Genomic DNA, 125,709 nt, shown 5'->3' on the forward strand with positions numbered 1-125,709 from the left:
TGGCCTTAATACAGTTGGATGACAAAAAAAAACAGTTGACTACTTAATTTCATTCAGCAAAGATAAAAAATAAATTAAAAAATTTCTTGTGGGTTGTAAAAATAACGAGTTATGTTAAAAGTACAATATAGGTATCGGTACAATATGAGCAACCTTACCCTAGATGAGTTTTCATACATAATTCTATATACATGTATATACACATATATAATTATACATACATCCAGCAAGTTCAAGTCGTGGATTTCCAGTAAGTATTAATGTAGCGACGAGATCTTCAACAGATAATCAACGATTCTTTATACATTGGGTATGAATCACTGCACTTTTTGGCTTTGTCATTACAAAAGAAAGGTAAGAGTTTCAAAACAAAAGATATTAAAGCAATTTTTAACAGTTTATAAAATCCTGAAAAACTTTAATCAAATAAAAAAGCCCTGGTTAACTACCATATTTTTTTGCCTTGAAATTATTTTTTCTGAATTAATATGAGTAGAACAAGAGTAAGGCCTTGATCTATTTGTGATGCTAAAATGCTGCAGATATTTCTTTGCATTGAGAACATCCATATTCCTGCTTAAGACAGTAAATGAAATAAAATGCCTGAAGCGTTCATAAAAAACGCTACATATCAATTTCAATATTCCTTTTAACGCCCCCTTATTTCATAGTTCTTTCATCGTTGTTTCATCGTTGACTAAGAAAGTAAGACTCCATGGGAAAATGACATTTGTAATGATTATTGTTTTTACGGAATGATACGAATCATTTCAAAGAGGCTAAAGTACGGAGGTGGATGGTTTTGAAGAATATAAAAGAAATAAACTGAACTTCGCTTTTTAAACTTTTTTACATTCTGTTGATTACATTTAGTTAATTGTTCTTTATCAATATCAATAAGCACCAAAGTGGCATATTTTGAGCAATAGAATATAAAGACTTTAGTATTAAGTTGATAGCATTACGTAACGGAAAAACAAATATTAAAATAATCTTAACTCGCAAAACTATAACTCTGTAGATTTTAAAAAAGTAAATTTTTAAGCGTTAAAGATTTAGTTTTTGAATTTCGATTAATATTAATTATTTTAATAATATTCATTATTTTAAATAATTACTAAAATAGGAAGCTGGAACTCGACTTTGATGCATGAAAAAAAATTATATGATTAGTTATAAAACATTAATACAGGAATGAGAATTGTATAATTTATACCCGAATATTTCAATTCAAAATAAAAATCATTAATCAACTAAAATGTCAATAATCGATTATTTTTCGTTTATTACGATATTTAGCAATTGGCTAAAATAATTAAATATTTTGCTATTTTGAGTTAACATTCGAATAATCTAGAATAAAGTGTTATTTCTATATAAAAGCAAAACTTTTTCTTTAGAGCATTAAATAAAGTTTAAAATCTTAGTTTCAAAAAGAGTGATTCTCTTAAGTGTATCTTACAATGAACATTTTGCAACAAAAAAAAAAAATCATAGTCACAATAAAAAATATGTAATTTACAAAAATATATATTTCTTGTGAACCAATTATACTTTATCTTGATTATTATTGGCTATAGTTTTTGTAAAAACTACTAAATTTTGCATACTGGTGCGTCATCAATTCGAACTTGACAACTGTGAAAAACGGATTTGATTCGCTACATGGTTTTTGGAAAAACAGTTGGATAATTTTGAAAAAATTCTGTGGACTGATTAGACGTATTTCCATCTAGACAGCTATTTACACTAAGAACGCCTTCATTTAGAGTGACACGAATCTTTACCATCGTATCAAAACCTCACTTAATTTACCAAAGTTGTGCTTGGAGTATGCGTCAGTACCACTTGTAAATAGTTGGAGTATGCGCCAGGACCACCTTTAAAACTTGAAAATCTAAAGGTTCGTTCAGCAAATAACTACTGAAAATATTGGACCACTGCATTTTTTTGATTGCCTACTGGAAAGTGTAGTGGTCTAACAAGTTTGAATAATAAACAAACCCCATTCCTATGGTGTTTATTTATTATTCAAACTTGTTTAATTAAATAAATATTTAGAAAAATAAAATAGATTTTTTATAGGACACATGGTATTTTAAAAAAATCCGATTGTTTTAATTCGGATTTTTTTAATTTAAAATAGAAATTTACTGATGCAATTGTCAGTTTTAACACAATGTGCAATTACTAGCAGTGGCAGCTGCACCAGTTAACTGTTAAACTCAAGCCCTAGATTTCCCCGGTTTTAGTTTAACCAAACAAACTGTTTTTTACCATATTGTCAAGCAAATAATTGATGTGGCTGTAAATGTGAGGTAATGGTTGTTTGTTTTTTTTAAGTATATTTTTTTGAATAAAACTTTTATATAGAGATATTTTTATTATATTATGTATGAATATGTTATAAATAGTCGTTAAGGAAACTTTGTTATTTTTTCCTCCTACTATTGAATTTTTTTAAAACTCTATTGAAAAATTTATTTTTATTTGATGGGCAAAGGGGCGTGATTCTTGTTTATAAAATCCAATACTTAAAAATACGGAAATCTTTGGGCTTTGTTTGCAACAATCTGATAAGTGTGTTTTAATAATAACAAAAAAAAAATTGTTAAGCTCTTAGACGCCATTATTCAATGACAAAGTTCAAAATTATTTTGGTTTAAGTTGAGTCGTTGAAAGAATTTGTAATCCTCATTTGTAATCCTCATATTCAACTTGTTATTTCGAGTCGAATAACAAACAGTTGAGACGGTGGTTGGATACACAGATAAACAAGAAGCCGATTAACCTTTGATTTTCAAATCATAAAATTATTAAATTACGGCACGTGACCAACTTCTTGCACCATCAGCCAACAGCTGAAATCAAAAAACCTCGACTTTGACTTCATTTAAAAACTTGCTTTTGTATTTTTACACAATAAATCCGCCTTCCTTTCTATTTGTTTCAAAATTTGCACGTTGATTTGTTTTTCATTTCTCATAAAATTTTGTGAAAAACTTTGTCAGTATTTTACAAGTTAGAAGCATATTGGTATTGATACTTTCGTTCTTGAGTTTGGTTTTTTTCTTTTTATTCTAAGTTTCAAATATTCCTTTTATGATGAGTTTTCATAGAAGTTTCAAAAATTCGAACCACAGGGTTTTTCTACGTAGCTGGTTTAGCTTACTAAGTCATTTGTAAAAGTTTTGTGTATGACATCTGGTGTGTGCAAAACAACGTTTTCAGCGCGTGCTGAGCGTAAATGTATTTGTAAAAATCTTTCTTGAAATTTATAACACTTTTTACTTTTTTAAATAATGGAAATTCAATCAAATATTTTTTGGCGTAGCACGCCAAAAATGGCTTTGAAAAATTCGCTTAAAAAATCAAACAAATTGTTAAACAATACTTTAGAGTCATTTTCAATGACGTAAAAAAATTACTTATTTTTAAAAATTTAATGACATCATTAATAGATTTTAAAATTTTTTCAAATCGCAGTCCAATTCTTAACAAAACACTGTGCAAAGGATTGTAATCTTTGGGTTTGAAAAATATTTTGTGGAAATGACAAATTATAAAAAACGGTTATCAAACGGACGAAGAGTATTATTTTCGTTTAGGTTGCTCAGATTTTGGAATCTAATCGGAATATGGTTAGGATATCTCATTTCAATTGAGTTCTTCAGATTACCTAGCAATTTACAATAGCCTTTTAAAATTATGTGTTACAAACGGTAGGTGCAAGTAAGAGAGCAATTCCGTTTCTATGGTTGATAATTGTTTTTGAAAAGACTTGCAATCTCACCGGAATCGGAGGATTACCGTAAAAAAATAGCGACCTGCATTAGTTACGGGAAGTCTCATTTTAATTTGCTGCGGGGTGCTATTTAGTTTTCCTAAAAGAAACGTATTGGACTGAGTGTGGAGTTAATTGTAATAACATGCCAAACTTTTCAAACCGATGGTACATTTTAGCTTCATGTGGTTTACTTGTATTTTTTGATAACCACATGCAACGTATGTTAATTTCAGGCTAAAAATTTTGACATTGACAAAATTATTGACTTTTTTACATTAAAAAAAATAGTAATAAAGAAAATGGCGCTTCGACTTTTAATGCTTTTCATGTCAACAGTTCTACTTTGCGTTCTCACGGAAAATTCAAAAAATGTAAGTTATACATAACTATATATATATATATATATATATATATATATATATATATATATATATATATATATATATATATATATATATATATATATATAATGTTAAACTACTGATGAGTAAAATCTGATGTTCGATTTCTTCAATCTAAGTAAGCGAAAACTCCAGACACGATACTAAGAGAATCTTGTTATTAAGTGTTAGGGATGTGATATGTTACTAGCGGTAAAATCAGGAAAGGGGCCTAATTAGATATAATAAAGCACCATAAATGATGTACTTATATCGGAGGTAGCGTTTGAAAGCATGAGCGCCGCTAAATTAGGGACCTTTTTTTATTACTTTTTAGTGTGTGGTCAAGCTAGATCCAAAGACTGGTTACTATGTCAAATGTAGTGGTAGCACCTTAGATGTAAGTATTTTTAAATTTTATTTTTCTTACAAATTTTTTCTTTAATTTTATATAATTTTCTTTACACAATGATCAAAATAATTATCAAATCGACCAAGTATTAACTTAATTTAAGTGTAAGTAGCAATTGCAAATATCTAAAATTAGGAACCAAGCCAATTAGAGAGAACAATGTCGGAACAAATGCCTATAAGAAAAGGGAAACGAGTTGGTCCTCCCGGTCCCCCTGGAGCAAAGGGTGCTAACGTAAGTCTTCATTATATTTTAACCTAAATATGAATATACTTTATTTTAAATGTAGTAACTTTTATCTTTTTTATTACTATGAACAACAAACAGAAATGATTTTGTGTAAAGATTTTTTCTACGCGGTTCCATTTTGTCATAAATTAAATGCAATGATTTATTTAGATAAACTTTGCATGATAAAAATTATGATAAAAATTAGTATTACTTTAAAAATTACTAAAATATATTAAACTATTTTTGTAATGAAAATTGATCTAAAATTTGGTGCTGAAAGAAACTTTTTTTTTTTTTTTGAAGGGGAAAAGTGGGCTAAACGGTGTCAAAGGAGATGAAGGACCAATGGGACCGGTAAATAGTATTTTCATTAAACTAGTTACATAATTTCAAAGTTGTAAGATACTTTGACCAGTTGCTTCTTTCTAATAGGTTGGTCCAGCCGGATTGCCTGGTCCTAGAGGTTTCACAGGTCTTCCTGGCTTAAAAGGAGATCAGGTAATTATGGTTTCAAATGGCTGTATTTAAAATTTATTTTTTAATGCCGTAGTATTTCAAAGTATAAAGTTGCTTTAAAAAACGAGTTCAATAAACAATCTGAATTTAAACTAAAATTTTTCTTATTTTTTTCTTTGGATGTTCAAGGGTGTTTTACTTTGCACCTATCAATATTTCATCTTTTGCATAGGGTCAAGTAGGAAACCCAGGACCTCCAGGTGAGCCTGGATTACCTGGAAATTGCATTGCTTCAGGCGTTAATATTGAAAACAAAGATAAATATTATTGTTTGCAAGGTCCACGTGGGCCACAAGGAATTCAGGGTTATCCGGGAACCCAAGGTGAACGAGGACTACAAGGAAATCCAGGTAGTGTTGGAGAAAAAGGAGAAAAAGGAGAACGAGGACGAATGGGAGCAGTTGGAATGCCTGGACTACCGGGATCAATTGGAGCAATAAAGTGTGATTCGTTTTACACACCTTGGGGAGCCAGATATTTAGAGGAAAGAGGCTTGTTTGATGAAATCTTGTGTCCTCATGGAAACTTCTTACAAGGGTTTAAAATTGAAACGGATAACTTAAGAGAAAGATTTAAATATATATGCTGTGAGATTGCATAAAATGTTTGGTGAGTGTTGATATGCTGAATATCTGAAGATGTAGATGAAGATTCTCAGTTTTAAATTAACAATTGGAATGTTGTAAAAAAGTTACAAATGTTGATATTGTTGGATGAAGAAGAATCGTATTAAAACTAACTGACAGATAAATGCAATTTAATAGAAGGACTTTTTTGCCAAACTTTAAGCGTTCGTTTTCAAGCCGTTTTGAAAAAATACAGAACGTCATTTTAAAATGCTATGAGAATAATCTCGATTCAGTGAAAACTATTCTATGAAAGATCTGATATATGATATGAATATATTTGATATATAATTTGAAAGACTGATACCCAACATATATATTATTTAGCATAATAAGAAGTACTTTTAGTGAGATAAATTGTCTATAATAATTTATTACATTAACAATTGTTATTAAAAGAAACAATATCAATAATATTTTAAAAAGCTTTTGAGGGGGGAATATAAAACAGCCAAAATAACCATTTAATGCTTTCCTTCGAAGAAAAAAAAACCTCAAAAAAGTGAAATACTGATTCTTCTAAACTTTGTATATTTATCTCCATACGCTAACAAACTTGCGATCAACAAAGACGATAATTACTACATCTTTATCCCACACCGTAACATTTTACTGGTGACAAATAAGTTTTAGAAAACATTCAAAAATTTTAGTAAAATTTAGAATGCCATTATATAATAAAAAATTTTAGAGACTTTTAAAATTTAAAAGTCTCTAAAATTTTTAATTATATAATGGCATCATTTTTCAAAAAAAATCAGCACAAAAACCTTTATTAATGCCGACTTTACAAAACAACGACATTTTTAAACTTAGTATTAAACAATGACATTTTCAAACTCAGAGCCGAATGATCGACGATTAACGAAATTTCGATACTTCTAGATTCTTCTCTTAGTAATTAGCCACAATTCTGACATTGGATGACCAAACGATCTAAAACATCAAACTCTTAATTGCAAAATAGTTTTTTAATTTCCTAAACTATCTTGAGTTGTTGAAATAGACTTCACCAAAAAATAGTTTTTTAATGTGATAATTTCCTAAACTATCTTGAGTTGTTAAAACAGTTTTTTAATGTTGTTAAAATAGATTTCACCAAAAATTTTCCTCAATTTCTGAGACATGTTTTTAACACAACTTTTTTTTTTAAACATTTATCGATGTATGATTAACACCGGTTACTCTAGCAAAATATTTGATGCATTATAAAAACAAGAATGGAGATCTTTGCATACTTCTCATTATGAGAGCCACATCGTATAGTTCAAAATAAACCGGTGAATGCAAATCAAACTCATTAGAAGCGATTGGTTTTTGAAAATTAAAAAAACCCCTCATCACCATACAACGTGTCAAATAAAATATGAGACAATAATTCTGACAGTACCAGACGTTTTATAGGTGATCTGTTCGGTTTTTTTGACCTTTTTGAGTATGTTTTTATTGGTTTGGTACATTTGAATTTTTTTGATGCTTTTGTTATGGTGTTCCCTTTTTATTATCAAATATTCGTTTTAGCTGAGCACGGAGTATTGAATTTTATTAGGAGTATTGAACTTTGGCTTTCGACTGCTTTTTTTATTCTAGAAATTTTTTGCTTTCGACTGCTTGTTTTATTCTAGAAAACTTTTTCCTTGTTCTGCATATTTGATTAATCTATAAATCGTTAACGAGCTTCACCTTCATCTTTAAACTGCTTCCAAATAACGGCTTTACCTATTTCTTTGGGCCAATTAAAAAATGTTTACACTCGGAATTTTTAGTTGAACTCTTTAGAAATTATTTGTTTCCAAGTTAAAAATGTCTTTAAGGTTCCTGTAGACTTTCTATTGTTTTATAGGATTCTTTGGGAGTTAAATAGAACTTCTAAAATATTTTAAAGATTTTGTTGCCCTGGAATTTTTTACCCAGGGGACAGTGCTTTTCCAAGCTCCAGCGTGTTTGTCAAGTGAGCCAACAGCCCAGCAAGCACACAACGTTGAAACAACATTGAAACAACGTTGAAATAAAGTTAATCAACGTCAATCAACGTTATTTCAACGTTGTTTCAACGTTATGTGCTTGCTGGGAGAGAAGTGCAGAATATTATGACGAGAAAATATGAAAAATGGCAGTCAGTTTTTAAGATTGATTGTTTGCGTTTTTTTAATTTCATGCGTAAAATCGAAAAATATATACATTCCGTATACAATCTCGTCTTTCCGCGGTTAATCGCGTGTCAACAACATAAAGGCATTATCGAACATAAGGGGCTAGAGTATGGCGCAAAGATGCAGTGTTTATTTGTTTAAGCTTCTAAGCTGCATTTAAAAGTAGGTATCCCACAAAAAGTTCTATAGTATTTCAAAAGTCTATACAAATGTTTATGATTTTTTATTCATAGCAGAGCGGAAGTTTACGAAATTTGCATTAAAACGTGGTTCTTTTTTCGTATTTTTAAAACCGAGTTGTACAAATAAAATTTTTTTTTTTTATGTTGATGCTGTTTTTAATGGCTTCCATTATCGTAATATCAAATTGTTTGGTCACAAATACAAATCAGGTAGTAAAAATGATCAGATCGACATGTTTACTATGCTTTCAAAACCTTACCGTAAAATGCTTAACAGTAAAGCATATTTACAGTAAGACATATTTACAGTAAGATAACCTTTGATTTCGAAGAATTAATTAAATGCCTGGAACAAATTGTAATATATATGATATCCAACATAAGTCGGTGAATATAATGTTAACTTGAGGGAAATTGATACATGCAAAAACGCGCGACAGAGTGATTTAAAAAGAATTAAAAAGTCAAATAAAAAGCAGTTTTCAAACATAATACTAATCATAACTTGTTTCTAGTGCTTTCCGTGTCTACAACTCTAGACATGGCACTGGAAACAAGTACGAGGGGCCTACGAGAATAAAGGGACCCGTTAAGAAATGTTTTCGTTCAACAATTTTTTAAATTTATGATTTTTATAAAATTATTGTAATTGCAAACCAATAAGCTGTAATTTACAACTGCATTGTGTTTGAAGGAGTTCTGTGGGTGTGACTTTGTATATAAATATTATATTGTTTATAACTATGATAAATGTAGTCTTGGCATTAAAAGAAATATATTCGGTGGAAAACTTTTGTATGCTTTATCATTAAATTAAATAAAAATATTATAACATTTATAAATTATCAAAAAACGAAAACTTTCGATCAGATTGACTAAATTTGTCTATATTACAGCGTTGCTTCCATCTGCTTCGACCATATCTGTTTAATAGCAAGTTGAAGATAGTGTAATAACATTTTCTAAATCTATTTTTGTTACGGTTCTAACACCCCTTCATATTAAAATAGGTATAAAATAACGTCACAATTTTTCGTCTAAAAAATTATCCGATATTGTACTTATACCTATTTGATATTTATCGGCTGTCAGAGTAATAAGTACGAAAAAATATTTCAAAATTAAGAAATTAAGTCATTCAGCTAGTAATTATTAACTATTACAATTACATAATAACTAATTATTATCATTTAGAAAAACAACAATCAATAATGCAGAGCTGTGTTTATACTTGCATATATTTATACTTTTATGTCTCTATATTAATTTAGCATGACATTTTTATATATATTTTTTGTGAAAGCAGGGGTAAAAAATGTGATGGAATTTTGTGAAGATATCTTATTGGAAATTTTCTCCAACTGTGACCCTAAGACATTGATAAAATGTTCTTTGGTATGTAAATACTGGTATCAAATATCAAATTCACAAGTACTCTGGATGAAAAATGTTCTTAAAAGTTGGCCTTCACAACAGTGGCTCTATGGGAAAGCTGGTGTTTCACATTTAAATTGGATTCAAATTTATCGAGAGCTTTTTCAATATTCTTGGTATTCCCCAGATCAAATGAAATATTTTGTTACATGCAGTTCTTTTGAAAATGAACTAGTTTCACCGATTCTTCGCAAAGCAATGTTTGGGCGAATGGAGTATATTTCCAAAAAGTGGCTTCAAGTAAGAATGTTTTATTCGGTTTCTAGTTTAGTTCTAAGTATTTCTTTAAATTGAATGAAGTATTTTTAGGGGTCAAAAAAAATTAAATTGAGTTCCACATCCTTATTATCTTTTCTTTGTTGTTTTATATCTATGTATTATATGCAAGTATTGATAATATAGTAAAATAAACTTGTTTTGTTTGTGATTTGGTATGATTGACTGATAATGATAGTTTCCCTGTAATTTATTCCCAGTGACATAAATATAACAATTCTAATCCTTTTTATGTAGTTTTACAAACCACTATATATACACAAATATTTTTAGTTTTTACATAATATACTTGTTAATTAAGGTTGTTTTGCTTACTATATTGGAAGATATTATTCAAAACAGTAACAATCAGAGCAATAATTTTGGTCAAATGAGAATTTAAACAAATGCCCAAGTTGAACACTCTAGTATTAGACTATTTTTTATTATTAGGAAAAAATTTTTCTACTACTTTTGGCTACAGAATAGTACTACATGTCTTTTAAATGAACAGTGCTACGTGTCTTTTAAATAAACATGTGTAGTAGTCAGAGGATCACTCCTCTAAGCTACCATCAATCAGCAACACTTATTTAGTTGATTAACAATTCTTAGTTCTTCAACTTGTTCTAAATTTATCAATAACGGCGATTTCTCATCAGTTAGTGATTGTATGCTGATGATGTTTTGTAATTTTCTAGATTCTTCTGTGAAAATACTAGTTTCTGCCTTTAAAATGCTAGGTTCTACCTTTTCCTTAAGCTTTTTTTATTTTTTTAATTGTCAAAATTTTGTAGAAGTTGTAAAAAAACAATTTTTACTTAAAAAAACCTACATAGTTGTAAAAAAATGTAAGATATAATTTTTTTATTCAGAAAAAGCAATGGAAACCATAAATATTTATGAAAATCTTCAAAATTGAAAAAAGTTGAAAAAAATTATCGTTCTAATTGACTTGAAAGATACCTAATTATTTGCGTAGACATTTGATAGTTGGAAGAGTTTTTACAGATTTTAATGATCTGTAAAGATTGCCTATTGGAGAAAAAAAGCCAATTTATTATATTTTTTTGGTTCTACAAACATATAAAAGTTTAATTACACAAAGTTCCAAGATTCCATTTCATACGCATACTCAGTAACACAGTGGTAACACACCTCTCTGACTTAATGAAGGACCTAGATTCAGTTCCAGGTGGTGCAATATGACCTAGTTGCTTGAGCTCAGTATGAGGTTAACTGCTATCACAACTAAGAAAGAACTTAGCATTGCTGATAAGTTACAAGTATTTACAACTTTTTATGATAATATGTTGCACTCATTGAGAGGTGTGTAAAAAGTCAAAATAAGCTGCTTTTTGCATGATTGCATCTATAAAATTTTGAAATTCACTAAGAATATTTAAAAGACTAAATGTGCATATCTTTTTGCATGATTTCAGATAAAAAAAATAGTTCACAAAACATAAAAGAAAAAACATAAAAAAATTAAATGCAGATGATCACATTTTTTTGAATTCAGAACAATTATGCTTTTAAATATTCAAAATTTTTAAATATTGTGCTTTTGATTTTTGTTTTTGCTCTCTTTTACTTCTGGTAATTTAAAACATTTAACATTTTAAGTCTCACTATTTAAATTTTAATAATGAGTGATCACTAAAAATCTGCACATAATGATTTAATTTTGTCTTATTTCAAAATAGCTATATGTAACATTTTGTAACACTTATTAGGCTTAGAGTTACTAGTTTCCAGAAGTTGAGTTTTATTTGGAAAATATGAATCTTGGAAAAAAATTTATGGTAAAGTAATTCCAAGCTGAAAATATTCCAAGAAGGACAATTTATGACATAATTAAACATTTGAAAATCTGGCAATTCTATCAACCAGTTTACATACTTGGAGCATTGTATTCAAGAGATTCACCCCATTTATAGAAGAGCATCATCATAGTAACAAGTTTGTGTTCTGGCCAGATCTTGCGTCTTCTCATTATGCCAAAAGTGTATTGGACTGGAAAGATCAAAATTGTACCAAAAAAGAAAATTTGTCAAGTTTACTAGAATCCAGGCCAATGGAAAATTATTTGGTCAATAAAAAGAGGACTTGTATACAAGTCAGAAAGCAAAAACACCCCAACAACTAAAAAAATTAAGTATTGTTTGACCAATATGATTCAAGAATTGGTAGGACACACTAAGAGTTTAATGGACTGTGTCCGAAAAAATGGAGTGCTAGAATTGAATTGAGTATTGTATGAAATAAGATAAACAATTCTCTAAACATTACTTTTTTTACTTTTAAAAAATGTAAAAAATAAGTTATGATCCTTTAAACTTTGTGCGGATTTTTAGTGATCACCTGTTAAACACTGAAAAAAAAGGTGAATTAAATATTTTGACTAATTCCAAATATATTTTTGTTTTTGAAGTTAATATTATAGATTTTTTCATTACTGTATTGTTTTACAATTCTTTTTGTTATTGCTGTTGTTGTTATTGTTGTTGTTGTTAATTTGTATTATTGGTACCTTAAGCAACCTAAATTTTGTATGTTTTAACATAGAGTATGTTAAGTTAACATATTTTTATATTTGTTTTCTCTCCTGACAGACTTCCTATAAATAGTTTGTTCTGTGAAAGGTTTCTGCCTTTGATCATGAAGATGCCTCACAAACCTTTGACAAAAACATGGAGTTGTACTTTAATATAAAGGAGTTACGCTGGGTATTTCTTGACAAGAGAAGAGGATATATGTCAGATTTATTTCCACATAAAAAAAAAAACAAATTTCATGACCATACCAATATTCGTGCTTATCAAGTAATTCCCAGCTGTCTGCTAATGTATCGTTGGTTGTGTGTCTTCAGAGCTTTCGTTACTGCTGAGACTGGATTAACATTTTATCGTGTATGGAGGTAAAGTTTTTACTTGTTTTTTCACAAATTTTTTTTTTAAAGTTTATTTGGGTAGTTAATTAAAATCTAATAAACAGATAGTGACAGTAAATTTCTATTTTATATAAACTTCTCAAGATTTTGACTTATATTTGGTTGTATTACATTACAAAGTGATTTATCAATGCGAATTTAATTATGATATAGTATAATAAAATTTGTAAATATTCTTTTTAATATAATAAAATTTGTAAATATTCTACACATTAAAAACAAAAAAAAGTTTTTATGTGTAAATTAATTGGCTAAATATTTGATTATTAGTTTGTTAATGACTTACTTAGATTCAGGCTAAAGCACTATCAAACAGGATTGATTTTTGAGCTCTGTGATTGGAAAGCTGCAATGTCATCCACATTTGCTCATGGTTACCCAATGATTGACATTTATCGTGAAGATTGTTTGGAGTTATTGCAGCTGCTCACACATCCCCATTTTATCATGCATCCATTGGGTCTGAATTCTAAAACTGAACGTTTATATAACTCAATGATACGTGCATCAGCAGGAGGCTGCATGAAAGATGTACTCAAAATATGTCATAAGAGAAAAATATCAGAATCAAAGCTGAAAGAACTTGTTTCAACTACAAAGAAAAAAAGCCCGTTGTTGTCTCCTACTACAAATACTCCTTTTATGGTAGGTAGTTCTAATGATAGCTCATGCTATATTGATTTATCAGACCGACTTGAAAAATGGAGAGTTAAAAGAAAGGAAAGTCTTATAAATGGTCATTTGCTCATCAAAAGTTCAGATACAACTTTAAAGTTAACTTCTCAATTGGATGGTGAGTTGTCAAGAGCATCAAGTTGCAACAGTCTAAATGAGAGAGGAAGTACAACTGATGAATCTCAGAAAGAAATTACAAATGATTCGGATGTTGACTTATGTGAATCAGGTTACATCACAAACTGCGAGTATTACATATCAAACTCCCGGTGTTCTGATTCAATAGAAGAACAACATAACTTGCAGGCTACTGTGGCTGATTATTGGATTTTAACTCATGACGAATATTTTCCACAGACACCTGTTATTTATGATGTTGAAGACAATTATTGGTACTTCCATCAATCAGCTACAACTAGTAAGACAGAGGGGACCTATGAGAAAAATAAAAGTTCAAATAAAATAATAAAACTTTCAGAAACGGATGCAACATTATCTTCTTCGCAGTTTTTAGAATCTTTTCCGGATGAGGCGACTGTTGTAGAGGCTATTCCAAGTGCTTTAATGCTTTACAGGTTGGAATGTTTTTACTTTTAAAAATTTGCATTTTTGTGTTGTTTGCTATGATTTTTATGATATTATGAATGAATTAAAAGATTTTTTAAATTTATTAATTTCAATAAACCCTAGTTCTTTAATGATTTTAATTTTATAAACTTTGAATTTTTAAAGTTTACGATTCTTGCTTTAGATTAGTCTGCCTGTTCGAACTAGGATGTACTGTTTATAACTCTTTAAGTGATTGCACAGTTTGGAAAGTCAGCATGCTTCATAAAAAATCTGGAGGAGTTATTCACTTCAAGGACTATAATGGTAGGAGTCTAAGCTTCATTTTTTTCACATTAAACGATAAATTTTTTGGAATCAACAATGTTATGATAACGTTTATAAATATAGCTTTGCTGTAAAAATTTCGTTATATAGGATTTTTGAAAGTGCTTGTATCGCATAAGCAAGGAGCCGAGTTGGGAAATTCGGATGATACTGAAAAATTTGAAGTCGTTGAATTTCGCGATGCTGTGACGCAGCTTTTAGGTTTACTCATGGATGAAAATTTTTGTCATCCCTATGGAACTGTCGCAGGCTCAGTAGCATAGTGTTGTGTCTATTTTTTCTATTTAAACTCTTTTAGGGGACTATAATGGACGACTTTTTAACTGTTAAATGTTCATCTGTAACTTATTTAAAAAAGATAATGATAATCAGTATAATGATAGAAATGATGATTAAAATAAAATCTATTAGAAATTTTATAAGTGAAATTTAGTTTAACACAGCTAAAGATAAAGTTCTTGGCTGATATTGTAAAACGTTTCAGAGCGTTATTTTAGGAGAAAATATCTGTGGAAATAATAAACCTTTTTTACTACCCTTTAGTTAAAATGTTAGGGTATTCTAGTTAATAATATGTTAACATATTTCAGCTAATGATTTGTTAACTTAGGTATCCTACAAGATTTATTAATTTAGTGAATTATTCTGCTACTAGATCTTTTCCATGTATTTAAAACAGACTTTTTGTTTAATTTGTAAAAAAACTGAATATGGAGACTTTTATAAAAAGGCCTACGTTCTACTGTTTTATCCAAGAATCCTATTTTATTTCCTTTACACCCAAAATATAAAAACTGTCATGACTCTTTGAAATCCATCATTGAATGAAGTAAAAGCTGAGTTTAAAGATTACTATTACTGTCATTACTATTCTGTGTTTGATTGTGAAGGAACTCCTTTAGTAAATCTTGTTGAGATAGTTCTCGGAATCCTGGTATTATTTTGCAATATAGCCATCCTACAAAAGATTTTTAAAAATTGGCTGTTTTGTCTGTCAGTTTACATTTGCCACATACATAACTATACGCGTTACTATTTGTATATCGTTTTCCTCTAAATCTTTTTTTACTCACTTTTTAGATCTTGACATATTTTTTAAAAGACTTTTGACGTAAAGTAACAAATTTAAACACTCGCTCCACTGATTTAAAATGAGTTCTCCAGTCCTGGTTTCTCTTTGTCCTGGTGGTACACCTACATATAATGTAAAAATTAACTTCAGTTCTGTATGTAAATGTAAAATATATAAACAGTTAGAGCAAATGAAACCGTCATTTCCAAAAAGCCACAAGTCACACTTTTTTCGAACTTCACTTTTTTGAGCCATTTTATTTATTGAAGTGTTTTACCTATTTCATTTGAAAAAGGTACCACAAGTCATTTTTTAAGGCAAATGAAAATTAAAGTCTGTTTGAAAATGGCACCAGTCCTGGACTTATGCCGCTTTCACGTGAAAAGAAATGAGCAGCCCATAGATCACAGAGGTAAATCTGAGGGATCACGAAGCAACGGATTGCCTGGTGATACATTAGTTAAAATACAAGAGCATATTGAGTCATTTCCTGTTAAACATGTGCACTACTATAATAAAGATGCATCATCTAATTATTTAGATGAAAAACTCAATGTGAAAATTATGCACAACTTATACGAACAAAAATAAAACATTTCCAGGAAAATTTTAGCTTATCATTTGGTAGAAAGCAAATTGATGTCTGTGGACTGTGTGAAGAGTTAAAGATGAAACTAAAAAATCCACATATTAATGAAAATGCAAAAAGAGTCTATCAAGCAGATATTGAGATCCATACAAGACAAGCAAATAAGTTTTACAAAAAAATACAGGAAGTAGAAACTAAGTGCAAGAATGATCCGAATGTGTATGGGATTGCATTTGATTTTATGCAAAATTTTCCACTTCCACATATCCCTGTCCAGGAGATTTTTTTATCTACGTCAATTATGGCTATATGAGTTTTGCATATATAATCTTAAAACAGGTAAATCAGTATTTTATTCTTATTGTGAAGGAGTTGCTAACAAAGGTCCCAATGAAGTATGTACTTTTGTCCTGGATTATACTAAAAAATATATTGGCAATGATGCCAAAGAACTGCACCTATTTTCAGATGGTTGTGCTGGCCAAAATTGGAATCATGCCATGGTCCGGGTTCTTTTATCACTGGTAGCTGAACTAGGTAGCAATATAAATGAGATCCAATGTTACATACCCAAACGAGGTCACTCATTCCTGCCAAATGATAGAATGTTTGGGACAGCGAAAAGACATATTCGAAAAAATGGCAGGATTTACTCACCAACTGAGTATGAAAATCTTATAGCTGGGGCTAACAAAAACTTTGAAATAGGAAGGCCTAAAACTGAAGATATTATTGACATAAAAAAGTGGTGGCTGAACCATTATAAGAAACTAGTGCTATCTGTGAATTCCTATGGCAAAGGAATACCCAAGGACAAAAAAGTAAATTTTGGTATTTCTAAAGTGTCACATTTAACCTTCTTCTAAAACCACACCTGGTCTAGTGATAACACGTGAATCCATAGATTGCTTAGTCAGTCATGATTTCCAGCTCTTACAAAGGATGGGTACCAAGCCATCCTTACCATCAAGTAATACTCCTGAATATGCTGGGAAAGTGCCAATCAATGAAAAAAAAAAAATATCAGATTTGAAAAAAATAGAAAAATATATTCCATATTCAATAGTAGAGTATCAAAACTTCTATACAGAAGTTTTTGCATGGCCAACAACTTTAACAATGAATATCAAGAAATAAAAGATGATTAACTAAAGATTTTTCTGAAAATCTTTGGATTTGTATGTAAAAAAAAGAATTCATTTTGAAAAGGGCATTAGTCCAGAAGTTTAAGTTAAGGTGGCTCACCCCCATTAAGTCTAACTTTTTATTTATAAAGTTTCTAAACTTGTTTTTAATTTTTTATATAAGGAAATTGCATTAAAACTTTAACTTTTCAAAATAAAAATTAAATTTGCATTTTTTGATGCTGAGTCAGCATAATTTGTCTAAAATCTTACCTTATCTAAAACAATGATATCTTGAGTAAAATTTGCACTTATTACACCATATTTTGCCAAATTGTAGCTAAATAGTTGCTTTAGGGCTGGAGCTAAAATTTTTTTCAAATGTTAAAAAAAACTAAAATGGCAGCAATAAATGTGCCGAAATCAATTAACAGCCTGTGTCAGTCTGAAAAACTACATTGAAACTAACTCATTTATACTTAAAATGTTACAATTCTAGTTCCAGCCCTCATAAATAAGTTAATACACATACTGTGAAAATTTGAAGAAAAAAGCTTTAACCAAACTGAAGATATTAACATTTTCGTAAGAAAAACATATTAAAATAAGAAAGTCTTAAAAAACACTATTAAAAAAAAAAAACAACAAAAACAAAAAGTTTTTTTTATAAAAAGTTACTAAAAACTGCCACTAGCATAAGAGTTCACATCATCCTTCTCTTTCTCAATGTCTAAATAACCTTCATTTATTGATCTTGTATGTTTTCTTCGTTTTTTATTAATATCAGTCAATTTTCTTGACATACTTGATTATCACTTTTTATCTTTTTTGTAAGCTCCTTTTTTCGAAATTAACACCTCCAGAAAACCCAAGCATTTTAAAAATGCAACTTAAAGAAGAAAATCCATCATTTTAATTTAAAATAGAAGAATAAACAGATATTCCAAGAATTTTCCTTGCAGTAAAAGTAGTTTTAGGGCATCACTTCCAAATGAAACCACTCAATGACTCTTTGCAGTTTTGTGTCATCCCATGTAAACACTTTCTTAGCGTTTCAGGGTTTGACAATTCTTGAAAAATAGGTTTAATTTCCTCCATAATTGTCACAGGTAAATTAATTTTTTTATCCATAGCTTGTTTGACCCATAACGTTATCTGATTGCCATTTGCACCAACTGTTTTTCACTTTTAAACAAAATTGATGACGAGTGACTTCATATGGAAAGTTTGTACAATGGTAAAGTACAGCTATTACAGAATTTCCTATACTCAGTAGGTTATTTTTATTTTGTCTTATAGCCATTTCAACAAAGTTCTGAATTGATTCACTAGTTTTGAACTAGAAGCACTTCGATTTATAGATGGTGATGAATAAAATGTACTTTCAAAGTCACAGTTTGGACATTGTATTATAATTCCAATAGAAAATCCCATACCTATAGATTCATTATGAAAAATAGTTAGCTTGCTATTACACTCACTGCATGTAGAATACTGTTCAAATACTTTTTTAATAATTCTAAAGTTACAAATAAAGAAAAAACTGTCAACTTTGGAATCACAATTTGTTGCAGCACTTAAGTCATGTTATTTATTAAGCTTTGATACACTTGTTGTTTCTAATTTCCTGCTACGACCATTTACTTCCTCTGCTCTCCATGTATACCTATTTCCTTGATATTTTCACTTTAAATTTCTAATATTATTTCTTTTGTTTGCCATATCCAGATAGATAGTTTTCAGTTCAGTTACATTGTATTAATGCTACGGAGCATATTTTTAAGAAATATTATATTTTACAGAACAGTAGAAAAGCATAATAGATCTAAAATTGAAAAATACTTCAAAACTTAAAGTTGAAACCTTCCAGAAGTAATAAATAAATTTGTTGTTTATACCGTTGCTATGACGTTGCTAAGGAGTAGGAAACTGTATTAACCACAAAAATGGTATTTTTTGTTACTTTTTAAGCATATAATAGTAAAAATATATTATGGATTTTGTACTTCAATGCTTAAAATAACATAATTCAAAAGGAAAAAAAATTTTTTTTTTTTGATTTTTAATGGGGGTGAGCCACCTTAAAAAAAATCTGTATGATTTATATATTTTTTTAATAAATAAAGTTCACAAAAATTATATGTTTTTTATTCATCTACTCCTATATTTATTCTTATAAGCACCGTAGACTTTTTTGATAAGAAACATATTTTTGTTCATCCTGAAATGTTTTAATTTACGGACTTGTGTCCTTTTCGAAATGACGAGTTCAAATATTGTTTCCATTCTTTATAATGGATGGTTTCCTTAACCTTAGTTTATAGATAATTTGAATATGAAGATTGGTTTCTATTGTCCAGTCCTGGTTTCTACTGGTTTGGTAGATTTGATCCGAAGAATAACGTTATGTGATTTAAGTTTTAAAACATTTCATAAGATCGACTCCTGCAGTGCGGGTCGAATGGTCCCGCACAAGTTTTTTATTTCATCAAAATAACTCAATTTATTTCCTTGTTTTAAATGTTCTTCTAAAACTTTGAAAGTAATTAACCACATGGTGTTTTAATTGCTAAAGCGCGTTGTGAAAAAAGAGCTTTTTCTAAAGAAGACGTCTAATCCTAATCTAGCAGAATCAGGTAACAGCAACCAAGTTAAAGACAATGTCTGGTTCTAAATTACTCATCGCCTTTTTTTTTACTAAAGAATACATATAATTGCGCACAGATGAGCGCTAGAATACCAAGTAAAAAATATACGGCCACCTCAAATTAATTTTTTTTTCTGTCACGTTATAAAATCAAAAAATTTAAAAAATATTAATACTAAAAATCAATAATTAACTTTTTGACAATTATGAATTATTAATTACTTTTTTATTGCCAATCAGAACTCGGTATTTCTGAAGTTGACTTTTAAGGGTGTGTTGATATTTAAAAATCAAAAAAAGATTATTTATTGGACCTATTCTATTAATTTCAATTAAGAATAAAGATTCATTTTTTATGCTCTACTGTAGATCTAACATAAAAAATAGATTTATTAATTGTTAGCTGCACAACAATTGTCTTGGTCGAGTGGCACACGTCGTCCTGAATTATAGTTGGTAGTGAATTGTAGAAAAGTCTTTATGCTTCATATCAACCCTAATTGTCATTTCCCAAAGTGCATTGAATTCTTGGTGAAATTGACTCGCTAGCTTGATCTCGAAATTTTCCTAAGCCAGATTTCTTAAAGCCAAAAATATAAATGAGATGGTTGATGACCAAATGAACGGTTGTAATTACTAAGACTTAGAAATATATAAGATGAATAAAATTCATGAATGCACTTAGCAAAGTTTTTAAGCAAAATATATCAAAAGTATGATTTTCAAACTATGTTAAATTAATTGAACAAAGGGATGAATTTCAAAAGATTTTTGAGTTAAAATAATTAGTTATTTATCGCTACTCTAAATATATTCTGAAACATTTGATTCTACGGATGAGTTGCCCGTATTTTCTACAGATGACTTGTCCATCTGGTTGAGCAGCCATAAAGAAAATTTCATCGCAAAACTTGTAAATAATTTTATTTCAAAATAAGGTAAAGCAGATCTGGCTTTAGTTATAAACCGTAAGTAAAATCTTACGCAAATAAAAGCAAAACAAACGTATTCTATATTATAAAACTATTAATAAAATGTTGCAATCAGAAAATGTTGCAATCATAAAATGTTGCAATCAGAAAATGTTGCAATCAGAAAATTATGCAATCAGAAAAGGTGATCTAAATGCTATTCCATTTCAGATAATTAGAGTTCGCCTGAAATATCCTAAAAATTGATCTTTACTACTGTCATAAGACATGCCAAGAAAATTCAAAAAACATGCCAAGAAAACCTTGAAAATTTGTCAAGCAACTGTTCAGAGAAGGTTCAAATGATTGGAAAACAGCCAGAAGAACTTTCGAGCTTGCTAAAGTATAATAAAAACTTTGTGTTGACGTCATAACCAAGATGAGAATGATTCTCAAAGCTACATGTTCCTAATATGAGATCCTGCCAGAAAATATTCTTTTATATTGCTGGATAACATCAGACTTTATTCTATCCGACTATAACCGGCAAACGATCTCTTTCTATTTTAGTTTCGGAAATCTGTTAAACTACCGCCTGGTTTCTATTCTTTTAAACCCAAAAAGCCCAGAACAAATATATCCGCAATGTAAGGCTGAACCATGAACTGCAAAATCTACAGATGTATTCAGTTTTACTCCAACTGTTGATTAGAAAAAAAACATCGTTTTTTCTTTAAAAATTGTTTTACTCGTCAACTTTCAATTTCTTGAAGACATTTTATTTTCTTAACTTGAAAAATATCTATTTTTGCATTTATCACATGCTTATATATATGTACACATTTTGACATTATTCCTCCTAAAAAAAAAATATTTAAGCATTACTCTCTTATAACGATAAGATGCGGTATTTTACAAATTATTTGGGATTGGGTGTAAAATTCGATGAAAATTCAACAAAATGAGGCGTTTGTAGCAGTTTTCTTTCACAAATACTCTATTTCTCACTTTTTTGAATTTTTCATATTTTTTTCAGTTGTTCATTCAATTAATTCCCATGAATATGTAACTAAGCTTAAATTTTAATTAACTTTTATTCGTATTAAAAATGTAATCAACAAAAGAGCAAAAAACACGTTAAAAAAAAAAAAGAAAAAAAAAGTTGCGTAACCTTTAAAACAAATATTCTTTTACTGAAAATAAAAAAACTTCCAATTTTTTCAAAACGCAAAAAAAGTTCCAATTTTTCCAAAACACCAAGAATTTTTTTAAAAAATGTAATCTGTTTTTTCTAATCGCAATATTTACGTTTCATTTTCAAAATCTTTTTCGTTGCAATCCGCAAAGAATAACAGGATCCTTCAGCTTCTTGAGCATTCTCTAATGTTAGGTTTTCCGATGTTAATGAACTCTCCATCAATCATTGAAGTTTTTCAGTTCCCTTTTATTTGTTGTCCTTCTTCTCTGAGTTTTTCCTTTTTAGTTATTAATATCATTTCTAATGAAACTTCACAAATTTGATGCACATTTTTTCCTCTCCAAGTAAGTAGTTTTTTAAACCGCAGGGCTCCCATACACTCAGTATCATACATTCATCACTATCATAGATTCATCACTATCATATATTCATCACTACCATATATTCACTAATTTTCTGAGAAGACATAAGATTTAGTTTTTCTGTTAACATGCGGATTTTCCTTCGCATCAAATTTAAGTTTAATTTTTTTTTGTAACCATAACGTTGATCAGTAAAAGCTTTTATTTTACAGACGGAATTGAAAGCAGAACTTTGTTACTGCATTTGTGAGTATAAAAAGTATGCTTTTATGAACAACACTTTTTGGTTTTAAAACTTGTTTTTTATTATTATTATTATTCATGCAAATGATTAATGAGGCATGACATGCGTGGGTGAAAATTGTAATTTTGTAATATATTGGATTCCACATTTGGAACCTCAATGAACTTGGATATGGAGAATTCATTCCTGGTATTATCTTTTTTTAAAATTTTAAGCTTTTCTACGAGGAATATGTAATTAAAACTATGCGATAATCTTTATATTAAACATTTTCAATTCTATAACAAACATTTATGCATTTAAACAAATGATTTTTATGGACATGTTATGCTTTTACTTACTGAGATATTTAGAGTCGTTAAGTAATAATTATTTAGCAGTTAAGATACAAGAAGCAGTTAAAAAGAAAAATGAAGACAAGTGAGGCCTGAGCATAAAACAGCATTAAAGTTGAATAATTTGAACATAAGAACAAACAGGTAACAAAACGTGTATACGATTACGGACTGCAAAACATCTGCATTTTGTTTGCATGCATAAAAGAAAAGCTTCAGAAAGCTGTTATTTATTCTCTAGAAAGGTATCATTTGTTCTCCAGAAGGCTATCATTTATTCTCCAGAAGGCTATCATTTATTCACCAGAAGGCTATCATTTGTTCTCCAGAAGGCTATCATTTATTCTCCAGAAAATTTTTACTAATTCTTCAGAAAGTTACTAATTACGTTTGTAGTTCTTTTTTTTTTATTTCAAAAGATGCATCAAAACAAGATTACTGCATTTTTTTGAAACCATCTCTCTCAGTCCAACCAAACACAGATTCATTTGCCTCAGTAACCAATTTTAATGCTCTTTTCATATCTGAGCTGAGTAGTAAATATGTAGGATGTTCCTGGGAGGAAATTTTTAATTCCTCAAACCAAAAAAAAAAAATTTTTTTGGTTAAAGACATCTTTCCTCTCTTGTTTGATCATTAGAACAGTTTACATTTTTAGAATGAGCGCACCAGGGATCAAGTTTTAGGTAGGGCCTGGGGGCATTCTTGAATCTTGCTTTTTTTTCATCCAAAATGGAAATAACTAGTACACAATAGCATCAAGAATTGCGTATTCTCACGTCTAAGATCATGCTTGCTCATGTAGAACCTTAAATGCTTCATACTAACTGCCTGGGAAGATGGCATACTTTACTCTGTTGAAAAAGTCTTCAATCGAAGACTTTTTTAGGTCTTTCTGCTAGGTTCACACCAATAAGCAGACACTCCATCATAGCGGTAAAGCTTGACGGACCATTCTTTTTAGGTAATAGTATAATTGAGACTTTTTAAATAAAGATTGACTTTGATTCAAATTTACTTCTGAAACCTCTAGTTAATACCAGCGGGAACATATTCACGCCATATTGAAAGGTAAGCTCAATCCTAAAGTAGCAGCTCTTAAATGTTATAAATAACCTTTTCCACAATAGACATTTATGGTACTGCTCTCAAACAGGCCGAAGCTAAGATCTATATTTTTGTCCTTTAGCTAGTCGAATAAATAAAGACAGCACCTTAGAAAAGATTTTTTCAATTGAAACATTGCGTTGGTTTCTCTTATGTCAAAGGATTTGGTCTTGCGAGTAGTTATATAAGGCTAGAAAGATGGCAGAAACTTTCTAGGACATCTATAATACTCGCTTTCTAGGACCTCTTTCGTGGCTTTATCCTTTGCTTAACAAAAGATAAAGCCACGCTGCATTAATTACAAATTATGCACAAAAGTACAAGTAAAACTATATATACAACTTCATACAAGTAAAAACATATATACAATTTAATACAAGTATATAAACAATTTAGCAATCAGTTATGCTGTTTACTTTATAAGCGTTTAACATACTCTTTAACAGTGCTTAACAATGGATAAGCGCATTGAAGTTAGTAAATCATTTAAAATAAATCGAGTTTAGAATAACTTATATATTTAGACATACGAATTTGTTTGATTCAGAAAAATATTGTGATACCATCTTTATCCTATTTTGTTTCAACCCTTTAAGACGCATGCGCAGAATTGTTATTCGATCAAAACCTTTAAATTATTTTTATAAAATATTTATATATGATAAAATTTATCCACCAAAAGCTTTGCTTTTTTAAACACATAAAGAGTTTTATTTTAATAAACCTTAGAAAATTCGATTTACTTTAAAAGACTGACTTAGAGGTTGGTTATTATTCATTGTTATTTATTAAATCAGAAAAAACAAATCCAATGCTTAGTAGCTATTCAGCTATAAATCTGGCTGTAGATCAATGTTACACTCATGTAAACTAGGTTGGGGTGCTTCTAAAAAAATAAAAACAAGCTTTATAATTTATTTATGAGCTTTGCAGTTCTCAAAAGAAAACAGCATCGTGAAAAACGCTTAGTTTACCAATAAATAATGAATGCTACAAATTAAACGATGAATGCTACAAATTACTCTGGATAATATTTGGAAAAATCAAGTTCGATTTTTATACTCTTGTAATGTCTCTCTAAAAAACTGCAAGGTTTTTTGATAGACATTTATATAGTTCAAGCGAACCCAATGTCATAAACGGAACGTCAGGATCGGAAAAAATCAATGAGGAAAAAAACAACTATTTCCTTTAGGATTTTTTTTTTTTTTTTATGTTATTAGTAAAAGTAAATATAAATACTAGTTCTTGAAAAGTAAATATAAAATTTTCCCAGTTTAGCCCAATTAAAGAATCCTAGAAATTGTGTTTATCTGAAATTTGGAGCAGCATAAATTTACCTGGTTTCTTTTCTCGACAATCCAAGAATCGCCATTTTTATGCAGTTCTAAAAATTTTATCTAATTATATTTATATATTTTATCTAATTATATTTTTATTATTATTTAAATACTTTAAAATAAACAACGTAACTCTAAAAAAGAATCTTTTATAAGCATTATTTAACAACCCAGAAAGAAATTGACGACCAGAAAATTTTTTAATAGACAAATTATCATAGAGATCAGTAATAAAATGTAAACTTTAAATAAGAAAAAGTTATACAATGTTTTAACGTTTTAAAAAATTCTAAGATTGTAATTTTTGCCAGCCTCGCATCCAGAGAACGAGTTCGTAAATTTCCGTTAAATAATTCAATAAAAAATCAACGAAAAATTCCATAAGAAATAGAGATTGCTTTCTTGAACGTAATACCTTATCTGGTAATCTAACAATTTACATTTGAATAGAATCCTCTATGTTTCAATACTGAAAGATACTTCCGTAATGTTCAATATTCGGAAATTACAGATTTAAAATAGCTTTTAAATAACTTTGTTTTTCTGTTCAAAAACTTTTCACCGTTCTTCATATTCATAAGTTATCATGACTTTTGTAAATAAAATATATACAATATCTAAAGCTTTCTCTCGATTATGATAAGTAAAATTGAAACAAAAAACAATTCTCGATGTAAAATACAAAAATATCCAAAAATATTTCAAATATCACCGAAAAAGTAAATACATATTCCCTCCCCAAGAACGTATTCTTTCAAGAACATAGCAATTATAAGTAACAGGCATAATACTTTTAGCAACACAGTATAAGTTTATCAGCAAAAAATTATCTGGTATAGGTAAGCTCCTTTGAAGTTTATAAAGAGTGGTTTATACGGTTTTAATTAAAAAGAAAATGATCTTGAATTTATTATAAAAAGAGTCAATTTTTTTAATTTGAAGAGAAAAAGAAGTAAGTTCTTTTAGGTATAAACTTAACGGATTTTAAGAATCCAAAAAAAAAATTTTGCATATAGCTATCCGTTTCTACGATATTTGGCTTCTGTGGTTATTTATGTTATTGAAAAGCCTAAATGCTTCTTGTTTTTTAAGTTTGAATTGCGTTTAAGCGTAAAAAAAAAAAAAAAAAAAAACTCATATAAAATAGACTTGGTCATTTACGTTTGATGCGATTTCCAGTCATGAATCATAATAAGTCGAACTACGGTTTATGAAAAGGGAAATAGAAATGGAAATTAACTAAATTTAGGTTAATTACATAGTTAATGCTCTATAATAACGATCCATGTAATTAAAATCCGAACAGCGTTGCTTAAAACATTTTATTTCTTGTCTTTATAATAATTAGCTGAAAACTGACTTCTTGTTATAACTTTTATGTAGTATATACAGGTATGCTAACAATATTGTTTGAGGTTTATCAAGAGATAAGGAAAATGGAAACAATGATGATGAATATCTGTAACAGCAACTTACAAAGCTGACTGCTTATGTCAAAATTACTAGAGTTAAACTTTTCTTTGGAAATGACATCAAATATATGTATATCTAATCCATCTTGCTACATAAGCCTAAATTATTTAATTCCATTAGTTTAAAGATTTATGAGTTAAACAATTTTTTGTAGAATTTCTCCTATGTATCTATAAATGTATTTTAATGATATGATACCACTTAACTTTTAAAAATATATAGTTATTCTCGGCATATCAAAATCTGATTTAAGTTGCTACTTTTTTTCAACATAAACATTTTTAATAGAAAATGTGTAACATGGTCTATATATCTGTATGCGTGTGGGTATTTATGTATGTATATCTTATCAGAGTAGGTGGAAAGTGAAGGAGAAAATAAAACTGTCAAGAAATTGTGCTTTTATGGTAGTATGAAATTTTATGAAATCACAGTGGCTTTTTAGTATTGTAGTAACACAATTATGTGGTAAAGTTCAGCATTTGAAAAGTAGAAATGTAGCGCATGCTCTAAATCTCTGCAAAAGCAAATTGGCAAAAACTTCAATGAAGTATTTGATCAATTTCATTTATTCTTTTATTTTCATTTTTAGAGGGCCTCAAAATTGTCTTAGTGTCTAGTGATACACTTTCTTTAAAAGACCCTATTTGTTAATATGTATGTATGTATGTATGTATGTATGTATGTATGTATGTATGTATGTATGTATGTATGTATGTATGTATGTATGTATGTATGTATGTATATGTATGTATAAATCTAATTATATAAACATATATGTATGTATGAATCTAATTATGTAAATATGTATATATTCATGTTTCTCTTTACATATATGGCCTAATAAACAATTTGTTGAAAACTAGCAACTTTATTCTCACTTGATTATTATTTAATACAAAAGATAAAGTTGATAAATTTCTGTTTCATGTGAGCTTGCAAGAATGGTTTCTTTTTTTTTTTTTCTTAGTTGAAATGAGAAATGAGAAGGTAAAAAGAATGTTTAATCCCATCACTTAACAAAGAAAAATGGATAGTACACTTGATCTGGCTACACAGTTTCGCCGAGTTCTTTTAATTCCAAAAGATCGCCGGAGCAATGCTGTAACTTTTTTTATATGCATTTATCGTTTTTTGTACTTAAATCCAATTAGGCTTTGTAATTAAACTTCCATAAAGCATTTATAAAAAATAGTTATTTTATTTTCATCTACCAATGAAACAAAAAATAAAAATGTTTAATCACAAAAACGTCTTACTATCTTTTATACTACTTTCTGATATTTTTATTGATATCTTTTTTATTATGCATTCACCTAAGTATCTTTAAAGAATTTCAAAGATAAATAATTTTGAAATTAAGAAAATTAGTTTTCAAGTATTTAAAGATGTATAAAAAAAAGTAAGCAAGTTTTTTGCCTAAATTTTAGGACTTTTTTTTAATAGCTTTTTTTAAACCTACATTCCACTATTTCTTAAATGAAATTAATAAGTATAATAATAATGATTAGATTACATAATTATCTAAAAAACAAATATGATTTTTGAGCACCATAAAATAATTTTTTTCTCCAAAAATGCAATGTCTGCTATATTAGTTACATTATGTCCTCTGAGATTTTGAGTTATTATTTGATGACATGAATATCTTAATGATTTTAAGATAATTTTATTTAGGACATTGATATGATTTACACCCAGTTGCGTGAAATCCAGGTAGTATCAAAACTATCTGAGTCTGTGATTCGTCTGATGGCTCAACATTCTCGCTATGAAGTTCATGAATCTAATAAAATACTGTATTGGTAAGAAATTCTCATAAACTTTTTTACATTGTTTTTAAGAGGTTTATTTTAGAGTTTATTCCACCCTATCAACATATGATTCAAAAGTTTCATAAATCATTCCAGGTTATTTGAAATGCAAAGACATACTTTATAACTGTAATGAAATTTTATCTAAAGCTAATCATCTTGATAAAGTAATTAAATGTTTCAGCAAAGTAAAAAATTTTTAAGATTCTTTTGATTCTAGAAGTTAATTCCTTAAACATGTAGGACATTTTTTTTCGGCTGTGTTAATAATATTAATACAATTATATTTCAATAATATTAATTGACATCAAAACATACTGTCTTAACAGACAGTATGTTTTTCGCAATCAAAAACATACTGTCTGTTAAGACAGTATGTTTTTGATTGCAAACACAGAATTAACAAAACTTGTTTGATATGAAGTTTTGCTTGATTATTCAAAATTTTGATATCATTAAAACAGATGTTGAAAATGGTGAAGGATTTAGACCTTGCTTCCAATGATCAGTTTAAACATTTCACAATATTACTTAAAAACATGATGTCCAATCAAATATCTACTTTATGTGTCAAAATAAGTTATACATAAATTTGTAATTGCTCTAATATTTACCTCTTACAGTGCGGGTGATGTTGCTCAATGTTGGTATATACTGTTATCTGGGGCAGTGTTTTTAGAAGGAAGTGACTCAATGCATCTCCCTGGCAACAGGTGTTGTTAGATTTTTTACCATCAAAGTATAACTTTTTACTAAAAGTGCACTTTTTTTTTAATATACTTTCTTTCTTTTTTCAGCTTTGGACAGCAAACCAAAAGTGGAAGAAGAGAATCTGATTGTTTGATACTGGAGCAATCAGAGATGATTGTTGTGGGTTACATAAAAATTTGATTTTTAGTCTTTAATTTGTAATTATTTATAAATAAACCATAAATAAAATAGTGATTAACATAAATATTTGATAGTTTAACTTGTGATACATGCAAAAGGTTGAGAAAACACTGCTCAAATATCAGCTTATAAAAAAGTATTTTTATAGATTGATTACTATATAGAAGATCAATCATCAAATCGTTCAAGTCGTTCATTTGATCCAGCTCTGCAATATTTAAGAGATGATCAGGTAGGTTTTATATAGATGTCATATTTGAGAAGTATGATAATTCAAAAAAGTATATGAAAATATTAGTAATGATTTTTTATTCAATTTTTTTTTTGCATGAAATTAAACAAATTTTACTAAAAAAAATTTGCTATAAATTTGTAATGATGAAAATTGAACTTCTCTCCCTTTTTTAAAATCGTTACTTTTTTTTAGAATTCTTAAAGTGTATGAAAAGTTAAAATATGTCAAATTACTAGTTAACTGTGCATTTCTAAATAGGGAATTCCTAATGAATTACAGCAAGTAAAAGATGTCATTAAAAACTCAAAGCCTTACATGGGTTATGATAAACCTGATAAATATGCCACCCAATGGATGAGCTCAAACAGTTCAGATAATCATGAGGATTCTGATTTTGATTTGTCTGGAATTAAAGAAACTAATGGTCAATATTATTGTATTAATTTTTTTACATAAAACTTGAGGATTTTACATAACCATCACTAATGTACAGAACAATTTTATAACCTTTCTTTTATCATCAGATGCAAATGATTCAGATGATGAAATTCTACCAAGTGAAGTAAGTTCTGAAATTTTTGATTTTAATCTGGGTGTTATGATTCTTACGTTATGATCATTTTAGGTAAACTTTAAACATTAAGAATTTTTTCTTCACAATGAATCAGTCAAGTTATTTCATTTGTATCTTAGTATTTTAAATTTCTTTCATGAAAGTCTGCTGCTGTGCGGGACATAGTTCGTGATTGCTTGGAAAAAGAACCTGCAGAAAGAACTGAAAATGATATAAGTATAAATTTACATTTACTTGCAGTCAAACAGTATTGTTGATTGTTTCTATCGATAAAACAAATGTTCCTATTATTACATATGTTAAATATTATTTGTAGTCTACACTAACATATATTTTAAATTATTATAATAATTTTTTATGACAAAAGAAAAAACAGCTGAAGGGTTTTCACTAAACATTTTCATTGAATTCTACATTAAAATGTTATTCAAAGGACTTTAAATAATTGCCTCTTTATTTAGATATACTTATGGACTTCATGCAGCGTCTTCCAGTGAGTATAAAAATGAAATAAAATTGTGCTAAAGAATCTTTTTTTATCAAATCCTACAGTTTTTTTTAAATATCAGTTTGGTATGTAGAAAATTTTGTTTTGAAGTTCAAAATGAAGATCAAATGCTTTTTGGGAATTCCTTCAATAAAGTTAATTCAATGTTAATTTTTTTTTTTCTCTTTTCTTAATATAATTTATCAATTTTTAATGGAATAATTTTTAAGGCTTTTAGCAAGTTGACACACAATATTAAAGTGGAGATGTGCAAAGTGATGGTGTTTGCTGTTGTTGACGATGCTGGAGCTGTTGTTATGTCTGATGGTGAAGAGGTGAAAAGCTTTCCTTTCTCAAAAAATCAAAAGTTATATTGTTAAATCAATGATAATAACCATGGTTTTATAAAAAGTATTTAACAAAAACACTCTCAAACTTAAAAGTGTTTATTAATTTTAAAAAAATTTCAGATGGATTCATGGTCAGTAATACTAAATGGATCAGTAGAAATTATATATGATGACCAACCCCCAAAGACACTCCATCTGGGAGATTCATTTGGGGTCAAAACAACACAAGAGCAAATGTTTCATAAGGGAACAATGAAAACCAGAGTTGATGATTGCCAGGTAATTTGTTTTTCATCATTCTTTTGGATAATCATAATATTTTTAAATTTCTTAATGTAAATATAGATAAATATTTAAATTTTGTATTTAGTTTGTCTGCATTGCTCAAAATGAGTACTGGAGGATATTCTCTCAAGGTGAGGCAAGTTGTAGAAAGGTTGAAGAGGAAGGTGAAGTTGTTATGGTTACAGAACATCGTGTTCAAGATGGGGGTAGTAGACAGGGTCAAGTTGTCATTAAGGTTTTTGTAAAATATATTTTATGTTTTTAGTTAAGTTAAGAAATAATCATTTTATTTATCCTTTGTAATAAAAAAATTGTTTTAATTTTAATATTTTTTTTTTGTTACTCCCAATTAAGGGTACTCCTGAAAGACTTTTAGATCATTTAATGGAAGATCATTCTGTTATTGATCCAACTTATGTTGAAGATTTCCTCTTAACTTACGTTGTGTTTTTCAACAAATCACATGATATTGCCGCAAAGCTTCTCAAGTGGTTTGAGCGCCCACAGCTAAAAGACAAAGTAATTTTTTTAACTGTATTTTTTTGAATTATTTTCTATTTTCTATGCTGTAACATATTTTGACTTTTTCTCAATGATTTTGGCATTTATTCAGAACTTTCAACAGAAGTCTCATTTTTTTCTTAATGTTTGGTTTATTTCAAATATGGGCCTAGAATTGGTTGCTAAAAAGGTTATTAAGTAAATTGCTGTTTTTTTTTTTTGGGGGGGGGGGGGGGGTATGGGGAGAGAATTTTTACAGACAAACAATTTATTGCACTAAACCTTCTATCTCTACTTAATACAATATTAAGATTTCTTAGTCTTTGAGTTTTTCACAAATTGTCTCAGGATCATTTCACTTCAGTGTCCTACAGTAGTAAGTCAATATTGTGGTACTCTTAAATATATTACAGTTCTCTTAAATATATTCTAATGAAATCGTTCATTGCATTTTTTCTAGGTAAGTGTCTAAATGAGAATCAAAGAAATGCATTTTTAGGGACATGTTCCTACCAAAAGAAATATATGCAAATAAAATTTTTTTATACAAACTTCTTAAAGTTAGTATCTTTAAGTTTTCTCAAACATTTTGTAGTGAATTTTCAATACACTGCAAGCTAGTAGTTGAATGAAATATTGATCTCTCATAAGTTCTTTAATTTGAGGGCTAACCAAAAGTCTTTAATTTTTACTTTGCTGATGTGTGGAAACTTTTGATGAAGATATTGGAATTCTGCTCTATCGTAGTACATGACATTCAGTTTAATATGAAGGAGAGGTAAAAAGACATGTTTTGCATTAACTGCAGTATGAGATTTTTGACTAGAATTATAATCACTAGGAAAAGGCCAACTTTTAACTAGATAATGAGACATTCTTGCACTACTATCCCAGTTGCAGAGAAAGAAATAGTATTTTTATACGTAAGCCACACGCACATGTGTAGTACAACCACTTTTAAATACTGTATGTGTCAATTTCATGTATTTAATTTCCCCTAAGATAAAACTCATAATCAGCATAAAAATCAAAGAATAACCTAAAGTTAGAGAGGAGAAAAAAAGGTGTTGAGCTTTCAAATTAAAATAAAATTTTACTTTAAAAATTTGATTTTTTCTTTTTATAAAAAATTTATGTAAATCTTCTAGATGCTTTAAGTATGACACTATTTTCTGACTGATGTTTTATGCTTCATTTAGGTAACTCGAGCTATGCTGCTTTGGGTAAATAATCATTTTTCAGACTTTGAAGGAGATAATTTTATGGAATCCTGTCTGGAACGTTTCGAGTACTTACTAGAAGCCAAAAAGATGCTTGGTCAGTTGCGCCTTCTAAATATGGCTTGCTCTGCCAAGTCGAAACCACGCATTATTAATTTACAAAGACTTGCAAAAGAAACTCGTTTAGATTTTTCAATATGCGGTGGAAAAGATAAAGGTTTCCCTATATTTGTTTCAAAAGTTGATTATGATTCAAAAGCAGCTGAGTTAGGACTTAAGCGTGGTGACCAAATAATAGAAGTGAATGCACAACCTTTTGACCAGTTCACTAGTTCTAAAGCAGTGGAGTTTCTTATGTCAAATGCTCATTTGTGTTTAACAGTTAAAACAAACACAATTGGTTTTAAAGAAGTAATTCAACCTAGTGCAAAGAAAAGTCAAGTTAGTCATGGAAGTTTGGATGAAGCAACTTTGTCTCAGCACTTTAATACAATAGATCAGCTCAGAGTACCCAATAGTAAAAAACTAACCAATTCTACAATTAGCAGGAGCACATCTGATGTTAATAATGTTAAAACTAGTAAAAAAGTAAAGAGTTTGATTGATTCAACTGATAGCTTATCTATTTCTGGTAGCTCTACTCTACCTAGAAATAGTAAATTAAAACGAGCTATGATGAAGTTCAATTTTATGCCAAGATCACCGTAAGTTTTATTTCTTTAACTTCCTTTACCAACATAATTAATATTATTAACATTAGCAATTATCAATATTCCTAAATCTTATTAATCTTATTAATATAGGCTTTTTATCATCTGAAACTGAAACTATTTCTAAGCTAAACTTTTAAAAGACTTTTGCTTTGAACAGAAACAATACCAAGTGATTGATCCTGCTAAAATTTCAGTAGTAACAAGGTTTTTGGTCTTCAATTTTCTAAAATATTTTTTTGATTTGTATCATTTGAAGTTTAATGCTAAAGAATTTCTAAAGATCTTAAAAGAAAATTAAAAATGAACATAGTTGATAATATGACAAGCCTACTTGCAGCTTTTTAATGCACCTTATTTATGTAGTAATTTCATTGTGATTGTCAAAATTAAACCTTATAGATTCTGTCCTTGGCGTACCATGCTCTTTGAAATGTTTTTACATTATTTACTTTGGACTTTGATTTTTCTAATGTGCAAGCATTTCAGTTAAGTGTCTTTACAAACATGCACCATTTTCTTTATCAAGCCTATTTTCTTTTCTTTTTTTTTTTTTTGTTAAGTATTTAAGTTTACAACTAGACTGGTTCGTCTTTTTTGTGGGACCTACATGCTGTCTTTTTCTGGATCTTTGCTGTTTTTGTAGTGATATAAACTTGAACACAAACTTGTCTTGTTCTGTTTTTGATTTTGAAGAGTAAAACAGGGTAATGAACAGCTTGAGGTCATCATCTGTTTACTCAGAACATTTTTATTGGTTTAAACTTGTATTCACAGTTATGTTTTAGCAAAAAACTTAGTCAAAAAATGAGATGTGATGGCAATGAGCAATAGAGGACTTTTAGTGATGAAAAGATAATTAAACACTATCATCATAGCCTGCTTATCTACTTATCAGATTTATACTTTTTTACTATTGGTAAACATTTGCAAAAAAAAGGTTTTCAAATAACAATGCAAACCTTTTAAATCTAAACTAGTAATAGCCTACTATTACTATGACTAGTTTAGTAACCAATCATTAAGTTGATAAAGTCTAAGTAGGCATAAAATTATAGTTAATAATAAAAAATAGTAGGCTAATAATGGAGCTAATAATAAATACAATGAAAATAAATCACCTTTGGTTAGCAATCAACTAGTTGATTGCTAACCAAAAGATAAGTTGGACTTCAATTGGACTGACTTAATACATTACAGCCTGTACTACAGGACTTGAGTCTTACTTACCTGTAGGGAAGATAAGCAACACAACTCTAGGATTAAAAAAGCAATCTTTTTTTTTTTTAATATTTTAAATTTACTCAACTTGAATGTTGAAAAGTTTACCACTATGAAAAACATTTGATACCACTTGAAACTTTCCATTAACAAAAAAGGTGGTTTTCTGAGAAACAAACTATAAATCCTTTAGTGTTGTTGTTACACAAGACAAGTTACTATCAATAATGGTCCAAATATGACAGATTTTTAAGTTTCAAAAAAGCCTAAATTTACTTCAATGATTAACTTTGAAATAAATCATTCACATAATCCATTCACATATTAATATAATTTCATTATTTAATATTTCAATTCACACAAAATCAGCATGATTAAGGAGTATACTTTTTGCATAATTTTGGAAATCTTTCAACTGTTGTTTTTATTAACAGAAAAGAGAAAAAATATTATAAACAAAAGAAATTAAAATCAATAATTGGCCATAAAAAAACCGCTAAAAATGCACATAAAAATGAACCAGATTTAAACTCATGTTGTACATAACAGATAATATTAATGTTGAACTGGTGATTGAACATTAAAAATGCAAAAAAATATTTGCTCCATGCTGTATAGTCAAACTTTGAATTTTGAAATGTGAGGGTGACCATAACTAATCCCTTTGTATAGCTTGACAAAAATGTCAACAACTTTAAAGAATGCAAAAGTAAAGCATGAGTGATTGTGTATTGCTTAAGTAATTTTCTTAACAAAATTTTGTTTTGCTCTTCCATCACAATATGATGCTTACACTTAAAGTATGCAAAAGCATTATTTAATTTATTTTTTATATAGCCAAAGTCTCTAAGCTACATATTAATGTTTTGTGTTTGTCACTTTCAATCTTTCTGTATTCCATTTTCCTTTTCTAATGTAAAAACAAAAACAAAAAGTATGTCTAAATGTTTACAGAATAATTTCTTTTCTAATATAGACTAACAACTAAGATTAAGTTAAATACCTTAATTAAAATTCATCTCATTTTATCTTAAATCTATTTGGTTCTAAAATTTATTATTATTCATCCATTTAGAAACAGTTTTAAATCATTTCAATTCTACACCATTTTAACAAATTCAGTTCAGTATTGGGTGTCAGTAAAAAAGAATTTCAAATGGAGTATTTGTTTAATATCAAGGATCTTCATATTTCAAAGTTAATTTAGAATTAATGATAATAAAGTATTATCCTACTTATGTTAAAAAACATTACTAATTGATAAAAACAGAAGAAAATAATAATGGTTTGAAAAAAACAATTTTTCTTCACAACCCTTATCATAATGCTCATAAATTAGTATTCCTTTGCATAGTTTGACTTTAATGTTTCATTATATTTAGAAGTGAAAAAGAGTTAAACAAACTAGATTGTCAAGACAGTACTCAACCTTTTACTCGGTCTTTTACAAAGTCTGGTCAAGAGTCACACAGTCAAATGAATCCAACAGATGATAGCCAGTCTACAGATGAAGAAATTGAAGATAGTGTTATAAAGGTTTATCGAGGTGATCATACAAGCAAGTTTTTTATTCTCAGAAAGGTAAGCTCTCAACTAGATGGTGATTATCATGATGATCATGATGATTATCATGATGATCATGATGATTATCATGATGATCATGATGATTATCATGATGATCATGATGATTATCATGATGATCATGATGATTATCATGATGATCATGATGATTATCATGATGATCATGATGATTATCATGATGATCATGATGATTATCATGATGATCATGATGATTATCATGATGATCATGATGATTATCATGATGATCATGATGATTATCATGATGATCATGATGATTATCATGATGATCATGATGATTATCATGATGATCATGATGATTATCATGATGATCATGATGATTATCATGATGATCATGATGATTATCATGATGATCATGATTATCATGATGATCATGATGATCATGATGATCATGATGATTATCATGATGATCATAATGATTATCATGATGATCATGATGATTATCATCATGTTTATCATGATCGTCATTATGATCATCATCACAAGTTTCATCTTTCTATGTAAGGACACCATTGCCAAACAAGTTGTGGCTACTGCTATAGAAGCTTTTGGGATTACAGATTTTGCTAGGTACAGAAATTTTTTTCTGGTTTATTGTAATGAAATTTAAAATGTTTTAAATTGTTTTGAAATTTTTACTTTTTTGTCAAATCACAAGAAAAGAACTTTGTATTTATTATTTTATCAACTTTCGTTGCAGTCTAGATCTAGTTCAGTTTTCTTTCTATCATACAATAAGTTACACTGCTTTAATGTAAAAGAATATTGTATTGAATATAGTGATGACTAGTAACTTTTTATTTTCCCTAGTAAATCTTATTTCCTATGTGAAGTAACTGTTACTGAAGATGGGCTTATTAAACAGAAACGTCTCCCTGAAAAAACAAACAGTCTTGCTACTCGAATTTCGCTTAATGGCAGGTACATTTTGACTAGATAAACTAATTTAATACTGAGAGAGGCTATTTATTATATCATTTATAATATTTCAGGAAATAATTTTTAGTTGATCAAATAGTAGTTAACCTTTTAGCAGATTGTGTAAAACTTATCAATTGTTGCTATAAATAAAAAGCTCCAATAAAAATCCAACTAAAGTTTATAATTTTGCAGGTATTATATCAAAGCTAGCATCTCTGAAGGCCCAATATCTGATGAAGTAGCTCAGGTATTTTTATATTTGATAGGTCGTGAGAAATTATTGCCTCATACTTTAAAAAATCTTGTTTAATCCTTTTTTTAGTTTTTGTTTTTAACTTCATCAATATCATAAAAAATGTCTAGTAGTTTGGAGTAGGGTCTTGCATGATATTAAAAAAGTACAACATTTTCTTTGTTGCCCTTAAATCTCCTGGATAAGGGTTTTTTGATTGTATTTTACAGGAAATTGCACGAGAAGCAAATTTAAATTTGCTACAGCTTTCTCCATTAGATGTTGCTAAAGAACTCACATTGCAGGTTTTTTTTTAATTAAAATTTTTTTTTCAATTTTTTTTTTATCTTTTTTTTCAATTTTTTGCTCATTTATTGACTTGATTGTTGCTATTTATTGATATCCTTTTTCGACATGTTTCCCTGATTGTTATTGTTGATTGCTGGTTTGTTAATTATACCTTGCTTTTGTTAGTTTAATGAATAAATCCTGTTTTAAGAAGTTAGGTTTATGATTTGGTGGATTTTTTATAACAAAGGTTTTGTATCTTTAGGATTTCGATCTATTCCGAAATGTTGATTCTCGAGAATATATTTATAATTTATTTGAATCACAAAGTGAACGGAAGTCAAAAAATTTAAGATGTGTTGAACAGGTTAAGTTTTCTTTGATTTTTTGTATTAGGTTCATGTTAAAGTAAGCATTTGTCAACACTTATAAAAATTATTTTATTATAATTTATTTGAATCACAAACTGAATATAATATAGTAATAAAATCCATATAATATGGTTTTCCTTTGCAGACCACCAACACTGAGATGTTTTGGGTAATAAGTGAGATTTGTTTAGAAACAAATATTGCCAAGCGAGTGAAATTACTGAAATATTACATAAAAGTAGCAAGTAAGCAATTGTTAAAAAATTGTATTGGTTGTTACAAAAAGAAACCTGTATAAAAGTATAAAATATTACAATATGCTTTAAGTTTTTTTTTTGTTGCATTTGTTTTTTTCTTGCTTGTTTTTTTTTGTTTTTTTTTTTAGAATATTGCAAAGATTTTAAAAATTATAATTCAATGTATGCTGTTATAAGGTTTGTGCAGCTTTTATCACTCTGCCATTTAAACTTGTAAAAAAATTTTAAGCTACTCAAAGACTTAAACTTAATGATATATTTATTTGCGATTGTAGTTTCTATCAATAATTGATCATAATTTTAGTGGTTTAGCAAACACAGCTGTTTCACGGCTAAAACACACATGGGAGAAACTTCCTCAAAAACATGAAGATATGTTTCAGGTATATTTTCCTTATTGTTCTTTGTTAATTTTATAAAAAATTTTTTACTTATATCTTATAATTAATAATATAAATTTACATTTACAATAATAATAGATGACTTATTCTATGATTATAGAGTTTATTAGATCTTATGGATCCATCAAGAAATATGTCAAAGTATAGGAACATGTTCACTGGTGAACAGTGCTATCCTCCTATTGTAAGTTTCTTTTTTTCTGTATACCAGTTCCTGTAATTTTTATGCTTTGCTGGAACGAAACCCATAGATTATTTTTTTGTTGCCCAGTGTGCCATATGTTTAGATGCTTTAGCTGTTATTTTTGTGTGATGTTCTTCAATATAGATACCTTGGTTTCCTATTGTAAAGAAAGATATTACTTTCTTACATCTTGGAAATGATACTCATGTTGATGGTCTGGTAAGTTTTTTTTTAAGGTTTTTTTATGTACTTTTTTTTATATAGAAATTTTTTGTATATAGAAATCCAAATATTTACTCATCATCTTTCCACAGGTAAATTTTGAAAAACTTCGAATGATAGCTCGTGAAGTGCGTCGTGTTTGCAAGTTCTGTGCCATAGGTTATGTAAGTCTATTAGTAACCTGTTTTCATTTTGAAATTAAAAAAATTTTTTCTTTTGGAAAAAATCATTTAATTGTTAATCAAACCTGTTAAATGTTAAATACATGTACAAAATACTTGTATAGTTTGTAGTTTAAGACCATTATTCAGGGATTTTAATATTTATAACTATCAATATTTTTCAATTGTTCATAGGACCCTTATAAGATGGAGACTTTACAAGACAACCCTGGAGAAAACAATGTTGCATTATCTGTTGTAAGCATTATGACTGGTGCACCTAACCGTCGCAGTGGAAGAGGCTTTGTGAAAGATCCAAAGAAAACCTATGAAGAGGTATAAATTGTCAATTTTAGTTTTTTTTAATTGTTCTTCTTTTGCATCTTAAGTTTTTATACTTCTTTTTATATCTTACTCTTTTCATAAAGTTTGTCAAAATTTAATTGCTCAATGTTCAAATAGCTGTTTATGCCATTAAATTACTTATTTTATTGTTTTTAATTACTGAGTTACACTAGTTAAATTTCTTGAATCAAAACTGTTTTTTTCAATTACAATCAACAAGTAGACAAAAAAATTGTAAAGATGATAATAGAATTATTCATTTTTTCTTGAATATTAATCAAAATTGATAATGAAGAATCTAAAAAGAAAACAAGTCAACAAGTATTGAAATGTTATGTGGATGCTGTTAGAGTTGGGTACTCAAAGAGTTCAGATCCACTTGGAATGATAAAGAAATATGTTTACTTTAAAGAATGTGTCAACAAGTATTTCATTTACAAAGTAACTGAAACAAGATCATGGTGTTATCATTTAGCCAAATATGGCTAGTTTGTATTATACACAAATTGTATACTATTATCTATATTAACAAAAAATTGATCAAAGAGAGAAATGCTCCAGCTCCACCTAACCAAAAACAATAGTATGTTTCTGGGTATTGTACAATAGAAAGTAAAATAGTTGAACAAGAAATGTGACACAATTTAAGAATTCTTGGATATAAATTTTGAAGGAAGTAGGTGAGAAAAGTGGGGCTAATCTTTTTACTAAATTTAATAAACTTTTTTGTTTTGTGTGTGTTAAAAAAAACAAATTTTAATTACTTTTTTGTAACTCTGATTTTATTTACATTTGAACACCTTGGCAACTATATGTTGATCACACTTTTGCCAACTTTTTTCATACCTAGCTCTTTTTATAACTAACTCATTTCATAATTTAGATTCAGACAAGTCGTAGAATCCGTCAATATCTAGAGAAGCTCTCTTCAAGACAATATAGTGAAAAAGAATTAATAGAAATGTCATACAACTGTGAACCTCCACAAACTTTAACAAGTTAGTTTTTAAATTAGATTTTTTTGCATAATTTGTGCTTTTATTTTTTTGTTATTTTTTTGTTTGTTTTTTTGTTTGTAGAATTTTCTAAATTTTTTAATGTTTTTTTATAGCACCAGGTATCTCACAACGTGTGAAAAAACCTCCACCTGCAAATAATAGTAAAGCAAGGGAAGAAAAAGGTAATAATCATTCCATGTGTTTTATAAATTTATTTTACAATCAGCTAATTTTTTTTATTAATGAAAAAAAGCCTTTTATAAAAAGTGAGTTTCTTTATGTTTTATAGAAGAAAAGCCTGAATCCCGATCAAATTCGATATTACAGACTGAATCATCGTCATCAAAGCAGGACCAACAACCACCTCGAAGAAAATTGCCTGTACCTGATAGCAGTAGTATTCGAGGTAAGTAGAGGTTTTTTTGTTTTCTTTTTCCATTATCTATGGTATATAATAATATATGTAATATATCTATGATATATTACATATATTATATATATATATATATATATATATATATATATATATATATATATATATATATATATATATATATATATATATATATATAGTATATGTATTAAATCAATAATATGTAATATTATATATATAATAGCAATAAAATAATGTATAATATTAATGCATAGTATAAAATAAAGTTTATTTAAATACTTTAAAAACTTTCTGTGATCTCCTGTTTATTGATGAGTATAAACAATTCTCTAATATTCTCTAAGGATTTTTTAAACCAATTTTTAATGCAGATTTGATTCATGTGTTTCACATTAAAAAAAAAGTTCTAAAAAAAATTAATGTGTAATATCATTATTATGTGAAGTTAATATGTAATGTTTGTTGCTATTAAGGATGCTTTGACCTTTTTATATGCACTCTTAAAGTTTAAAACTTTGAAACTCAATAATGTTTTCTGAAATGGTTTGAATCTTCTTTATAATTAATGTGATAGTACCATATGCGACTGCAAATTTCATAATAAGTTTGGTGATTTCAAAAAAAATGATTTCATTGTTAATTTACACATGTAATTATAATTAAATAAAGAAACCTCTGAGCCTCCTGAAGAAGAGACCAACAGTCATCCTCTTCTCAGGTGAGAAGTTGTTTATTGTTTGTTCTGTATCAAATAGCAGAGCCAATCATTTAATTAGTCATCAAGCAATCCAGGCAGTCCCAGAGCATGTAAAGTAATATTCAAAAGGTGACAAATCTCCAGATTTGTCACCTCTTGATTATTGCTTTAGTCCAAGGGCTTGTCAAAATCCCTACAAGTGTCAACTCCCTGAAGGCTGCTATCAAGAAGGAGTGGGATATGATGCCCAAGGACTATATCCGCACCACCTGTTCCAGATTCAGGAGTCGACTTGAAGCTGTGATTAATGCTGAGGGAGGATATTGAATAAAAATGTGGTAAATCAAAACACTTTTATTAAACAAATTTTTTTTTGTTTGGCTTTAAGTTTTTATTTGACATTAATTTTTGTTAAAAAACGAATTTTTTTACGAAATTTGCGGTTGCATACAGTAAAAGTTTATTAATAAATTTTATCCATAATGTCAAATTTCAAAAGCTACAAAACTGTTTTCAAAACTTTGTTTATCTAATAAAATTATTTCAGGAGTCACATAAAATCAGTTCTCTTCTAGAGCACTTGAAAGATGCAGTTACACAAATTTAACTGAGTTCTAAGTTTTTTAATGTTTAAAATCTCATAGCTTTATTTGGATTCAATTTAAATTCTTTTTGTCAACTTTTAGAAGCGACTTATAATAAAACTAATTTTTCGTTTAAATTCACTCGTTTTCTAATTATCTCATTTAGATGATCGTTTGCCTATTTATTCAGGTTAGAATTTTTTTTCTGAGTTTTTAGAGAATTTTTTATCTAATGTTTTAGATAAGTAATTTATTCAAAGTTTATATAATAACTGAGATCTTATTTAGATTCATCTAGCAACCTATCATCAAGAAACGGTTCTTTAAGATCAGTAACTTCAAGTGGTGAATATTTATCTTCTAATAGTTTTTAAAGTATTTTTAATGGTCTTTCTAATGGTCCAATTTTTTATCAAATGTTTGCTTTATTGATGTTCGCTTTTCTTATTTAACTCTTCGTTTTGAAAATTGTTTGAAGTAGCGTAAATCTTTTATATGTTACCAGAATCTCGGAATTTCCAACTTCCTTACGGTTTTGCGGCTGATGAAGATCAGATTGATTCTTTACACTACGATAATGGTTTGTACTTTGGTTATGATTTGTGTTTGTATAATTTTAAGGGTTATTTCTTTCTCTGTTTTAAATAATTTTTCGAAAGCAATTGAGCAGAAGCGGGATAGAATCAATTTGGATTCAAATATTTTGAGATACATATTTGTTGTTTTTTTACATATTTATTAGTTTAGAAAAGTTTACATTCTTAGAGATAATAACAATTCTGAGTATCAGATTCTAAGTATATAAAATATGCCAGCATAATTATAATAAGTAAGTATATAAAATATGCCAGCATAATTATAATAAGTAAGTATATAAAATATGCCAGCATAATTATAATAAGTAAGTATATAAAATATGCCAGCATAATTATAATAAGTAAGTATATAAAATATGCCAGCATAATTATAATAAGTAAGTATATAAAATATGCCAGCATAATTATAATAAGTAAGTATATAAAATATGCAAGCATAATTGTAAAAAGTATATAAAATATGCAAGCATAATTGTAAAAAGTATATAAAATATGCAAGCATAATTATAAAAAGTAAGTATTTAAAATATGCAAGCGTAATTATAAAAAGTACGTATATAAAATATGCCAGCATAACACTGGTCAACAGAAAAAATTTTTTTTTTTTGGTGCCAAGAATTTGAAAACTGATTTTAGTTATATTTGGTATGCTGAATTCAAATATGAAATCAGTCTTTTTCTAGCAGCTCTACTTTTTTGTTTGGGATTTTCAGAAATAAAATAAAATGAGTTCAGGTAGAAGAAGCTGTTTAAATAATCCTGACAGTTTTTGCTATATATGTGGTGAATACACATTCAAGGAAAACCGAAAAACTCTTAGTGATTTTATAAAAAAGGCTTACCTCGGCTACTTCGGTGTTAAACTTGGTGATCAAGATAAAAACTGGGCGTCCCACCAGGTTTGTACAACATGTACTGAACATTTATGACAGTGGACTACTGGAAAAAAGAAAGAATTTGAAATTTGGTATCCCAATTGTGTGGAGAGAACCCAAAAATCACGTTGATGACTGTTATTTTTGCATGGTAAATATTACTGGAATAAATCGAAATAACCGTAGCAAGTGGACTTATCCCGATCCACCTTCTGCTAGACGTCTGAGTCCTCACTCACATGAAGTGCCAATACTAACGTTACACCAACTACCAGAACTCGAAGATGGACAATGTTCATCTGATCAGTATTCTGATAACAATTTAAATGAAGGGGATGGTGATTATGAAGGAATGTCATCAGTACCTCAACGTTTTAGACAGGAAGAATTAAATGATTTGGTTAGAGACCTCAACTTGTCAAAAGCAGCTTCTGAATTACTTGCTTCCAGATTGAATGACAAAAACTTGCTGGAAAGAGGAACAAAAATTACTTATTACCGTACAAGAGAAAAGAATCTTTTAACTTTCTTCTCTCAAGAAAACAATCTTGTATATTGTCACGAAGTAAGAGGACTTCAGGAAAAAATGGGTTTAACAGAACATATTCCACATGATTGGTGTTTGTTGACAGCTCAAAGTGCAGTTTAAAATGTGTTCTTCTACACAATGGGAACAAATTAGGCTCAATACCAATAGCTCATTCAACAAAAACGAAAGAGGACTATAACACAATATCTTTGGTGTTGGAAAAGATAAAATACCATGAACATCATTGGGTCATGTGTGGATTTAAAAATGGTAAATTTTCTATTTGGACAGCAAAGTGGTTACACCAAGTTTCCTTGCTTTTTGTGTCTTTGGGATAGCAGAGATAGATCAAACCACTGGATAAAAAGATATTGGCCAAACAGAGAAAGCATGGACGTTGGGAAAAACAATATCATTAATGAACCTCTAGTTCACAAAGAAAAAATAATATTTCCTCCACTGCACATCAAGTTAGGTCTAATGAAGCAGTTTGTGAAAGCTTTAGATAAAAATGGATCATGTTTTTTGTATTTAGTAGAAAATATGCCTCAGTTGAGTATAGAAAAAAAAAAAGCAGTAATATTTTAATGGCCCACAAATAAGACAACTAATTAATGATAATGCCTTCTTACAATCAATGAATGAGGTTGAACTAAAAGCTTGGACTTCATTTGCAGCAGTAATAGAAAATTTTCTTGGCAATCACAAATCAGAAAATTATATGGAAGTGGTAAATGAAATGCTCAACAGTTTTGAATCTCTGGGGTGTAACATGAGCATCAAGGTGCACTATTTACACGGCCACTTGGAATGTTTTCCTGAAAATTTGGGTGACTTCAGTGAAGAACAAGGGGAAAGATTTCATCAGGACATTAAAACCCGAGAAAATCGCTATCAAGGAAGATGTGATATGCATATGATGGCAGATTACTGTTGGAGTTTGGAAAAAGACTGCTCCAAAATGTATTCAAGGATGGCAAAGAGAAAAAATTTTTTAAATGTTCATTAATTTATTGTTATAATAATATAATTATTGTAACAGCTGAACATTTTTGTGAATATTTGTATATAAAAAGTGGTAATATTTTTGATAAAAATAATTTTAAACATTTAATTATGTTACATTGATTCAACTAATCTTAGTGTATAATGTAAATGATTAAACCATTATATCTCAAAAACTAGAGCTCCTAGAAAAAAACTAATGCTATATCTGAATTCAGGGCATGAAATTCATATAGAATCAGCTAAAAATATCCTGGCACCAAAACAGCTGTTTACCAGTGTAATTATAAAAAGTAAGTATATAAAATATGCAAGCATAATTATAAAAATAGTTACAAAGTATAATAAATTCTACTTAAAAGTTTTAGAAGCCATGTTACTAAAAGTAAAGTTGATAAATATTAAATAAAGGTGAGGTTTTTCTGACGAAGCCGTCATTGAAAATCAAGGATACAAAATTATATTCACGCATTATCCATGGAATATTGGCTACAATTTTTACAAGGATAACACGTGAATAAGAAAAACGGTCTAAAATAATTCGTTTGAGAGTAGGGTTGATACTTAATTAGAAAGTTTAATTGCGGAAGTTGCTTGCAATATATTCCTAAACAAAAGACAGATTTTTAAATCGATGCAGACAGTTTCTCTTAGCTTTGTCAATACGTTGTGTTAATAGCTGATAAATCCCAGCTTTCATTCACTGACTTTTTTTTTCTAGATGAACATGTTCAAGTTTCCATGGTTTAACTGCATAAATGCTATTTATGAATGATATTAGTTGGCAGAACTGGTGAGATGATATCTTTTTAGGTCAGGACTTAGGTGACGTTTACTCAGACAACCAATAGAAAGAACGTTATTTGTTGTCACTCAAAAATTTCTTCATACAGCTTGTTGGCGAGTGTGAAGAATGCAAATATATACATATATATATATATATATATATATATATATATATATATATATATATATATATATATATATATATATATATATATATATATATATATATATATATATTCAAATACTAAAAAATATATCAACCTTTATGCGTGGGGCCGGGCAATTTACTTAATCAAATAAAATGACGGTTTTTCAAGATATTTAATCTATGAAATAAACTTTTTTCTTTCTAAAACTTAGGCCTCTGCCGGGTATCACGCACAGCCCAATTTTACAAATAAAACCATGTTCACATCTCTAAATCTGTCATTTCTTAACGGTTTTCGATCAAAACGTTCTGTGATGAAATATATTTTAGTGTGTGCAAACAAGGAAATTTAATAGTAGAATACTTTTTTCAGTCGAAGTAAAAAAAAGCTTACTGTATTGCAACTCCTTGAAATTATTGTTATCGTTTTTATACTATTTATTTACAAGGTGTGGAATAATTAATTTGTTTGAAAAAAAAAATCCAAAACAGGTTTTTTTTTAGGAAAAATTTTTTTCCCTTTCTCGCCTCGTTAATTCAGAAGAAATTTTTTATTTTATGTATAATACATTTTATTATTGGAGTTGGAGATCTATTGTCAACTCGGCAAATATATTTTTGTACAGTTAACTGTGTTATCATTTTATACAAAAAATGAATTTAATCATTCAAACATGCTTTTCGTAGGATATTACATTGGTTTCTAGTAGGTTTTTTTCTTTCTTCTTTCTTTCCAAATATTTTCTTACGTTGAATATTTTTTGTAGTTGATTAGGCGTAATTTGCAAGTTTATTAAGTAGTTTCGGCTTCTTTCTTACTTGTAACCACCAGTGACAGTGGATTGCCTAACAACAAGCTAATACCTCTTTCATACTAACAAAACCGAGTTTTAATAACACTCGTTTTTAGAACGGTGTTCAGTTTAAATCTTTTTTTAACTTTTATCCTTGTCACACCAGAATAAATCAGATTTATTTTTATGAAACCGAATAAAAACTTAAATTTGCAAACTCAAGCAAATATTCTTTTATATAATACTTCGGTCACGTCTACTTTGAAGTATATTTTAAAAACAAAATTTTAAAAACGATTTTCGAAGATTTTGAAGAAAAAGTTATTTAAACACAAATTACACTCATCAATAAACAGGAGATCACAGAAAGTTTTTAAAGTATTTAAATAAGACTTATTACACATAAATATATGCTTAAATGTATCGTATTTGACGTAAGAGAGGTAAGAAGAGATAATAATAATATAATACGGATGTAAATAACTTCTTTCGATTCTATATACACTGTCCTCCAAAACATTAGCAACTAAATAAAAAAATGCATTTTTTCTACTTTGAATACTAATTACAGCAATTTTATTTTTTTAAGTACGCTTTAAATACAAAAAATGCTTAATATTACATGTAAGAAAAAAGATTTGTACATAATAACACTACTTGAAAATGATTAAGCTTGTTTTTTTGTTTTTATTGGTATTTTAACGCAAAAACGTGGTCCTCCAAAACATTAGCAACTTTTTATAATTACTCACAAAAACTCACGGAAAATCAGCAGGACAAGTGTGGAAATAATGCCCAAGGGAATTCTAGAGTTGTAATTATTAGTACTTAACCAATGAGAATTAGCTAATTGTTAATTTTTGTCCAGAGATGAATATGGAGTGTTGTAATTATTACAATATAAATTTAAGATCGCAAATATATGCTGCATTGGATTATAATGGCAGGAAACAAGTAATTTAGCTTTTCGAGAACGTATTGTAAAAGATTACAAGAAAGGAGACAAACATAAGGAAATCGCAACGAAATACTCGATTAACAAGTCAATTGTATGTCGAATAATCAAACGATTTAATAAAGGTAGTCCTTTAGAAACAGAACATAAGGGCGGAAGACCACTCAAAACATGTCGTTTCACCGATCGAAAAATTATTCGTCATGTTAAAAAAAATCATTTTGACAGCGCTAATGATGCTATTAAAAAACTGAAGCTTTCCGTGTCTCAAAATACAGTTTGTAGACGGTTAGAACTTTCAGGACTTTTGAGCTTTAGAACAGAAAAAAAACCTTTCATTTTTCAGAAGAATAGAAAAGCTAGAATTGAGTTTGCAAATTCTCATAGAGACTGGACTATAAATGATTGGAATAGAGTACTCTGGAGCGATGAATCAAAGTACAATTTGAAAGGTCCTGATGGAAATTTAAAGGTACGTAGACCTAAAGGTAAACGCTTAGATCCTAAATACACAAGAGGAACAATCAAGCATGATGATGGAAAAAGTCCAATGATTTGGGGTTGTTTTTCTGGTTTTAGTGGAGTTGGACCTATTTACCGAATAAATGGCGTTATGGATCAGTATGTTTATCGTAATATTCTCAAGGAAAAAGTGGTTCCTCATACTGATAATAGCATGCCTCTTTTATGGACATTTCAACAAGACAACGACCCCAAACACACCTCTAAACTCGTTAAAGAATGGTTTGAAACAAATCAAATTAAAGTAATCAAATGGCTAGCTCATTCACCTGATCTCAATCCAATTGAAAATTTATGGTACCAAGTTGAATTCTCCCTAAAACACAAAGGACCCTTTAAAAACGTCGATGAGCTATGTAAAGCTATTGAAACCACATGGAATGAGATTACACAAGAAAAAGTTAATAAACTCGTAAAGTCTATGCCGAGAAGATGTTCCTTGATCCTAAAAAGTAAAGGATATGCCATTAACTATTGATATTAACATTTTTTAGGGTAGTTTTAAAAAAGTTGCTAATGTTTTGGAGGACCACGTTTTTGCGTTAAAATACCAATTCAAACAAAAATTCACGTTTATTTTTTTTCAAGTAGTCTTAATATGTTAAAATCTTTTTTCTCATATGTAACATTAACCATTTTTTTCATTTAAAGCGTGATTAAAAAAAGAAAATTGCTGTTATAAGTAATCAAAGTAGAAATTTTTTTAAATTTTATTTGGTTGCTAATGTTTTGGAGAACAGTGTATATAATTATTATTATTATTATTATTATTATTATTATTATTATTATTATTATTATTATTATTATTATTATTATTATTATTATTATTATTATTATTATTATTATTATTATTGTTTTTATTATTATTATTATTATTATTACTATTATTATTATTTTTAATTTTTCAATCCAACTTTTTTTTCATAGAGATTTATAAAACCTCTTGGCTTCAAAACAAAGTTTTTTTAATAAAATTATCTCGCGATGTTGTCTTATGTAGCTACCGTTTTTTAACTCATTTATATGAAATAAGGTTTTAAAAAGCAGTGTGAACGGAAAAATGGGTTACTAGTTTAAATAACTACGATTAAAATAAGTTTTACTTTTGGGTGTGAATGGGTATAAGTGGCAAAAACATTTTATTCTACGATTTAATTCTCATGAATGTGATCAATAATGTTTGGGTGTTTTATTGATTAGTTTTTATGATTTTTAAAATATTTTAAAGCCTTAGGAATTTTTATCTTAAAAAAATTTAATTGCAGAATTTTAAAAATGCATTAAAAAAAAGTTTTTTTAACTACAAAAATTAATAAAAAGTACTTAGACACATACCGTGGTGTGACCTAATAAAGTACTATGCTTTAAGAAAGTCCTAATTTAAGAAATGAAGAATTTCGTATATGTAAAATATACATTTAGACATAAAAATTTAGTTATTGTAACTAACTAGATATCTAGTTAAAATAACTAAGTTATTTACCCCAAATGTTTATTTTATATATACGAAATTTCTCATTTATTTAATTAGCACTTTCTTAAAGCATAGGACTTTGTTAAGTCACACTGCGGTAAATTATGTAATAACTTTTTGCCTTACGAGGGAAAACTAAAAAATATTTGTATACTATAACTATAACTTGGGTAATAAAATTAGCAAATATTATATATTCAACATTTATCATTGGATGAATCGTTGCCATATTCATTATCCGGCGAATATCATAGTCGGAGGATAGCGTTCTTAATAAAATTCTGAAATTTTCAAGGAGATTATCATCCAATCCCGTAATCTCACCACTTAACTCCAGTTTCTTATAGAGGCCTATGAGTTGTGCTCCCATCATTTGTATTCCCAAAAGCAGTTGTTTTGTTTGATTTTTTTTTGTCAAAAGCTGTTTTTTAAGTTTTTGTTTGATTTTTTTGAACGTTGCTCCGCAATAGATTTATCTTCGTCACCTTTTATTTGCCAATTTTCTAGATATAAACGGTAACTAATCTGAAAAAAGTACTCAAAACAAAGAATCCATGCATACAAAGTAGATGAGCCAAAAATGTAATGTTCTTTTTTAACAACTAAGTCTTTTAACTCATCGGTCATCATTTGTCGTACCACAAATGTAACATTTTGTTGATGACGTGTGCCAGTCATAGAAAATACTTTTCCATTATTGAGAGTATAAGGTCGTGTTTAACATTTTAGATTCGTCGTTAGCTTGAGATTCATCGTTAATTTGAGATTCGTCGACTCTTATAAGTATTGAAACACTTCTTTCAAAAATTTGTGAGCTTTTGTTGTAGTAAATTCATTTGTTTCATTTTAAAAATAAACTCAGTTGGTTGGCAATATAGTGTAGATAAAGGCCATGGATTTTAGCGAATAATGTTTTAGCCGTCATTTAACCTCAATGGAAAAAACAAAAATACAAACAGAAACTCATCTGTAGCATCTGTGTTCGTAGATGTCTGTTTATAAGTGCTTGGACCAGACCTTTCATCACGTCCCCATTTCTTTAATTAATTTGATTGACGTAGGAAAGGAGACATTTTAAAGAACTTAGGATTGTCCTTCAACTAAATGTTCAGTAGCTTTATCTAGTAACCATTGCTTTTTTTCTGAACGTGTTTTTGTAATGGAAATAACATTTTTGACTTGCATAGACTACGATAAAACGGAAACACATGAAATCCTATCTTCAATGACCATTTTCGCGTCTGTTTATAAGAAAGACTAGTATATTTAGAGTTGACATAATAAACTAAACCTCGTCATAGTTCAATTGCCTGTCATCAAAAATAACGTCACTTGATTTCATTTTTTCTGATGATTCCGAACTTTTTCTAATTAAAGTAGCTAAGCTTTTATGACCCAACATACGATTTTCTATTTCAACAGCTGTACTTAAAGGACTGGCACTTCGTGATTTAACTAAGTCTTCAACCCTTCTTTTTTTAGTTTGAAGGATGAGCCTTTGAAGTTCATTTTGAGCCGTACTTGAGGCCAACTTGTTTCAGAGAAAGAACAATGATGATTTATACTTATTTTAAATTCTATATCTGCGCTCTTGAGCTTTCATTTTTGTTTTAAAAACTCTCCATCATTATATGGGCTGCAGACCACATTATGGAGAATTTTGATAAAGCACATAAAATTTTTAACTGCAAAGACCTCTCTGAATCTCGAGTTACATCAAAAACACACTATATTTGCAATAAAATAAACAAGGATTTCTATCTTCTTGCTTATGTTCCTGCCATTCTTCAAATAATTTCATTTTTGAAAAAGAGCACACACAACCTGAAAAAATTGAAATTACAAAAAATTCTGTATTGGTATGGTGATAAATTATATTCCATTCTACAGCTAAGGACTTTTCCTATATAATATTACAAAAGTCCTGCCGAAACCGTTGAATTTCCTGTCAAAACACTCACAACCCATGTGCGGATTTGTTCAAGGTAGCCATTGACATGATGCCAAAGCAATCATGTCAATGGCTACTTTAAACAACCCGCACATGGCTTGAAAAACAAGCTCATAATCAGAGCTGAAAAAGTGCCTCGTGGCCAGCATCCTGGCCGCTTTGGTACACCAATAATAAATGAGGTTGCCATTTTCATTTCTGGTGACCAGAAAAACTCGAGAGACGTTTTTCTTAAGAAACGAAATGGTTCTCTTCATTAAGTTCCACAGGTCTTACGACCCTTTGCAATATCCTTTGACTAGCTGGAATGCCCATACCGGCAATGAGACGCATACTCCATTTAGTCGGACATAATTGTTTTTTGTACCGTTTTTACCGCGATTACATTTAAATTTTTAAATCAAGATGGCAGCCGGCTCTATGATCGAGATTGTTGTAAATCCACTTGCACGTGAATGTTGCTGCATTCAATTAAATGATTTGCAAGCCTCTTTAGAGTTGAAAAAATCAGATAAATTATTTTCTGATATTGCTGGAGGATTTAAATATTTAGGCAAGTCAAAAATAACCCAAAACCGCCATATTTTATGGTATGTAAAATTAACTTTTCTAAATCATTTAGTAGGAAACACTTTACATGTCAAATCTAATCTCTCATATCCAAAACGATCAGATATTGACCTTATATACAATTTTTTGGTTGATTTTTTAATCTATTATTTAAGCAAAGTTGTTACTGCTTAAATACATAGGAGTTTTATGTATGTTTTTAATTTGTGAGTAATTTTTCAGATTACTACGGTAAGATTAAGTAGAACACATTATAAAAAATGGTAAATAATTGCTCTGAAGGACAGACTTAAAATAAGTAATAGAGAATTAACATAAAGATTAGGTGTTTCTGAAGGATGCATAAATAGTCCTAATTGCAAGATATAGAGAAGTGAAAAATGTTCAAGATTGAAGTTGACCTTCATGATTCAGTGCAGATGAAGTATTATTAGCAAAGTTGATCTTAAATTGATAATTAAAATCAAAATGAAGAAACCCTTTATGTTGAAAGTATAATGAAATGTTTTTGGATTGCAAGTTCTTGAAGTTTTAGAAAAAAAAAAAAAAGAAAATGAAAAAGCTTGTTATATGAACAGCTGAATTAAAATATGAAGTAGAAGTAATTTATTCTTTTTCTCTCAGTTTATTTGTATTATTATTGTTTTGTCAATGCAGTTAAATCTTGTTTTGTCAATGCAGTTAAAAATTTAGTTTTTTTAAATGATTTTTCTTAAGCTAAAAATTAGTTGGCATAAACATAAATTACATAGTAGCACATACTCTAGATTATTCAGGAAAAAGATCAGAATTTGTTAATGTGAAAAAGCACAAAGCAGTGAAACAGACTTGTTTCAATCATGTTTTTTGTTTGTTTTTTAATATTGTTTTAAACTTTCAGCAGCCTCAAAATTAATAGTTTTCATATTAATTGCAATTTATTTAAAAGATTTTGTGTAAATTTAAATGCAGTTATATATTTCAAATTAAATTGCTTTTTTTTACTCCTATTTTTATACTTTTTTGTACAATTTTTTTCATTACCAGGCGAATTCTTAACAACAAAATTTGTTTGGAAGAAATTAGTTGGAACTATGACATTCTGTTTAACAAACTTGAAATAAAAATTCCTAATGAAGTTATCCTTCCCAATGTCATTTTTTATGAAGCTTATGACAAGATCATTATATATTTTTCAACTACCAATTGTCTTTATGCAATTCATTTTGTGCATCCAGAGATAAAAAATAAACATGTAGGTGAATCTTGTTATGTAGTACATTTTTTTTATTTAGATAAAGTTAGTTACTATATATTTTACATTATTGTATACATTTTTTTCATTGTGTTATTTACTCCTGCTTCCATATTTTTTTCTAAAATGTAAAGTTAATTAAACTTTACCAATATAAATTTACCTGGTTTATTTCTATTATTTATGTTATTATATTTATAACAATTTCTAATATTATTAAGGGACCAAGTGGTGTTAATGCAACTATTTATTCAGTCTTTCATGGTGTTTCTGAAAAAGTTACACATACAAGAATTCCTCTTGAAAATCCCTGCAAGTATTTTGATGCTGTTACTTTATCAAACGGAGATATTTTTTATGGAATGGTTACAGATCTTGGAACATTGCTTATTGTTGATCATGGTTATATCCTTATTGTTTTCTTGTTTCAAATTTTTTCTTTTTTAAAAAGTTTACTTTTAATATTTTTTACATCTTTATTAAGAGTACTGATCATAATACTATACCCTGCCAACTAAATATTTAAGACCAGGGAAAAATTTGATTATAACCATGGTAAAGAGTTGGTAAAATTGGATGAACATTGATTAAAATTAAAATGACTTAACAATGAATAAAAAATAAGCGTCAAATAGGCTTAACTACCAATATATCTAAACAAATCTTTAGATGGAAAGTCTTTGTTCTAAACATCTCCTTCATAGTTATTTGAGATCATTGTCCTGTTATCATCAATATAAATCCTGTATCATAGAATTTTTTCTTATGATAAAAGCTGTACAGTCATGTGAATTTGACCAAAAATTCAAGCTCTTAAGTCCCAATTCTTCACGAGATAATGATTGTTGAAAATAGACTTTATTTGACTTTATCTTAAAACAATTATTGATTTTCAACACTTTGAATAAGATCGTATTGATAATCAAGAAATAAAAGATAATAAATGAGGGTTAGAAGAATTCATTTAAAAACAAAAGTTTTAAAAATTGAATTATAAAATTCATGTAAAAGAAAATAAATTTGTAAAAGTTTCAAAGTTTTATATTCATTTTTTGTGGAAGTGCTTACTTTTTAAAGTAAATAAATTTTTCTTTGTTTGTAAATATAAGTAAGTAGTATACTAGATTATTGAGAAACTGTTCCTGCAAGAGTATCCTATTAAATTGGGGCATTTACTAAAATTTAAAATTTTTTCATTTTAATCAGTTTTTTGTGCTATAATCCAGACCAGATATTTTAGAATTAAAATAGATTTTGTTTCTATAACTTCCATTTTACTAGTTTTTCTCTACAATTTAAAAAAAGTTTTTTAATCGACTAACAATAAAAACAACTGTTCATTTGTTAGAAAAACCTATGCTTTTTTTATTCCATAGATGGAGCTAATTTCTAAACAAGAAAATCATTGAATAACATATTGTCTCTGGTTCAGCTCCTCTGGCTTTTTATACACATTATCTTTAACTTTTTGAGTTGTAATAAACTTAAATGCTATTATGCAGAAAATATTGCTTGAATCACACTATGGCAGCCAAACCTTTTGGCTTGTTAGAAAAATAAAAACAACTCTGGCTCTTCAAGTTTGTGTGACAAAAACTGCCCTAAAAAACGTTAAGGATGATTTAATATTTTGACTTTGCATTAGATTTATATTCTCAATACTTAATACTTTAGAATTGAAATATTTTATTACCATACATTTTATTCAAATTAAGCTTCAGTATCTTTGAAATAGAGTGTCTCCACTGCAACTTCAAATTTTAGTTTTAACCAGTTTAGGCATCATTTGTACATGGCAAAGAACACAACCCATATGACCCACTAAGGTAAATAAGGTCCTGAAGAAACCTAATTACACCCATGTAAAAGCCGACTTTTTAAATACTTCACTAACTCTGCAGAACTTCTGAACCAAACTCTTACCATGAGACCTTTTGTTACTAATTTCTAGGTCTTCATTAGCAAAAGAACCTATTTTATTAATAATAATAAAAGTCCTTACTAATGAGTTTAAAAACCTCTTCAATTCAACTTTTAATGAAGTTCGTCTATTTTTTCAGCCCAAAACCATCTCTTTAGATTTCCTTTTCTTGTTTTTATTCAAGCAAAACCATAGGATAAGTTCTTGTTTGCTTTGTATTCAATGTTGATAAATGTAGAAATTTAGAAATTTACAAAAAAAATATCTTATATTTTATTTTAGCAACATTTAAAATGAGTTTTAATATACTAGGTAATTTTAAAATTGTTATGAGTTTTAATATGCTAGTTAATTTTAATATGCTAGAAATTTTATACATGTATGTTGTCACAGATTACAGATCCTCCCAACCCCACTCCAATTTGTTAATATAGCTATTTGATGTAGCTGTATATATTGTTTCTCAATACATTCTTTATTTTATTCTCTCACCTTTATATATATACTGGTGTATTTAATGTATCAAGATTTAAGGACAAGTTATTAAATGATTCTGTTTTTTTGTAGATTCATTACAGTTTGAGATGAAAGAAGCAAGTATTGTACAACGCTTGTGGAATGGTTTAGTTCCATCATTCGTGAGGTGAGAGCTCTCTTTTTGATTGAAGAAAACATTAGAAACTATATCACAAAATTTTTTTTTTTCTACAAATCTTTGCCTATATTTTTTATAAATTAATTAGTAAAGAGTTATTCACAAATCAGTTCTAGTGTTGATTTCTTTCAGAGGTGAATCTTCATCTTACTCTGCAGTGGAATCATTAGTAATGCATGGTTTTGATGGTTCAAATTTGTTTGCATTTGCATTGTGTCGAGACCTTAAAATACGTGTCTGGAGCATTGCTGTAAGTAAATTTTTTTCCCTAAATTTTTTATAAGAAGTAAGAAAGTAGAGTAGTAGCAGTAATTTAGTAGTTTCTGTTTAATTATTCAACACTGTTCATAATGGTAACTTAAAGGAGATTTTTTTTAAAAAGTGGTTTGTATAAAATTAAAATGATTTGTATAAATTAAAACTGGGTGGAACTTTAATTTTAACCAGAAATTTCACATAAAAATTGTTAAAATTAATTTCTTGTTAAAACTTGGCAGTTATGTATTGTTTAATATTGATTCAATAAATAATTAAACATGCATCAAAGTTGTAATTATTACAACAGGTCATTAACATGGGTATTATCTGCTCAAAGGTGGGTGTTTCAAATGTTAGTTCACTTTTTTTTTCCTGAATTATTTATCAGTCAAAGTTTATTTTAACAACTCAAACAAATATTGTAGGTTATTCTCAACTTTTTAAGAGTGTTTGTTGAAGTATTGGACATTTTTCTCAGTTTGAACATTAACTATTCATAATTTTTAAATAGTAGTCAAAGCGGCTTTGAATTCCACATCTTCTGCTCACATCTTGCTAACTTGCTAAATGTTTCTTGGTTATTCCTAAGTGGTTAGACAAGATGATAGAATTTTAAATGATTAATTCCACAATCTAAAAGTGGCCCAATTTTTTAAAAAAAGTTTTCTCATAAAACTCAATGTGTAAAACATTTTCTTTCTAACTTAGTTGTCATAACTGATAAAGTTAACCATTTTGTTATCCTTATATCATTATTATCCAAAACAGTGATTGGTAATATGGTAGATATGAATTTTCTGATCTGTGAATAAATTTTAACAAACTACTTTTTCTTTTAACTATTTTTTTTTATAGAAGCTTATTAGAAATCATTAGAACTTCTGAATTCATTAATTTTTTAGACAAAAGCATGTGTTCATACTACAGATTTGGTTTCACTAAACCTTGATAATTTTGATTTACAACCAGGATCAGGTAAGCTATTCTCAAAAACTAATAGTTTTTTTTTTCTTTATAAAAAAAAAAGATCATGGGTTTATGAAATTCTTTTAGATTCATTTAGATTTAAGTTTTAAAGAATCTGAAAAAGTCTTAAACTGAGTTTAACACTATTTGTAAATATCATACTGTAATATTGCATGCATTTAAAATATGTATTTATGTAAATATATATTTACTCGAAAAACTAAGAATTAAACTCAGTCTCTCAAAGGAGAAAAAGAAAAAAAAACTTTTATTTTTAGTTTTTAAACTTTTAGATTATTAAATTTATTTTTTAGTGGATTCACTTTGTTTACGAAAAGCAAAAAATACTGATGGTGGTCAGTTGATATTAGTGGCACACTTTTCTTTCATATACAGCTCACAGGTTATTTAGAACAGTCATATATATACTATAAATGTTATTTAGGAATGAAAATTAAATTATATTAAACTATATTAAATTGATTAGATAAACTTATATTTTATAAATTAGTTAAACTTCTTTTAAGAAATTTCTGGAATTTTAAAATATGTTTAAATACCCATAATTATGTATTTTTAATGATTAGAATACTTTTTTTCAGTTTATCATTTTGGAAGTATTTCTAGAGCAGAAAGAAATTGTTGTTGTTCATATCTCTCATTTTCTTTCAAATTTTGTGAGTCGTTTCTATTTTTTTACATAAATATTTTTAAATAGTGAAAACTTTTGTTAGAATATTTTTTGGTGTTAATATCAAAGTTTTCTTAATCTCAGACATCTAAAAGGAACACTTTAATCCTTTAAATGGATTTCTTTTTTTTATAAAGGCATTTAAAAAAATCTTTGCTTTAGTGAATAGGTCTTAGTTTAAGTGGTGTGCAATACTATTGTCCCAACTTTATGGAAGACTTCCATATGTTATACTGTAAAATTTGCTCTGGAGTATAATCTTGAATCAAAGAATCAATGTTTTTCTTTGTTAAAAGATAAAAGGAAATTGTAATACAACCAGGTGATATCTTTAAAATCACTAGCAAAAAAAAAGTTGAATAATAACCACAAAATCTAGACAAATAAATACAAAAATTATCTAATCTTTGAGAAAGCTGTCATGTGAGAAAATTAATAGTATAAAAAGCAATAGTATTTCATATCAGAGATTTCCAAAGAACCTATTCTGGGTTTAGAACTAATTTCTTAACATATCTAACAGTAAAAATGATGTTAGCAAGAAAAATTTGGTAATTGTTTAAATTTAAAATTTTGCTTATACATTTACAAATTTGTTTTGAATTTTCAAGACATCATTTTTGTTGCAGTGATGCTGATTTATTTTTTATCACTTTTTATTTTGTGAAAAAGTAAATTTCAGTTTGCATTTTACAAAGCAAACTGAATTTACTTTTATAGATTTGTGAATTATTGCTAAACAATTCAAATAAACTTTAAATTTTAACAAAATAATGTTCATGTTTTTACTTGTTTCATTATTTTTAACTACCAGGATATTTTTTATATCAGATGCTCTTAATCCAGCAACTAAAGTTTTTTTTGTTGGGGAATAATTTATTATATTTTTTACTTTGAAGTTAAATTTTTCAATTTTTCTAAATTTTAATTAGAATAATCTTCAAGATATATGTATAACACAAGATCATATCTGGTCTCTGTGGAATAGCTCTGATGGAGAATCAGTACTTTCCTATGCACCTATTGAGGGGTAAGATTATCTGTCTGTGTATATGTAGAAAATAAGTCTTAGTTCAAGTTAATGTTTTAATTGGTTTGATATGTGAACTTTAGTGGAAAGGATTTTGAGCGTGGTTGGCATACTGTGCATTTGGCACATGCAGATAAAGATGAGATATTTATACCTGTTTTCCAAGATGTGAAAGTGAGATTTTTTTCCATCAAATTTGTATCTTTGCATACAAAAACAAGATCCTTTTTTTTTTAGTTATAGCTAAGTATGTCATTTAGGAAGTCTTCATGAGGAAGTTATTTTCACCACAACTGTATGATAAAGACACTGTAATTAAAGCTTTACAAGTAAGCTTCATTCTTTTTTGAATCAGGCAGAAGTAAATTTTCCTTAAATGTCTTTACTATCAATATTATTTGAATGTTTCTGTTTTTTTAGTATAAATGAATTTTAAAACTGATATAGTGATATAGTATATATTCTTTAAAAATGGTTCCTTTTATGTTCAATGATTTAGTTTATCAATAACAATTTTTTTATTACCTATCCAAAATTTGAATTTGTTTATATATGTTTATTATGGTCGAGTCATGCAAAATGATTTATTTTCCATAATATGATATATGTTAAAACAATTTATGTGTAGCTGTGGAAAGTTATATAATAATAAACTAGAAGAGAATCAGAATTCAAATTTAATTTTCCTAAATTACTTCCCTGGAAAATTAGGGGAAACTAAAAAAAGCGTGTTGTATGATGAAAGACTGCAAAAAGCGTGTTGTATGATGAAAGTAGTATTTAGAGTAATTATGCATTATTAAATGTTATTTCATTTATTATAGTTTAAGAAGCAACTTAGTTTTATTAACTGTTTTTATGCTTTGGGTTAATATACTTTTTAGAACCCCATTATTATAAAGTTTGTTAGAAAGTGTTTCTTGAATTAACTCTGTTCTAAGGACTCAACGTGTTTGTTACTTTGGAAATCTCATATATCTGAGTTTTAAAAAAATTGAGTGTAGCGAAAAAGTGAGATGTTTTCTTATGGCATGAAAGTTTGTTGTCCTGTCTTGAATTTGAAAAAGGATTAACACTTTTAAAAATGTAAGATACTACCTAACGTATCTTAAATTTAAAATTAGTTTGTATACAAGCTATTTAAAATTACAAATATGCAACCATTTAAAATTGGTTTGAAGCTTACATGCTAGTTTTTTTTTTTTTTTTTTACTCTGCAGGACACTCACAACACAAAAATGTGATCTGCGCGCGTTTTATAAGGCTTAAGAAGGTGTGCACATTTTGCTTTAATCTTAAATCTTTAATTGATCTTAAATCTTTATTTTAGATAAATTTGTTTATACTAATAATAATAAAATCAATTTAAAACTTTTTTTTTTTTTTTTTATTAGATCTTTGTAAAGACCAATGAACTAAGCACTGAGTTTATACCCAATGAATCATCTTCTCTTCTGGAAGTAAAAGAAAGCATATTAAAGATTATTGACATGCAGGTAAAAAGATAATAATAATTTTCTTTGTTACAATATTTAGGATGATGTCATTTCAGTTAAACCAACCAATACTTAAAGCTTGAAATGCTTGAAAGTTTAGTTGTTTTTTTCTTGTTTAACAAAGAATAAAGTATTTAATTTCATTTTACAATTCTGGATCTCTTTCTAAAGTATTACTGTGTTTTTTAATACATGAATGGCTATAAGAAGGTACAATTAAAGGGTTGAATAAATAAATTGTTTTGCTTTTAAGGTGGAAAACACTGCACTAAATACAGGTGTGCAAGACTCAGGTTACCAAATGCTACAACGTGAATGTTGGTTTAACTTTTACTCTTTTGTCCAACAATATTTGCAGGTTCATCTTAAATCATTTCGTGTTTTTGTTAAAAAATTCAATGCTGAGTCTAACAATTTACAAAAAAATAAAATCTCATTACAAAAACAACTAATTACATTGTAGATAAGAAAATGTCAATGTTTTCAATGTTTTTGTTCTTTAAGAAAAACTGTATCTCTTATTTAAACAAGTATTTAAAACCTTAATTTTGTACGTTTTAAATCTGTTTGACATGTTGAGTGCTCTTTATTATATGTGGATATATTATTGTCTTGATTAAATTTTGCATGAACATTTTTTAAGTCTTTATCTTTATTTTTTTTTAAGGGTAGGCTGAAACCAGTTGGATTACATGTTAGTGAGATTGGCTGTTTAGTTGTTCATCAGGTACTTGTAAAGTTGTATTAAAAAGGCCCTCTTGTCAAATGTACTTGTTGATATTTTTTTGTTTATTTTGGATTTCTTTGAAAAAGATATCATTTCTATAACACTTTCTGAACTTGTAAATCTTCTTTATTTTAAAAATACAAAAGTTTTCTGCAAATTAAAGTATTCACAAATTATTCTTATGCTGTTGTTTGTTCTGGTTTCAAGATTATTAAACATTATTTTATTCCATCTTTTACAGGATTCCTATGGTTATGTGCAACCACTTACTTGGTCAGATCATTTATATTTAAGCAATTTAGAGACTTGTGAAGGAGTTCAGTCATTCATAGATCATGAATTAGAACTTAAAGGTCTATTTGATTTGATTTTAAAATGATTTATTTCATTAAAATAAGAAAAGTTAAAAATTTAACATTTCTTTATTGTCAAATTTTAATATTATTTGCAGGAAACATCATTAGTAGAGACATTCTGTTTCTTATTGAGTCTATGAAGGCTATATCTCAACAGGTAAGTATACATGTTTATATTTTTTTAATTGCCAACAAATTTAATTTTTTTTGTTTAGCTAATTATAATGGATTATAACAAACAGTTAAGCAATCATTGCTCAATTTGTTAATTACTTTATCATAATTATTTATATTATTTTTGTTGTTGTTATTGTTGTTGTTATTATCATTACTTTTTATTATTATTATTTTTGTTAATATTTTTATCATCATCATCATCATCATCATCATCATCATCATCATCATCATCATCATCATCATCACCAGTAAGATCTCCGTTCGGTTTTGCAACCTTTTTTTTAAGCTTGTGTTATTTCCGTTTTTTGATGCCGGACTGAAATGTCTAGTCCGAATTGGGCTTTTTTATATATAAATGACCTATATTTCATCCGAAAAAAATGATATCAAAATTTAGAAAACCATATTTTCTCTTTATTAACTATTTTTGTGTACTCAAAGCAACATTACCGAATCAATCATCACCAGTTAAAGTTTTAAGGCAATCTTGAAAATCACTTTCGGATATGTAATATTCCTATGTTTGTGTCTCATCACCTGTTATTGTATCATTATCCCCTCTGTCAAATTTGGTCAGCATCACCATCATTAGATAGTTTTTTAAAAAGCTCGTTAAAGAAAATCGCGCAGATAAGTTTTCTTCAGATTTGTGAATTGAGAACTTTTCTCGTATAAAAAATTGACTTTTTTTTTCGCTATTGCAAAGAAAATCTTTTTAGCGTGATGATCTCAGTTTTATATGAAATCCAAGAAAATATTTTACTTCAAATCAAAAAATGATTTTTAAAAGTTTTTGTGACCATGTTTGTTGACTTTGTGGCGTTACCGATTTTAGAGCCGTTGCAATACCGAGAAAAGAATAAAAATGACTCTGTTAATTCAAATATACTTTGTATTGATTTGAAGCTAAAATTAAATCGAGCTCCAGAAACGGATTAGATTTTCAACCTAACTGATTTGTAGGATAAAATGCCATGAGAACTCCGATATTAAACTAACTTCCGTAACTGTTTAGGTTTAAATCAGGCATGTCAAAGCCATTTCGGTGTAGGGGGTAGTTAAAAATAATACTAGTATAGAGGGCCTCACACTGAATACTAATTAATTTTTATAATTTTTACAAAAGATTGTAATACAATCGCTTGTTAGTTTTATTAGACTTATTTTTTAACTATAAAAGCTATATAAGGAGCCGCCAGTTTGACATGCTTGGTTTAAATTAAGGACAAATTTTCTTAACGCACTAACATTAAAGGCGTACATTTACATGGAATATTTAAAGTGTCAGGGAGTTGTTGCAATGTTCATTCTGTTCATTTACAAAGACGAATTTTCTGTATCTCATAGTCTCTTAGGATAGCGTTTTTACCACAAGGGTCCATGAAACGAATTAATATTGCAATGCGGTTCTGCCCGCAGGTCGTATTGTGGCGATCCCTTTCTTAGGAAAAGACTTTATGCTAAATGTTTGCTTTTTTAACGATAAAAAAAATTATTTTGAAGTTTTTGGTTTTTGGTACACTATAGGAGCGTCATGCGCGATTTCTGAGTATATATTTCAACTATTCATGAAAGCTTTAATAGACTTTCAAATTTTTAAAATAAGGTTTACGTGGGTGATTGATTGCTTAGCTAAATCATCGAGCACATTGTTTTGGAGACGGGTGCAGTTTATATATGACCTGATTTATGGAACCACAATCGAATTTGAAATCTAACCTACGCATTTAGAAATATATCAAAAAATACTTTTTATCGAAACCATACTTTTTTATATCTACTATATAATTGTTACAAATTGACATCTTTATAGTTTATATTTGTCACAGATTGGATTTCACTCTTTCTATTTCTTTATTCTGCTTCTTGTTTTTTCATATCGAACTTTTACAACTATTTGTGTTATTGTAAAGTCACTTAGCACTTCTTTAGCCATTTTCTCTTTATTAATTGTACGAACGATATATTCTTCTGTTATCTTTCAATGCTAAAATGAAGACTATCAGTTAAACATGCCTTGTAACAAAAACATATAATAAACAAAAGTAGGCAAAGCTGAAAAATGTTTTAAATAACAATCAGGATTTATAGAAAAAAAATAAAGACATAATTTATGATACATAATTATACTTTTAGAGCACACCTCTACCAAAAAGTCATCAAGTAGACATTTGATTATGTTTTCCTATAAATAGGAATAATAGTAAATATGCATATTTGTCATTTGCAAAGTAAATTATAAGACAATCATCTATTACACTTTATTAAAATCACTAAACACAATTAAAATTAAATATCAGTTATCAACTTCTGTGAACTATCTTGTGTAGATATTCCACATAAATTGATGACAAAAGCTAATAAATCTTGAAACTAAAAAATATCTTAACACATAAACATACATACATACTAATAATAAATATGTAATAAACATTTATAAACATTTAGAGATTTTTATAAATGTAAATATCTAGTCAAACTGATTGAGCCAGTTTTGACAAAAAATCACACACAAAAAAAATTGAATTTTATTTGAAAAATATTTTAAATTGTTTACATTGTACTCATCCTCTACACATAAATTGATAAATTCAGGGATATCATTTTGTGACAGTTGCTAAATGATATAAAATAAACAATTTAAAATCATTCTCAAATATAAGCATTTAAAAATCAAATCAAAAATCTTTTTTATAAAATCTACCTTTTCATTGGTTACACCAAAATCTAGAGATTAATAAAAGGAAATTTAGAAACAGAATTTAAACTTTATTTATAATTTACTAATAAGTAATATTTATTTAAATAATATTATTTATGAAAAAATTGGTAGGACCTTCACCAACAAGACAAATATTTATAAACTTTTAGAGAAATTCTGTATATCTTTTTGGAAACACCTCAACATACAATTATTTTCAAAAACAATTTATATATATAGTTTCTGTTTTTGTTTTTTTATGAATGTATAATTTGATATAATATTTTTTTAATGTAATATTCTTACAACTAGCCATGAAAAAAAATGTTTCTAAAATATATATCAATATTAAGTTTAGTACTTATAACTAGTTTTCGTATAAAAATATTAAGCAATAACCATAATAAGTTCTTTATTGTAATATATAAAAAAATTTCTTAATGTACCAATTTACTGCCAGAATAGAACATTGGTAATGAGTGAGGCGTACTTGTAATTTCGGCTTTTTTTGCTTGTTTCATCAAATATTGTGAAAATGATTGGTCAATGTCTAGTATACAAGAAATAGCAAAATAATTTTTTATAATTAACTAAAACATAAATAGCTCACAAAAATTTGCAATGTGGGTATATTATATTTATGCATACAGTTGAAAGTAATCTTGTGTTAATTGGACATGCAAAATCATATATATTTTATGAATTCATATCATTATATTCTTTAATTACCAGAAGAATGATCACTTTCACTACCCTCGGATAAATTACTTAACAACTCATTTCTCAAAATAGTTAAAACAGTTGTTAGAAACACATAAACTTGGATAAAGAAATAGAATAATCAGAACAGCACAATTCTAAATAAATAATATAAAATTAGATCGTTACTTTTTTGTTATGTAAGAACTTAATAATACTTCAGCCAAATATGATACAATAACTATTGACTGCTAAGAATTATACATTGCTATATTATTTTAGTAAAATATATTATTTATAAAGTATAATACAAGAAATGCAATAAATTCAACTAAATAATAAAAATAGAAAAAAGCATACTTTACTTCTTGACATTTGTTCCACTTTCGCAAAAAGGTAAATAATAGCTTCAGGAACTAATACTTTAAAGACATAATCATTGTGCTGAAAGAAGAAAGAAAAAAAAAAATTTGCAAGATAGAACATTAAAATTGTCATTTTAAAAATGTTTTATAATAATATATTTTTAAGAACTATTAACTTTATTTAAGAATCCAAAGGTTTTACCTTAACAGAATTGAATGAAAGAGCTAATGCATTATAGAGATCATGAATTTGATCATCAGATAATAAATCCATAAGTTCTTGGTGAACAAGGTTTCCTTTAAGTAATGAATTTTAGTAAGAAAATCTAAAAGCACTTAAATGTAAACATAAGTAATAATTTCAATGAAATATTTTATAATAAGATTTACTGTTATAGTTTTAAGTTAAAATTTAAACTTTAAAAAGTACTTCAGTAAATGTCTTTACTTTTTCTTAGGCCACCTCCTTTATACATATTGTGTTTGTAACTATAAAGTTATAAAATAGATAAAAAGTTAAAGTTTTATAGCATTTCATTTAATGAGAATTAGTAAATATAACTGACAAACTCCTTTTAAATGATATAAATTAATAGATAAAAATTGTGTATACACAATAATATGCAAATAACACAAGTAAGCAATTTTCTGGAAAGCTAAAATTAAATTAAGCATTAAACACCCTTACTGATTTACATGTATACTCACTGTTTATATATATGCACATGTGTGTTTATATATATGCACATGTGTGTTTATATATTTTTATATATATATATATATATATATATATATATATATATATATATATATATATATATATATATATATATATATCTTTGCCAATTAACTAATCTTTTTTGTAGTTGGAAAAACTGCATGAAGAATCTAGAAGAATGAATAAATATGTATAAATAAAAAACACTATCTATTGTAAGCAATGAACGTTATTGTTTCTATAAACATGTATTTGCTGAAAATGAAAAATCAGAAAATTGTAAAAATATCAAATTTCCCCACCTGCACATGCCGTACAGATAACATACTCATCACACCCCCATAAAGTACCTCAATAAAGTTCAATATCTAAATTCTTCTTACAAAGTAAACACTTTTTTATTATTTAATATTCTCTATAACTTTGAATGAAAAAGTATCTACATATTCTAAAAAGAAAATCTATGAAAAGAGATAGCAAGCTAGCTACAAAAAACTTGGTAATGATACTGAAAGCAACCAGCGTCTGAAGTGAACTTAAAACTCTAGTTGCTTTCAATATCATAAGAAAGTGATTGATAATAAATAGCCTTATAATACATAAGAATTGATAAAAGTAACTTTAGAAGACTTTTCTTAAGGATTTAAAATTTCATAGATTTTCACAAGCGAATTTTTTCGCTATACCGTTAATAGCAATGGCGGTTAAAAATGAGTGCAGTTTATAAGTTACCATACCAAATTTCGATATTTTTCGGGAAAAAATAAAAGTGGGGTGTTGCATTACCGAATTGTGAGGTTACCTTTCCAAATTTTGGAGTTGCAAAACCAAAATTGGCAGCATTAACGAACCTTTTAGGTTGCGTTACCGTAAATAAATATGTTCATCATCATCATCATCATCATCATGTTTATTATTGTTGCTGTTGTTGTTATTATTGTTGTTATCATTATTGTTGTTGTTTTTGTTGTTGTTGTTATTATTATTATTATTACTATTATTATTTTTATTATTATTATTATTATTATTATTATTACTATTATTATTATTATTATTATTATTATTATTATTATTATTATTATTATTATTATTATTATTATTATTATTATTATTATTATTATTATTATTATTATTATTATTATTATTATTATTGTTATTATTATTATTATTATTATTGTTATTATTATTATTATTAATATTATTATTATTATTATTATTATTATTATTATTATTATTATTATTATTATTATTATTATTATTAATATTATTATTATTATTACTATTATTATTATTATTATTATTATTATTATTATTATTATTATTATTATTATTATTATTATTATTATTATTATTATTATTATTATTATTATTATTATTATTATTATTCCTTTTTTTCTCTATTATAAAAATCTGGGGGTGAGGGTGTCTTCACCTAATCACAAATTTATTTATTTTTTTTAGTTTAGTGAAGATGTACTTTTTGGTATTGATAGTGACCTTCAGGGTAATGAAGATGTAAAAGCTTTTTTAGAAAACATGGCAGATGTTCTTATTACCAATAGCAGGTCTACTCTCTGTGCTAAAGTTGTTTTCTTTATAAATGGCGTTACTTAAAATGTTTGCTAATTTATAACCTGATTTGAAATGTTTTATATAAATAAACAATCATTTTATGATGCATATTTTAATAAACAAAAAATTTTAAGCAAAAAAGAACAAATAAACAAGCAAATCTTAGTTATCCTCTATAAAGTTTATGCAACCATAGTATTAGTAAAGTATAACCTCATCTTTTTGTAATTTGTCTTTTAAGCAACATTGTAATGAATAAAATCACTTGTTCTTAAAAGAGAAAACATGTCAAATATAAAAGTATCAAAAATAAACTCATCAAAAATATAAAATAGTAAAGTATTTGTTTTTCTTATGTTTCTTTTTTTACTTTGTATTAATTTATTTATTTAGTAAATTTGAACAGTTAATTGGTGATGATTCTGAAAGAGTTGGCTTCTTGTTAAGTATGGAAGCAAGGTTAGTTATTATAAATAGTAAATCTTTTTTTACAGTTGTAAATCCCAACTGCAATCCTTAATTGTTATTTGTATGAATGTTTCAATTTTTTAACTTTCAACTACTTGAATTTTACAATTTTAGATTGAAGCATTTAAAATATCCAGCTCAAGCAGTTAATCTTATTCTTTCTGCACTTGACATTTACTCAGAAAATTACAATTTAGTAAAAGATTTCCAAAGTAATACTTAGTATTCTATAATATACTATTTGTGTGTGTTATATTTTGTCCATCATTTCATACTATCTCTCATCCAATATTTAGGTCCAGGATCAAGAAATGTTTATGATCAAATCTTTTGTGGACATGAAGGTATTGAAATAATAACTCAAGCACTCTCAAAATGGTCATTTACACGCATGCATTTCTGTCGTGATTTGTTTATACTTTTGAAGCTCATGAATAAGATTTCTAGCAAGGTATAAAGTTTTTTTAGCTTTTGCTTTAGTAGATTGTCTTCTGTTATATATCAATTTTAATTTATTTCATTTCCAAGAATGCATTAAAACATTTGGAAATTTCTTAAGATTAATCTGGATTTATCGTGCTCAAAAGATTTTGGAAGTGCTGTTTCCAACAAAGTATATGAACTTTTGAGGTCATACCATGCTATTCATTGGTCTGCTGATGCTTCTTTTCAACCAATCGATTCTTCAACAGTGTGAGCTTAATAAAATTTATTATGCTTTATGTAATAAACACCACCCTAAAAAGTGTGTAAAGGATGAGTAATATAATATATACATTTATTATGGTGGTGCCTAAAAACTGAAGCCATCATTTTTAATAGTGCCAACCCCAAAATCTGTTCCATTTATAAAAGTAAAAAAGAATAAAAAATTTAAAGAGTTTGTGATTATATTTAAGTTGCACAAGTTGTGTCTGAAAGATTGAAATTTTTAAAGATGCTATATGCATAGTTTGATATTTTTGTTATTTATATGCATAGTTTGATATTTTTGTTATTTATATGCATAGTTTGATATTTTTGTTATTTATATGCATAGTTTGATATTTTTGTTATTTATATGCATAGTTTGATATTTTTGTTATTTATATGCATAGTTTGATATTTTTGTTATTTATATGCATATTTAGACCATCAAAAATGAGTAAATGATAATAATCTTTTTTCTGAATAATTTTTTTTTTATTTAATAAAAAATAGAAAAAGTTATTCAGAAAAAAGTTCAAAACATTGATGGAAAAGAGAAGAAATCTTTGCCTTTATTATTTATAGGTACAAGAGTTTGTAAGCTTTTTATAGTTCCCAATCTGTAATATTCAGCAGTCTGGTTATATTTCTATTACATTATGAAGTAGTTGAAGTAAGTTATGTTGTTTATTTTAAAAATGAAAAGGTGCAACTGTGCATTTAGAGTTTACACAAAAGTTGGAACAAAAAATGTACCAATTGGTTTTGTAGGAATCTTTCAAAAAATACCAGACTCTTGACAGACCCTTATATATAAAAATAAACTCTTAAAATTTTTTATTCAGTATTTTTATCAGTTTAGAAACTTAAAAACTTTTAAAGATGTATTTATATTACAAAGTTCATATAAAGTGTATATAAACTATTTTATGCATCTTCATCTCTTCTTATATGTTTAAAGTTTAGGTCAGGTATATTTACATGATTCTTTCCTACAACATCTTTTATAAAAATTTCAGTGATGCCAACTTAGTTCATTTGGCTGCATTAAACTTGACAGAGCAAAGTCCTGCATCAAAATCAGCAAGAAAAACAAGTATGCATACTATGTTAGCCTCTCATATGTTAAGTTTTTTAATTTTTTTTTCTTTATAAATAATTGTTTTAACTAATTTCAATTCTTCTTTCTCAAATTAGCTAGCTTCACAGATCAGCCAATGTCACTCCTATCAAGCTATATGCGGGATGTTGGTGTAATGAAAGTAATTTATTCCCTTAATAGTGTAGATGGTGCATCTAAATATCAAACTTCAGAGATACTTTCTTTTTTTGTTACACTAGCAATGAGGAATGTGTATCTTTTTGCATTTTAAAATCTAACTTGTTAAAAATAGTTAAATATGCTATTGTCTTCTTTCACAGAATACAAAAATAGTGTTATCTTTTATCAAGATAAAGCAAATGTTATTGTAAACTGTGATGGCTAAAATATATTTAAAAAATTGGTGTTTGTGCGGCTGTCAGAAAATTGCTGCTGACTTACTGAGGTTCAAAAGATTATGGCAGAAATATTTTTGTGAAAAAAGGGATTTCAAATAAGTAATTAGGAAAAAAGGTTCTGGTAATAAAATTGAAATTTGAAAATATGCCAATCTTTAGTTGTTCTAACATAGCTAGGTAGTGGTAGCATTAGTATGAGCTTGTTTCAGCTTTAATGGAGTAGGTTAGTGCAACATATATATAAGCCAATTAGCAGTTCTACTTAAAGGTGGTATGACATGTTGATTGATTGATGTCAGTTCTGACAAGATGAGGCTTATTCAATCAAAGCATTAATAGAAGGACATAAAATATCTTGATCAATAAAAGTTTGAAATACAGTTATTTGTTTTGATATTGCAATATGTGAGTTTAATTAAAAGCATTTATTCTAATTTTAAAAATAATTTCCCTTCAGTTACTTTACTTTTTATGATATCTTGATTTGATAAATAAATCTTGTGTATTTTTTGAAAACATTGTATAAACTAATGATGTTATAATTATTTTTTTGCAGTTCAATGCAAGACATTAAAAAAAAATTAGTTTATTAAGGCAGATATGTTTGAGACTGTTATTCGAAATGTTATACTTGCACTATATATCCTATATTTGATATGTTAACCCTTTATTGTTTAAAAGTCTTTTCTTAAGGCTGTTATTCTTGATTTATCTAAACCCTCTTAGCAACCTTGTTTTCTGAAATATTGGTTTTTCAGAAGTCCCTTACAGGATGACCATTTAGAAGTGGTGCAGTAAATGTGTATTGTATAAAAGAGGAGATTTTTAGATAAATGTAATGCATAAATGTCTTAGTTTTCATAATTTCTGACTCAATGCTGATAGGTAATGACCTAAGTTGTATTAAAAAATGAAAAGTGAAACTAAAAATATTTTTGATGATGATGATGATGAGGAGGAGGAGGAGGAGGAGGAGGAGGAGGAGGAGGAGGAGGAGGAGGAGGAGGAGGAGGAGGAGGAGGAGGAGGAGGAGGAGGAGGAGGAGGAGGACAACAACAACAACAACAACAATAATAATTATCATATTTAAGATAAATTTAGTATTGATACATGATCTGGATTTAGTAAGAATTTATATTTAATTTCAATTAATTTTTACTTTTAAAAAGATTTTTTTTGTCCTTAACTTTCATTTATAAGCTGGATGATAAATGAAAAATGCTCAGATTTCCCAGAATACTTAGCAGCTCACTGTCAGTATAGCATGTTAGGTGAGTATTTACATTTTGCAGATACTTGGTGTGTGGCTGGTCGCGGGACAAAAGACTTCTTGTTAGGACAATCTTACTTAGGAATGGATGAACCTGCAAAAGCTCTGAAGTACTTTGTTAGTGCAGTGAGAGGAATCAGTGAGTTTAGTTTTAATTTTGTTATCAAAGTTATAAGATTATTAATGAAAGTTTTATCAACTTTCAAAGTTTTGAATGATAAAAAAAATTATTTTATTTTCTCAATTTCAGCTCTTAAGGAACCTCTACTCTTAAACCTTTGTGAAGATGATGGGGAACAAGAACTGTTAGTTCAGTATTTTGTAAAGGTGACTAGTTTATGGTTATTTAAATTGTTTTTAAATGACTTTTCTCATCAACATAGGAGAGCATAAAGAATCCAAATGTTAGGGTGATTTTTTTTAATGCCGACATTTTTTTAAAATGTAATTTAGTAAAGGCATAGGTTCTCTTTTCCTTTAGGTAATGCGACTCTTTGAACAGTGGAATTATCCCCTCATGGTGATCTCAGCTGCATCATCTGCCATTGCTATGGCTAGTGATAAAAGTAAAAATAAGGTTGACAAGTTGTAGTGTTTTGCAATAAAGTGTGTTGCTTTCATCTTTTTTTAGGTTTTTTTTTTTATGCAGTTCATTTATTATTTTTTTCTATTTGAATATTTTTTAAAAACTAAAAGCCAGTTCTATGGTCAGTTGTTTTCAAGCATCACTTACTGCTAGGCCATTACAGTGAAGCTTATGCTGCTATTATACACAACCCAGATAAGACAAGGTAACTTTGTTGTCTTTTTTCTTTTTAGTTTTATAATTTGTTGTTTTGTAATCATAAAAATGTATCCTGTTATCATACTATTAGGCGCCATGATTGCTTGCGCCATTTTATTGTGACATTGTGTGAACAAGGAATGTTTAAAGAAATATGTGTTTATCCTTATGTAAATCTTGAAGATGAGGTATGAAGTTTAATTTTCATTGTTAATTTTGGTTTTTGTGTAGCACTTTTATGATTTTAAATTTTCAAGTTTTTGTAGGTAGTCAGCATAATTGAAGCACGAGCACGTACTACAGACATAACAGTTAATAAATACTATGACATTCTTTATTCTTATCATATACTCAAAAGTGACTATAGAAAAGGTACATTTAGATTACTTTGTACGCATAGTTATCAGAAATTTTAAATTTTTATAAATTTCCATTTATTTATAATTTTTCTTGTTTTAATTCTTTTAGCTGCTACAACAATGTATGAACAATCTTGTCGTTTGGCAACTGAAATGCATGGTTTAAAGTCTTTGCAAAAACAGGTTTTTATCAAATGAACATTTTTGTTAAAGATTTTCTGTCTTTATTTTTTTGGTTTAAATATTTCTTCTATCTTATTATAGGCTAAATGCTTATTGGCATCATTAAATGCATTAAAGTTAGTAGATTCAAAATATGCTTGGATTGTAAGACCACAGGAAAACTATAACAGCAAAACTGTAGTTAAGGTAATTTAAATACTTTTTCTTTGCTTTGCTATTCTCTGGTTTTGATTTGCTTAAATTAAAAAACTCTTAATCTACAGTAGCACTCAAAGTTATGTTGGTAACCATGTTTTCTTGAATAACTCTGCAACAAATCAAGCTAAGTTCTTGAAATTTTCCCCAATTGTTACGCTATTAGTAAAAAAATTTAACTAATTTAATTGATGTGAGATATTAAGTTACAAAAGCTTTTGTTTACATAACACAAAACTCAAAGTTCAAAAGTATGTTGGTGCTCCCTTTCTGGGGTTTTTTTTTGTTTTTTTTTTGTCAATAACTTTTTTGACATCAGCTGTTAAAAAAGAGATATTTAATACACTAAACTCTAGGCAAGACCTTTAGTGAAATATTTGCTCTGAAAAAACAAACAATTCATTAAGTTTTGAAGTTTTTTTTGTTCTACTGGATCAATAGAAAGACAAATTGCATGTTCATTTATCAAAAGCAGATCCAAGATTGAATGTTGACTCCTTAAATGCTGATTTTAAAACTAATTGTGGTGTTAACTGTAGTATTTCAACTACAAAATGTCAATTGAATGCAGGAAATCTATTTGGAAGACATCTGGAACATCATGGATGTTTGGAAGACATCTGGAACATCATGGATGTTTGGAAGACATCTGGAACATCATGAGTACTTGGAAAAATTTATTTGGAAGACATCTTGTGAAGAAAGTAATGCTTTCAGTTAATCGAAAAAGTAAGCATATCATGGAATTCACATCAATGGTCAAGAGTATTCTGGAGCAATGATTCTAAGTTTATGATATTGGTTTTTGATGGAATTAAGTAAGTCCAGAGCTAAATCCTATCAAACATTTATGGGAACACATTAATAAATTCACAGCAAAAAATCTTCAAATAAGCAACAGCTTTTCAATATTATTTAAGATGCTTGAAAAATTATTAAACTTGTTGTTTATTGTAATATTGGCTAAAACTTTGGCATCGATATATAGTTTTGATTTTTGAGTTTTCCGTTGTATAAGCTAAAATTTTTGTAATTTAACATCTCTTATTAATTAAAGTACTTAAATCCCTTACCATAACAAATAGTTAGTGAAAATTTCAAGAGTTTAGCTTGATTTGTTGCAGAGCTATTTAAGAAAATGTGACCATAAACATATTTTAGAGTGTCACTGTGCATTAATAGTAATTTATTTAAAATAATTATTTATAAACTTATTGATTTAGAATTCCAATGATTATTCACATTCTCCAAAAAGACGTGAAGATGGAGAAGAAATTTATTACTCATCAACTGCAATAAAAAAACACACAACAACTATAGTTATTATTGAATTACAAGATGTGGAAAAGTCATATATGCTTCTTTTAGCCAGACTTAAACTACTGCAGCATAGCAAAAATGAGTCAATTGTTGTCGGTTAGTGCACCGTCAAAAAAAGTTGTTTTTGTTTGCTTTCAAACAGAGGGTTGTTTCTGGACTTAAAATATTTTAATTTTAGGTCCTGGGTTATCAGCATCAGAAACAGTGATTTTGCTTTCACAAACTGGTTTGTTTGACATGTCCTTTTCTCTTGCAAATGCTTTTAACTTGCCATTAAAAAGAATATTTGAAACTCTAGCATCCAAGTAAGCTCCTTAACTGTAAATAGATTTTTTTAAATAAATTGTTGTTTTTTTTTTAATTATTCAATTAATTTATTTAAATGTTTCTTTAATGGAGAGTTTGAAAAAAAGTTTGATTTTTTTAGGTGCGCTAGCCTGGTCAACTACACTAAAAGGTTTGTTTTGATTAATAACTTTAAAGCTTTGTTTAATTGCTGATTTTCCTTTCTATTGATTACAAAGTTCATTGTTAAAAAGTTTTATCAGCTGTAACCTAAGTCTAATGAATCATTATGCTTTTCTCAATAAATACAGCGATACTGAGGAACGATGGAACTGGTTGTTATTAAATGAAATTTCGACTTCACAACTTGTAAATGCGAGCAGGTAATCTCTATTGATGGGCTTCGTTTTCTTTTTCGCTGTAAATCTTTATCTTCAGTTTTGGCTTTCTTGTTTTTGCTTGATTAATTTTATGGTATTTAAAATGATAAATATTTCAGCAATCTTTTGCATGCTCTTTCTATCTTAGTGCTTCCCACCATGCATTTCTTTTGCTGCAAACATATTTAGAGAGATTTGATCAGAAGTCTTCAACTAATTTAAAAGCTGTGACGTCAAAGTTGCTTAGTTTGGGATCACATCTTCCTTCTTGGCTAGTTAAAGATTACGAGGTACCATTTTTGATTATTCCATTTGAACACTGCAAGTAACTGACAACATAGACACAAGAACCTTTCAATTTTTCCTTGTCTTTATTTGTAGTATTATTACTTTTATCATTATTATAATACTATTGCTCTTCAAAGAATTTGAATTGAATAATGGAATCATATTGTAACAGGTGATACATAAGTAATGGCACAAAGTATAACATATTTTTGCTACTCTTAGACTATTCGTATAGAAATGTCTAATATATTTCATAGGAGCTTTACGATATATCATAGCATCAATAAAATATGTAAGTGCCTGATATTTGAAAAAATATATAAGCCTGTCCAGAATTTTATTCAAAAGTGTTGCATATATTTTTTTAAAAAAAAGTATAATATTTTTTAATCGAGGCAATAATTTTGAGAAGCAATAAAAAGATAAGCTTGAAAAATACAGATAAGCTTGAATATGACGCCCAATAAAAAGAAAAGGAAAGAACTGGTCGTCTTATTAAATGTGTCCCGGAAAAACACCAAAAGTTTGTTAAAGCAGTAAATTCATCAATAAGAATTACAACTCCCAAGAGTCTGTTATTGAGAAAAGCAGTTCTGTTTTTTGGGCGTCATCATGCCGCTTTTTTGGCGGAAAATTATCTTTCATAAAGGGTGACAATACTTTAAGAAGCGTTCTATTCCACTTAGCAACGAATTCATCTGGATTTTAAGTTCATATGCTAAGCCAATTTGTTTGACAACTTCTTATTGGGTTATCAAACGAAATCTGATTTCTATCGCAGACCATGGGGTACATTATTATTTTAAAATGAATCACTATTAGGAAATATTTTTCAAATGTTCGAAAATATTTCGTTGCACTAATTCAGTACCGATTTTTTTTTAACTTTGCTGTTTAATTTTTAATCTTGTGCCATTTTACTTATTCACTCTCCGTTATTCTTTTGGACATGATTGGTGTTTCAAACGGATTTCGATGTTGTCATTTAGTTTGCTAATCCAGCGGAGCTGCTGCACCTCTACTTATGTTATGACATGATAAACGAAGCAGTGCAGCTGGCAATAAAATATATAAATGCTGTACTTGGAGAATGTAAAACACACTTAGGATTAAATGTGGGTTGTTTTTTTTTTTAATTTGATTTTCTTACTTGTACAAGTTTTTTCTGAACTTTTTTTCTGCTATGAAATAAATCGTGAAATATGTTTTCCTATGTGCGTAAGTTATTGAGATCCTTAAAGACTTTTTTAAAAGATTACTAGGTGTGTAGAACACCGATATTCAACCTATATTAGTATAGGTTGAATATCGGTGGTCGCGAGTCACGTGGATGTGTATGCTACCTTATGCGGCCGTAACATAATCTATAATCAGGTAAGAATGATTTTAAAAAAAGGTTCGTTTGGACTACACACATTAAATTCCTCTGTGTTGACTATAGTTGGTATAGAATGTTAGTTTATCGAAAGCAGATAAAAATTAGGTTACTAATTTAGATAAACAACTTGAGTAGATGCAAGCACATAATATATATTTACAATACAAGAAGTTTAGTACAAAGTCTTAACAAAGTACTCTAACATAGTCAAGTATAAGATTAACAAAACTAAAGAAAGCATGGCTAGCATACAATGCATTGTGGGAATATTACAAACTCGGTAGTTTATTTTCGAGAAGCCGAATAGGCTTCAACAATTTTTAAGTATTACAGTTATAGTAAAGAATCACATTTCTAATAATATTAACAGACCTATAGATCTGAAAAATGTATTCGGAAAACATTCTTTGCTGTAGACTGCATTGCATGCCACAACACCTGCCGTATGGCTTCCTTATTCTTCTTTTGATCAACTTCTCGCTGCTTTGAAAGACAATTACGAAAATCAAGAAGCTTTTTTTGTGAGTTTAAATTTTTTTCTTTTAATATTTTTTCTCCGTTGTGATTTTTTTTACTTTTTTTTAATTCACTGTGTTGTTTTAGCTATACGAAGAACTGCAAGCTAAACTTGGTGATTATTTTACAAAACTTGAGCGAACCTCTTGTGACAAGATAGAGCATGCATACCGACTTAGCACGCGTGTAAATTAAATTTCAAACATTTGTAATTATTACTGTATAAAATGATTATAACGTTAAATATTGTGATTACTTGTTACGTTTTACAAATTAAAAACTGAGCAGAAATATGTTTCAGCTACAAAAAATACACTTTCGTTAGATTTAATCAAGAGCTTCGTTAGTCATCCAAGTTCTAAAGAAAGTTTTTGAAACGTTACCGGTGGTAACGTTTCAAAACTTTCTTTAGAACTTGGATACCACCACTATTATCATCGCACGTTCGGCTTACTAACGAAATATTTAAGGGTCTGGCACGAGCTCCTTTCCTTTATAAACATAGCGAACAAGCGACAGCTATAAGAAGATAATCGGGTGATTATAGGCACGTATGGTTTTCATGAGTATTCGGTTACACTATTAAGACATTTCTTTTGAACTTTTCTGGCAAATAGTTCACTAAAATGAACAATACCAGTTGTTAAAAGTTAGTTTTGTACGGAGTTTTGGGGTCGTTTTGGGGCTTAGTTATATAAGCACAACTTTCTCAGTGATGTTCAGTTACAATTCTATAATTGTCATTATCTATTTGTACAACAGTGATTTATTGTAAGATGAGAGAATCCAACGTTTTTTGTAAATTTCCGGCGTCACCCCCAACACTAATAAAATGTTCGAACATTGTTAACGACACTGAGATATAATGTCGATAGGCGAAGTTAACATTGGAGTTTTGTCGGGTGAACCATGTGACCTAATTGACATTTTCACTTGTTAAGATCGAGTTATCATCAAATAACAAATGTTGAAAAGCTAATAAAAAGGTATCAACTGTGCAGATTGAGTTTGATTTAAATTTGAACCTTATAACATGGCTAAAGTGTTTGAGTGTTTTTATAAGAAAGCTGAAATTTTAGGAGGACGAAAAGAAATACATAATTTTTTTTTTTAAAAAAAAAAAACAAGGTATTAAAATCTTTAGCCCGAGAAAATTACTTTTACAGAAAATTGATTGGTTCAATTTTTTCTATGACAAAAGTTTGGATGTTGAAACAATAAAAGGATTTTTTAAGCAGAACTCTCAAAAAGCATAAAATTTCTTGGAACCTTAAATTCAAAATGAATACACTTAATGGTTGTAGAGACATAAAAATTGGTTGTAAAAATTGGTTGTAAAAAATGGTTGTAGAGACATAAAGACATAAAAATCACGTATACTACTCAGTGATCTTAATAACGTTCTTCTAAACACCTATCTTAAACGCTATCTACATGCTTGCAAATAATTAAAGGTTGAAATATCTATCATTAAAAGTTCACATGAAAAAAGCATACGAATCACTCTTAGAGAACATTAACAAGACTTGGAGTTCTTTAGACACACCATTTACAAAGATTTTGTCAAAGTTATGTTAGAAATAATATCAAAGATTTCTTAGAAAAAATATCTACTTCTGAAAAAATTAAAAGAATTTTTTAAAACTCAGTAGAAAAAAGGCAGTAAAGACATTTTAACAGTTGTTTGCTGTTTGACAGCCAAAGTCAGCTTATTCAAAATTACGGATTCGTCTTCACTTTGAATACAAACAAGAAGTCTTGTGAAGGAAAAAATAAGACGAAAGTTCTTTTTAAAACTAAAGGTATTAAACTTGTAACAAAAAACCTTTTTGTGTTTAATGTGTTTATAATTTGCCATGTTAAACTATCAAGATACATAAGGAGCGAGAACATAAAGCTGTGTACCTTTTTGTTTGCATCACACAAAGTAGCGTAACTACTAAATACAACGTATAGTGAATGACCTATAAATGTATTTTACTAATATAAAAGTGATACACTTTTGCTGTATACTTGTTTATGTGCTCAAACAGGTCTCTTGAAAAAAGCGCTGGAAAAGTCTAGAAATGAAAAGAATATTATTTTAGGCAAAACTAAATATATGAAGAAAAAAAAGGCGATCACAGGATCGAAAAATATTGAATTCAACAAGTCTTGGTAGTTAAAAGTTGTGCAGGTAAATTGAAAAAAGCTCAGAAGTAATAGCTCTTTTTTTTATTACTTTCAACTGTTCATTTTACAACTTACAGCTTTATAAAATTAAAATTTATAGTTTACAACTATTTTTTACATAATTTATAATTTGATTTAACCTATGTATATTTCTGTATATATAAAAATTGATTTATTTTGCCTAAATAAATTTGAAATAAAAAAAAATTGTGAAATTTAAAAAACGCTTTAATGTTCAAACAAGGAAATTGGGTAATTCATTTGAAAAAAAATAAGTCAGAAACAAAGTTAAATAACAAATTTATAATAAAAAATCTTCTACAAATAGTACCCATGATTGCTTTACTAAATTTTGTTAAATATTCAAAATTTATATTAAAAACTTTTTAAAAAGTCCAAACTCATGTTAATAATTCTAAATAACTAAAAAATAACTAAAAGTTGTTGCTGGCCCAGCAAGATGAACTAAAGGTTGTTGGCCCAGCAGGATGAAAATTGAAAGCAATTAATATTTTTCATAAGCTTAGCTCTGAAGATCTGGAAATAGCTCAGCTCTAAAGATCAGGAAATTCGTGTCTGAGAGTCAAACGCAAATATCCAGAAGCAAAAACAAAAAAAGCAATTTGAACAAAAAAGCAATTTGAAAAACCATTGAAGAATGACCTTGATAGTTTTTCACGAACTCCAGCAATGCGTTTTGGCGAAAGGTTAAATTCACTAGTTCAATCTGCTAGATTATGAAATCTGCAGAACTACGTAATCAACCCTAAAAAAGCTGCAATATAAAAAACACTGCCGTTCATCATAAAATAATAAAAGGCTATCTTGAGTCTATAAGTGATTTTATGTGGAAAAGGTATTTGATAGCATTTAGAGAACAATTATATAGCTTTTTATGATGGAGAAACAGATACTGATTAATAAAAACAATCTTTAGTTAGCAAAGTTATTGTAATTAGCGTAAATAATTGCGTATATATAAACTATTATTGTGTCGCGTCAGAAGGAGCGTTTGCGTGCGTCATATATTCATTGTAAAATTCATTGTACACAATGAATTTGAAAAACCTATATAAATTGTAAAAGCTGAGAAAGAGAGTGAAAAATATAACTGTAGCAGAAATATAGTCATCTTGATATTACAGCTATATTCAAAAAATTGCCTAAAAAATGCTCTAAAATCACTTAAAACGTTGCTTAAAAATTTGAAAATGCATTGATAAGAAGGTTAAAATTTCAATAGATTTATTACACATGATTAAAAATACTGGGAATGTTAAAGGTTTCAGTACGCGAATATCATTCCAAATTCACAAAAAAATATCTTGGTTCAATCTTTACATATTGGTGTTTCTATTTATGTAACTTGTAATTTACACACTCAACAATTCACTTGTTTCACGGGTAAACAAAAGCTAAGAAACATTCAACAAGTTTTTTAACAAGAATTTGAATTTGTTAAACTAATCGATTTAAAATTTTAACAGAACATTTTAATACTGATATTGGAGCATCGCCAAACGAAATGATATTTGAAAGTTGAGTTGTTTTAGTAAATACAAGCACAAAAGCATTTAAAATATCAAGAGAAGTTATGAACCAGTCAGCAAATATCCCAAGAACTCCAAAAGGGCTAAATACTGAAGCTTTTAAGTTAAACATAGCGAAAAAATATAGAAGAAAATATGCAGTTATAGTCTATACACTTATGGGAGTTCGACAAGCACCATGTGTTTTCAAAGAAAAACAATACACCACGTGTTTTCCAAAGAAAAACAATATGAAAGCTTAAGAAGAGCAAGTCGTCAGTTGCAATCAACCTTCACGATTGAAATGGAGATAGCTTACTCGAAACTCAAATATAAAGTTAGTAACTAAGCAAAGAGCTTTTATATAAAGAATGAGAGAATTTCAGACCAAAAAGACCTTTTTACAAAAAAAAATATTCAAGAAAAGCTTAATGATGAACTTTACTTAATGGAGCTTATTAAAATTTTGGAAAATCCCATTTATTTATGTATAGTATAATACTATTAAATATAAGTAATATATTTACCTGGATATTTATATCTATTATCGGCTACTTTTTGTAAAAGCCATGTCGGTCTATGAGAACTTTATATTTAACGTTAATTTTATTCTAACGTTAAATTTATTCTCGTTTAAACTTGTGTTTAAACACGAAATAAAAACGAAACTTTCTCAGACTAGCCTTAAATCATCCTAGTATGGGGAGTTCTGTGAATTGTTGTAGTAAGAAACTTTTGTAACTTACTTAAAAAAACTTTTTCTAAAGTTTCTTATCATCGTATTGGTGCATTGTAATAAGATTTCATCTAAATCTTCCTTTAATGCACCAATACGACAAAAAGAAATCTTTCTTAAGTCGTTATTAAACATTTACTTCATCGCTTAATCACTACTTAGGATTTGTAAATTTTAACGCGTTTAAAAAATAAGCGTTGCAAAAATTAAAACGTCTAAATTCTTCGTGTTTTTATCCTTTATTAGGATTATTCTATCTTTATTTCATCATTTTAAGGTTTACTGTCACTATATTAAGAACTAGAATGCGTAAAAGTTTACTGTCACTATTCCTTACTATATTTTTCATCATTTTACTGTCACTATATTAAGAATTGGAATGCGTAAAAGTTACTTGGGTAAAAAAAAAAAATAAATAAAAAAAGTTAAATATTGGACGCACGTAGTACTGGTGTCCCTCTCCTTTTTTAACCCTGTAAGACAAAAGAATTCATTCTCAGGAAAATTTATCGTCAATAAAAACTGCACATCAAACAAATGATAGACATCATTTAAGTATATCTCCAAGAACAAATATTTACAATCAAAGCGATATTAACACTCGCTTTATTAAATAGATTTAGTTTCGCATACTACGTAAATAAATTTAAAATGAAATATGTAAAAGTACGGCATGTAATATAAAACACCTTTTTTAATGCGCATACTGAAATAGCTTCTTTTAAGCACTCATAAATATATAAAGGTCATAATAAATTATATGCTAAAAAAAGAAAATAGAAATCATTTATAACCAAATATGGGGGGTGATGTACATAATAATCTTATTGGAATTCAAAAATTTAGTATCTTTCCTAATTTTTTCAAACAAAAAATTTAATAATTTTTTGATAAAATGATGGTGCTTACTGATCAGAGTTGCGTCTGTTATGTAAAATATAACTTAAGTACGAGAAACTCAGTATGTATTGTAATATTTATATATTCCGGCTGATTAGAAGAAATGTCTCCTTAAATGCTTTGATTTAAAATGGTTCGAACGAATTCTTCCCGAGTTTTCCAGAAATTGGTAACTTTTAAATTAGATTTAAAAAAAAAAAAAAAAAACAATCGAAAATATTTGCGACCTTCAACATCATGGTTTTCCAAGGTTCCAAAGGTTGCGCCATAAACGTATTTCTTTTTGCCTACTTGTAAACAAACCTGCGTTAACAACCGCTGCTGGTGGCTGATTTCTAAACGTACTAAAAACCAAATCTCTAAAAGATCACGTGATCTTTAGCATATCGCTATAAAGATCTATCGGCTGAAGAATACATTTGATAACCTGGACTTCCAGATTCGTTGGGAATGTGAATGGCAGGCGATGAAGATGTATATGATGACATGCTACCTTGTGTAACAGCAATGTTCATAATAGAATATCTATCAGACATTGGAATCATATCGGATCCGCTTCTTGGGGTTTGCATAGTTCCTAGAGTATAAAAATCATGAGAAGTACCTGGGGAGCTTACCGAGAGAGGCGAATGTCTCATTTGTGAGTGAGGAGAAATCATTGCCTGACGGCCGTGAATAGATTGGGAGTAGTCAGCGTACATAGCGTAACCAGGTGTATTAGGTATTTGATATATCGGAGGTCCATACATTGCATCTTGAGGGTAGGCAGAGCTTGGGTATGGGAATTTCATGCTTGCTGGTATTCCGTTAACTTCTCCTGCGTATGGAAAACCCATTTTGTCTTTCTTTAGCATAGCTTTTGCTTTTCTACGTCGTGGTTTGTATTTGTAGTTAGGATATTCAATACTGTGCTGTGTTTGCAATCGCTTTGCTTCGAGAACATAGGGTCCCTTCTCCGACTCCCCCATTCTTTTCCATTCTGAACCTAATATTTTTGAAATTTCAGAGTTGTGCATACGAGGGTTAATTTGAGCCATTTTCCTTCTTTTTTCACGTGACCATACCATAAAAGCGTTCATTGGTCGTTTTACGTGATCTGGTTTCTTCTGTTCGCTAATATTATTCGCAGAAGATATCTAAATTTTAGGAACGCTAAATTAATTAAAATTATTATCGTCTTTTGAACGTTTTTTAAAAAGGACCTTCGATCAGCAAAACGCAGAAAAAGCGGAAAAACTCAAAGGAAAACACCTGCTTGTTTAACACTCAAGTTATTTATAAAATTTTTACCTGAACCACCGATTGATGGGATGTGGAAGAATTTGTGATCTGTGCAACTGGTGACATTGAGCCATTGTTGTTATGCAGTTGTTGCATGACGCCATGATTGTAGGGCGTCATAGCATGGAGCATTTCGATGGGTTCACATTTGATCGATTTTTCGTACATTTTTGTTTGAAACTTTCAAAAGTTATTAAAAACCTGAAAAAAATATTTTAAAACATTTTCAAGAATTTTTGCAGAAACAAAGCAGGTGATATCTGAAAGAATTACGCAATCGCACTTTAAACTTTCACATAAATTTGTATGTGATGCTTTGTAAATAAATAGCATTACAAAATTTGTAAGTGATGCTCTGTAAATAAATAGCATTAAAAAGTTAAACACGATTTCGATCAAACTACCTAAAAATTCCTCTCTTATAATTTTTGCATTAAAAACTCCTTTAAAAAGTTAAAAGGAAAAGTCAAGCAAAATGTTTTATTGATTTGATAAAAAAAGTTATTAAAACAGAATATCTAAAAATTAATTTTATGAATCAACGAAATAGCACCTATTTTTCGTTACTTTTTTAAAAGCCTGTAGAGTTTATCGTTAATTGAAATCAAAAGTTTTAACAGTACCACGATTTAAACGTAGATATAAATGTACCGATTTCATGCAGCACAAATTGGATCAGACTTTCAACAATGGCTAATATATTTCCGGGTATGTTGGCTAATTCATGCAATTATAATAATTAGCCTAGGCCGTGTGACTCAGGAACCATTAATTAGCTTAGATTCGAGATTGAACAAGATTAGATGCAGCGGAATAACGTAACAAATTCCCGTCAAGCAGAAATGTTTAAGATACGAAAAACTGTAAGGAGACCTTTTTTTTTTATCATTTTGTTCACAGCTAAAACGAAGAACAAAAACCGGAAAAAAAAGATAAGGAAAAAAGGATTTTCTGATATCTACCGAAATGATATATTCCTGTGTCGCCTAAAACATCTAAAAATTATCAGTGATTAAGAGATTACGTTTTGAAAAATTCGCAAAAAAATCTCTTTACATAAAAACGAACTTAGTAGAAAAAAAAAAACAGAAACAGCTGAAAGTGGAAAAATGAACAAAAACAATCAGAAATTTTAATTATTTCAAACTATTATTTATTATTTTGATTAATTCAAACGTATTAAATGTTAAATGAACGAGAAAATAAAATGTAACAAATTAACCACATCGCATTATTTATGATTTTTGTCCGTAAATTTAAAATAAATAAACACAGTATCATAATTAAAATGTTAGGAGGAGGGCTAAAATTTTTTGAGTAAAAGTCCGGCTTTCGTTATTCAGAACGAAGTCAAACGTCGTTCTCAACAATCGACATTTTTATAAATTAAAAACTTGTTTTCGATTTTTCAGAAAAACTAAACGGCTTGTATATTTAAATGTAATTATAGCTTTTGGTTGCAATGGTTCATAGTTGAACTTTAAAAAACCCGTTTATATATTTTTTATCCGAATCATTTCGCCTTTGATGCATTTAGCTGAAGGAATGAAAGTTAGATCAAAATTGTTTTCAAAGCATAAAAATTATATCATAAAAAATTACAGACGCTTGCATTTTAAACGCGTGTCGTCGCTGGAGTACCGTTCTTTTACAAACGCGCCATTTAAAAAATCAAATCTAAGTTAAACAAAAACAAAATAATCACATCTCATACTATTTACATTTAACATATGTAGCATTCAGAAATAGCAGACAAGAATAACCCAAAAAAGGACAACAATTAGCTGTATCTTTATAAAACAAATAGAATAATATTTGTGTATACCTTTTGTTTATATAAATCAGTAATTATATTCGAATAGCTTTCGACAGAGATTACCTTTAAGTGTTTATAATTCTATAAGTCAGTTGTTCGGCATTGAATACGATAGTATTGAGAGTACTGACACCATTAATAGTTTAAAATTTATGGAAACAAAAAAAACACGTCGATTTACTTCAATACTCCTGGCATGCCTTTGAAAAAAAATAAGCCAATCATAATTCTTTTGTTGTTTTTAAACCAATCGTCGAGAAGTATGAGATTACGCATTGTCGTCGGGAATTAAAATATATAGGCTTTAATGTTGCTTTTTGCTTTGTCAAACTATTTATTAAGATAGCCATGATATTTTATAAACGTTGAAAAATTTCTAAAGAATCTTTTTTTAAAAGCTAACACGATACTCGATATCCCAACGTTGTTTTAATTCAAAGGCAATGTTTTTATATAATATCGCAGTGGGTTTTTTAACAACTCCACCTGAAACTCATAATGGTTTTTGTGAGATGAGGATAACAAGCTCAAGCCATGCATTTTATAAAAGAAAAGAATAGCGTAAAGAAAAAAAAAACTGAAAAATATTCATAAGTTTTGCTTCAAAAATCTTTTAATACCATTTTTCATACTTTCAATATACAGTTTTAACAAATTTAAATATAAACCAATCTTTGTGTTTAATCCCACGGGAAAGATATATTCAATACGATTTTATTGTCCTATGTTCGTAGTCATGTTTGTTTTCTTAAAGCCGACAAAAATAAAAATAAATCGGTATTAAAAAAAAATTTAAGTTTTGTTTTCTTTTAAGTTTTGTCTTTCTTTTATTTCAGTCTGTAATTTTGATGAAAGTATTATATAATTTTTTCTTTTGTCGTTTGGCCATTTTTGTTTTTGTTATTGTGTTGTTTTTAACTTTTTTTTTTTTTCATATTGAGTTTTTAGTAGTTGCTATCAATTATTTCGCGAACCAGCTTTCTTTAAAATACTCTATATCATTTTTGCCGCCATAATTCGGTGGCTCTAAAAGAGCGAAAAAAAAAAGCTATTGCGTAAAGAAAGATTTGAGATAAGATTGTATCCTTATCACGCCATGAATAACAGATGGAATTATATAAAGTTAATTCTGACACCTTTCTGTCACCATCTAGGTCTTTTGGCACCCTTGCTACTAATACATTATTATTATTACATAGTTTAAATTGTTAAAACAGACACTTTTCATGTTGCATTTTAAAATCTGATTTTTATTTTAAACGCCTTAAAAAAAAATTTTTTTTTTTGGATACATTTTTTTTTCTCGACATCGATCATTTAAAAGTAACATTAAAAAATCTCTTAAAAAGCAAATAAATAAAAAATGATATTCTTTAAAAAAACAAAACAAATATAATGCTTAAAAAAAAACAACTACTCCGTACTTTTTCCTTGGCGATAAATCTTTTTCAACTATTAACGCGGTTAACACCTTGAGAAAAGTAACTTCAAATGACGCATTTGTTAATTTAAGCGGCGTACCTTTAGTTTTCGCTGAAGGACACATTCAAACAGCTTAAGAGATTAAAAACAAAGCGTCGCTTATTGTTGGGCCCATTAAACAACCTTGATATTTTTCTCATTAAAAATTCACCGGTTGAAATTAGGTGACTAAGTTTTTTAAAAAGATTTATTTTGAAATAAGCATATATTTATTTTGATACTAATGTATATTTTGATATGTATGTTTTATGCAGATAGATAAAAAAATTCAGTGTACTTATTGCGTATACAACGCACAGGCAATTATTACATGATTGATTTTTACCAATATTGCCCTTTACAATTGTCATTAGCAATGTTATAGCCTTTTTGTAATTTGATGTATTTAACTGAGTAACAAGACCAATATACGACTGACGTTTTTACGCGGACGATACGAGCTCCTTTTACCGTTTCTGGAAAAAATTGATTCAGTCCAATATTCTAGAAGATTGCTGATTATAATTAGGTTTTAGAGGTTCCGATAAAATATTATTTGAACGCTTTTTTAACTTTTAACATGATCGAATTTCTGATAGCGCGATGGTTTTATTAATCACAAGCAGTTTTTAGAGGAAAAATCGAAAAGTACGAAAACGGTGCCACCAGTAACCGACGCAACGAGCTGAAAATAAAAAGAGAAAACAAAGCTATGACTCACAAACCTGCACGATCAGTCATTTTCGGTTCTTGAACAAAAGAATCTTTTTCTTTGTGTTTATTTTTCTTTTTCATTAATTTAAGAATAAATGACATAGTTTGCGTTTCTCTCTAAACTTCAAAAAAAATCGTGAACCTTTAAACCGTCTCATGAAAAATATGTTACCCTTCAACAGGTACAACACTGCTTACAAATCAAATAATTTGATTACCACTTGCTTTTTCAGTTGTTCCGTTACCCGCCCACATCCTTCATCAGCGCGCGTGAAAAATATGATGATGATGATGCTAATAACTTTGACGAAACAACAAATGTTAAAAATGACGTAATGTATTAAAACTAAAGGCCAAACTTTGGCTTCCTATTTCATAAAAGTAATTTTTATGCAGTTTTAAAGAAAGGCGAACGTAAGAAATGTACTTCGATTACCACCTTTACACGTCATAATTTCAATGTTGCGTGTGCTGCAGTTGCAAACTTTCTTACATTTTTAAACTTCCTTTTTTTCAGTTTATGTTTCCATAGAAAACTAGAAAAGCTAGAAAAGTTTCCGTACAAGGGTAAAAAACATTTTTAGAAAACATATTTGTTGGTTGAGTTTTAAAAAAAGACAGAAATATTTATTCCGTTTTTCTAACAAAAATTGCATAAAAAATTTGAAAATTTCTATGGACAATGAGCTTGAAGATTATAGATTTCCAAGATTTTGCATTCCTTAACATTAAAATATACACCCCACAATGCACCGTTGCATCCACTTACATCAGTAAAGCTCTTGGATTCAGTGTGGGATTTTTAAAATAATACCAATTTAAAAAGAAAAGAAAACAGTTCCCACTTTTTCATTTGAATTCCTAAACCAAAAATGGTTTTTTGCTTTCAAGTTCTATAAATAGTATTAAAACTTTAGCACATGACTTCAAAGGTACCGATTACGTCATATTTGTTTGAATGAAAATATAATTTGAGAAAAAAAAATTCTATAGAACTTCGATTTAATGCATATAATATTTACTTTAACTTATATCGTCTGGCTTTCAAAATATTACTATTGTTATTATTATTATTACTATTATTATTATTATTATTATTATTATTATTATTATTATTATTATTATTATTATTATTATTATTATTATTATTATTATTATTATTATTATTATTATTATTATTATTATTATTATTATTATTATTTTTATTATTATTATTATTATTATTATTATTATTATTATTATTATTATTATTATTATTATTATTACTATTATTATTATTTCTATTGTTATTATATACAATATATATATATATATATATATATATATATATATATATATATATATATATATATATATATATATATATATATGCTTATATAAATAAATAATTTTATGTGATGCTTTTCTTTTCAATCAGATAAGTTTTTGTTTTCACCTATGAATACGTAGATTAAAACTCATTCACGCAAAAATTAACAATAATAATAATGGTAATATTAACTATAGTTGTAATTTTAATACTATAAGTAATAATAGTTTTAAATACTAAATAAACGTACTTTCATTTTAACTTTTTTTACTGAGAAAAAAAACATATTACATTAGGGGAATTGTTAGTGATCAGTTTTTAGTTTCACCTCTTGGTTTTGCTCGATAAATCCACTTTAATTTTACTATGTTTAAGTTTTTCATTTGTTATCAAATCTTGATTCAATTCAATGCTGAGAAAGTAGGTATAAATTGGTCATTGTCAATTAGCTAGCTGATGCTGAAAAAGACGCAATAAGACTGCTCCAGCTAAAATAACCGCTGATTTATTGCAGCTTTTTAAGAAATAGGGGTACATATTTCCAAACCTTTTAAAACCCTCACAAACATGTGCCTAACACCTGCAATATCGTTTCTTCGCAAAATAGGCATACGGTTTTCATTCAACTCCGAATCAAAGGCAAAGCGTTTTCGATTGAAAATGTCTGCGATTGTATAAAGATCTTTACGCGTTTATTGTGTGCAGCTTATTGTTATTGAAGATAAAAATATATATCCATATATTACAACAAATCGATTATTTTCACTAAATGGCGCCAATTCTTTTTTTGTTTTTCGCGAATTATTTTGTTATCTTCTGAACGAAACACTTTAATAATTTATTTATCAAGAGATGTTTAATTAATTCATGCAAAAAGATAAAAAAAAGTTATTTGTTGCTGCTGTTAGTTGTCTTTGTTATTCTTGTCTGTAAAATGCTTCAAATAAATTTGTCAACGAAAATCAAGATACGTGTTTACATTAGAGACCAGATTTTCACCACGAGCCTAAACGAGCTGATCTAAACACAATAAGGTCTCACACGCAACTCAAGAAAGCCGTGTTGAGTTCATCGTGCTCAACACTGTTCACCAATTGAGATTAAGCGACGTTTTTGTGTTGTTTTTTTCAGCTCATTTAGGTTCATGATGAGACTTTAGTCTCTAGTTTGTCGTGGGAATGACTGTTATGCAGCATCACATATTCGACAGTAAATTTACGTTCAAACATGTATTTACTGTCAAGTTCATAAGATATTCTCTCGGGGGCGAAAGAAAAATGTAATCGTTAGAAATTCACTTCAGAACGAAAGAAGAAAAGAATGAAAATATTGGAGTTCACTGGATGACGAAGAACAATGAAAATATAAGACAACTTAAGTGAGCTGTTCCCGTTTTATTTAAAACTCAAAACTTAAAAAAAGTTTGAAACAATATAAAAGTTTTCAGTTAACACAGCGATTTAGACTAATATCGAGTTAGGGTCTGTGGTTAGAATCTATTGGGTTTGTTCTTATAAAAGTTTGCTAACACAATCAAAACCGGATGTTTTTGACCTTTAACGGAAATTTACAATTAGCTACATAATAACTTTTACAGTTACAACGACACTGTTTCTAATTTTGATATTGTGTTTATCATGAATAACATACATAAAATGTTGTACAATAAATAATGCTAATTGCAGCAAAGGAAAATTCAGAGCAAATGAATTTAAGTTTATCTGAACCGTGACGTGTATTTTCTTCTAAGCAATTTTTTTTTATGCTCTTCTTCACCAACAAAATCTTCAACTTTTAAAAATTATTTAATAAGAGAAACTCTTTATAAATTTTTTTGTTTGGAAAATTCACTCGAAGCGCAATTTCGGCCACGTGAGACTTGTAAACTGCAGATGAAATGACTCAAAATGAAGCTGAAAAATTTTTTTTTTCTCAAACATTTTTTTGTATTTACAATTAAGGTTTCTATTTATCCAATTTTTAACCAATATAATTAAGTCTATTGCACAGTATGGTGAATAAATCGGAATCATGGAATGAGTGATTCATGGAATCAAAAGATTAAAAGTTCATGGCGCGGTCTTGACATCACATCTTATTGAAGGGGATAAAAAAGTGCCTCGTTTTCGTTAAATTTATTGTTTAGAACTTAAATGGATTTCCTTGCTCCGTTTTTATGCAGGAAATAATTTTTCATAGTTTTATAAGTCTTTCAATAAACCCAAAATACATAAGCCCCAAATCTTTGAAGTGAATTTCTGGGTTCAAATCAAAAGAGCAAGAGTAAAAAAAAAAACAACAACAAAGAAAAATTAAATTAAACAAATAAAATAATTTGTCATAATAGAAAAAAAAAATGATTAAAGCATCAGATAATGAGGGGGGGGGGGGGGGAACAAATTTGTTAAAAAAAGAATGAAATAAAACCATTTAAAGGATTTAGGTGAAATGAAAACAAACAAATTTTTTGTTCTCATGTTTATTCTTACTTCTATATTTTGTTTACCTTTAAACAAACAAAAAAGATGCCATCATAAATACCTAAAAACTTTTTCTAAAGAAATTTTAAGAAATTGAATAAAATTAGTAAAATAAAAGATAAATAATGATTAAACAAGTAAGCTTATTACAAAAATGTTTCGATTTTCCAAATAATTTCAATGTTCAATAAAAATTCTACCGAGCATAAATTGATTGACAGTTTAATATTATGAATATCCTTAAACGAAAAGAAACGAAAAGAAACGAAAAGAAACGAAAAGAAACGAAAAGAGGCGAAAAGAAACGAAAAAAAACGAAAGGAAGCGAAATAATCAGAAAAAAGGAGTAAAGTATCTTCTTTTATAAAATCTTTTCTTTTGATGCTTTTCATATAACGAACTATTTCAACACTACATTAATTTATTTATTAAGACCACCATAGTAAAATTCTAGTTTGTGTACTGATTACCAAATGTCGTAAAGGCCACTGGTTCAAGATCTATTTGTTCTGTACCACAAAAAATTGTGCAATACCTGAAAAAGATCTAGTTGTTAAATTACAGAAAAATGATGCGACTGGTCAGATTCTAATGACTGATTTAAGACAGAGCAATTAGTATAGTTGCTCTAAAGCACTGGAAAAACAGGGAAAATTTTTTCTACGTTATTTTAGACTCAAAACTTTATATTTAAAAACAATTTTACAGAAGATCGATAGTCGAATAATCTTAAAGAAACTAAACTTTTCTATACAGTGAATATAGCGTTTCTTGCTGTAAAAAAAAAACTCTTTTTTTGGCCTCCAATCACCAGTTTTAAAAAAAAAGTTATTTAAATCAATTTTAACCTTAAAATATTATTAAGAAAAATTTTATTGTTTACGGCTCTCGTAAGGTACCAAACACATTTAGCAGTTCATTATCAAAAATTTTCACAAAGTAATCACGTGCTTTTTTATCATTAATCAGTGTTTCACTAACCATTAAAACTGATAAAATTTAGTTATTAAATTCAACTTCTTTTTTGCGTCATTAATATCAACTGTGTTATAAAAATTTGTATTTTAAATTTAGTCTTCCGTTTTGGTGGTGAACATTCGATTAACAAATAATTGATTGCATTCATTCAACTTTTAAACAGTAGAGTTTCTTTTATTCCATAAATGAAGGGCTGAATGGAGGGAAGGGAAGGGAAGGGTAGGTGGGGGCGGGGGTGAAACGTGAACAAACTACAAATTGGTAAATGACTAAATTTTAATCTCTATTTGATGATACGAACTTACAAAAATTTAGAAAAGAACCATTGTAAACATTAAAACAATAAAAAGACCATAACAAAAGTTAGATTAAACTGTTTTACAAATTACAACAGTAAATTACAACAATAAATTACAACATGTCATGATTTAAGCAGTTTTATATCATGAGTAAATAGAATTATAGATAAGTGCTGAGTTTGATTGAAATGTGAAGCTTAGCATAGCTTTACAGAGTGTACCATTATTGTAAACGTGTATTATGAACGATAACTGTAGAAAACTGTATGCGTATTTATTAATTTTTTGAACTTATGGCTTCAGCTCTATTGAAAGCTTATGGAATAGTTTATAGCGTGTGTGAGTGAAAGGTGTTCATCAACCACAGATTACATGTCTTTTGTATTACGCTAAAATTACCAATAACTTTTTGAGGAAATAAAATTTCAGTTGATAAAAGCTTATGATCGAGATTGAAAAAAAAAAAGAAGAAAAAGAAATGCTATTCTTGCAAGGGACATGTTGATTAAAATATCAGTAATGCTGAGCAAGTAATATAACTAAATATTTTTGGGGTATTGGTCACCGTACTGTAACCTGTTTCTTCGGTGTTCCAGACCACAAATAGTTAAAGTAACATATTTCCAAATTGTTTTAAAAATATGCAACAGAAACGCGGATTACCATATTTTTTTAGCAAATAATAAATTTTCTTTGTCTCCATCACAAGTGTTTCATTTGTGATTTTTACAAAGATTATATATTTACATATAAACCTTAGTGATTTTTTTTTTCAACCACTTTCATTACTGTTTTTTTTTCTTTGTAACTTTCTGTTATTTAAGCATTTTTTTTTTAAATTAGTAAGAAAAAAATCCAAGAACCTTGTCAAAGAACACTAATAAAATTATAGGAATAAATATTACTAGTCTATTGGTTCTTGTAGGAGAACGCAATAACTCCTATTCGGACAGGAGCGTTATATAATTTTCAGGTTGGAAAAATATATCCTCATAGTTTTAAGTTAAGGGGGAAAAATAAGAATAATAAAAATGTCAAAACTGAAATTGCAAAGTTTAATTATGCAATTAAAATACTGATTGAAGCAATTTAATTAGGGGAACATTGAGTTAAGATGACGAATGGGCAAGATGACGACCTACCGTTATTTTCAAAATTAAACTAAATATGAAAGCTGACTGTAGTTGAGTGGGAAGTAGATTATATCTACTAGATTTATTTACGCTTTCTTTATAAATTTCATTTTCTGGATGAAAGATAAGTATTACTAAGGTTTTTCCTATATTAAGAAAAAAAAAAAATTAATCTAATTGTATTTGATTTATGTCATCATTACATAATCGGCTAAATGTAAGCGAAAATTTCTCATTCAGTTCGTTCAATTTGGAAGCCATACAAGTAGTATTAAGCTATGATAACTTATTTATGTAGAGTTCTCAATCATTATGAAAATTGTGTAGCCTAGGGGTAAGAAGAACTGGACAAGATGGTTCTTTCGTAGTTTCACCGAAGTACATGTTTTACTATAAATTTGTACTGCAAGAACTCTTGTGTAGCCTTGTTATTATTACATTACTTTATTATGCTTTAAAATATTTTGTTAGACATTTTCTTTATTTTGTTGGCTTTTTTTGCATAGCCCTATATAAATATATAGTTTAATTGTTTTAAAAAACGCATAACCACTTATATTCTTTATCTCATAAACTAGAATTTATGATGTTGTGTTATTTGAGAAGGTAATGACATCAATACTGATTGAAACAATTCAATTAGGGGAAAATTGGGTTCAGATGACGAATGGGGCAAGATGACCTCCTACCATTATTTTCAAAACTCAACTAAATATGAAAGCTGACTGTAGTTGAGTGGGAAGTAGATTATATCGTTATATTATAATCGTCATCTTGCCCCGTATGCGGGGCAAGATGACGTTTTGAGGTAACATTGGTTAATAAGTTTTTTCCAGGCTTTGATACTTTAGTGGCTACTTTCTATTTTTATAAGTTTTTTTTTGATATTTTAGTGACGTCATAATAATTTTTTATCACTTCTTGATAAAGTTTTACTAATTGAAAAAGTTATTCACTAAGATCTAGGTGCTTTTCAAAGCGTTCATCATCTTGCGCCATATTCCCCTACCAAATTAATATTCTGATTGAAACAATTTTAATCCTGGTTGTATTGTAAAAGAGTGTAAAAACAAATCCAGGTAACAATTTGAAGAAAATAGAAGTAGAACATTGTTTTCAGTCCCAGTAATTATAAAAAAGGCTCAAGATAATCAAGAGGGGCTATGTAAAATCTTTCAACAGTAAAATTTATTATAACAACACTAAAATTAATATAATTAAAATCTTGATATCTTCTTAAAACAGTTTATCTCAATCTTACTCCTGCCCAATTTGTTTATTTAATAAAGTAATTCTTTTTTTTTTAAAGGAAGCTAAAAAAAAATTTTTTACAATAAAACAATTTTCCGAATTTCGCAATCTTTTACGCAATATAAAGTTGTAAGCGCGATTATATAAAATAAATGCGATTATCTCGTTTCTAAACACAAAAAAACCACCTCAAAAAATGGAGTTTAAAGGTAAAACAGATTTATTTGTATTTTTGAGTTGAGTTTAAAAGATAGTAAAGGAAATGCGACAAGTCGCTAAAATTGGAGGCTTGCAGTAAAACGTAATCAAAGTTCGGTAATTACAGTAAACCATTCTGATAATTTTCCGTTTTGACATTTTTCTGCTTTGTAATTTTACCATTCTGATATTTCTCCGTTCTGGCTTAATGTAGTAATACTAACCTAACTTACAATGATGCTAACAGTTCAGTAATTAACAGTAATTCAAAAATATTTTTTCCTCCTCTATATCAAATACTTCTTTTTCTTTTATAAACTTTTAGTTCACATTCTCAAGAAGATAATCGATTTCAGAAGAAATATAATGGTTAGGTTCACGACCTAACCATTATATTTCTTCTGAAATCGATTATCTAAGGTAACTTTTATTGCCCTTAAGTAAATCGAATAGACTTTCCCTCTATAAAAACAGCATCGACAACATTTTTTGTAACATATTTAGAATTTACAGGCCTTTCTACTTTTTTTAAGTTGGCACATGTTGCCAACTAGCGCCGCGATCATTGTGCCAACTAACCCCAAAAGCTTTTTGCTCACAAAATGGCTTATAAATCCCCAAACACGTGAAATATTGAGAAATACAAAATGTGACTGGTTAGAGTGAACCATACAATACCTAAATCTATTCGAGTTTACTTTGTACCTAATGCTATTGCTTTTTAAAATTGAAAAAGTAATATAGTTACAAAAATTACAAAATTAGTAAAAAAATACAAAAATCGCTAAAACTTCAATGCGTATGCTCATATAGCCCTGATTCATCTACAAACTGAAAGATGAATTAGTTAAGTGGAAAGGTTCCATGTGAATTTTGGATATTTCTGGTGGAAAATTCCAGAGTTAAACGCCGTGTGTCAACTTACCCCTGTAGTTGGCTGGCCCCGGTCTCCCCTATATATATATTGCCAACGACCTATAATAAAATCATAACCAATTATCATCTACAAGTGAGGTAAGGAGGTGGCTGTTTCTACTTAATCTCAAATTGTAGATAAAGTACTTCAAATTTCAAATTGTTACTATAAAGTAATAATTTTTCTGTAATGAAGACAAATTGATAATGGTTTTGATGCAGATTTAGAAGTTGATCGAAAAAGAATTCATTTTCGATGAACCCCAGAGGATTGAAGCCAATTTCTAAAACGATCGATTTCCAGATTTGAGGTACGACTCATGAACTGATAAAAACAGCTTGCAAATGAAAGAAACGATCTTATCTTAAGTTATAAATAGCTTTTACACTGCATTATTTGAAACAAACTTTGCATAGAACGTAAAAGCTTCTGACATTCCATAGTTGCCCCTTTATATTTAGGCGCACACAACTATTCATAAAACATTGAATAGTTTTTTTCTCAAAAAAGTTAATTAAGATATTGACTTTCTTTTTGCTGATTTTTGCCAAAATTGGTTACTTAGCTACAGGATGGTACGTAAATTTACCGAAATATTAAAGTTGCCATAATTTAAATAGCCATATGAGTTTACAAAGTAAAGATGTATTTCTTCAAAATCAGTAATTTAGCTTAGACGCATTACGTTAATTGGTTATTTTTTGCAGAAGTTGAGTTACCGAGACGTCAGACGACAATTCTAGAATTGAGTAATACTAATTTAGCCCAGGTGTTCAACAAGAACATTACATGAACACCAAGAAATTTCTTGGTGTTAATGTAAAAAAAAAAAGAAAAAAATAATCGTATATGGCACTTGGAAAACAACTTTTCTAAGTCACATGATCAAAACAAACAAAAGATAGATTGCACTGGTCTAGAGAAGACTGGCAGAAGTTATTTTCAGTAACGAATCAAGTTTTGAAATATTTAATCACAAAACACAAGTGATTGTTCGAATCGAGAGTTATGTTTCCCATCAAGACACCATTTGTAACATTTAAGAGGATTGAAACAACCAATCATTCATCTACAAAGTAACACTTTGTAATGTTAGAATGAGAAAAGTAGAAATCTTGTTTGTGAGTTTCCCCAATACCATGCATGATTAGTGATCAACGAAAAGAGATAACAATGACTGAAATTTCTTGCCAACAATTAAAATGCTCAAAAAAAAGGACAACAATGCTGTTTACTTATCAAATTTTCATATATCAGAATATTTTACCGCGTCATGAAGAATTAACAAAGAAAGATAAAACAAAAACCAATATTCTATGAAATTTTAAAAGACTACAAATTGCGGAAAAGAGGTGTTGATCATGCTGATCAACAAAAGGCGCCATATTGTTTTTATCGCAAATCTCTCAAATGGTGGCAGCAAATATTTTGGGATCTTTTTGATATTGCGTTTTGTGAGGCATACATATGCTATAGCATTTTTGAGAAAATGTTCTATTTAGAATAACTAAGATTTATTGCAACAGGATTAATCCCTTACAATGGGTTATCTACTAAATGCAAACAAAGATTCAAAAAAAAAAAAAAAAAGGCACTGAGTGTCAGAAGCTTAAGTAAAGGAAAAGTAAATTTTCAGCGTCTCAAATGACGAAATAGAGCTTGTCACTTGCCTAAGTAAATGAAAGAAACGGTTAATTATGAAGAACTAAGCAATAAGAAGCAGTGAACATTAAAAGCTTATTGCAAAATGTCTTTCTAATAAGGCATTTTGAAGGCGCTGAAGGGAAAATTTTTTAACTTCGAATGAATAGTTGGTTTTGAGCAATAAATTTCACGTTGTACGTTCGTTAACAAATCAAATACTGTTCCATAGTGACTCTTCTGTTATCTAATAACCTATTAGACGCAGTCAAAGAACGTTGAGTTTGAAAATCATAAGTAAAAACTACTAATCAGGTTTTCAGAAAATTTAAGTTCAGTATCAACTCAAGGATGGAGAAAAGTTTATTTTTACATTTGGAGGTTTCTTTTTTATTGCAATTAACCAATAGAGTTCATAGAAATATTGTAATAATTACAAAAAAGTAATAAATGTTCCGACTTTTTCTAAATTCATACTTTTAATTTTCACCAAAAACTAAAAAAACTTGTGTTACGTTTTACATGTTACGTAATACAATGTTGCAACAGTTTACATGTTACGTAATGTTGCAACAGTTCATTCTTCCGTACTGTCTTCCATGAGCATCTGCTGCATTCCCTGGTTATTTGTTGGAAAATTAGGTGGTCCGCTAGGGAAATTCGGTGGGGGACCACTAGGGAAATTCGGTGGGGGGCCACCAGGAAAGTTAGGTGGGGGACCTCCAGGAAAGTTAGGAGGTGGACCACCAGGGAAATTAGGCGGAGGACCCCCAGGAAAATTAGGTGGAGGACCACCAGGAAAGTTAGGGGGCGGACCACCAGGAAAGTTAGGAGGCGGACCACCTGGAAAGTTAGGTGGCGGCGGTCCTCCAGGAAAGTTAGGTGGCGGTGGGCCTCCAGGAAATGAGAGTGGGGGAGGATGAACGATTTCTGAATTATTCATTTGCATCTGCATAGGTGGAGGTGGAATAGGCATATTAGCTGGTATTCCATGCATGTTATTGGTTGGTTCGCCTATTGAAGGAGGTGGACGCATCGGAGGAAGTTCAGTAATGTGCATCGGAGGTCCTATGAAAAAAAAGTAAAACACAACTTTTTGATAAACAGCAACAAAATATTTGATTGGATTCTGATGATAACACTATAGCAAGTTATTAAGTTGTTAAACAAGTAGCTAAAATTTCTAAAAGCAAAATTCAGGTTTCTTGTTTTCGTTTAATTTTAAATAATTTTTTAAAGATTACAAACCAGGAGGAATCGAATTTTCCTCATTCATTTCTTCTACTTCTTCAGTACCATCCTGAGATGACTCTTGCAACTCATCAGAAGAATCTGATTGCATTGAGGGGCCACCCATTCCAGAAGTTTGAAAGGTTGGAGGAGGTCCTCTAATACCTGGGGGTGGCCCCCGCATAAACGGAATTCCGCGAGGAGCATTCTGCAACTCAAAACCAGGTCTTGGTGGAAAATTATGACGAGGGGGAGGGGGACGAACTGCAACATGACGCTGTTCAGGACGACGCCTGTTACTTCTTTCTTCAGCCTCGCGTTGCATCTGAGCAAGTTGTAAGTGTGTGAGCTTGAAATAGAACTGAAGAAAGAACTAAAAAAAAAAAAAAAGTTAGATTTAGTCTTATTTTGGTCACTTGAAAAATTGAAATATAATTTCGCATATCGTTATTTAATACCTGTTTTGTATCTTTGTTCCAAAAAGTCCAGAACTTCTGTTCACTTTTATCAATTTCTCGACTAGGAATCTTGAAATAAGGTAAGACAAAAGGTAAATCAGGTGTTTAAGAAGTTACCATAACATATCTTACTTTAAAAATCAGTTTCTTTTACCTTAAACCCAATGGTTTCGTAAGGTTCAGCAGCAACTAATAGATACTGCCAAGCCTTATCAGGTGGTTCAACCCTCTGTTCATATGCAGACATAAAGCGATGCTTAGGAGGCATGTCATCTACAATTTCAGGGTAATCAATCTAAACATGCAACAACATTAAATTTTTTTTTTTTAAAGAAAGGGGCAAACTATAAACTATAATACGCAAACTATAGTATGCAAGAAAAATGAAGAACATTGAACATAAACTTGAGTTGGCTCATATCTCTACAAAATAAATATCACAAATGTTTTAAAACTTGATCTCAACTAAAAATGTCAAAATATGTAAAAGGCAAAAACAGCAATAAAACATCTGGTTGGATTTTTTGTGTGATGTTTTACTAAACTTTTTATTTTAAAATTTTCATTTATAAAAAACATTTCATTTAAATAGATCACAAAAAAAAACTGCAATTTACCAAAAGTTCAGTTGAGTGTGAATGTTGAACTGGGTGCGAATTTATGTCAATAAAATGTAATAAATCTATGACAACTAAATACTTAACAAACTTCTTTTTAACTGCAAATTTTCAGAAACATACTTGAAAAAGCAAACTGTGCTGTCCACTATCCACATCACTCTGCTTTGTAACTAATAGAAGATAAAAAGCAAAAAAAATAGACATAAATTTTTTTGTTTTGTTTTCCTGATAATGACTAAATTTAACAGAAAGATTATTTGCAAAGTAATAGAGACCCCATATAAAATCTGCAGTCTCAATTCTTAGTTATTTGACATGCATTTAATAATATAAAAATTACTCAAATCAAAATTTAAAAAGGCAAGTTACCTTTGTAACCAGGTCGACCAATTTTTACAAACTTTTTTAATGTTACACGTTGTTTTTCCTAAAATAAAATCATAATCAAAATATTAGTTTATGCTTAGTCATTTTACATTTAGCATTCTGTAAAAAATTTCCACCAACTGTCTAAGTAGAAAAATCGACAAAAAATCTTTCACATACAAGATTTGATGTTATTTTCAACTATTAGATGATTTTTACACATCTTAAATCTTAATTCTAAAGATTAATCTTATATTTTTATTACTTACTGGTGCTGGTTGCGATGGTGTTTCTTTTGCATCTTTAGCTGCACGACGAGCTCTAAATATATGTATATTTAGACAAGTAGGTTTTTGTTTTTAAAAATTGACAATTGAACCCAAATTTGAAAATTTTTTGCTTAGAAACTGGGTCTAGTCATTTTATTAACAGTTAATATTATTAATGGTTTATTTTTTTAAAAAAGATTAAGTAATTTGAGAACTCTTAAATATATAACTGATTGTCCAACAAATATAGTGATTTTTTCAAACTTAGTATTGGGTAGTTGGATGAGTTTCTATCATTTTTTATGTAAAGTAAATTTATCTATAGAAATGACATAAATAATATTTATTCAAAGTAATTTCCCTTGTTAGCTATAACCTTTTCCCATCTAAAGTAAACAAACATATTGTCCTATAGAAGAAATTGGTTTCTTTTAAAGCTATTAATCCATGTACCCCTTTTTTGATGTCTTCATAAGAATTAAAGTGCTGATTGGAAAAGCCATTCTGTATCAATGGAAGTAGATGAATGTTCAGTGTAATTTTCACTATATACACAGCATTGAACCTTACACCTGTAAATATTTCTCTTAAACATAAATGTGGTTTCATTTCTTTTTTTTTTTTATGGATACCATAATGAAACCAATTCTAATCCCAATTAACAATTCTGTACAAATAGGACTTCCTTTCATACCATTAGAATAACAGCTTGAACACTGATAATTGCCTTTGAATGCCCCTTTCTTTCAAGTCACATATAACCAGTTTCTAAATTTGTGGATTATTTGTGGATTAACTTTAAATGATTGCATTAAGTTGATTCTTCAACACTTAATAAATCTGACAGCTCTTTAAGAGTTTAAAACGAATCCTCTTTGAGTAATGATTCCAATTCTTCATAATTAAATTTTTCTGGTGCTCCAGTCTTTGATATTTACAATGAAAGTTTTTAAACCATCTTAATACAAAAACAGCGGAAACATATTCAACTACCCAATGTAACAAAAGAAACAAGGGTGCACTACATGACTAATTAATAATTTCATAAATAACTTTAAACTATTACAAATGATCTTAACAACCCTTTTCAATAACCCCAAACATCTTAATTTGAAGGAAATTTAAAAAACTACAAAAATAACCAGCTTACAGATTCTGCTGATGCTTCTTTCCTTGTGTATGTGCCAAATAACTGCCCTAATATACAATAAGGAAAAACTGGGTATTTCTTACTAAACAAAAAAATACTAAAAGACTTTTATTAATCAGTACTAATTTTTTAAACAACTTGCTTTTTTCTCATTGAGGATCTTAACTTTTGGTGAACAAAGGTTTTTAATTGTTAGACTGAATACAAAAGTATTATTTACCCCTGGTTGACATTCTTGTTTTATTAAAACAATTGACAAAAGTTTATGAATAACGCTCCCTCCAAACATTCTTTTATGTGCATTGATTAATATTTTAAAGATAAATTCATTATGATAGGGAAAAGGAATAAACTTGATTCAAAGCTAAATTCCATGGCTAACATATGCTCTGCTATGGAATCTGAAACAACCATTTATGTAAGTTCCTATTAAGTGTCATAATTATGCACCATTCTATAAAAAATTGTTTTAAATTGTTTTAGATAATTATTAACAAGTTTTTTTGATTAAGTATTTGTATTAGTTATTTTTGTGTTAATTTACAAATTGGTGAAAAACAAGGTTTAAAGCAAATTGTTGTAAATGAAAATAATACAACAAATTTTGATAAACAGTGGGAGACATGGAAAGAAGATTTTGAGTTATATTTACTAGCACCAATCAAAAGAAAAAGCACAAAAGGTACTGCTATATTGGAATTTTATAAAACTCTTAAAGAAAATGATGCGGAGCAATAGAATGTTATGTTTGAAAAACTTAATATTTTTGAATATTTTTCAATAAGTCAATATTTTAAACCCAGGAAGAACACCACATCTAACATTAAACTTTTAAAAATATAAAACAAAGAAGAGAGAGGCAATACCAATATTTATTCTCAAGCTGTTTTTTTTTGGAGTAAAGAAGCTTTCCTGCAAACTTAAGAAAAACATAAAGGTCTACAAGACTGATCATAAAAGCAAAAGTTTTTTTTGGAAAGAAATTGACAATTGACCTTTACCTTTTTACTAAGATAAACTACTTGATGATGTACAAGTCTAGGATAGGTAAAGTCTAATTGTCCAGTTGTGGTTGTATAGTTGCTTTTACCACAGCTGGAGAAAGTAAGTGTACAAAATGTGAACTATGTTAAATATCCTTAATCAGAGACAATCATGATTTTTCATTTTCATAATAGCTATTTGATGTTGTTGTTTCTCAGCAGTTTTTTTTACATCTGAATTTATTTACCACTTACTCTCACATACACAAAAGCAAAACATGGGGACAACTCAGTTAGAGAAGCAGATGAGTTTATCCTCAATAAATATGCTTTTAAAAAAACTTTAAAGTTTTTCAAGACCATTATAAATAGAACAAAATTTTAAATTTAGAATTTGTAACTGTATTTTACAAAAACAAACAAAAAATTTGTTTCTGATAATATGAAGCTTATAAAGGAAATTAGAAATTTAATCAACAGAAACACTGTATAATTAATAATAGTTTACCTCGTTATTGTGGAGTGTTAAACAAAGTTTGCATTCATAGGAACCCAAATGATTTTTCATAAAATATGGATCCTTAAAAAAAATTTGAAAAAAAAAAAAACATAGAAAAATTATTATTACTAACAATAAAAATACAGTTTTTTACCTTGTTTAAGTCAATTGTTTCAAGAGCAAGTTGACGCAACCTTTCACGTCGATCTTTATTTGTTTCAGACCATGATGCTACTCCACCACTTCCTGTTTTTCCACCCACCCGATTCTGAAAATCCATTTTTAACTAGATTCTAATGCTATTTGTTAACAACTTTAAAAGTGTTAACATTAATTATACATACACTATAAGTAATTTAATCTGAATATAATTCAAATAAGTATTCTAGCAATACAAATAGAATAATGTACTTGTGTGTGTGTGTGTGTGTGTGTGTGTGTGTGTGTGTGTGTGTGTGTGTGTGTGTGTGTGTGTGTGTGTGTGTGTGTGTGTGTATATATATATATATATATATATATATATATATACACATTTAAGAAATTGTAAATATTTTTTAGAAACTTCAAATTTACGTTTGGGTTATTCACATAATAGCATCAATATCATAAAGATTGTCCTACAAGATAATATTTTTACCATGCATATGAAATAAGAAAAATGCTTAGATAACTACTTTTTAAATGAATTGTAATTATCAGAACAAAAGAGTAAATTATGGTAATAAAAATGGTATTAAATAACAATTCAATCAACAAAAATAAAATAGTTTACTCATAACTAACATAAGCAGTTATCTTAAACATTTAATACAATGGAAAACTATTCCGAAGAATTTTTTTGACTTCATCTAACTAAATGCTATCATAATGTCAACGTAAGTATTTCAAGATATTACATTTTATATAATTTCTACACAAAAATGCATTATATATTATAAGTTCGATATACTTTTACTAACAAGTATAAAGTATATTTTCTGTAACGATAAAAGTTTTCTATTCGCAGCTTCTCCAACATTTTATTACCGACATTTGTTGTCGCACCATGTGCTTTTAATGGCTAAAAGTCCGTACACACAAAACAAGTCCGACAACTATTCTATCATAAAAATGTAAGAATTCTCCCTAAAACTTCTTAGTGTGTGTTCGTTAAAGAAAAAATCATAGCCAAAATAGTCTAATTAGAATTTAATGCTCAAATATCAATTAAAATGGGCTCCCATCACATTTATTCGATAATACTTAAACCTCATTCGCAGTCCTTGGTCATACGTCTAGCCTAGATGACCAAAAAAACTATGCTGACGCAGGCGATGTTTTGTAGTATTTACGCTGCATTTAACACTCTAATTCTTGCTCAAAAAGCCACTTATTTCGACAGCACTTTTGGGGAGATCTTGGTTTGAATGTCTTACCGAATTTTGGTAAGAATTTTGGTCTTGATGTTCTGTAGTTATCTTTGGCCTTCCGAGACGATGCTTGTTTTCAAGTGTCTTACGATGGGAATTCTTCCGCCACAACCACGATTTCAGCTGTTCCATGTGTATTAAGAACAGCAAGCTACATCCATTTCAGTCAAAGACAAATATAGGATTTAGTATTGGAAAGAAGAAAAAGGGGAGTGAACTGTTATTTAAGGATGAGTGTAGTAAATGACCATTTTTTTTAAAGCATAACATAATAGATTAGATTGATTGATATAGGAGCGTAACGTAGCGAACTGGTCCACTCAATAGTACTCTTTTGGATATCTCTTTTGTTAGCACTCTTCTGGAAGAGATTATGAGATTTAATTAAATTTTGCTTGCAATCCACAGTTGGGGGGGGGGGGGGGAGAGTAACTTGTTCAACTATATTTCTCTTGTTTTTAGTTTTGAAGAGTGACGTATGCAACTTAAACCGAAAACAAATTCTCAACATATTGTTTTTATGTGGAACAGTTGAGAATTAGTTGAAATGCAAAAAATAGTAAAATTTATGTTTTAAAATAACTAAAGAAATACAAAAGATAATAATAGCAACAACATAAAATATTGTTTATTTACCAGAAACTCCGCCTATTAAAAACATTTCATTATACAGCTGTTTTACAAAGTTATATACATATACAGCATCTAATTACAAAAAATAACCATTAGCTAATTATACAATTTGTGAACATCTTAATAATTTTACAATCTGTAAGTAATGCATGCTTAAAAATACTAAGTCTGCAGTTATGCCAAAAGATTCTTTGAAAAAAATTTATAGGATTCATAAACTAACACTGAATTCATAGAAAGATTTAATTCTAAACTTTTAATTCTTTTCGTTTTTGTAAGTTGTATAATAATTTCGGCGCTCTACGCGAAAATTGGAAAAAATATTAAAATGTCATTGGCTTATGAGATATTGCCAATGTAGATTTATTTACATTATTATCCAATACTAGTTAATATATCCTCCAGACGCTCTTGCTTCTTCGTTTCTGGTTTTCCAACGTCACGTTTTACAGCTCCCGTATCAGGTTCCTCCCTTTTAAAAAATGCATCGAGATTAGTAACATCGTTAATAGATTTTTCGAACCTGTAATTGTTATCGCTCTCACTAAAATAATCTGAACGCTTTTCAGGCATTAACTCGGCAAGTTCTTCCTCCTCCGTCAAATGGGATTCTACAGCTGCTAAATAAGTATCGTTAAATAGGAAATACCTAAATTTCAGTACTTTAATTCGCTTATATTTTTCATCGTCTTTGTCTTTGCGGATGGCATGTTTATCTACGCCTATATGCATTATTTTATCTGGAGAGATAGCACCCAGAGCTAAATCGCCAGGAAGATTCTCGTTTTCTGGCAAGCTAAATCCTAATCCATCTGGATATAATTGAATTTTCATATCAAGAGCTTTTCTTCGAGGAAATGGCAAAGTTACAAGTAAATACGCACCAGGATCAAAGTTGGAATCACGATGTATCCACCTAGAGCTACCATGTGAGGTGAAGGTTGTAGAGAAGTTAGCAGTTGGTAGCGAAGAAACATATAAAGCAATAGTCTGATTACGATCACGTAAAACCGAAACTTGATTAATAACAGGACCGTATATTTTTGAAAGCAGGGTTACCGGCGAGTAATCTTGGAGTTCAATTAAGAACGCCAAATTTTTATTATCGTTATTTTTTGTTATAAAGATTCGCATGTGACCACGCTCAAAATCTTCAAAGTTTGGCAAGCCTGCATTGTAAAACATAAGAAATTTACTTAAATCTGGTAATCTTAATTTTAGCTCTGCAATTTTTAACCTTAAATTAAGAAACTATTTTCTGTCCATCAAACGAAAACTTTCTATCCATCATTTCTTAAAGCGAAAATTGCAATGTGCAATCTTTGCTTTGAGAACTATTGTATGTATTAGAAGAGTCTGTAAAATAAAATTTGGTATTAAATTTGGAAAACATAAAACGGAAAATACAGATCAGAAAATAATTATAAAAAACGAATCAAGACGCGAAAGCTTGTACTCAGAATTCTACAATAAACAAAGCAGGTTCAAGAAAGAACCTCCTTTGCTTGGCTTTATAAAAATGCCAAACATACAGTAGCGGCAAAAAAAAATCATGCCGTAATAAAACATCCAATTACCATCACATTTTCAGGAATTATAGCTGTAAAAGTTTGCAAAACAATATTTAAAACTTGGACTCAACAAAAGCGATCAAAAATTTTATGGGGTGACGAATTCAAGTTCATGATCTTGGGCTGAGATGGTATTAGGTATTTAATAAAAATATGAAATAATATCAAGTGTCCTTAAACTTTCCATCGCACTGTTTTTCAATATAATATTTTTTAAACAACATTTTAGAGAAAAAATAAAATTGTTTTTTTTTTAAGTCACATTATTTAAGTCACATATTAAGCTACAATTCCTGAAAATTTAATGACAATCGGATGTTTTATTAAACATTTATGGGGGAAAATAAAAAGAATAAAAGGCTGTCCTTTTCCGCCACTTTGTATGGCCAATATGCAGGAAGATCTGAAAATGGAAGCTAAGTGTTTATTGTTACCACTTTTATTTGGAGATATGGAATTAAACCAAGAAGGGCTCAACAAAAGTAAAGAGTTATCTGAGTTTTCTTCTTAAATTTACGAAATGGCACTTTACATAACGGACTGACAAAATCTAAGCAAACAAGTATGACGCAGTTAGGTCCTTCTAATCAAGCAAGCGTTTCCTGTTCGCATCAAAAAAAGTAGAACCTACGATACCCTCGTACTTACTTACGAGTGAAAATCATGCAGAACTTGGGTTGTAGTATTGAGATAAATGTCGATGTACATTTCAGTATATTTCTCTCCTAGTAAAACTAAAGTTTAAACTGAAAAGTTGCATGTCGTTCACAAAGAAATGCAATTTGCTGCAAAATTTATTCCACTTTTCAACAGAAAGAAGTTATATTTATGCTGAAAAAAAAAAAGAAAAAAAAAAAAAAGTTTTTTTTTACGTTTTTTTAATGCTGAATCAGAAAAAAATCGCTTTCTTAAAAAAAAAAAGATTGAACTATCCGTACATTTTGTTTTTCATGAACTTTGGCAAACATGCCTCCTATCCTATAAATATAATTAGTTTTTGACTACCAAATAACAGAGACCTTCTTTTAGGAAATTTGAAAGGAAAATGTTAAAATCGAAGAGTGGTAGTTGACAGAAACAATAGTTGGACCAAGAAAAAAAATACAGCTTTTAGTGAGTGAAAAAAAAAAAAAAAAAAAAAAAAAAATGGAGAGAGAGAATTCAAACAAATCTAAGAATGAATTAAAAATTGATAAACATGAAGATATCGATGTATTTTTAAAAGAATGAAATCTTATCGTTAAAAATATGTACTTTATCGATATTTTTCTTAACCGTACTCCCGTTACGTCCGGTTGTTAAATTAAGAGAAACCTTTTTATCTCCCTGTAAATAAAAAGCCTATGTAAAAAAATATGAAAAAATAACAAATTTAGTTTAAAAAAAAAACAACTGCATATTAGTAAGCAGTTTTCCACTTACCTGTTATTACCAACTCGTAATTTTTTCTTAAAGGTTGCACAAATCCATAAAGCCTGCATTTTCTTAGAGTAAGGTTTTCTAAATGGATATTTCTCAGCAATTCAGTGATTGGTCCTTTTGGGAGAATATCTACATCAAAAATTTCACTTATTCTTGATACGGACACCAAATCTAAAAATGAAAGCATTTCTTTCAAACGCACAACACGTCGTAAGACTAAAAGTCTGGTATTTACTTAAGTAGTTTTAACAAATTTTCAAGATGTTAATAACAATCTCTGTTAATAATTAGAAACTTTTAAGTTTGATTTCCAATCAAAAGTCTTATAAAAGTAAAACCAGTGTTTTTTTTAAGTTTTTTTTTTTTAAAAAAATATTAAGATAAGTGTATGAAGCGTGATACCGTAGCGTGCAAAATTTATAAACAGTTAAATTTTTCATGTTTTTTTGTTATGACTTCTTGCCTTTTCACTAAAAATGATTGAAAATTTTAACATTTTTTTTCTCTAATGACTTCATAGTACATAATTTATTCAAAAAAATGAGAACTTGTAACGAAAGGAAGAAATTCAAACTTTATTGAAACATAATCGTGCAAAAGTTTATAAAAAAGATTAAAAAATTCAAAAAAGAGATATTATTTCTAATTCCACATTTTTTCATTACAGCACATCAGTATAGTTCGCCCTTCAATCGACGATCAAGGTCGTCACTTAAAGGTTGGTTTTTCGCTATTCATTTTGGACGTCTCACGTACTTGACACCATCGCTACCAAACATTCAAAACTTTGATTCGTCACTGAATAAGAATTTTAACCATTCTTTTGAAATCCAATTAAAATGATCTTCAACCTTTAAGGGGTCTGGTTTTGAATGTCTTACCAAATTTCTTTCTTGATGTTCTGTAGTCATCTTTAGCCTTCCTGGACGATGTTTGTTTGCAAGTGTCTTAAGGTCCCTTTATCTCTTAACTAGTAGGCCAGCTGTTGATTTAGCCACATCATAAAGTTCAGAAACTTGCCTATAAGGAATCTTCTTCTCTGCAGCACGTATTTTTAAATTTTTCTTTTCTTGTGACAATCCCTTAGACATTCCAGTTGTTTTTAAAATTCAATTCAAGTTAAATATGGTTTTTATATTTTTCTTAATGAAATGTTGACTTTTTTAAATGAGGCATATAACTGTTTATAAACTTTTGTATGAATTATGTTTTCAATAAAATTTGAATTTCTTCCTTTCATTACAAGTTATAACTTTTGCACGCTACGAAAATACGAATTTTTCATTAAATAAACATATAAATCACAAATATGTCATTTGGAATGAATACCGATTTCAGAGAAACCGCTAATTGTGTACTGGTCAAAATCGTCTTTAGAAAACTTAATCTTCATCTGTATATCGGCCATGTTCCATTCCCCAGTACCAAAAAGTTGATAATCGCCCAACGGCATTGGGATCGACACACCAGCTTCGACAGACCTTAGTTGCAGAACTGAAAAAAGAAAAAGAAAAGAAAATACTATCTTATAAATTAACTTACAAAATACTAATAAAATATTAAGCCATAAGTTTAAAAAGCTACAAATTTAAGTTCATTGATTGAACAAAAGAAATATATATTCTTACCTTTTGGAACGATGGTAAATTTGCCATCTGCTGCTGTTTTTATTGTTAATTTTCTAGAGCACGTGTTAATATACAAACGCGTAATGCTTTGCATTTTAAAATCATTCAACTCCGTTATGTTAAGCAACACCTTATATTGCGGAATTAAGTCTGAAACAATATTTTTCAGAACCAAACAGTGCGGTCGCTTCGGAAGTGTTATGTACCCGCATTGCTCTTTACGGATGTCAACTTCGCATTGACTGAGTTTGGATTTCTTGCTGTACTCAGGTTTCTTTTTAAAAAACTCTGTTAGTTTCGGGAATTTAGGAATTTCCTTCGAAGCAAAAAGATAGTGTGTTTCGATAAGAATGATGCTTGTTGCTACCAACAATGTTTTGAAAAATAGCATCAGAGCAACAAGAAACCGTACCTGTTAAAAAATTTTCAAAACATTTAGCTAGCGAAAAAAAAGAAAAAAAAGTAAAAACAAATATGCAATATAAACAGTACAAATAGAACGCTAAAAAATTAGTATAAAAAGATGTTCAGGACTTGCATTGATGCTATGAAACGACTTTTAGCTTTTCTTTTTTTTAGTTCACAGTATATATTTGATTATACAAATTGCTGAATTAAAAGATCAATTACAACTATTTACCAACAAAATTATGCAATTAGTTCACTGATTGGTTGGGAGTAAGTATGAGGTGATCTCAGTAGCTTCTTTTCAATGATAAAAATTCTTTTTTTCAAAAAGAAAACGTTCGCTAAAAGGTAAGTTTTTACTTTTTAAATATAACTTTGGTCCGTTAAATAAAAATAAACGTTCATGTGGCAAAACCTGAGTAAAATTTAGGCGTATACAGCTTTTTTCTCTGTCCACCACATCACTTTTTTCCTTTACAGGTTTTTTACGTAAAGAATATTATAAATGTAAACATTTTAACAAATCATATATTTCTTTAAAGCCCCTTTTAGATGATCTTTTGAATGAATGCAATTTCATCTCGCATGCCTAAATCCTACAATAAAAAGCGACTTTCATATTTCGAGTGTTGCATCCTATGATTGTTGATTAAATATCCATAAGCTTGTTTAACATCTGCAATTGACAATATAATATAAAATGAGGAGTTTTCTAAGTCTACATACCATTATACTTTCATTTTGCAAATATCCTTAGTTTTTTTCTTCACAAAAAAAATTTAGCCATTTTTCTAATTTGCATAAGTTTTAAATTCATATATAAAACTATAATTTATACAACCTATTGGAATAAAACTTTAATTTATGAAAAATTTTTTTCCAGAAATTTTCTCTTGAAAGACTTTCTTCTTCAACCCGCAATGGGTTTTTTTCTGCACCATTTTTACATGAGAACAATTCAAAAAGGGTTTACTTAAACTTAAATACAGTATACCTTTTGAACTTTCCTTCATAGATAGTTTGGTTATGCAGCAACTTCGTTATTGCTCATAGATCATAATTAAATGATTTTAGCATCAACTTCGGTACTGTTTTTAGCCTATAAACAATAGCCTGATCCCTAATTTTATATTTCCCAATTTATGCAAGTGTTAAAAAGAAAGCAATTTTCAGAAGCACACAATGTAACGTGCAAAGAACCAGATTGAGAGCTCACAGCTATGTGGATTGCTTTCGATTTTGCCACTTGAGTATATTTTAACCAAGCTATCGATTACTTTTAAACGTGCTGATATGCTGTGTATTGACATTTCAACTTACCGTTTAAGTCGAGTTCCACCGCTTCTAGCAATAAGTCTAAAACGTAGCTTGTTGCTTTTGCGCAGCGAAGCATGGTAAGTTTACTTCCTCTAAAAAGCCAATAAAGCCAGCAACCTGATTTCATCAAGCATGCGCAAGCGTAGCGTAGGTGCTGTTTTATTTGGAGGAAACACAAGAAATATCGTAGAAAAATGTAGAGGTTTTTGAGCACACTTTAATTTTACATTTTCACACGATTTTAAAAATTGTTATAAAAACTATTTAAACATTTATTACTTTTTTTATATTTATTTTATAAATAATATTACGTTAACAATACATATAAAGTATATTAAGTTGTCAGAGAAGGGCAACAAAAAAAAATGGATATAAAATATCCTTTTTTTTATTTATCAGGCCATTTCCAATAAGCCAATTTTTCAAATTTTTTAATTAAATAAAATAGATCTTTACTCTAATATAAGTACTACGCTTTAGGTTGCATTGCATTTTGCAACTTTATTTTGTTTATTCAGTGAGCTTTTGCAGCAAATACCAGCTTCTCTGAAGACTACGTTGAAATTTGATAACGTGCTAGTAATTAGTTCTTGTGTAACACTCATGAAAGTCAATAGTTAGTGATCGAACCGCGCAAAATGATAAGGTCATAGGAAATGCAGTTGTGCAGATGCATTAAGCTCAACAAATCGCCATTTCGCTTTCTTGAGGAAATAAGATTCCATTCGATTAGAAACAAAATGGTTGAAGAGAATGTTCATAAATTTTGACTTAGATATACATAAGCCAACGTTTGAACAATATTTGTGAAGGGTTTACACGACACAACGAACCACTGGATTTTACTTATATTTTAAATGGTATCTAATGTGAGGATCTTTGGTTGTTACGTTTGTCTGTTTTGATTTGCCCTAAGTATGCGTGTGTATCTCGCCTAAGAATATACGTATATAGTTCGTTTAGTAGAATCATTGATATCTGATACTTTAGATCAACATATGGATTCACCATGTGTTTCAGTTGTCTCTCGCTTTTTGCTAAATAGTTATTGTTGCGGTAAATTACACTACGTAATACTTCTTATTTATTTGTATTTTTTAAAATTCATATACATAATTGTTGACGTGCATTATTCACGTTCGTTTTGATATAACTTTTGTAGTTTTAAATTCTTTTTGCTTTCATATTTTCTTGTTACAGACTACGCATATTTTCTCCCAGACAGTTTATTGATTCAATCCCCCTGACAGTGTATTGATTACAATATTGTGAGGATAGTAAGACAACTTTTAGCACTTTTCCAAATATTTAAAGATATTTTGGACGTACAATACCAGTTTGAACAAAAAGAAACAACATAAATCTGCTCTGTAAATGCTTTGATAACTCTTTTCTTAAGATAAAAAGTGGTTTGACGGTTGAGATTTATACGTGTATAAGTGTATACATTCATCTTTTCTGACTAGAGACCAAATGTTATCTCCCATCATGGCTGTATCCCATTGTCCTTAATATCTTCCTTTCATCGTTGTGATGCACTGATAAAATCTCTCATCATGCTCCTCACTGACATCATCTAAGTTTTCGAGAAAGAAATCTGAGTGAGAAAGTAAAAAACGAACCTTTACAAAATGTAAAATCTGTATATGAAAAAATGATTAACTTCTAAACCAAATCAGAAATTGAAATCAATTTATTTTATTCATAAGCTCATAAAAAAATCCATTTATAGTAAGTTGAAGGCCTAAATACAAAAGTCGAACTTGAAACTTCATAACATACATTAAATTTGAAACCCAATTTTAAGGTTGGTATCAATAAACCGAACTTCAGATTTGAAGTCAAGTCCGATTTTTGCATTCGGACCTTTAGCTCAACAAGGATTTATAAATGGCGATAGCCATTCGATAGATTTGTAAATGGCGATAGCCTTTACAAGTTTGTAATTGAAATGGCTATTTAAATGGTTTTGTCAATGGCAATAGCCATTTACAAAACTATTTAAAATCATTTAACTCCGTTATGTTAACCAACACCAAATTCAAAAAATAAATATTAAGCAAACAGTAACATTATTACAAACAAAAACTTAATGTTTTTATTTTTTTTATTTCACTGTTCAAGAATTTTTTATAAAAAAATATACTTATATAAAATGTACTTATAAAAAATTAATTTTGAGCGGAGCAAGAAGATGGAAGGTACGAGTTTGTTTATCATCTCGTTTATGATTTAACATATTTACTGAGACGTTTTAAAATATATAGAATCGAAAAAACCGGGAATGTTAAAATAAACTTAAAGAAAATTCTTGGAAAAAATTAAAAAGTTAATTTTTCTTTTTCAGAAAAATTGAAAGGAATTTGTTTCAGTTTTATTTTTAATCTCAGTGATAAGAAATCCATTCCACATATTCATATTTTGTTTCAAACAGTAAATCTTAGTTATATTGTTTTTTTATTCATTTTAAGCCCTAAGTACACTCAGCTCACAAGCTGTGGTTTAATATGATCCAAATATAATCCTGCGAACATTTTTTTTGTTTACTATGAAGTTTTTTTTAGTTTTTTGTCATTAACTAGGGAATTGTGCAATAGTTTAACAAATACATGAGCATCTTTTTCCACTGGAAACTATTTTAAATATTAACTTTTTGATAATATTCAAGATGTTAGAAGTTTTTAACACTGGTTATGCTTACTGGACATCGCTAACTTTTCCATTTGATATGATTTCATTTTATTCTCTTCCATGAAAGATGCGATGGTTTTTCAACTGTATAAATTAAAGTCGGTAAGGGTCAACTTTAACCTCGTAAATCTCAAAAAAGTTGCAACTTCACCGCAAATGTTGTCCGTAAACGCAATAATTTCCTCCTAAACATTTTTCCGAATGTTATGTATAGTGTGAGGGCGGTGGATTTTTTAATTATATTTATTTATTTTTATTGTTATATTATGTTTTCTTCTTTTGCAGTAAAGGCGAAGGGGAATGGGAAGGGGAAGGGGAAGTTTGGGTTTAGTGTTATTGTTGGATTAGGTATATGGAGGTTGGGAGCTAGGTTGATGGTCTGGGGAGTATTTGGTTAGGAAAGGGCTAGGTTTGGGTTGTGAGAAGGTATATGGAGGTTGGAAACAAGGTTGGGGGGTTTTATTAAATGTTTTCTATGTTCGGTCCCTCAGGTAATATATTACGGCGCGGCTATAGTAAGGTGTGCGGTTAGAGCATCATACTTTTTAATAACAATATTTTACGCATATAGTAATAACAACAATAATATTAATAATCTTAATGCAAACAAAAGTACTTACTACTGGTTCTTCTTCTCTTACTTGTTTTTCTTAATAAATATTCAACTTTCCTCATAAAGTTCTCTTTTAAATTCTCCTTTAATTCTTCTCATAAGTTTCTTGTTAAATTTTCCATAAATTCTTTTCATAAATTTCTTATTAAATCTTCAAAACTCTTTTTCTCATAAATTCCTCTTTTAAATCTCTTAAAACTCTTTCTCTTAAAATTCTCTTTTAAATCTCTTCTTCAAAAACTCTTTCTCTTCTCCCAAAGACTTCACTTAAAAACTCTAATTCTTCTTCTCTTAACTCTCCCAATAAAAGCTCTCTTTAAAAACTGTCTTCCCATAAAAAAACACACACTCTCTCTCTGCCAGATTCTTTCTTTTTTTTTTTGAGCTTTTATAGTTCATTAGTTTACTTGACAGGTAAATAGGTCTCTGTATGTACGTCTTTTCTTAATGGTTATTTTTTTATTTTTTTGCTTCATTAGTTTTCTCGTGTTTTATTTATACGACATGATGAATAAGTCTCTGTATGTACGTCTTTTCTTAATGGTTATTTTTTATTTTTGCTTCATTAGTTTTCTCGTGTTTTATTTATACGACATGATGAATAAGTCTCTGTATGTACGTCTTTTCTTGGTTGACTCACTCTTTTCTTCCTTCCAATGTTATTAGCTTGAGTCGGGTAAAACTTAAAGATAATGTTTTTCAATTTTATCATTTTCCCTCCTCACATAGCTCCATTCTTCGAAAAAAATCGTCCCTTGATTTTTGATACAAGGCTAGTTCAAATGTAAGTGGTATAGGTATACTGTTTATCGTGTCTGGCTTTTCGAGATTTGAGATTGATATTGTCTTCCATTCAAGTAGGTTTCGAGATTTGAGTAAACTCGATTCGCGTTTTCAATAAATGTTTTAAACCGTGTAAATACATTCTTAAATATTTCGATAATATAATGTCGTGCAAATGCTTTCAATTTCATATACTTCAATTATAGACTTCAATTTTATATACTTCAATTATATATACTTTCAATAAATTTTTTATAAAATTTCTTAATGATACAACAGTTAAATAAAATCTTGAAAATGTAATGTGAAAAAAAATGGAAAAGAAAATAAACAAATCGTCTCAAAAATAAAATGGCTTAGGCACTGAGTAGCAAGGGCTAAAACCTGAAAAAGTGCCTTGAGAAAAGTTAAGTTTAAAAAGGTGAAATGCAAAACTCAATTCACTAAGTTTAAACCTCAATGTTGCATTTCACACAAAATACGTTTGATCGTCAAAGTCATTGATATCGATATCGTTGTTGTCGTCGTTGTCGTCGTTGTCGTATCATGATAAATCATGATAAATCATCTTCATCTTTATCATCATAATCAATCATCATCATCATTATCATTATATTATTAACATCATCATTATCATCATCATTATCATTATCATTATCATCATCATCATCATCATCATCATCATCATCATCATCATCATCATCATCATCATCATCATCATCATCATCATCATCATCATCATCATCATCATCATCATCATCATCATCATCATCATCATCATCATCAACATCATCATCATCATCATCATCATCATCATCATCAATATCATCATCATCATTATCAAAATTATCATTATATCATTATCATCATCAATAAAAATCAAATTATCAATTAAACATATTATAGTTTAAATCGCTCACATGGGTAGGGTTCGCGAATTTCCCTATGCGTTACTCACTCGCATGTTACCCGTTATACCTTTTATTTACTTTCCTTGAAATTCGTTTACCTTTTTGGTAAACCTGGAACAAAATAACAAAATGAATAAGTTATTTGTCATCAAATCTTTGTTTAACTTTTGATCGTATTCTTGTGTTTTAGTTATTAGTGTTCTTATTGTCTTATTTAAATCTGTTGGCGTTTTGAACATAATAGCCAACGGAACATTACTTTCATTTTTCGGTACTTTACTTAATGCATTATAATTATTCATGAAACGTTGGGTTTTTGTAGTTGAAGGCTTCTTAATTAATGATGACTCTAAAATATTATTCTCCTGATAAGAATTAGTAATTATATAGTTCCTTATACTTGGTATTTTGAGAAAGATTGGGAACTTTGAAACGCTTGGGGAGTACGATACTTGAACTTCGAAGAAAGCTTTAAACTGATTTCTTAATTTGGTTATGTGTTCATTGATAAGTGGTTTAGTCGTCTTAAAATCATATGTCGGTTCATGATCGATGATTTTCGAACAAAGAAGAAATATTGGAATGAACAAAACGAGTTGCAAAAGTAGAGCAGTCATAGTAAGGCTTCTACTTTCCTTATACGGTTCAGAAAAACGGAATGAACGATTGAATGGTATGTTTTTGGGTGGAAAATGAGGTAGCTGATCTGAAGTAACTTTCTTTAGAATCGGAGGATGAAGCTTTTTCACTGGTTCTGAAGTATACTCTAGCTCTTTGTAGAGCCTCCAATTTGTAGGAAACACATTTGTATCTTTGAGGATTCTGATATCATAATTATCATTAACTTTTAACTGAGTTGTGCCTTGGTTTTCTGAACTTGTACATAAGTCTTTTAGGGAACTTAAACTGATTTGGTTTGTGAAACAACTTTCTGTATGTTCTTCTACTGTCGTACAATACTCTCCGTCAGTTAATGGATTCAAAATGCCTTTGTTAAGAGGTGTTTCAATAATTCGTTGCCGATCTTCGTTGTCATGATTATAATTACCGCTTTCTGATTGAATTTTAATATCTAACTCAGAAGTTGTTGTTTTTCTGCTACTTATGTCATTTTCATTAAGATGGTCTAATACTTTTGGCTTCGAGGAAGTATCAATATGTCCTTGGTTTTCGTAACATAAGTTTGGTATTGCAATTGGAGTTTCGTCAATTACATGCTGTTGGTTTAAATCTACTATATTAACAGGAATAACTGTTTCTTCTTCTATCTTTTGGTCAACTTTATCGTTTATTTCTTCGGTATGTTCTGGAGTGAAATATTCAGGTGTAATGTAATCTTCCGACTCAGCTTTAGAATTATCATCGAGTATTTCGGGGTAGGTATTTGTGACTATTTCTTCAATGTTATTTTGATCAATTTCTACATTACTTTCAATGTCATGGGAATTGCTTAATGAACTTGTTTCATTTTTGGTAAATTGCGGATCTTCACATTTTATGGCTTTCACATTTTGGGGTTCACAAATTGTTGAATTAGGTTGATCAAAATCTTTCTTGTTCGTTTCCTTGTTCTCTTGTTGCAGTAGATTTCGTTCAGTAATGTTTTGTAACAAATATCGAAACTGGTCTTGTAGACAGTTCATCTCATGGGTGATCTGTTTATCATTCTCACGTATATTTTGAATCTCCTGTCGCATATGTTTATTTTCATCTTGGTTTGGGGTGTTAAAATGTGGATGATTCATTCTATAAGACGTATAATCTCTTGCTGATGCATTATCGTAATAATCGTTGTTGGTTTCATATGGGTAACTTTCATCAAATGTTGACATCTGATTGTTTGTGTAGGGGTTATACCCGTAATCACAATAGTCATTTCTATGGTAATCTTCTGTATCATCATACTCCATGGTTGTGTCGTCATCATTTTCGAAATAATTCTCCTGATATTGAGCAATACTATCTACGCCTAGTATACGAATTGACGTATCATTTCTTTGACTTTCATAGATACCTGCTCGTGTATTTTGAAAGTTATTCCACTTGTTATTTTGTGGCTTTGATTTTACGTAATTATCCTTATAAGTTTGTTGTGGGTTATTTGAGGTAATGGATCTCCAATTTCGGTTACTCGAATCGGGTTGAATGTATTTATTGCCCATGTTTCTGTTCTGGTTATCAAAATTTCGTGGAGTCCAGTTTCTATTGTTTCTCCATTGCGGTTGTTGCGTAACGTTTTTCCTGTACAGATACTGCGAATTGTTACTTTGTGGAATCCTGGGATCTTGATATTCTTGTCTGCATTGTCTTGCCAAATGTCCCGTTTTATTGCATATAAAGCAGGTTGGTTGATTTACTGTAGCTGGGTTAAAATCTTGACTTTTGCCAAAATTACTATTCGTTTGTCTCCTTAGTCCAACTTTTAGCTTTCTGATCTCTTCTTTGAGCCTAGCTACTTCTCTAGTCGCATTTTCTGGATTAGCTAAATTTGCAGGTGTTGCACTATACGCAGCCACAGGTGGTGTGTCGCTATCGGCAAAAGATACAGTGTTATGCTTAGTAGACTGGTTTTGTAACTTTGTCATGGTCTTTATCACTGTTTCAACTATGCGAGCGTCATCATCAATGTTAACCGAATTATTCACTCTAGCAATTCTGACTGCTTGTGTATATGTCTCTGGTTGGCTTAAGAGAAGTTTTCTCTTTAAATTAGGATTAACTCCTTGAATAAAAAGATCTCTTTTAGTTTCTTCCGAAACTTTTAATTCTTGAGATAGCTTCTCTAAACTTGCTATAAAATGCTCAAGCCCTTTTTCTCCTTCTTTTAATCCATACAGCTGGGTTTTCTTAATCCAAATACGTTCTGGTGGTTCATACTCATTCTGAAAAGCTTGTTGAACTAACTGTAAATCTTGTCTTATTTTGTTTGGAAGGGATTCATAAAATATCGAAGCAGATTTATTTAAGCAAAGTGGAAAGGCGCAAAGTTGTTCATTATTGTCCCATTTGTTAAATGTGGCAGTTCTCTTAAATTGAAGGAAAAATTCTTTAACATCATCATCCGGTCCTCCGTTAAATTGTGGTAAACTAGATTTATCGATTGTTGGTCTTAATGAGGTTGTAATCTTTTCTAACCAATTAAGAGTGTTTCTCTCATCTTTTTGTCTAACCAAAGAAACTTCGGCTTCTTGTTTTGCCGTGGAATTTAATAGTTTTCTGACAACCTTTTCTATCTTCTTTTCACTTATAATTTTATCAATATACTCATCTCGCCTATCATTTTCCTCGTGTCCTAGAGAGTCTCGATCAAAGTTATCTATTGGTAAAACTTCAATGTCGGGTGTGATACAGTTGGGTGCAGATGGTGTTTTTGAGTAAAATAGTGGTATAATGTTAGGGTTATTGTTGTTATGAGGTGAACCTGAATGACTTGCCATTTTTGATGTTGATAAAACTGTTTTTTTTTTTTAAATGTTTATTAAAAATGTTAATTCACTTTTACTTTTTCGAAAATGATTAATAATTAAAGTTCACTGATTTATGAAGAAATGAGTGAATACATAAATCTCGGTAGGGTAACTCCAGTGTGAGGACAGTGGAGTTTTAATTATATTTATTTATTTTTATTGTTATATTATGTTTTCTTCTTTTGCAGTAAAGGCGAAGGGGAATGGGAAGGGGAAGGGGAAGTTTGGGTTTAGTGTTATTGTTGGATTAGGTATATGGAGGTTGGGAGCTAGGTTGATGGTCTGGGGAGTATTTGGTTAGGAAAGGGCTAGGTTTGGGTTGTGAGAAGGTATATGGAGGTTGGAAACAAGGTTGGGGGGTTTTATTAAATGTTTTCTATGTTCGGTCCCTCAGGTAATATATTACGGCGCGGCTATAGTAAGGTGTGCGGTTAGAGCATCATACTTTTTAATAACAATATTTTACGCATATAGTAATAACAACAATAATATTAATAATCTTAATGCAAACAAAAGTACTTACTACTGGTTCTTCTTCTCTTACTTGTTTTTCTTAATAAATATTCAACTTTCCTCATAAAGTTCTCTTTTAAATTCTCCTTTAATTCTTCTCATAAGTTTCTTGTTAAATTTTCCATAAATTCTTTTCATAAATTTCTTATTAAATCTTCAAAACTCTTTTTCTCATAAATTCCTCTTTTAAATCTCTTAAAACTCTTTCTCTTAAAATTCTCTTTTAAATCTCTTCTTCAAAAACTCTTTCTCTTCTCCCAAAGACTTCACTTAAAAACTCTAATTCTTCTTCTCTTAACTCTCCCAATAAAAGCTCTCTTTAAAAACTGTCTTCCCATAAAAAAACACACACTCTCTCTCTGCCAGATTCTTTCTTTTTTTTTTTGAGCTTTTATAGTTCATTAGTTTACTTGACAGGTAAATAGGTCTCTGTATGTACGTCTTTTCTTAATGGTTATTTTTTTATTTTTTTGCTTCATTAGTTTTCTCGTGTTTTATTTATACGACATGATGAATAAGTCTCTGTATGTACGTCTTTTCTTAATGGTTATTTTTTATTTTTGCTTCATTAGTTTTCTCGTGTTTTATTTATACGACATGATGAATAAGTCTCTGTATGTACGTCTTTTCTTGGTTGACTCACTCTTTTCTTCCTTCCAATGTTATTAGCTTGAGTCGGGTAAAACTTAAAGATAATGTTTTTCAATTTTATCATTTTCCCTCCTCACAATAGACATTAAAATCCGGAAAAAAATGTAGGATGTTGATGTATAGGCATTAACATCCGGAAAAAAATGTAAGATATTAATGTATGGGCATTAACATCCGAAAAAAAATGTAGAAGAAAAATATTTGTTAAACAAAGTTATTAGTTTAATTAAATCTTATTTTCTCAAATAATTATTTCTGTAATGTTTATTTCATTTATATTAAAAATTTTATTTTTTGTTTAAGTTAAAAAAATAATATATTAATAACAATAAATAAATAAGGATTAAAGTATTAAACTAGTATATTATAATTAAAACAATTTTTATTTACATTTTTCTAATATATTCTTTTTTTTTTAAAGGAAATAATGGTTGAAGTATTTCTCTAATTCAATTAAACTAATATGGAATATATATATATATATATATATATATATATATATATATATATATATATATATATATATATATATATATATATATATATATATATCCTATGGGAACCCATAAGTAATAAACTATTTATAGTGTGGAATATTTGTTTCAGGCTAGCTCACAGCGTAAATGCATACAGGCGTGTTTTATTGCGCAATGCATTTTCTGTGACCTTGAATTTAGTGACTAAAATGAATTTAAACGCTTTTATTACTCTGGTGTAAAATGGCGGACGATCAACTAACTGAAAAACATTAATGTTTTATTTTCGATCAGGTGTTAGTGTAACAGTTGCAACAAAAAAAATTTGTTAAAAAAAAATTTGTTGAAACATATTGAAGGTCAATAAGTGCCAACGTTGCTTTAGAAAATTTTCCAAAGGTGGTTTTGACTTGTCTGATGGCGATCGAAGTGGGCGCCTAATAAGTTTTGATAAAGGCGCTTTAAAAACATTGACGGAAACGAATCCCAAACTGAGTATCCAGGAAATAGCAAACATTCTTCAAACTACTTGGTCAACAGTTCAAAGAAATTTGGAAGGTTTACAGGGAAGGTATATGGGTCCCAAATCTATTGTCTGAAATAAATAGAGATCAACGGCGTACAACTTGCTTATTTCTTTTGTGCAATTAAAGAAGTGAGCCGCTTTTACCAAGGATTGCTACTGGTGATGAGAAATGAGTTTTGTACAACACCAACAAGCATAATAAACAATGGCTTTCTCCAAATCAACGAACTATACCCACTTCTAAACCATCCCTTGCTTTAAAGAAAGTGTTATTGTGCGTTTGGTGGGACATAATCCATTTTGAACTATTGAAACTGGGAGAAACAGTTACAACTGATTTATTTTGCCAACAATTGTTTAGATTGCACAACCAATTGTTGGTAAAACAACCAGGTCTGGTCAACTGAAAAGGATTAATATTGCAACATGATAATGCCCGGCCGCACGCAGCAAAATTAACCCAAAAAAAAATAAGACAGCTTAACTGGAAGGTTTTACCACATCCAAAATATTCTCCGGACATAGCACCATTTGATTTTGATTTATCCCGTTCCATGGAACATTACCTGAAGAACAAAAACTTTAAAAATGTCGATGATGTTCGAACTCACCTAGAAGAATATTTTTCTTCAAAAGAGTTTTATGAACGGGGAACTGAAACTCAACCAACAAGATGGCAAAAGGTCATTGATAGTTATGGAAATTATATAATTGATTAAAAGTAAAATCAAATGTAGTTAAGTTCTTTTTTTTTGTTGCCACTTAAATAATTGATTACTTATGGGTGCCCCTATATACATATATATATATGTATATATAATTTCCAGGACACATGACAAGTTGGTGACATTTCTAAAAAGTTATTTGCCTTTTAGAGGAGTGTTCTTAATTATGAGATTTGATAACTAAAGAGGTATATTAATCATATATCTCTTAGACTATATCATATAAAATCATAAACTTTCGTAGGATTGAGAAATAAATGTTAAATTTTGTCTACGTTTAATGACAGTTTTGAACCTTACTTTTAAATTTATTTATTTGAATAATTTAAAAGTAATGTTCAAAACTGTCATTAAATTTTGTCATAGCTTATGATTTCGAAGAGTTTTATGAGACCAACTTTGAAGACTTTTATCTAAAAGTTATTTTATTAAATATTTATTTCTTTAACTAATTCAATTTCTGGTTGGTTGGTTTCTTTTTCAAATCTAATTATTTGTTAACCAGCATGTTATTTTCCGTCACATTCGCACAAAGCCTTTGTTCATTACATGTTCTAACAATTTTAATTAACAAAGAAGTACAGGTATGGTGCTGCATTTAAGAGACATTTAAGTCATCCCCAGCCGTAAATAACGAAGTGACGCAGGGAATTTTTAACTAATTAAAAACACAACCTGTTTAAAGGAAAGATTGAAAATATCAAATAATGAATATTTTACGATTTTGAAAACAGAATGGAATTAGTAATTAAGCTTAAGAATTTAACTTGACAGTTCAACTTGATTAATTATAAAAAACAAATGTTAAAAAATTATTACAAGAAACTAATACAAGCTCCTGAAGGTGTTCTTTACAGCGACGAAAAAAAATCATTGCACAAAATTATTGCAATTTTATTGATGCAAACTAACAAAACGGATACTTTTACTAGCCCACCTCCTGCCACAAACCAATGTGTGCCACTGAATTTGTGCTTAATTGGATTCTACAGATTTTCAAGTTTGCTAAATTCTATAACATTTAGCAAACTTGAAAATCTGTAGAATCCAAAAAATTAATACCATCCATGGTGACGCGCTAACTTTTTATTTTCCTGCACTCATCATTTTGAAAATTTTGAGACTATTAACTGTAAAAAAGTCTTAAAAATTTTTAACCAAAACAAAAAGTTGTTTAGAAATCCTGTAGAATTTTTATAAAGTTTTGGAACGCTACTCAAGTTTTATTGAACTTCTTTAAGATTAATTTACATAAGCGCATTTAAAACATTACAAAACATTTTTTTCCTTAGTAACACTTCAAGGAATTTTTGCTGCCAAATATGAGCTAACATTAGAAAAGGAAGTCGC

The 125,709-nt window shown here is 28.7% G+C and overlaps 9 protein-coding genes, 1 long non-coding RNA gene and 1 pseudogene across 25 annotated transcripts; 5 read left to right on the top strand and 6 right to left on the bottom strand.

The window, feature by feature from the left end:
- The first annotated feature begins 1,678 nt into the window (after positions 1–1,678).
- On the top strand, positions 1,679–6,409 carry LOC145187149 (uncharacterized). Of its 4 annotated transcripts, none has more exons than XM_090096617.1 (6): positions 1,679–1,903; positions 4,505–4,567; positions 4,715–4,813; positions 5,114–5,164; positions 5,243–5,308; positions 5,499–6,409. In XM_090096617.1, the coding sequence occupies exons 3-6, from the start codon at positions 4,739–4,741 to the stop codon at positions 5,925–5,927; spliced, it is 621 nt and encodes a 206-aa protein (XP_089952743.1). In that variant the 5' UTR covers positions 1,679–1,903; positions 4,505–4,567; positions 4,715–4,738; the 3' UTR covers positions 5,928–6,409. The 4 variants fall into 4 exon arrangements, with proteins under 4 accessions (XP_089952743.1, XP_089952742.1, XP_089952744.1 ...); XM_090096616.1 differs by lacking the exon at positions 1,679–1,903 and adding an exon at positions 2,119–2,318; XM_090096618.1 differs by lacking the exon at positions 1,679–1,903 and adding an exon at positions 2,967–3,036.
- A 3,120-nt stretch (positions 6,410–9,529) lies between these two features.
- LOC145186858 (uncharacterized) lies at positions 9,530–15,021 on the top strand. 2 transcript variants are annotated; one of them, XM_090096312.1, is made up of 5 exons: positions 9,530–9,961; positions 12,622–12,896; positions 13,220–14,179; positions 14,356–14,477; positions 14,589–15,021. In XM_090096312.1, the coding sequence occupies exons 1-5, from the start codon at positions 9,560–9,562 to the stop codon at positions 14,759–14,761; spliced, it is 1,932 nt and encodes a 643-aa protein (XP_089952438.1). In that variant the 5' UTR covers positions 9,530–9,559; the 3' UTR covers positions 14,762–15,021. The 2 variants fall into 2 exon arrangements, with proteins under 2 accessions (XP_089952438.1, XP_089952439.1); XM_090096313.1 differs by having other exon boundaries at positions 9,766–9,961; positions 12,592–12,896.
- An 894-nt stretch (positions 15,022–15,915) lies between these two features.
- On the top strand, positions 15,916–17,307 carry LOC149884799 (uncharacterized; annotated as a pseudogene).
- A 7,091-nt stretch (positions 17,308–24,398) lies between these two features.
- LOC149884800 (uncharacterized) lies at positions 24,399–25,777 on the bottom strand. The gene is made up of 2 exons (XR_016455099.1): positions 25,428–25,777; positions 24,399–24,973 (listed from the first exon to the last, which is right to left on the bottom strand). It is a non-coding gene; the product is annotated as an uncharacterized LOC149884800 (long non-coding RNA).
- A 799-nt stretch (positions 25,778–26,576) lies between these two features.
- LOC145186598 (rap guanine nucleotide exchange factor 6-like) lies at positions 26,577–47,411 on the top strand. 2 transcript variants are annotated; one of them, XM_090096298.1, is made up of 36 exons: positions 27,096–27,450; positions 27,871–28,004; positions 28,578–28,705; positions 29,338–29,427; positions 29,512–29,584; positions 29,754–29,837; positions 30,099–30,264; positions 30,365–30,402; positions 30,558–30,630; positions 30,876–30,907; positions 31,132–31,236; positions 31,372–31,530; positions 31,622–31,771; positions 31,891–32,055; positions 33,237–33,961; positions 36,571–36,769; positions 37,293–37,357; positions 37,598–37,708; positions 37,901–37,955; positions 38,171–38,245; positions 38,494–38,595; positions 38,745–38,844; positions 38,985–39,033; positions 39,161–39,239; positions 39,358–39,441; positions 39,586–39,660; positions 39,756–39,827; positions 40,020–40,160; positions 41,053–41,167; positions 41,281–41,349; positions 41,457–41,573; positions 43,009–43,032; positions 43,131–43,187; positions 43,348–43,422; positions 46,569–46,640; positions 46,994–47,411. In XM_090096298.1, exons 2-35 carry the CDS (start codon positions 27,930–27,932, stop codon positions 46,595–46,597), a joined length of 3,756 nt encoding a protein of 1,251 aa, XP_089952424.1. In that variant the 5' UTR covers positions 27,096–27,450; positions 27,871–27,929; the 3' UTR covers positions 46,598–46,640; positions 46,994–47,411. The 2 variants fall into 2 exon arrangements, with proteins under 2 accessions (XP_089952423.1, XP_089952424.1); XM_090096297.1 differs by lacking the exons at positions 27,096–27,450; positions 46,994–47,411 and adding an exon at positions 26,577–26,676 and having other exon boundaries at positions 46,569–46,783.
- Positions 47,412–52,845: 5,434 nt separating this feature from the next.
- LOC145186751 (nuclear pore complex protein Nup160-like) lies at positions 52,846–78,470 on the top strand. Its single transcript, XM_090096296.1, has 39 exons — positions 52,846–53,067; positions 54,074–54,281; positions 54,503–54,683; positions 56,770–56,845; positions 56,990–57,107; positions 58,018–58,090; positions 58,396–58,484; positions 58,684–58,758; positions 59,705–59,802; positions 59,886–59,976; positions 60,063–60,131; positions 61,197–61,298; positions 61,552–61,656; positions 61,966–62,025; positions 62,267–62,378; positions 62,477–62,538; positions 68,503–68,606; positions 69,007–69,072; positions 69,196–69,293; positions 69,378–69,532; positions 69,641–69,774; positions 70,788–70,864; positions 70,966–71,122; positions 72,469–72,677; positions 72,789–72,865; positions 73,020–73,115; positions 73,235–73,329; positions 73,414–73,510; positions 73,589–73,694; positions 73,791–73,864; positions 73,946–74,050; positions 75,283–75,475; positions 75,558–75,684; positions 75,807–75,836; positions 75,976–76,047; positions 76,193–76,334; positions 77,322–77,447; positions 78,127–78,231; positions 78,314–78,470. Exons 1-39 carry the CDS (start codon positions 52,883–52,885, stop codon positions 78,419–78,421), a joined length of 4,257 nt encoding a protein of 1,418 aa, XP_089952422.1. The 5' UTR covers positions 52,846–52,882; the 3' UTR covers positions 78,422–78,470.
- On the bottom strand, positions 66,224–66,814 carry LOC145183726 (uncharacterized). Its single transcript, XM_080059174.2, has 3 exons — positions 66,772–66,814; positions 66,526–66,620; positions 66,224–66,402 (listed from the first exon to the last, which is right to left on the bottom strand). Exons 1-3 carry the CDS (start codon positions 66,797–66,799, stop codon positions 66,286–66,288), a joined length of 240 nt encoding a protein of 79 aa, XP_079915300.2. The 5' UTR covers positions 66,800–66,814; the 3' UTR covers positions 66,224–66,285.
- Positions 78,471–83,192: 4,722 nt separating the features above from the next.
- On the bottom strand, positions 83,193–89,033 carry LOC145187173 (uncharacterized). 5 transcript variants are annotated; one of them, XM_090096337.1, is made up of 3 exons: positions 88,847–89,033; positions 84,854–85,045; positions 83,193–84,699 (listed from the first exon to the last, which is right to left on the bottom strand). In XM_090096337.1, the coding sequence occupies exons 2-3, from the start codon at positions 85,010–85,012 to the stop codon at positions 83,953–83,955; spliced, it is 906 nt and encodes a 301-aa protein (XP_089952463.1). In that variant the 5' UTR covers positions 85,013–85,045; positions 88,847–89,033; the 3' UTR covers positions 83,193–83,952. The 5 variants fall into 5 exon arrangements, with proteins under 5 accessions (XP_089952463.1, XP_079919622.2, XP_079919621.2 ...); XM_080063496.2 differs by lacking the exon at positions 88,847–89,033 and adding an exon at positions 88,085–88,222; XM_080063495.2 differs by lacking the exon at positions 88,847–89,033 and adding an exon at positions 86,724–86,831.
- Positions 89,034–99,402: 10,369 nt separating this feature from the next.
- On the bottom strand, positions 99,403–105,002 carry LOC145186713 (uncharacterized). 2 transcript variants are annotated; one of them, XM_090096320.1, is made up of 11 exons: positions 104,770–105,002; positions 104,625–104,696; positions 103,134–103,180; positions 101,984–102,035; positions 101,718–101,775; positions 101,469–101,518; positions 100,883–101,023; positions 100,729–100,797; positions 100,289–100,643; positions 99,590–100,108; positions 99,403–99,557 (listed from the first exon to the last, which is right to left on the bottom strand). In XM_090096320.1, the coding sequence occupies exons 1-10, from the start codon at positions 104,893–104,895 to the stop codon at positions 99,618–99,620; spliced, it is 1,461 nt and encodes a 486-aa protein (XP_089952446.1). In that variant the 5' UTR covers positions 104,896–105,002; the 3' UTR covers positions 99,403–99,557; positions 99,590–99,617. The 2 variants fall into 2 exon arrangements, with proteins under 2 accessions (XP_089952446.1, XP_089952445.1); XM_090096319.1 differs by having other exon boundaries at positions 99,403–100,108.
- Positions 105,003–106,627: 1,625 nt separating this feature from the next.
- On the bottom strand, positions 106,628–113,199 carry LOC145186901 (uncharacterized). 3 transcript variants are annotated; one of them, XM_080063204.2, is made up of 5 exons: positions 113,007–113,199; positions 111,279–111,690; positions 110,980–111,144; positions 109,651–109,821; positions 106,628–107,826 (listed from the first exon to the last, which is right to left on the bottom strand). In XM_080063204.2, exons 2-5 carry the CDS (start codon positions 111,667–111,669, stop codon positions 107,033–107,035), a joined length of 1,521 nt encoding a protein of 506 aa, XP_079919330.2. In that variant the 5' UTR covers positions 111,670–111,690; positions 113,007–113,199; the 3' UTR covers positions 106,628–107,032. The 3 variants fall into 3 exon arrangements, with proteins under 3 accessions (XP_079919330.2, XP_079919329.2, XP_089952444.1); XM_080063203.2 differs by lacking the exon at positions 113,007–113,199 and adding an exon at positions 112,681–112,870; XM_090096318.1 differs by lacking the exon at positions 113,007–113,199 and adding an exon at positions 111,919–112,027.
- A 990-nt stretch (positions 113,200–114,189) lies between these two features.
- On the bottom strand, positions 114,190–122,704 carry LOC149884801 (uncharacterized). Of its 4 annotated transcripts, XM_090096301.1 has the most exons (3): positions 116,315–122,704; positions 115,705–115,879; positions 114,190–114,579 (listed from the first exon to the last, which is right to left on the bottom strand). In XM_090096301.1, the coding sequence occupies exon 1, from the start codon at positions 121,436–121,438 to the stop codon at positions 118,076–118,078; it is 3,363 nt and encodes a 1,120-aa protein (XP_089952427.1). In that variant the 5' UTR covers positions 121,439–122,704; the 3' UTR covers positions 114,190–114,579; positions 115,705–115,879; positions 116,315–118,075. The 4 variants fall into 4 exon arrangements, with proteins under 4 accessions (XP_089952427.1, XP_089952426.1, XP_089952428.1 ...); XM_090096300.1 differs by lacking the exon at positions 115,705–115,879; XM_090096302.1 differs by lacking the exon at positions 115,705–115,879 and having other exon boundaries at positions 114,190–114,600.
- Between the last annotated feature and the right edge of the window lie 3,005 nt (positions 122,705–125,709).

Source organism: Hydra viridissima, unplaced genomic scaffold (assembly GCF_058129835.1).
Source record: "Hydra viridissima isolate aposymbiotic clone 2 unplaced genomic scaffold, HvirCarnegie_v1 scaffold_8, whole genome shotgun sequence".
Classification (NCBI taxonomy): Eukaryota; Metazoa; Cnidaria; class Hydrozoa; order Anthoathecata; family Hydridae; genus Hydra; species Hydra viridissima.

What these genes read in the sequence shown, in the direction of transcription:
- LOC145187149 (XM_090096615.1), top strand. Translation starts at nt 4,087, where the DNA reads ATGGCGCTTCGACTTTTAATGCTTTTCATGTCAACAGTTCTACTTTGC. An exon ending in GTAGTGGTAGCACCTTAGAT is followed by an intron (nt 4,568 to 4,714) that starts GTAAGTATTTTT and finishes ATCTAAAATTAG; the next exon opens with GAACCAAGCCAATTAGAGAG. An exon ending in CTGGAGCAAAGGGTGCTAAC is followed by an intron (nt 4,814 to 5,113) that starts GTAAGTCTTCAT and finishes TTTTTTTTGAAG; the next exon opens with GGGAAAAGTGGGCTAAACGG.
- LOC145186858 (XM_090096312.1), top strand. Translation starts at nt 9,560, where the DNA reads ATGACATTTTTATATATATTTTTTGTGAAAGCAGGGGTAAAAAATGTG. An exon ending in TTTCCAAAAAGTGGCTTCAA is followed by an intron (nt 9,962 to 12,621) that starts GTAAGAATGTTT and finishes GTTCTGTGAAAG; the next exon opens with GTTTCTGCCTTTGATCATGA. An exon ending in ACATTTTATCGTGTATGGAG is followed by an intron (nt 12,897 to 13,219) that starts GTAAAGTTTTTA and finishes TGACTTACTTAG; the next exon opens with ATTCAGGCTAAAGCACTATC.
- LOC145186598 (XM_090096297.1), top strand. Translation starts at nt 27,930, where the DNA reads ATGGATAGTACACTTGATCTGGCTACACAGTTTCGCCGAGTTCTTTTA. An exon ending in CCAGAGTTGATGATTGCCAG is followed by an intron (nt 31,531 to 31,621) that starts GTAATTTGTTTT and finishes TTTTGTATTTAG; the next exon opens with TTTGTCTGCATTGCTCAAAA. An exon ending in TTCTTTACACTACGATAATG is followed by an intron (nt 43,423 to 46,568) that starts GTTTGTACTTTG and finishes TTTTTTTTCTAG; the next exon opens with ATGAACATGTTCAAGTTTCC.
- LOC145186751 (XM_090096296.1), top strand. Translation starts at nt 52,883, where the DNA reads ATGGCAGCCGGCTCTATGATCGAGATTGTTGTAAATCCACTTGCACGT. An exon ending in TGAATAAGATTTCTAGCAAG is followed by an intron (nt 69,533 to 69,640) that starts GTATAAAGTTTT and finishes AAATTTCTTAAG; the next exon opens with ATTAATCTGGATTTATCGTG. An exon ending in TTTGAAACTCTAGCATCCAA is followed by an intron (nt 75,685 to 75,806) that starts GTAAGCTCCTTA and finishes TGATTTTTTTAG; the next exon opens with GTGCGCTAGCCTGGTCAACT.
- LOC145183726 (XM_080059174.2), bottom strand. Translation starts at nt 66,799, where the DNA reads ATGTATAAAGGAGGTGGCCTAAGAAAAA. An exon ending in AGGAGGTGGCCTAAGAAAAA is followed by an intron (nt 66,621 to 66,771) that starts GTAAAGACATTT and finishes CATTACTTAAAG; the next exon opens with GAAACCTTGTTCACCAAGAA. An exon ending in TTTCATTCAATTCTGTTAAG is followed by an intron (nt 66,403 to 66,525) that starts GTAAAACCTTTG and finishes TTCTTCTTTCAG; the next exon opens with CACAATGATTATGTCTTTAA.
- LOC145187173 (XM_090096337.1), bottom strand. Translation starts at nt 85,012, where the DNA reads ATGTACGAAAAATCGATCAAATGTGAACCCATCGAAATGCTCCATGCT. An exon ending in CCCATCAATCGGTGGTTCAG is followed by an intron (nt 84,700 to 84,853) that starts GTAAAAATTTTA and finishes CCTAAAATTTAG; the next exon opens with ATATCTTCTGCGAATAATAT.
- LOC145186713 (XM_090096320.1), bottom strand. Translation starts at nt 104,895, where the DNA reads ATGGATTTTCAGAATCGGGTGGGTGGAAAAACAGGAAGTGGTGGAGTA. An exon ending in TAACACTCCACAATAACGAG is followed by an intron (nt 103,181 to 104,624) that starts GTAAACTATTAT and finishes ATTGTATATTAG; the next exon opens with GGCAGTTATTTGGCACATAC. An exon ending in AAGAAGCATCAGCAGAATCT is followed by an intron (nt 102,036 to 103,133) that starts GTAAGCTGGTTA and finishes ACATATATTTAG; the next exon opens with AGCTCGTCGTGCAGCTAAAG.
- LOC145186901 (XM_080063204.2), bottom strand. Translation starts at nt 111,669, where the DNA reads ATGCTATTTTTCAAAACATTGTTGGTAGCAACAAGCATCATTCTTATC. An exon ending in TAGCGGTTTCTCTGAAATCG is followed by an intron (nt 109,822 to 110,979) that starts GTATTCATTCCA and finishes TTTCATTTTTAG; the next exon opens with ATTTGGTGTCCGTATCAAGA. An exon ending in TTACGAGTTGGTAATAACAG is followed by an intron (nt 107,827 to 109,650) that starts GTAAGTGGAAAA and finishes TTTACAATGCAG; the next exon opens with GCTTGCCAAACTTTGAAGAT.
- LOC149884801 (XM_090096300.1), bottom strand. Translation starts at nt 121,438, where the DNA reads ATGGCAAGTCATTCAGGTTCACCTCATAACAACAATAACCCTAACATT.